Source organism: Acanthaster planci, linkage group LG01 (assembly GCF_054643075.1).
Source record: "Acanthaster planci isolate LZ-2023a linkage group LG01, COTS_SCS, whole genome shotgun sequence".
NCBI classification, from domain to species: Eukaryota; Metazoa; Echinodermata; class Asteroidea; order Valvatida; family Acanthasteridae; genus Acanthaster; species Acanthaster planci.
In genome coordinates this window covers 22,431,227-22,542,588 of record NC_141777.1, presented here as the reverse complement: position 1 = coordinate 22,542,588, position 111,362 = coordinate 22,431,227, and the positions used below count along the sequence as shown (strand labels likewise).

Sequence of the window (111,362 nt, the reverse complement as noted above, 5' to 3'; positions counted from 1 at the left end):
ACTTGGAAACGATCTAGCGAGTAGATAATTCTATAGGTCATATCAACAGTAATTGCTTGGTATCTTGCTGGGGTGCAATTGCAAGAAGAAGCCCAACAAACGTAAATCAACTGATGAACTAGAACTATTTGCTTAACATTTGTTTGAATTTGGTGTAGCTGGACTGAAATAACCGGGTTGCACCATTTTTTTTATTTCGCTCAATTAAATAACAGATATTTATTGCACTAAGTCTAACGTTCTACACCTACGAATATTTAGGTGCCAAGCTAATGTTCATCAAATTTAAACGTTATATGATAGAATGGACGACATCAAAAGTATACTCAGTTCTGACACAAAAAGCAACCCCCGAACCCAAAGCCAACATCAAAGACCGACTGTGTTCAGTTGTAGCCTCGGGCGAGTCGAGAGAGTACCTGGGCAAAGAGCTCACCGTAAAAGACATCGAAGCGTTACCACCGGCCGAACAGCAGAAACTGTTTAACTTGTTCGAGGCACGAGTCTATATGTCAGACTTTTGAGGAAAGCTACCCCCTCGAGTTTCTGGGATTCAAGTAGATTTGAAAAAGATCTGAAGATTTGACCAAAGATCTGAACAACGACCCAGTCATTAGCCAATCAATGCGGAATTTACTCAGCAAAATTTGCTACAAGTATGGCACGTAACAACGAAACACTTGGCTATTAATAAAAATCCTACAATTGTAAAAGGAGATGTCAACAGAATTACCACCTACGCCAGCACCAAGCTCGGTGAACCAACAAGTCCCAACGGTGACCAAAGTTAAAACCCCAAAAGAGTCGAACCGGGCAAACGCCTGGCGGAACATAAAAAGAAGATGAAAGTGCAACTAACTCAGTTGAAAATCGCCGAACCAGAATCTGAGGCAAAATTCCGATATCAATCTATCGCAGACAACAAAAATTTGATCATAGGTGGACTTGTAAATGGAGGAATAGCACTCGCGTTGTTTAAAAAAAAACAAAACAAACCCTCTGAGATAAAAGCGCCCACGCAACCTCATGTGAAAGCTCCCGCACCGGAAATTTTAGACATGGAGTAAATTTTAAAAAATCATATATTTAAACATGAGTAACGCAAAATCGACCGACGTAAACGGGATTGCCAACACGGTATATCACGGTGCAGTAGTTTCAGCAATTTCAATGGGGTACGCTATGCTTGGAAATAAACTACTAAAAATCAAGCCACCCGATCTAAATAAATTATTGGTAGAAGACACAGCCAAAATGACTGCTATTGCCAGTGGTGCATTGGCTACACAGGGTTGGCTCGTGGGGCAAGGTATTATACCAGGTAGCTTCAGTTAAAAATTGGTTTATTTTAAAGTAAGATAGCCGAAGGCAGTTATGATCCAGAAGAGATACATCTTGATGAAATAACAGAAATTAAAAAAAGAAAGAAATTAAAAAAAAAACGGGTATGAAGCGTTAATTAATTAGGGATCCAAACGTTTTTAATCTCAATGATAAAGAACGTCTATATGTCAAGGTTGGAGGCAGAAAAATTATTTTGAGTCAACAAAACGACAACAGTAAGTTTCTTAGTCAAAGTACCATCAAAAATTAAAACAAACACAGATTTTGTCAGACGCGTTCTAGGTTTTAGAGACTATACTGCCTGCAAAACAAAACGAGAAGCATTAGAAATAGCTAGAAATAAACTTTCCCAAAATCACCCTGAAAACATTGAAATGCAAGAAGCCGCCCAAATACCAGACCGATTAAGCAACATCATGGAAGAGATCACTGTAAACCAAGAAGCCCACACAGAAGGGTTAAACTACCGAGAACTTGTCGATTTAGATGAATCATTACAGACGGTAAAAGGCGAGCTACCATAGTTGCAATTATAGGAGCCACCCTGAGAGCAGCTGGTGTCTACAAAATTTGACAAACATTTAAAAAAAACTGGGCTTGAAAGCGCTTGGGGCTTTACCCGGAGTCATTGACTGCGTATTGAATTGGATATTTAACGCGGCGAGTAAGGCAGTCGGTTGGATTGCCAGTAACGTTTGGACTTTATTTATGGATTTAGGCGTTTTGATTTGCACTTACGTGCAGAAGATGTAAGTGGGCAAAACAAAATGATTCCCTTTCTCGAAATGGAGAAATGAATTTTTTAGCAATAGCTCCTACGGTTAAAGATAATTTCTCTTCATTGTGACCGTCTAATGGTTTTTCTTTGAGGGGTCGTGGGTGGTAAACTAGGCGCTGTGGTTTCCGGTTCTTCCTGGGTCATTGCAACCGGTACATTGTTTACAATTGGCGCAGCTGTCGCAATCGCGTGAATTTTCGCACTGGTCGCAGGTTTTACAGTCATCACATTGATCACAATGTATACACCTTTCGCATTCGATGCAGTTCGTACAATAGTTGGCACAATCTGGACATTCATTGCAGGTTTCACAGTCTTTGCAACGCTGACAATTTTTACAATTGTCGCATTGTTTACAATCGGTACAGCTTACACAATTTTCACAGTTTCTGCAATCTCGACAGTCGGTGCCACAGTAACAATTGGTGCAATTTACACAATCGATACATCGGTTGATATGAATAGAATTTAAACACTGTTCAGAATTACAAGCATCTATCACGTCGAAAGACTCAGTTGTGTGTTTGCAAAGTGGTAATTGATGTTGGATTCTTGGTTTGACAGCTGTTTTAATTATAGAGTTAGAAAATGTTATTTCATTTTTATTCTTAAAACCTCATTCTTCCGGTTAAAAGGGAGAATCTTGGATCAAGTTGAGACTTCTGAAAGAGAAGGCTTATAACTTACTCATTATCTGAGCAAGGTAGTTCTTTAAAAAAAGGTGTAAAATATAAACAGTTTAATATGGTAAAACAATCGATACATCGGTTGATATGAATAGAATTTAAACAATGTTCAGAATTACAAGCATCTATCACGTCGAAAGACTCAGTTTTGTGTTTGCAAAAGTGGTAATTGATATTGGATTCTTGGTTTGACATCTGTTTTAATTATAGAGTTAGAAATGTTATTTCGTTTTTTTCTTAAAACCTCATTCTTCCGGTTAAAAGGGAGAATCTTGGATCAAGTTGAGACTTCTGAAAGAGAAGGCTTATAACTTACTCATTATCTGAGCAAGGCAGTTCTTTAAAAAAGGCTAAAAATATAAACAGTTTATGGTAAAACTACACAAGTTTTGAGTTGGTGTCGTATGTAGGCCGACATGTATATTATGTACATACCGGTATAATTATAAACATGATGTAGGCCTTAGTTGTATTCCAATGTAGTACATGTACGTAGATTGAAAGATGTGCAAACCCCATTGTACCCATGAAGTTGAAAAATGTGTTGGGAATCTTTCTGATAAAAAATTAATTAGGCCAGGAATAAAATAAAATAAAATAATATAATATGAAATAAAATAAAATAAAATAAAATAATATAAAATAAAATAAAATAAAATAAAATAAAATAAAATAATAAAATAAAATAAAATAAAATAAAATAAAATAAAATAAAATAAAATAAAATAAAATAAAATAAAATAAAATAAAATAAAATAAAATAAATAAATAAGATGAGATGAGATGAGATGAGATGAGATGAGATGAGATGAGATGAAATGAAATGAAATGAAATGAAATGAAATGAAATGAAATGAAATGAAATGAAATGAAATGAAATGAAATGTAATGAAATGAAATGAAATGAAATGAATCGAATCGAATCGAATCGAATCGAATCAAATCAAATCAAATCAAATCAAATCAAATCAAATCAAATCAATATGTGTTGCTTGTCATAAACTAACATGCTCATAATACCGTACTTTTACTCGGAGAGTCTAACGAAGACAGTTTATAGTAGGTTTCTAGTAGGTCCTTTTTCCGTTTGAATGTGGCCATGTAAAAGGCTCTCGACCGATAGGAATCTCAGTAAACTTTCAAAGGTACAGTTCTTTTATGAATTCTTAGTCATTTTTTGTTTTGTTTAGCTATCGTATCAAGTGACACATGCAGATAATGCCATTGACATGGAGGCGATGAAACTTCTTAGAGAAGATGATATCCGTAACCGTATTCCCAAGGCTGGATTGATATTTAAGTTTGTGGCCAGGTGGAAAAAACATATGAGTGAATTCTAAAGTGCTTTTTCTTGAGATAATTTGAATTTGCAAGAGTCTTCAAAAGACGATGTGCTACAAGTTCTTAAATGAGGTTGAAGGGGGTGTAAATGGCCTGTTTACCAGTCTTACTGCCTTATCAAGCAATCACGGCCGAATTGTTTTTTCTCATGAACAAAACATTTTACCAAATTAGACTCCAAAACTTACTGAAAGTGCATTTTTTAAATAACAGATCATAAGATGAACCTTGCATTTTATATGATCCTTATCACCTTCAGCGGAGGAAAAAAGACTGCTGGTGGACGATAACGTGCCCAAGGACACAATGACATCCTTTATTGACAACCAGTTGGTAAGTAAATTGTTTAGCATGTGTTGGGGCTATGTAAGAGTCCTTTCAAAGAGAACGGTAGCCAAGTTATATGTCATAGCATTGCACCATTCCAAATGTCGCACTTTTTCTGCCGTTTTCAGAATAAGCAGGGAGCAAAAACTTCAGTCTTAAAGGGACAACTTGTCTATGGTTGGGCATCAAGGCAACACTTGAGCATCATTTCAATAGACCCCTGTGTTGATAATGTCCCACTGCATGTACCTGTGAACATGCACTTGCCTGTGGACCTGGTTTGTTTTCCCTTACTACTAGCAGGATTCAACCTTAACGCTGGTCAGTAATCCAGTGAAAAGTTGGGCATTTTTTGCAGTGCAGTCGGCAAGGACCAAAATTCACCGATATTCGTCCGGACAATTTCGTTACGTTTCTCCGTAGAAGTCAAATCTTTGGAAACCAGATTGTGCCTGAACTGCAACGTTCATGCACTAGGGAAACCGGCCTTGCGCCGTAATTTTGATGACTCAACTGCATAGCAACAGGTTTGTGTACTCTGCATGAAGATTTTGCATGTGGGAGATTAAATATCACCTCAGGTCATGTTTACTTTGTTCTGTTTACATATATTGCTGTCTGACACATTATGATGCCAACCGAGCCCTTTATTTTACATTTCAAAATGTAGTTAGCGTCTGATAAAATGGTCTTTTTTCTTCATGCAAACACTGCAAAGTGTGCATCTACGTTTTTGGCCTCAGGCATGGTCAAGAATCAGTTTTTGTTACTAACTGCGCAAAACAGCCCTGTCTTCATTATCGCTAAGATCATGCCCATGTTTCATGTATAGATTTTGGGTGTTCACGTCAGTATTCAAAAGAAAGAGTTTCATTCTGAATACCCACCAGGTTAGCAATTTCATTTCTTCGGTTTTGTTGTCGGTTTGTGAAAGCTTGCTAATTTGGGGAGATGTTAGTATGCTTTTTTATTACCGAGGGTATTTTCCTATTTTGACACGTGAGTGCTGCAACACATATACAAAAGTATAAAGTATGGGTATATTGACTAATTCACTGCACAATTCTTTAATCCTAGGTCTTTCAATGCAAATTCTTCATACTTTTAAGCAAGTAAAATACTACTTGTTTCTGAAAAGGATCGTTTCCTGAGAGAATATTTCAAGAAGAAAATATTTCATAAAAGAATTCTAAACATATCCTTAGTAAACAACAAAAAATGACCTTTATTAGTAATCCAACAATCAATCATCAGAAAAACTAGCAGAGTATAATTAAGGTATAGATAAGTTCCGTATGGTGTCTCTCCAGATATACACAGGGAAATACGTTATGAAATCTGCCACCAGATTCTTACCGATTGCACATTTCATTGTTTTGTCCCATCCATTTTCACGGAAAACGTTCACATAATTTTTTTCAGGAATTAGAGAGATCCCCTAATTGGCTACGTGGCGGCTCTTTTGCTTAAAGAACCAGACAATACATTAACAGCGACATTCGCGCTCCATCATTCAAAGTCAAATAGTTTTGGACAGGTTATATTCTCCATTGCTGCTTCTTTCTCAACAGCTAATACCCGATGCAAATCTAGATCGTACCATCCCAAAGTGTAATATTTGCGAACATTTTTATAATGTGCTTCAATCCGTCGACTGCAGTCTTCGCGCCCACCATTATTAGGCGAGCACCAAGTTGCAAGGTGGTTGAAAGAGACGCCTCTTTCCGCCAGAAATTCGAAGAGTTGAAAGTTTGTGACATTTTCAAACTCTCTGCAGAAAGCAGGCGGTGTTCCAATGTACCGCTTGACAGTACAATATCCCTGCAGCAACGGATTAGGAGTTTTTAAGAAGTGCCTTCCTGCGTGCACCGTGACACGAACATCTGGAACGGTATCATTGGGTTTGATTTCGAAACCGGGTTGAAGGTGTTTGGAGTTGTAGGCTTCCATGTCGTTGTTGACATCCAGATGCCAATCATAACGATCATGTTCATAGTAGTAAGCGTAATTCAACAAAATGTTGACAGGGCTGACCCGTGCCCGTTTCAGCTTCAGTTTTCTGAAGGCATCCTCAAAGTTGGATACCTGAAAATAGATTTCAAGCGCAAGTCTTACAGGCGCAACAAATTACCCAAGGTGATCACAGATATGCTACTAAAGTGGAAACAAACACAATCTCAAGAGTATGTGATTCGAATTATGGAGTGAGCAATTTCTCTCAGGGTGTAAGTTGAAAACATAGTCAGGAAGAAAAAAACGTTGAAAATGGATATAGTGAAACTTTTTCAGAAAAACGATATCTCAAAATTATAAATGATATCAATGTCCATTTCATTAAAGTTGAATTTGTCAGGAAAATGGTTCACAAAATCCGAAACTAATTTCGGGAAACCAGGAAGCTTCTTTGGTTTTTGTACTCGTCAACAATTCCGTTTGGCATGATAGCTGAGCTTTTAGTATGTGGCAAAAAAGGAACGCAGTGATATCGGGAAAATGTGGTCATGTTTTCAAATATGAAAAAAAGTTTCAATGTTTTACTTACTTTCATATGTCTGAGAATGTGTTCCCTGCAATTCCGTATGGTGTCTCTCCAGATATACACAGGGAAATACGTCATGAAATCTGCCACCAAATTCTTACCCATTGCACATTTCGTTGTTTTGTCCCAGCCATGTTTACGGGAAATGTTCCAGTCAGTATATGTTACCACTCGTAATCGATGGTCGTTGAAGATATTTTCATTGGTGACAGGCGTCGTAAACATTCCGTCCGTGTCAATCCAAGCGATAATGGGTGCTTTGATGAACAGATCCATGAAGAAACTGCTCCATAGTTGGCGGCTGTACCCTCGATCTTTCTCTAATTTCAAGATCGAGGTATCTTTTGGGAGAGGCTCGTAAATGAAATCAAACTTGAGGCCAAATGCAGGCTCTTGCTGTCTCAGTCGAACTGCCAACTGATGATCGGCTTCCGATTCCATGTCAAGTATCAGGCTGATGTGCCCAAGCTTCGGTGACCAGAACAGCACGGCAGATCGTAAGAAGTCACAGTACAGACGCTGAGTCAGTTTGGGCACGGCAGCCATGCGGAGTGTGAGCGTCAGGGTATGGTCTTCAGTGGAGAACAGAGAACTATTTCGTAAAATAGCCGGACTCGTTGGAAAGGGAACACTCACATGACGACTTTGACATTTTGTGAGTAGGAATTGGTAAATTAGGAGTGAGATCGTTAAGAACACAAGTAATGCAAAAAAGAACACAAGGGACCTTGCCATTGTCAGATGCAGAATCAGGTAGAATTTGGCTACAGTCTCCCAATGGAACACTTTACACAGATAACCGATGCTGGTTTATGTATTGTGGTGAAAAGAGATCTGTCATTGACCAAGTGTTCCGATTCCAATTTTCTCGGTTATTATATTCAAGCAAAAACTGGTTCCCTGCCATTGCAGTCTTATATGATGTCACTGTTCCCATGATGTCGTGTACATTTCCCCACTGTCTTCCGCTGGATGCCACACCCGAACTGAATTAATTGGTGGGGACGAGGTTGGAAGCCTAGAAGGAAAGAAAGGATGCGTTAGACTGGTTTCCATTCCCGAAATAGTCACTGGGTGTCCTTTGGATGTCAAATGTATAGTAACCAGTAGCAGCTGATACATTTTGGAAGAATTCCAAATTGTTTATGCCCCCTTACTGATAAGACTGATCGAAGTATGATTTAGCCAAATGCTATATAGTCAGCATTCTACCTCTTGTTGAGAGGGCGGGTAAAGTCTGCAATAAAGTTGTAGCTCTTGCAGAGAAATAACACATTAGGACATTTCCTTCAAAAGAAGGAAATGTCCTGATGTGACGATGACGAAATCACTTAAAAAGTCACGTGACATTAAAAGTGCGTCATTTAAAGGCCTATATCTCCTCGTACATGTCCGATTGGGCCTTTGAATATAGCCACAAAGAGAAGGTTTGTAGTTGATGATGACGTTATTACGTGACATACCATCTGACATACCTTCCATTATTTCCACAGATTTAATAGCTGAACAATGTAGAGATGTCTTTTTGATAAAACGTCCGATTCCGAAGCAACTCTGTGCTTTTTACTGTAACAACCACAACTTGCTGAGCTGAATATTTTTTGGAAGCATGCAACTGCCCTTTCTTTTTTGTTTTGTTTTGTTTTTTGTTTTGGACTGAAGTTGAGGCGGGTACCTATTCATAATAACTTTTCATCGTCTTGGTCGTCTTGATTTTTGAATGTACCTATTATGTTGGAAGTTTTATCACTATCCCTAAGATGTCCACCATCAAGCATCAGGCTCCATTGGAAATCACACTTTAACAAAGGGTGCAGTCGTTTATGACTGATGCATACATTCCTGTACGACAGTCTGTGTGCTTGTTCAAAGGAACAAGCACTTTTTAATTAATGTCTTGCTATCAGTTGCTACTTTTAAAAAGTCAAATACTCATTGTTTAGAGTATTTGTGGATACTTTAAGTTTATTACGTACACATTGACGACTACATTTAATTGCATAAAGTAATTAAAAATTGGATTTTCACATTTTCCCCATTAAGCGTGCAGTAGGTATTAATGCACGGCTATTGTCCATTCTCCAAAAAATCAAATGCATTTTATAGCGCAAATATTCTTTTCCTTGGATACTTATTTTGAGTCTGATGTAGAAAGAACAAAACGGTAAAATCATTCACTGGGGGCATTTTCAATCCTACATAATTAATTTTCTGTCATTTATTATGTAAAAGAGGTATTATCCCCAAAACAACTAATGTCGTTTCCATAAAACTATTATAATGCTTTTCAAAAGTAAAATGGATAGGAAGTGCACACATGCCTCCAAAACAGAAAAGAGGGAACATAAAGCTGAGTTACAGATTTTTTATTAGTGCTCGGCAAAACAATTACATCAAAATGTTCAGATAAAATAAAAAATGTATTTTGTACGACCCCATAAATGTATAAGCATCTCAACACTTTTAATGTAAGTTTTTAAAAAGGTATTATTTTTTACAGCTCACATGAAAGGTTTTTGGAAAATTGAAGAACCTAGCTAACGAGACCAACAAAAATCTTTATGTTTGCATACAAACTTCACATCATGCTCATGTCAGATCATTCTCAATATTCACTCATTTTTCACCGTAAATCTACAGCTTTATGTTCTGATGACATGTTGCAGTGTTTAAGCAGAGCATGGTGGGATAGAGAGGGTCCAACCGCGTGCGTTGTATGTTACGAGTATGGGAAATGCCAATCTTGCGAGTTTCACTCTATTACAAGAAAGATTAAGGTAAATTTTTACCCTGTACAGATGTGGAAGATAATTCCCTGGAAAATTTAAAACGATTGTTTAAGAACTAATAATAAATAAAACGAATGGCCCTCTGGCCCAAATGAAAACATGCGCTTATGATAGCACTGTATGGCAGTATTTGGATCGATGAGCCCAAATTCTATTCCCCCATGCTGCGTGTTAAGCCATACACAGTGCTACTTGTAGGTCTTATGTACATAGAACCTTTGTATTCTACGCAAAGAAAGGTTTGGCCCACGCTGCATTATTATGGCAGGCACTTGTGCCGAGGTCACCAATATCATCATGACATCATTGATAATAAATGTCATCACGTGAGGGTTCAAGAGAACTGTTAAAGGTACTTTGTAAACTGTGTCCATCAATGTAGTAGTTCCTTTTGTATTTTGCTTAAAACACTGTCGTAGTACAAGTAAGAACTGCATAGGAAATAAAACCGGAATGATCTGAACGTAATATTATTCATTCACCTTGAGCTTCGTGATAGGTCAAAGAATTGAAAGAATTATGAAAAACGTTTTCCTGATTTTAATATTAAAATATTATTATTATTAATATTATAATAAATTAATATATTATTCATTAACCTTGAGCTTTGTGATAGGTCCAAGACCTGAAAGAATTATGAAAAACGTTTTCCTGATTTTAAATGAAACAAATCTTAACCTATTTCCAAAGGTTCAAAAATACAATCATGTAATTTGAGTTTGAAATTGAAGATGTCATTTATTTATCACGATCGCTTTAGTTTTAAAATATATCGATAGATTAACTGAGGAGTTCTGTTGAATGCATAATCGCAATGGGTGAACGTTGTCCCCACTTTGTGCCCAATTCCTGGACATGACATTTTAAACCTTTCAGCAGAATTTTAAAACATAAGTGTCCTTCACTGTTTTCATCGCCTTTGTTTTTAAGACATGGTCAATGAGCTTGTTAATAGAGACACTGGTATGCAATAGGTGTGGAAAATTTGGGGAAAGGGGGTTAAAATGTATACCTATTTGGATTCTTTATAAAATATGCCTGACGGGCAGGTAGAAGCCCTCCTGATGATTCTGCATAAAAATATTGTGCCAGACTTTTCTAGCCCCCAGCATCTGATTCAGTTATTCTTGCTATCGAGCTTGATATGCGGTCCTGTTAAATGACGTCATGTCAATGCTTTGATGGACGGCCTCTGTTTATCTCCTTTGATAGTGTCTTCTTGTGGTTTTTACACGATGATGTTACAGGGCAGCCAGTTGATTTCATTCTATTTGGGTTTGTTCTTCAAGTAGGGAAAGTAGTATTTTTAGTGTTTCATCTCGTTCCCCTGGTTGTTCATACTGAGAAGCCCGAGCCTCTGGGGATTGGGTTGGGCTCTGTCACGTTTAGTGGTAGTTTAGCTCTCACTAGTTTTTTTTCTCGGATGTTTCAGGCTTTTCTGAAAGCAGTGAGTTGAGATGCCGGAAAGATTTTCCGAAAGTAGTGCATTGCTTTGAATGAGAGGCCAATGTCTGTTTATTGCTTGATCTACAGATCATAGTGGTTATGGGCTTGGTTGTAGGTGGTAAAGAAGACTTTGTCGTACTTTGGACGTCGCTGCTTCAATTTCTTTTGAGGGTGTATCCCCTGGTCAGTAGCTTGTCCGAACATGATTTGACTTTGAGTTAGAAATCCTCCTTGTTGGTTGTGTTCCTAGCACATCAGAAGGATTCTCCGTACACGAATGCTTGGAAATGTGCGGTGGTGAGAGCAAGTTTTATGGAAATACTGGAAATCTCCGTTGGCTGGGTGTAGACTTTTGTGTCTAGGATACCTGTTTCACGGAAACGTTCTCCTTTGAAAATGGTTAAGTTGAGGTAGTTAATGGCTGTTTCGGAGGCTTCATAAGTGAGTTTCAAGATTGGATGAATGCCGTTCATGTCAGGGACAATTTTTTGGAATTTGTTAACATTTCTGTTGTAGGTGACTTGTATGTCATCTTTATATCACCACCATGTGAGGATGTTTTGTGCTTTTTGAAGTATTTCGTTTTCGAAATTATGACTAATTATTTCGAATTTATCACACATTCCTGGGCTTGCTGCGGAGCCTATTGCACATCCTATTTTCTGAAGGACAAACTTGTTTTCGAAACAGAAACAGTAGCGGTCAAGGATAGTTCCAGATGTTTTTGGACATAGGTTGAATTGGGGTTTGTGAAGGAATAGTTGTGGCTGGATTTGTTTAAGGCATCTTAGACGCATTGGATTGCTTATGCTTGTCGGACATCGGTGTACATCGAAACAACATTAATACTGGTTATTAGGATATTCTGTGGAAAGGTTGTTTCTTCCAGTTTATACAATATGTCCGCTGTGTCGCGGACATGGGTTGGTTGCGTAGTTACGATGGGAAGAATAAAGGTAGTCTATGTATTCGGAGATTTTTGATGTCAGGTTTGTTCATCCTCTTATGATTGGGCGTCCAAAAAAGGTTCCCCCGGTGGTGGGGTTTTCTGTATTTTGGGGAGAAAATACACTTCTTCTTAGGATAGTTCTTGGGAAAGTTGTTGTTTCTCATTTCTACAAGTGTGTTATGAACCATTTGTGGGGTAATATCTTGGTCCAATTCAGTGTATTGACGGGAATCAAGATGGCGATAGCCCACGTTAAGGTAGTCCTGGATGTTCATAATGCTGATTTGGGCAAGCTCGAAAGGGTGGCTTCAAAGTATTCTTTTAGTGTTTGCACTAGGTATTGATTTTGGATGCCAGATTGATGAAGGCTTGAAAGGACGGTTTGAGATTTTTTTGTGCATTATGAATGCAATTCTTAGTTTCCAATTAAGATATTTTATCAACCTTAGCGATAAAATTCACTATACTGTAGGAAAAAGGAAACCTGCTTGTGCCGAGTGAAGATTGTGTGTTGAAATTTGAAGGGCACCTGTCGTGTAATAGTAGCGTCTAGGCAAAATGGGGTGGAGCAATGAGCCAGAACGAAGATCCAGAGATCTCCAATCATTGCGGGGGGCAGCCCGCCAAATTCGTTGGCCATTCAGCTCCACGGGTTTATTAGGTCAATGCAAGTGAGCTGATCAGCAGCATGCTTCGTCAGCCACTTTCGTCGCAACTTTGAGCGATCAAACCACGTGGATTTTACCTTACCTTTATAAATCGGTCGTAGTGAAGTTTCTACGAGCGAGACCCTGTATTGGCCGTCAATTGTGGAGGACTTAAAGAGTACGTAACTCATCGCAGAGGCCTACGCGGACGACAGCGTTGGGATTCCACACGACAGGTGACCGCTACCAGGGGGCAACCCGCAGAATGCCACGACCACGGCGATGGACATCCGCCCCTGCTCGTCTACAGGACGGCGCTCGGCCCAGTCAGAAAGCTCGGCGGGGATCCCGGGCTCCCGCAGTTGTATGGGAAGCTGCGCGCCGGCACACAGCCGCAACGGTGACTCAACGTGGACAGGGAGATGTCAACGACTCCAGTCGCTCGCCACCGTCAGTACCTACAGCGGCGCCGACGGAGGTACCAGCAGCACCTTCACTGGGCGTGGTGGCACAGCCAGGAGTCTGTCAGCCAGGGGATGCTACCACCATGTCCATGGGTCACCAGCCCGTTCGCCCGATGCCGCCAGAAACGAAACTGCAGGATGGCGGCCTACCTCGAACATCTAGCCAGGCCTCACAAGAGTTGAGTGACTTTTCCGACGCAAGTTTCATGCATGCCGTAGATAAGGGACATACGTCTAATTTGACCGGGACCCCGGAATTGAATCTGGCCGGTGCCATTGGTGGCATGGGGTATGGGGTTTACAAATGTTGCAATAGGGTGTCTCCAAGGCGTTTCGGCTGCCCCTACTCCTATTCCCGCTTGGGATCTGCATCCTTGTGGGGGGGGGGGCTAATCTCGCAATCAGTGAAAGAGATGATATGGAAAAACGAGTACATTAATATGTCTCTGCTATTTGCAAATAACGCAGCGTCACTGCTCGCAAAGGCTCATATATAAGACCCCGAGGTTGCACTTGTTGTTGAGGGTGATAGGATGTTCCTGCGGCATAGCTTGTCCCCCACCGGCCGCCAGAACAAGCTAGATTCGTGGGACAAGTGGGTCTCTGCATTACACACTTTTATGGCTATATACCTCATGAAGTTTTCCGATAGGGCCATTGAACTGCTTAAGTACACCGAGATCGTGCACACAGCCGCAGTACAATTTTCGGGCTATAGGTAGCGATTGTATGACGAACAGTTTTGTCTTCGGCAGGCCACGCAACCCGATCAATCATGGCTGAGTTGGATCCGGAGTTGTGGTTAACGGTTGGGGCGTCTGCCATTGGCTCAGCCAGCAACACTGCTCAGATATCTGCCACTCCGCGCGGAGTAGTCGGGTGTGTTTTGCTTTTAAAAGCCCGGGCGGTTGTAAATACTTTGGCTGTAAGTACCACCATCATGGCGCCAAGTGTACACAGTCGGGCCACGTTTCGCACGTGTGCCGATTCGATGGTAGCCAAACGCGTTACCAGGGTCAAAATGGGCCGAAGAAACGGGGATTCCCCCATCACGGGCGTGATGTGAACCCCGCGGGCATGGCAGGGGTTGCACAAAGCGCAGACGGAGTATCCCAAAGAATGCGCGACCGGCTGCTGCCGGTAAGCCCCATTTTCGTACACACCAACTCCAAATAATGTACCCGTGTTACTGAACTGGTTAGAGTCGTACGATAACATTGGAGATCGACAGATACTGAGTGAGGGTTTTTCAGTGGGGTTTTTCTTGGGTTTCAGTGGGCCTCGGGTTCATCAAAACCCCTGATTGTTAGAGAAAAATTTGCTAAAGAAATTCGAGATAAGTCTTGAAGGTTTGCATGGTGAAGAGGTAAAAGAAATTCAAGCCGACCGCATTGCTGGCCCCTTCCCAACGCGCCCACTTAAGAATCTACAATGCTCTCTGGTCGGCCTCGTACCTAAGAAAGAGCCAGGCTCGTATCGCTTAATTCACCATTTATCATTTCCGCATGGCACTTCGATCAATGACTTTATCAGTCCTGAGCAGTTTAAGGTGAATTATGCATCTTTTGACGTGGCAGTAAATATGGTCTTGAAGGCGGGGAAGGGTGCATATTTGGCCAAATCTGATATCAAGTCTGCTTTTCGGCCTTTACCAGTTTCCCCAAGGGATCAAGAGTTATTAGGTTTGCAGTTTGAGGACCACTTTTGTTAAGACAAATGCTTGCCGATGGGGTGCTCCATTTCATGTGCACTCTTTGAAAAGTTCAGCACGTTCCTTGAATCCCGTGTGCGTCTCATGACACAGGGATGCGGTGTCACTCATTACTTGGACGACTTTCTCTTTATGGCTGCCACAAAAGACGGGTGCCAGAGTTGCTTGAACAATTTCTAACCGTGTGCAATGCACTGGGGGTCCCTATCGCTCAAGAGAAAACAGCAGGCGCAACGCAGGTCATTAAATACCTTGGGCTCGAAATTGATACAGTTGATAAACAAGTGCGAGTCCCACGTGAGAAAGTGATGGCAATCAGTGGTCAGATCTGCGCTCTGCTTGACAGGTCAAAATGCACCCTCATAAAACTACAGTCCCTCATCAGTTCCCCAATCTTTGTATGTAGGGCTGTTGTTCCAGGGCGTGCCTTTATCCGGCGTCTTATTGCATTAACACGGAGAGGCAGTTTTTTGAAACGGAATAAGAATGGAACACCATTTGTTAGTTAAAAAATAATAAGCTACCTGTTTTATACATCAATTAAATCTTGAGCCTTGTAAGTTAAATTGTCTAAACCACCGCGATGTGCCACACGTCATAACAATGGGGAGTTGAACATCATAGTTCAATTTATTAATACCAGTACACATGTGTATCTTATTAATAGCTGGTGACGCTCCACCCGGGCTACACCCGGCCGCATGTTCCAGCGGTGGGAAATTTACATTGCATGATACTTTAAGTTACTGACTAGTACAATTCTTAAAGCAAGTACTGGGTTACATAAAAGTTTCTTCCTTACTGGTGTTGGTAAATATTGTACTCTAGCGTTCTTTAGGTTGATATAGTACCTAATTATCATATTGTGCCTGGTATTAAATAAATCGAGAGCCGTTTTGGACGTTTTCGACTCAGTAATCGTGGGTATCATGACATTCTTGACTAACGCCCTTAATTTTTGGCGTTTACGTGGAACTTATGCCTTAGGGAGTTCTCGTGGTCACGGGTATCACCTTTGTACAGGGTTCAGCTTAATGTGCACGGGTTTTATGCGAGGCGGCCGTAGATGCTGCCTTGTGTACCGGTTTGCCTAATATACGTATGTTGGTATTCCGGTGGAGTTTGTGAATAAATCCATATCGAAGCTGTGGCATACACACACACACACTCGAAACGGTTTGCCCGCTTTCCTTCTTTTGAGTTTGAGTATAATGGTGTTTATGTCTGGTTGGTAATTGAGACCTTTTCCTAAAGTGATCTTTGTGGTTTGTGCTGGTGTCGCTAATAAACAGATCTGGTTGGATTTGGTAATCGTGGCTTTTATTCGGCATGTTGTGGAGAAACGATTTTTTTCCGCGGTCAACTGTGTGTTCTCTTCTTTTCTTTATGTAGTTTTCTTTTTGCCATTGCTTTGACTTTTGGCTTGAGAGTGGTGAGGAATATCGTTCATGGGTATGTGGTTGTATTCCTGAATTCGACCTACGTATAATACATCGTGTGCCTGGCAGAAAGGCGTAAGCGCTTACGCCCATATGCTGGGAAACATGATCACTGCAAAAAAGTTTTCCCGGAAAAAGGACGTGTATATGCAACTGTTTCATTTTAATAAAATATAATGATTCTTTGCCAATTTTTTTTGAAATTCCAGAGTCCTTTAATAAGTTATTCAAAGGTTGATTTTTGTACAGCCTGTGTTGAGTTTATAGTAAATTTTATCCGTCCTTACTAAATAAACCGCTGTTATTATAGCAGTGGTTGAAAATTTCTCTTTGGAGGATGTGGTGGTCTTGGAAAAAGACAGTTGGGATTGAAGAGACTTTTTATTATAGGTGCTTCCTTTTTAGTTCTCTTGACTGAATTTTTTTACCGAGTGAAGTAGTAATCGAATAGGTTTCCGGCTGAGGTGTGGTCTTTGCCATTGAATTCTTCAGCGATAGCTTGTAGAGCCTCGCTTCTTGAGGTTGTTAGTTGTTCCTCTGTCTGGTGCCGGTATTCTTCGGAGGTTAAAAATCAGGTTAACTGAGACACAAATTCACATGTCGAAGGTTTGTGTTAAATGAGCAAATTCTTGACATATGGCCCCTTGTGATCACAGCATGAACGTTGCTCTTCAGACACACTTTGGCTACCAGACCAAAGATTAGACGACATTGTACTTAGGAAAATCGTTGGGTGTTATAACTTTCTATAGCGGAAGAATTCCCCCGTTTATTGAAATTTATCTAAATGCTCAAAACAAAGCATCTTTAACATTGACGCCTTCCAATAATGTTTACAATGCAAGTAATCGAGCAGACTATCTCCGCAAACTTCAGTTTGAAGTGAGGAACCTCGTACTCTCGTCGTCGTAGATGGAATCAACGAGCGTTTAATATAAATTTTCTAAAAATCCATTTCATGCTTATTTATTATTTGTCATGTGTTTATCCAGTCGTAGATGGAACAATAAACCATACACCTCATTCAATACAATGAAGCCGTGTTTTGCCACCATTGTGAGGCAATAGAGAGATATTTTCACCCTTTTAATTACAAAGATTACAAATACAAATAAAATCAAACTAATGTTTGATAAAACATGGATTAGAATAACCACTTTTCTAACTGAAGTTTTTTAAATTTTGTCTCACTTAATTAGCCAAGCCTACACATATAAATTTAAATCGTCTCTTAACTTATATTTCCGACATTTATCTTCTCAATTGATAGTAACAAAAAGATAAATCATACTTAACAGGAAAGGTGCATGTTTGGAATTTCTATGGCTCTATTATTGCCATTCGTTTAGAAGAAAAAGTATTGTGAGAAACATGTTTAATTCATCAATGCACAGAATATTACATAGGCCCTACATATTAATTTTCAACAGGTTTCAACAATTACTGCAACTTACACCGTAAGTTATAACTTACGTCTTTACCGTATTCCTGTGTTTTATTCTACAGACAAAAACGGCGGAAGACTTTGACCTTCGCAGTTTATACGTTGACATGCGAAGTTATTGTAACGAGGTTATCAATGCACAACCCCAAAAGATCTATATTTAGCAAAAGCAAACTGATAAAAATATTTTTAAAGGGTTGCTACAATCGATATTTTAACAGTGTAACAAATATAGGTGTATGACTGCAGGATATTCATACTTTGCATGAAGCCTACTGAGAGAAGGAAATTTGTGATCAGCTCTTATGCTCACTTTGTTTTTGTTTACTGAGGTTAATCTTTGTGACATGGCCATCTGCCTTTGCATTTTTAGTAATTACATCTTAATAAATTACTTTCCTATTCATGCAAATACCACAAAATATACACCGTGCTTTTATATTAAGCATGGCAATAAAATACGTTTTCCTGGCCAACTGCGTAAAAGCACCGGAATTTATTCTCCCTGACGTCACGCCAGTCATTCATATGAAATTTCGGGGGGTTATGTTCATTTGCAGAGGCAATTTCATTTTGAACACCTTTCATCATAAGTGATTGATCAATTTTGCGGGCAGTTGGTTGAGGCTTGTTTGTGATTTTGCACTTGTGTTCTCTTTTCTTTAATTGTTTATTTCAGTTTAAGTTTAATATTCTCTCTTAAATATAATAGATCGACACTAAAACACTCACACCATCAATGATCAATGTCTGCCAAAAAAATAAATGAATTGACAGAACATAGTTGTCCAAGTTAATAAGCACTCTGCATAATAAACTTTGAAAATAACTGTTTGGCTAGTAAACATTTTTTCATATTACTTTGTAGGCACGTTTATTCTATATTTTTAGGTGAGACTTCCCTTTGTCCCAAAAAATTGGGACATATGATCAAGTTAACTTCTCCAGGAAAAAATACTCAAAACTCTGTCACAAAGTATCAGATTTGGTTTCCATGACCAGATGAACACCAAAGTATCATGAAGTTGTATAATCTGAACTATGCACTGCAAGGGAATTCCGGAGCTTGTACACTAACTGTTACTTTATAGTTTAGTTACAAACCCAATTGCTTTGATTACTCCTCATTACTGGCAAAGAGCATAACGGCTGTGACTTCAAATTTCTATCGGGCTTCACTATCGAAAAGGGGTCTTTTTCCCTGTTGGATACTTGTTTTGATTTTTTTGGACTACACGGAAGTTATTTTTTACATAGACATCCTTGATGAAAGGAGATGTCCTTTAAATCGAGTGAGAGTATTACATGCCTATATACTGGACTCATTCCACTGAAAAATATCTCAAGGATTTCAAAAATGTTCTTGGAAAACCAGAAAAGAATTACACCACTTACTGGACTAACGAGAAAAAAACACAGCATCAATTCAAAATTCTCAGGAAAATATTAAAGAAGGGGTAGAAATCACCGTGATGCGTGGTAGCTACCATTCTCAAAAATGTTCGGGTCTTCGGTAGAGGAAATAAGTAACTCATTAATGGCGGCGTTCTTGCACTGATCAATTAAAGTCAAACAGTTTGGGATATGTGATAAGCTATATTCTCCAACTCGGCTGCCTGATCAACAGGAATCACCTGACTCAAATCAAGATCGTACCATCTTGAAATATAATATCTGATTACATTCATGTAATTTGCTTCAATCCGTCGGCTGCAGTCTTTGCACCCAACTTCATTAGGCGAGCACCAGTGATCAGCTGCCGAATCCTTGTCTATCACGCTGATGCAGCGTAGCTTCGGCGGCCAGAACAACATGGAAGTCGTAGGAAGTCACAGTACAGTTCAGGCCTGGCCGCCATGTGTAGGGTGAGCATCAATGTGCAGCCTTTTCATTAATGGAAATCGCCTAATGCGTTGGCAAGAAAACTCTTTGAGTAGGGGAGGGTGGGGAAGTGGTTCATCGGGGCAACCGGCCCACTCTTAGACCAAAATAAATTAAAAGGTTTTGAAATTGACCAGTTACGTTTAAACGACTACATTTATTTTTTCAGAGATTAAGCTGAACACATATTGAGGCCCAAGTGAAAAACGTTACTTGAAAAAAAACTTCAAATCATGATTTAGGATGACAAAAATGCCCAAACCAAACAACTCCACGACTAGCTTAACTTTCCAAAAACCAGAAATTACATGACTGGAGGAAAGGCACAGGATTTTTGTAATTATTATTTTTTTTAAAACTGAAATCTGGTGCGTCTGAGATAATTATAAGTGCCCATTTTAGTGTTTTATGATCAGTTTACTCATTGTAGTATTCATTTCGTACTCTTTTGGTGGCAGGTTTTAAGGTTTTATGATGTGGTCCACTTGCCCCAGGTGTGGGCCAAGTGGTCAACTTTTGGATGGATTTTTATGAGTTAATATTCCTAAGTTTTATTAATGTAATCGATTTCATGTGTTTTCAATAAACAAACAAGTGGTTTGGTCATGTCTTTAGAGTATTTTTTTTCATTGAATATGGTTAAAATCAAGAATATGCTTAAGTGGTCCAGTAGCCCCACATTGCCAAGTAGAGCTTGAATAAGCAGTAAATAAAGCTTGGTAACATACGTTAAGAAGACAAGTTAAATATAAATCAACACCAGGGATCTCACCATGATCAAAATTAAAACGTAGAGGGAGCACTAGACTTCTCCTAACGGAAATTTGGCGCAAACTGTCTAACCTGTATTGCACACAGAAGCCTGTTAGGGTCATATGCATAGTAAGAAACGAGTTAACATCCCTCCGTGGAATAATTTTGTTGAGTTCCCTAAATATCAAGTCGATGGTAGCATGGACTTTATTAGTGTCTGCAGAATGTGATATTTGGGGTCAACAATTTATTAAAAGGTGGACGTGAAACAAGGGGTTTGGGTGACAGTCAAACTGTGTAGTTGGTTTATTGCTCTCACTTCTCTTCATCAAAGTTCAATGTGGGTTTGAAAAAGGAGTAGCTTGACATAATACAACACACAAAAGGCAAAGTTAAAGGCGAAGTTGTATATGAGTGTAACTAAACTACGGTTTGGCAGGACCATTGGAAATGCAAGTCAGAGGGAGTGGGTTACGGTGAGTTTGTTTCTGCATTCAATTGGGGACCTTGAACAATAGAGGACAATAAGGTCCCCGATTGACAGAGGGTCCCCGATTGACAACTGTGTACAAAACATATGGGTGGTCTTCTGAAAAAGTTAAAGTACAAACAAAAGAGGAACAATAGGGGGGTCCCTAGTTGCAGGCAAATACACTCTTGTGTGTCCCGCCAAAGGCGTAACGTGTCGCACATGTGGAAAGTTGAACCACTTCCCAAACATTGCATGAGTCCTGGCCGCGCCGCCCACGTAACAATACACCACGTCGCAAGGCCAGAGTATATGCTGTCGATCATGCTGCAGCAGATCCTGATATGTCATCTAGATCCAAAGACGAGCATGTTTTTCGAGTGAAGGCACCCGTCCGTTCCATACAACCTGTTGTGATTGTTCACATCAACAAGATGCCGGTCACAGCCGTCATCGACACTGGTACATCTGTGAACATCATGTCTGTCGCTACATACGACACCCTTCGAGATATTCCGACACTGCGCAGATATACGAAAACAAAAATCTTCGCGTACGGCAGTACCACCCCCCATGAGGTTGTAGGCCTGTTTGATGCCAGAGTAGCCTACAATTCGTCTAATGTCAAGTCAACATTCTTTGTGACAAAGCAGCGGGGGGACACACTTGCCAGTTTCACTACAGCAGCAGAACTTGGTATTATTCATGTCGCATAAAACATCCAACCTGCCGACTTGCCACAGATACATGAGTTGCTTGATATATGAACAATACTCTGGTCGTTTCGTTGATATCGGTAAACTCAAAGGCTACCAGTGTAAACTCCAAGAGGACAAGTCCGTGTAGCCCATCGCACTGCCTCATCGCCGCTTAGTTACGCAAACTGCTTGACTTGGACATCATCGAACCAGTGCGCGACGAGCCCACTCCATGGGTTTTGCCCATCCATGTTGTTGAGAAACCCAAGCGTCCGGGGGAAATACGCATGTGTGTCGATATGTGTAATGTCAACAAAGCCATCAAGCGTGAACGACATGTGACCCCCACCATCGAAGACATCGTCGCAGATGTCAACGGCTCTACTGTATTCAGTAAGCTTGATCTCAATACAGGCTACTATCAAGTGGAGTTGTCCCCAGAGTTCCGTCACTGTCTTCTTGACACGTGCTGTACTGTACCGCTACAAGTGCCTCAACTTTGGCATTTGTTCAGCTGCCAAAGTGTTCCAGAACATTATCAATGCCACACTGCAAGGGCTCGAGGGAGTTCTGAACATCAGCGATGATATCCTTGTATGCGGCAGCACCCAGCAAGCACACGACACGCGACTCAAGCTTGCCTTCATCGCCTCCGCGAGCGAAACCTCACGCCGAACAAGGACAAATGCCAATTCAGCAAGAGCTGCGTCGGGCACATCTTTAGCTGCGACGGAGTATCGCCCAATCCAAAAGTCCAGGGAATCCAAGACATGTCCGAGCCCCAAACGCCAGTGAAGTCCGCAATTTCCTCGGACTGGTCATCTATTGCGGTCGTTTCATCCCTGACTTGGCTACTATCATTGCTACTATCATGAAGAGGTGGGAGCATCTGTACCAGTTTCCAAGTCAGACGTGACGGTTTATAAATCATCCTCTTAAGTGTCCACATTTTTGGCCACACTTCTAGATGATAATGTGGAGGAGATGACAATCTCACAGTTGTTTTTCCAGAAAGGTTTGTGGGAGCAGAGCTCAGGATAATCTCTTTTGAGCAAGTAGGCCTACTTCAACTTATCACTTCTGTATTAGAAGAAATAGTTAAAATTAGATTGCTGAATTTAACAAAAACAAGAGTTACTACGGAATGACTGAAGCAGAAGAAAGAGTGATTTTATGAAACAGATCATGCAGTGCATATGTCCGTCAAGAGCTCATTTTACCTTCTATTATTACAAGTAAGTAGATGTACAAGTTTAACGAAAGAAGACCGTGGTTGTGGACAACCAGGGAGTTGCTTCGGTTTAAAGGGTTTTCACCAAAAAATCAGTGAATAAAATTGTTACATAATAGCCCAAAATGGACATAAAGCAATGAAAAGTTTACAATCCATGTCATTTTGATACATGCCACATGACTTATCGTATAATTATACGACCATCAGATGAAATAATTTTCCATCTCGAAACCTTCCCTTTCTAACTATCTGCGAGGTACATTCGAATGGGGCATGTACTTTAGAAGATTTTGGACTTAAAAAAGTCCCTTTAATATCACGTGACTTGTTTCCCGGCGACGTCATAATCACATAAGGTCAACCTGGGTCTAAAACCCTTCCTCTTCGAGCTATACACAAAGTTTCAAGCCAATGGGACATGTACTTTTAGCAGATGTAGTGCTTTGAAGAGTGCCCCTTTATTATCACGTGACTTGTCAGCCGATAACGTCATCATTACATCGGATCAGTTTTTGTCTAAAGCTCTTTCCTTCTAAGATATCTGCAAGTTTCGAAATAGATCAAACACGTACTTCAGGAGATATAAGGCTTAAAAGAGTGCAATTTTTGTCAAGAGACTTGTTTGATGGTGACACCATCATCATATAAGGTCAATATTCCTCTAAAGTGCTCCCTTTTGAAGATATCTACAAAATTTGAATCTGATCAGACATGTGCTTCATCATATAAGGTCAATATTCCTCTAAAGCGCTCCCTTTTGAAGATATCTACAAAGTTTGAATCTGATCAGACATGTGCTTCAGGAGAAAGAATGCACCTTGAATGTCACGTGACTTATCCCCCAATGTGTCATCAGTACAGGAGGTCAACATTCACCATCCCTTTTTAGTTATCTGCAAAATTTAAACCAGATAGGGCATATCCTTTAGGAGAAATAATGCTTTGAAGTTTACAGATTTAATGCCAAATCAAAAAACGTATACAAAACCTATGGGGACATTAAAATATTAAAAAACCAATATAAAAATAAGGTGACTACGTCATCATGATGTCATCCATTTCCAATAAATCTTGTATAGGGGTCTCTGTTTGCCATCACTTTGGGAACGATCAAACATTGCAAAGTTACCAAAATTGTGGCTCGAAAACGTGTGCAAAGTCAATGGGCTATAAACCCGTTGAAGAAACACTGCTCCTTTAAGTTCCTGTGACGTGATTTGCGCTTTAACGGAACAATTTTTATAAAGTATTACTTCATGAATATTGGGATTCCTAGGTACATTTCAAACCGAATAACAGAGTGTAGAGCAAACAATTTCACTTTCGCTCTCATAGTAATCTTGCGCGGAAGTTAAGGGGTAGTTGTTCACTAGTGTTAAGTAGAAAAATGTGTACAAAGCCGATAGGGACAAGTTAAAAAATCAATATCAAATAAGGAGATGAAATCATTGTGACGTCATAAACTAGGAACTTATTTTGCGTCATGGTGTGTGCCAGCTGAGACTTTGATGACGATTGGAGATCGCTAAGTTACCAAAATTGTGCCTCGAAAAATGCTTAGGAAGTCAATAGGCAGAAATAAACATTTAAAAATCAGTCAAAAAGCAATTGATGACGTTATCATGACGTCATTCTTTTAGAACCATCCATACTTAAGCGTCTTTCATTGGTGCCAGTTTGATGAATATCCGAAGTTTGTAAGAGGCTAAAGTTGTTTGCTGAAGAAACGTTAACAAAACAAAATGGCTTTTGATCAGAAGATACAGAATAGGAAAAAACAGAACAAAAAGAATACCCTTTCCGCAAAGTTGCGAAAAAGCTAAAAGGAAAACTATAGCTTATCTTTCTGTTGCCAACAGAACAGATGGCTTTTGCGCCTTTTGAAATTTTACCAATTAATCTTAAGCATTAACCTTTTGCTGAAACGATTTAATCATTTCCATAAAGGTTCAAGTTTGGAACCCACTCATACATACACTTCAAGAGACATAGCGCCTAGGAGAGTTCCCCTTTAATGTCAAGTGACATGATTGTCTGATGATGTCATCATCACATAAGGTCGATTTCGTCTATAACACTGCCCTTTGAAAACACCTGCCAAGATTCAACCCAATCAGACTTGCACTTCAAGAGATATAGTACTTTTCAAAGGATGCACCTTTAATGTCATATATGTCAATGTTTGCTTAAAGCACTTCCTTTCCAAGATATCTGCAAGGTTTGAACCCAATTAAACGTATACTTCAGGAGATGTAGCGTATTAAACAGTGCCCCTTTAATGTCACGTGACTTCTGATTTGATGACGTAATAATCATATAAGGTCAATATTCGTTTCAATCACTTCAGTTTCAACATATCTGCACGGTTTGAACCTTTGGACGTATACTTCTGAAGATTTAGCGTTTTAAAAAGTGCCCCTTTAATGTCATATGACTTATTGTTTGATGACGTCATCATTAAATGAGCTCAATATTTGCCGTAAGCACTTCCTTTTCAAGACATAAGTAAGGTTTCAACCCAGCACTAACACCAACAAACTAATACCGCTGAAAAAAACTTAATACCTATCATCATTTTAACAATAAGCACACATCCGGTTTCAACCGGAATGAAGGATCACGTGATTTGACCCACACGAGACGAATTGAAGGCCCAATTTTACTCTGGCACTTGGCTCAAAAAGAGTGTTGGGGGAAGCCATGGTTGATTTTATAGCGATTTTTAAAATTAGCGGAATATTTAATATTTAAAATTTAATAATAAACCACTTGATAACGTCATCATGAGGTAATTGTTTCAGTATCTTCTTTGCCCAAACGTCTTTCCTTGGTATAACTTTGACGACGATCAAAGATAGCTGAGTAACCAAAATGATGCCTCAAAAACGTGTAAAAAGTTAACGGGCCGAAATAAATATTGAAAAATCAATAATAAATTCATTTTATTGGTTAATGACGTCATTGTTCTAGGACAGTCTATGCATAAGGGTTTTTCATTGACATAAGTTTGATGAACATCCAAAGCTGCTAAGGGACCAAAGTCGTGGGTAGAAACAAACATGCACAAAACAAAGGGGATTTGGGTCATCATCGTCATCAGAAGAAGAAACTAGAGGTTTGACGGTTGTTAAAACAACCGCAAGTTGTTTCAGGATTTTTTTGAGGAAGCATTTAAAAAATTAGACTATGAAAATAGCAGAACGAACATTAAACATTAACATTTCATGAATGTTACCTAATTCAATCAGACAAGAGTACCAAGCACTGGCTCTTGATAAATATCTACAAAATCTAAAGTGCAAAGTGAAGTATTCAAAAACTAAGAAAAAAAGGACAGAATACCGTGGACAACCACGGAGCTGCTTCGGTTTCCAAGGGTTCGAAAAAAAATCATAGGATAAACTTGTTAGATAATGCCAAAAGTGGAAATACAGCAATGGAAAGTTTATTAACCATATCATTTAGATACATGTCACATGATTTATCATGTAACAATACCAGCATCAGAAGTCAATTTCCATCGCCAACCCTTACCTTTCTAGCTATCTGCGAAGTTCATTAAAAATGCACTATTAATGTCACGTGACATCTCCCAAGATGACCTCATAATGACATGATGTCCATCCTGGTCTTAAACCCTACCCCTTGAGCTATACAAGAAGTTTCAACCCAATTGGACATGTTATTCACTAGATATAGCACTTTAAAGAGTGTCCGTTTAATGTCACCTGAATTGTCAGCTGATGACTTCATTATGAGAACTTATATAGGAAAAATCAAAGAGCAGTAGCAAAGCTTAATGAATAAAAATGCTAAAGTGGGATTCAATGCTGAAAGGCCTACACTGAAAATCACACCACTGTGGGCTGCAATCTTCAATATTGGTTGTCAGGGCACGTGCTCTCGCCTTTACCTCTTTAATATCCCACAAAGCTTCATGTCATTGTTTATATAATACGACCAATGACCCCAATGACGCCATTACTTCGCTCCCTCTACGTGACTTGCATGTTTCATGCCCTAATACTGAAGCTGCACGGAACACTCTGGGCCATTAGTATAGGCCGCAACTTGAAAATGCACAAGACTGTGTGCACTTCTAAGCGGCTAAAATGTTGTACACTCATTTTTTGATGCTGGGTTCAGAACTTTCTCAGTTCTTTGAAAATTCATTAAATATTCAACATTCTACTTCGTTAATATTTACACTTGGTCAGTCGTAACACGCATACTGGATTGGACACGTTCTGAATAGGAGGTCTCTATTGTATTTCCTGAATTTTTATTGGATAATGATGGTCAACGGTTAAACGCATACACAAACGGTATAAAACGAAAGAACACTAATACGTCCCTACGCAGATCAGGTGTCAGCCATATTTTTAAGCAAACAAAGAGTAGAATCCAGGCAAAATTAATAAAATTTGACTTTACCATAATGTCGTTATGAAAAAACTGATATGTCGGTATTGGACTACATCGGTATATGATTTGAAGAATATTCTACCCGACCAAATATTGAAAATGTATTAATAAATCACTTGATAACGTCATCATGACGTAACTATTCACATGCTATCTTCGATTTATGGGCAATACTTGGTGTAACTTTGATGACAATCAAATATTGCTAAGTTACCAAAAGAGTGCCTGGAAAACGTGTTCAAAATCAATGGGCTGAAATGAATATTGATAAATCAATAATAAATCACTTGATGACGTCAGCATGACGTAAATATTCACGTATTGTCTGAACTTTATGGCGAGTGTTTGGTGCAACTTTGATAACGATCAAATACTGCTAAGTTACCAAAATAGTGCCTCAAAAAAAAAAGAAAAATCAATAATAACTCACTTCATGACGTCATCATGACCTCATGCTTCTAAGACCAATTAAGCATAGGGGTTCTTCATTGGTATAAGTTTGATGAAGATCCAAATTGCAAAAGCACTAAAGTGGCGGCGACAAAAAACGTGTACAAAACAAATGGGCTTTTTAGCAGAAGAAGTAAAAATAAAAAACAACAAAAAGAATGACTTTTTGCAAAATTGCCAAAAAATGCCAAAAAACTTTTACGAAAGCAATAGCTGCTTCGGCAGTACACTGAAGCAGCTAAATAGTTGTTGACTTTATCATGACGTCATAGATTAAGCCAAAGGTTTTTAGCAAGGTCTTGGTTGGCTGTAACATTAATGATGATCAAACATCTCGAAATTACCCAAATGATTGGTTGAGAACGTATATAAAGTCAATGGGCTAAAGGAATTATTGAAAAATCAATAATAAATCACAAGATGACGTCATCTACGTTATTTATTTAGTATAATTTTTGTATAAAGATCTTTGTTGGCTATCACTTTGATGGTGATAAAACATTGCGAAAGTTTCCAAATAGTGGCTTAAAAATGTGAACAGTCAATGGGCTGAAAACACCTGTCCAAAGGAGCTGCTCCTCTAAGATGATGTCATATGATTTGCGTTTAAACTTAAAGAAAATTATGAAATATTATTTGATATTCGGACTTCTCGGTATATATATGTAATCGAACGAACACAACAAAATACGATTTTTCAAAGTAATCCTTAGCCGAAGTTCAGGCCTTATCTCATTAAGATCGATAATATTGCGTAGCAGATAAACGGGTACAAAGCTACGGGTAAAATTGCAGCTTTAGTATTATGTAACGTGACTTAACGGGACTTCAAGTGTACATTGAAGGAAATAAGTCAGATTGACCAGAGTAACGAAGAAAGGCTGTTGAAAAAGTGTACAAAACCTATATAGAAAGTTACAACTTTAATCTCATGTCACGTGACCCCTGACAACTTCATCATGAAATCTTTTTGTGTAAGATCTTTGCTTTCATATGTTTCCTTGGTATAACTCTCATAAGGATCGAACATTACTGAGTGATCCTACTAGTGCCTTGAAAACTGTATACAAATTGAATAGGAAAAAAATCCAAAAATTAATAATAAATAAAAGGATGATGTAATCACGACGTCATCATTTTGGTATCATGTTGCTATAACAGTTACTCCTTGGTGTAACTTTACTGACAATTAACAATTGCTTAGTGACCCTAATAGTGCCTTGAAAACCGCGTACATTGTGAATGGGAAAAAATATTAAATATTCAAAAATCAATAAGAAATCGGACGATGACGTCGTGACGTCATCATTTAGTTGGCATTGGGGTCGATCTTTGATGTAACTTTGTTGACCTTTGAATTACGTTAAATGACTAAAATTGGTGATTGTTGAAAAACTGTGTACAGAGTCTGGGAAAATAATTATTCAAAAACCAATAATAAATAAATTGATGACTTCATCATTCTTAATTTCTTCTAAAAGCATCCTTGGACAATCATCAAACTATGTTCCATGTTTGAAGTCGTTCTGATTTTTGTAACTGCCAAAGAGTACTGGTAAAAGAAGTTGTCTGAAAAAGGGGGGGGGGAGAAAAAAGACGAACGAGTACAATAACTGTTTCGGCAGGTTGCCAAAACAGCTAAAAATGCGAGCTTATCCGTCTGTTTGACAACAGAACAGAGGGTTTCTTCGCATTCTTTTGTACATTCGAAAAACTAAGTCATCATCACTTGAAGTCATTTTTCGTGAATAACACCTCCCTTTCAAGTTATCTGCAAAGTTTCAACCAGATACATATCCTTCAGGAGATGCACCTTTAATGTCACGTGACTTGTCTCCTGACGACATAATCATCATTTGATATCAATATTCCTCTAACGCACTCCCTTTTCAAGATACCCGCACGATTTGAGTCCGATCATATGTGTACATCAGGAGACAGAGGACCAAAAAGAATGCACCTTGAAAGTCACGTGACTTATCCCCCTTATCAGCACAGGAGGTCAACATTCGTCTGTAACAAATCCCTTTCTAGTTATCTGCAAAATTTCAACCAGAAAGGACATGTCCTTTAGGAGAAGGCTTTGAAATTTACAGATTTAATGCCACGTCGAAAAACGTGTACAAAACCTAGGGGAGAATAAAATAAAGGTGATGACGTCATCATGACGTCATGTTTCTAGGACATCTGTGCATAAGGTTTTTCATTGGTTCAAGTATGATGATCCAAAGTTGCAAAAGCACTAAAGTTGCGGGTAGAAAAACGTGTACAAAACAAACAGGCTTTTGAGCAGAAAAAGAAAACGAAGAAACTAGAGATTATCTGTCTGTTGTCAACAGAACAGATGGCTTTGTCGCCTTTTGAAGCTTGACCAATTAATCTAATCTGATGACGTGATCATCACATAAGGTTGATTTCGTTTATAACACTTCCCTTTAAAGCAACCGCCGAGTTTCAACCAATTGGGGCAAGCACTTCAGGAGATATAGTACATTAAGGGATGCAGGTTTAATGTCACGTGATTTCTAATTTAATGACGCCATCATCACATGGGGTCCATATTTGCCTGAAGCACTTCCTTTCCAAGGTATCGCAAGGTTTGAACCCAATTGGACATATACTTCAGGAAATGCAGTACTTCAAATGATGCACCATTAAGGTCACGTGATTTGTCCCTTAATGACGTCATCATCACATGAGGTGAATATTCGTCTAAAACCACTTCCCTTCCAAGATATCTGCAAGGTTTGAACACAATTGGGCATATCCTTCAGAAGATATACCGCATTAATAAATGCCCCCTTTAATGTCACGTGACTTCTCACCTGATGCCGACATCGTCACGAGGGCAATATTCGTCTTAATCACTTCCCTTCCAAGATATCTGCAAAGTTTGAGCCCGATTGGGCGTACACTTCAGGAGATATAGCTTATTAAATAATGCCTCTTTAAAGTCACGTGACTGTTGCTTAATGACGTCATCACTAAATGAGCTCAGTATTTGCATAAAGCACTCTCTTTCCAAGATATCAGCAGGGTTTCAACCCAGCACTGACACCTTTAATGTCACGTAGCATGTCATATGATGACGTCATCATCACATCGGATCATTTTTTTTATAAAACCCTCTCCTTCTAAGATATCTGAAAGGTTTGAACCCAATCAGACTTGTACGTCACGAGATACAGTTCTTTGAAGAGTTCACCTTTAATATCACTTGACTTTCTCCTGCTGCTGTAATCATTACATAAGATCATCTTTTGTCTAAAGCACTCTCCTTCTAAAATATCTGCAAGGTTTGAAGTCATCATAATGACGTCATCATCATATAAGATCAATTTTCCTCTAGAGCACTCCGTTTTCAAGATATCTGGAAGATTTGAACCCAATCGGACATGTACTTCATGATATATAGGGCCTTAAAGAGTGCATTCCCCGTACACATGGATCTGCAAACTCCCCCTTATTTGCATAATGCATTGCTACTCTAAAAAGACATAAATCATTGATAATATCCAACGTAACAACAATTGACTGCACTTTAGATTTTCTATGTACAAAATTTAAGAAAGAGAGTGCAGGATCGCTGTCAATGGCATGTGTTGCACTGTCCTAACGCAATGACTGCCAGCATTATCAGTCGTTTGAATGAGCAGCGGTTGTACTAGTCAACATTGCCACGATGTTTTTGCCTGGCCATATTCTGCAGTCTGGTTTTTCGATACTCGGACATCGAAGACTAAGCAAAGCAGTCCTGGAATCCTGTATTTTTGTAAAAGCTAAACCAAGCCGAAGGGGCGAGACGAATTCCGGTGAAATTTACGTACTGGGACACATCTCCAGGTTTCCTTTTCTCGTTATTTCAAATTAATTTTAAAAGTTCAGGTTCACTTAAGCTTATAGTTTTATTTACACCGTTAGAAAACCTTACGAAAAGGCATTGAAATTGTACACATCGGACATTTTCTGGTGAGAGATTATGTTTACATTGCTATTTCTTAATGCTATACACTCATCTATAAACGAGGGATTTCCCACAGTGAATTTGTGCATCATTTCCCCACATTTTGAGGGCACGAATCTTCCCGTCGCTCCTTGCTAACTGTTTATAGCGCCCAGTGAAGCATTGCCTTTAAGTTGATTATATTTTTCCCTTTATTAAAAGGTAGCCTATTTCAAGCATAGTTTTGAGGCCTTTATGACATTCGGTTTTCATGTCAAGTTTACCTTGTTTACACGTGTATATACCCACATATTCACATGTTATATAAGGATGCAACAATTGTGGAATGCCAAGTGATCCACTTGTTCATGTAGATAAGTATGGCTATTTTCTACGCTTATAGGTCCATTAAATAGACATTTCAATAGGTCCACGTGTGTATTAAGGGCTATGTAAGCTCAGTATTTACATGTACGTGTATTTGTTTTGCCTGCCTAAAGCTTATTGTAAACCTCACACATGACAAGTTGACGGTAAACGTCGCACCGCGCAAACATAGCAAGAAAACAAAACAAAAGTATCGCAATATTCGACTTTTGAGCTGGAACTTGCGCACCATGTGCACGAGTGTTACTGGCGACCTTCAAGAGGTGGATGACACCAAGAAAACAGCCATCATCGATAGAGAGCTTTCCAGACTTAAACATCAGCATAGCTGCCCTTGAAAAAATGCTTCCCTCCGGTGGCTCACTGAAAGAGGAGAACTATATATTTTTTTCTGGAAGGGTATAGAACCCAAGGAGCCTCGCCAGTATGGAGTTGGCTTTGCCATCAAGAACACGCTTGTAGCTTCGGTAGAGGCCCTTTCTGGAGGCACCGAGCGCCTGCTCTCCATCCCCCTGTTAACATCCTCTCCGTGTATGCTCCTATCCTCACCTCATCAGAAGAAACAAAGGACCAGTCTTATGGGCAGTTTGATGCTCTTATCAAAGGTTGTTCAAAAGATGAGTCCTTATTTCTTCTCGGCGACTTCAATACCCGGGTGGGCACGGATCATGAGGCATGGCCTACTTGCCAGCATGGCACCACGGCACTGGGAAGACAAATGAAAACGGTCAGAGGCTAGTATGCGGCTACCACAGCCTCTGCATTACAAACACATTCGTTGAGTGCAGGCCATCGCACAAAGTGTCCTGGAAACATTCTAGGTCTAATCGTTGGCGCCAACTTGATTAAATCGTCACTTGGTGGTTTGCTCTCAATCGCGTACTCATCACTAGAAGCTACCATAGTGCAGACTACGACACTGACCACGCCCTTGTGTGCAGCCCAATACGCTTACAACCACATAATCTGCACTGCTCAAAACCCAAAAGGCGTCCTTGCATCAACACCGCACAGATGTCGGTTCCAGCTAAGGTTGATTGCGAGAAAGAGGTGGCCAGATGGGTGGAAAACTAATCAGCTCTGTACTCCTGTGAGTCGTCAGTCTCTGATGCTTCCCCGAGAGTTGTGAAAGATCAGCCCATAATGGAGACCTGGACAAATAGCCGACTATGGAGGAGCTTAGTAAGGCTATTGATGCCCTTCCAAGTGGAAAAGCACCAGGCAGCTATAACATCCTGCCTGAAGCCATCAAGTGTGGAAAACCAGCTCTGCTTCGGCCCTTGTATGAACTGCTTTGCCTTTGCTGGGAGGAAGGTGCCGTCCTCCAAGATATGCAAGATACCGTCATTGTGACACTTTATAAGAACAAGGGCGATCGCAGTGATTGCAACAATGAGAGGGATCTCACTCCTGAGTATTGTTGGTAAAGTGTTCGCTCACATTCCTATTAGAAAGCTGTAGTTACTTACAGTTACAATCCCAGTGTGGCTTTAGGGCGGGCAGGTCAACAGCAGATTCGACCTTCATCCTTCGTCAGCTCCAAAGCTCGAAGTATTCATAGCTCTTAGTGTTTTCTTGTTTTGCTGCGCAGTTTTACTCCATGTCAATGACATCGTCATCCAGTGTGACCAAATATTAAAACACTAGAGCTACAAGCGGAGCTATCTCCTGACTCCATTTTCATCAGTGATTGGAGTTTGGCCGGCTGCCAAGTTTTTATTAGAAACATCTTAAGGAGGGCAGTACAAAGATTATTAAGCGCTCTAAGCGCTCTAGGGAAATTATTCTATATGAAAGCGTATAAGGGCCACATTTAAAAAAAAAATCCAAGAGCGTACCACGGCGACAAGTGTGCTCTATATCCGCTATTGGTGCGGTGTGAAATTGATATCCCGCAACAGTCTCATAAGTCCTATTCAGCGTGCAATCGTTCTCAAATGTGCCCAGGGGGGATGCAATGCAAAAGGTTTAAATTGCTTTGAACAAAACGTGATCTTGCTTTTCTCACATCTTCGTTTCTAACAAACAAGAAAACAAAAGAAATCTTATTTTGGGGCATGAATTTCCACTGTTGTTGGTGATAAACTATTTTTTAATTTCTCCTACTAGTCTAAGTGCCAATTAAAAACATTTCGGATTGGAAATTATATATTTGAACTTTAAGCAATCGAAATGATTTAAGTTATTATACTTCAAAATGGAGTATACAAACAAAAGTTTAAGATGCAACGCACGGATTTTGTTCTTTGGATTTGGAGTCTAATAACCTGGACATTATAATAGAGTTTATTTAATGATTAGGGCAGTGTCCCTTTCCATGTTCTTTTTATTGTCTCAAAGTTTCCTTGACTATTTCTCTTCCTTTTACGACGGATGACCCTCAACCCCCAAATGCCTCTATAATTCTTTTTCAGAGAAGGGGAAACGTCCTCTGGACATGTGTAAATCCACAGAACGTCCTCCTTTCCTGCATCGTGTGGACGTCATTTGTTCACAAGTCCACACTAGGTATGTAAGGTTAGCGCTTCCCTGTGCGCATGACCATTTGGTGGCTATTCCCTTTTTACACGAAAACGTCTGGAAATACTTGTCACGTCGACGTTCAGTCGCGATTTGCGTTGTCTGCCCTGGCTACGTTTTGAATTTTTGTATGTGAAACATTATTGCACAATAGACGCAAGCCCGCTTTGCTTCTAAAATAAGGAAATCTTCAGTACTTTAATACACAGAACTGTATTACCAGTTTTTAACCTTGGGTCAACCCAAGGTATGTAAGGAACCGAGCTCTGAAAGTGCCGTCGCTTGTGCTTGAACCACGATACAGTTTCTTTTCTAAAATCTTTAGTGCAGTCGCATGTGCGGGAATCACGACACATTTTCTTTTTTTTTACATCGTAAAAGGACAATATTCCATCAGCAAATTAATCTGATATGGCTCACTACTGGTGTCTCTGCATCTTGTGTTTTTACGAAGTGAACTTGGTGAAAAAGAAGTGTTGTTTTTCGTTTTATTTGGTTTGTTCGTTTTTTTGTTTGCAGAGAAAGACGGAGTTTCATGGTTCAAACCCAGCACACCAATTTCTTAACTTTATCAAAGTGAAGATTCAGACTTTTCCTTAAGGTGTAACTGCAATAGGACAGGTAAGAGGTTTTCCTGAAACATAGGCTTATGACAACATTTCTCTTGTACCCCTTTTATGCGTTTTCAAAAACACAACCAAAACGCATCGTGTTGTCAAGTGTAAACCTTATTTTCATCCACGACTAGCCTGTATGTAGTAATATTGGGCTTAAAACATCTCGCCTACCTTGTAGGTTCAATTCAGCTGACAAAATATGTCGAACCAACCTTTACTCACTTAGCTGCCCGCATTAACTTGTCACAGGCATAACCCAAAAACATCTTCAGTTCTTCCCCAACAACTTCCATGGGCATGTGGACATCATTGCTTGAAGGATAAGCAAGATTCATGTCCCACACCGGCAAAAAGAACGCCCCAGTTCCCTGGAAAGCCTCCTGGTTTATAAGCTCAATGTCTTTTAAGAAGTAGTCCGAGCCAAATATTATAGAGCCGACGCTCTCGTGCTGCCGGGCGTGTGGTCCTTTGATGACAACAGGGACATCCGGGCACCTCTGCAGTAGACCAATCACGGCCTGTCGAATAAGACGGACTCTTTCAATGTAGCTGTCACGTGTCCATTGAGCAAAATGTGCCCACTGGTTGATGAGAACAATGTAGCTGCAGTGTGTGCTGTTCAGTTCGTTCAGTGCGTCAACCTCCTCCTTCCAGTTTGTGATTGTGTAAGTGTGTGATGCAATCACATACCCGTGAAACTGCCAGTAAATCACAAGGTTGAGCGAATCGTAAGCGTGTTTAGTCATGAGACCAGTTCTCGTAACTTTGCTAGCCTTTCCAAGTAATTTGGTTAAACTGTTTCGCACCTGTCGAGCTGTTGAGTCGCCAAGCATCATAATAGACTTGTTGCGGAGACAGGAATGTAGCTGCGTTGAGTTCTTAGTCCAGTCAGAAAATTTGCATAAAAGTGAGTACCACTTGCCGTCTATCCAGTACCCATGGAGTTTAGGTATTTGTTGGTCAGCCTCACAACGCTGAAGTTCAGGCAGAGACAATGTGGACCCTTGAATTGTGTGGGGGAAAAAGTATATATTATTTCTTGAGAGTTTGCAGGAGCTTGTGGCAGTGAAAATGGCCACAGTGCGCCACGCCACCAACAGGCTGTCATATAGAAGGCAAGGGCGTGTTTTAGCAACCCGAACTATGAACTTGTTTCAGCTTGAGTTATTGGTTAAGCGTTTTTGCGACTTGGTTATGCCTCTGTGACGTCTTTTCTTCAACCGAACGGTTCAAAATGGCAAGGGAAAAACAGAAAGCTTTGTCACCCCTCAAATGAGTGAATGAAACATTTCAAAGTGTGTTGTTATCTGTAGCGAATCAAAGAGATCCTTTTTTGAATAAGGCCTACGTGGAGAGAGAGAGAGTGGTTGGATAGAGCAGCACTGGGGAAAAACATGCCGAATATTGAGTGACAATATTGTTGTTTAACACTCAGAATAAGTAATAATCTTTCACACAGAGTTGCATTGAAGAATACAGTTAAATAAAATCTCAGAAATATTTCAAACCTTACCATTAAAGAAATTTAGGGAACCCTTTATACATGTGTGAATTTAGGAATAATGATATCACCCTCATATATCCAATCCGGCATTGACCAATCACGGGTACGTTTAATTCTGGAGACTGGTAAACTTTTCTATTAGAAAGATGTGGCGGCGATATGTTTTCTTGTTATACTTTTTTAGTGTTATTTTTTTGTTAAAGTGTTTCTCGTATAATATGCATCCATAAATGAATTCACAAGCAGTATGCGAGCAAAATGACTAGAATTGATGGCTCGCTTCCCCAGAACATGCATGTTTAAAATGCATGGCGTGTTTATCGTCCAGATCAGAGATGCAAGGAAAAGTTTATTTGAAAGCTTGGAACGACCAAAGTTGGAGCAAAGCCTTAGAGCTCGGGGTCAGGCCTAAGACAGAAGTTTTTTTTAAATGAGGTTTGCTCGTGTGACTAAAGTTTCAATATGATTGCAAACAAAACTATCTAGCCTTGTCAACCAATTTGCAAAACTTCAGAGCAATGCATCGTAACTAACCTTCAACCTTTATGCTTGCATCAGTCCTCTCTACACTTTTCCAATAATAAGGACTGTTCAAAATAACAAAGCAACGAAATCAAAGTTAGAAAGTGATTCACTGTAAATGATTACTCAAATTCCCAGCTCAGACAAAATTTTGAGTCATCGTGAAATATCTATTTGATAAAAAAAGTCTTCTTTGCTCTAAATTAAAACTTCTTATTGCATTTTTAGGGCGTACTGGGATCTCTTTTCGATTTATTTCCGACTGTACACTACGGTCTTTCGTAAAACAGAGCCTGTATGCTCTCAAAAACGTCTGATAATATTCTAATGCAATTTTTCTGTGAAGCCACCGAAAGAGAATGTACAAAAGGCTGTTGTTTCGATGGTACAGCTGACCCATATATGTCAGATCACTACATTTTCGTGTATTGCCAGTGAATCTCCCAAAGAAGGCCAATAATTTGTGGCTGCCTTGTAGTCCGTATCTGGGGTCTAGAGGGAGTTTTGCAAAAATTAAGCGCCGCATAAACTATGCTCAAGTACGACTGGCACTTGCCAGTGTATGTGTTGAGGCATGAACAATCGAAATGCGCGATCGTTGCGCGATTACTCGACTCTTTTGCAGGATTTCTTGACAATTCCGACATCAACCAATCGAACAACCGATCCAAATCCAAACTAAACTCGATCAAAACAATGTACATGAAAAATAGTTCATTTGTAATGTACTCAAACTCACCTTTTGTAGAGGTACTCAAAATCCTTTGCCATCTGCTTGGCTGAATACTTAATATGGTTACTGTCGATGCCAAGAGAAACCAGTGATTCGCACGGGAAGCCTGCCTTGTGCTCACACAGTAAAACCGTGCTTCCCAAGGATTTGTATGCTGGGTAATCACACATTGCCTCCCATGTCCCTTGTCTTCGCATGGAGCATCTGCCGTCGGCATTTTTACCGTTGAATCGGTAATAGCCCCTGAAAAACAGTCTTCCCTCAGAATTCCACACAGTGTTCCTCATGTGGTACACCGTCTCACTGGTATGGACAAGGATCAAGTTGAATTTAGCGCTCCCAGGCCAGGCTGCTAGTACGAATGCATCGTATGTACCGTTGCCGTAGTCGGCGATGTAGCCGGTGGTGCTCGCCTTCGGGCTTCGATCTGAGGTCAAAGTGGCGTACCAGAAATCGCCACCCACGATACGGTTCCTACCCTTAAAATCACGGCTTTCAATTCGGTATTTTAAGACATCACCTACTCTGATCCTGGGACTTGTTGGCGAGATTAGTTTCACAACTGTCATGTTATAGCTTGTCAATCCCATGTCCAGAGGCCGGTTTGTGTTGTTGTAGGCTTTGAAGTTTTCGAAGGCAGCGGGTTCAAAGTCATCAAATGTGGCTTTGTCCCACATTTTCCCAAGAAAGTTTGTGTCCAATCTCGTTTTCTGTTTAGGCCATTGAAGCTCTCCTACTGGTAGTGGCTGTGGTGAACTGTACGTAACTCTGACCTACATGGTAAAATTGGTAAACTGTCAGAGCTCACATGACTGAGTTCCACTGGTTAGCTTGTATTTTTCCCTTTAGTTCATGATAAAAACCCCGACAAAGGAACTGTTTCTGAGTAGTTTGATTGCATTTTAATTGATTTTGTAAGTATCCTTTCATTTTTGAGGGGGGGGGAGTTGTCACTTCTCCATTTTTTTTTAGTTTTCATTTATAATTACGATTGTATGTGAGGAATTTGTGCGTCAATGCTGCTCAGAAGAAGGCCGGAAAAGGGCCTTCGTTAATTTAAATATTAAAAACAGCAAAACGTACTTCAAGGATTTCTTATTTCGGACGAAAACAAAGACATGTGTTCAGGCAAGACAGACTAGGGCAACGGCCCAACGATTGCTACATAGCACATGCCAGCATACGGAAGGAAACTGACTTATACCCCACCGAAAACAAATCAGGAAGAAGAGACTCAAAGCAAGAGACTTCTGTCTGTTTCAAACAGACCATCTTTCTGCATGAAGATACAAGATTGCAAAGTGACCAAAAAGGCTTCTTAAAACAGTACAGAGTCAATGGGTAAATTTAATTGTTCAAAATCTAATACAAAAGTCACAACATGACATTATCATGATGTCATTGGTAAAGGACCAGTGAGTCAGCGCATGGCTTCGTTGATACAATGATCAACAGGCCTACCGCGGTATAAAGTACTGAAGTGTGACGTCACTGTGAACCAGAAAGTGCACTGCAAACGAATAGAGTACGCGTGCGTGTTGTTTCATGCGCTGATTCTCTCACTATATAATGCCTTTTCAACACATAATGTGCGTGACGTATTCACTTCAGTAGAGTCCCAGCGTTTAAACCAACACTATCCGGTTCGTTAATGTGACGTCACTAGAGTTTAAACCACGCCTACGGAACGTGCACTGCACATAGAGTTACTGCATTGATCGCCGTTTACATATGGAGCCATGGAACCGGAAGTCAACGCGCAACTTCAGCGATCGTCCAATTGGAGCCTGCACATCGTGGCGCGCCTCCGCTTTTTTGACGAAGTCACTTACGAACCAGATAGTCACCCGATCCAACTACCCGTCGCTACTCATAAGTAGGGCTTGCACACCAAGTACGCCATGGTTGGTATTATAGGATCGTAGCAGGACTACGTTCGCCCACTTGTAAGCATGGCATGAAAAGCGCCCCCACTTAATTGCCACACAATAGAGAGCCATTGCTGCGGTGCAAGCTGGTTCAGCATACAAGTTTGGCAAACGTAGTCCATGCTACGATCCTATGATACCAACCAACTCATAGCACGGCGTATTTAGTAAGCAAACCCTACTTATATATAGCGGTGGGTAGTCGGATCTGGTGATTTAGTACCAATGAAAGACGTCATTTTGAACCGGTAAAAGCAAACACAATAAACGGATTACCTTTCGCGCACGTGTTGGTTCAAACGCTGGTTCTTGCACTAATGCCTTTTACAAACATAATTGTGCGTGTGATGTATTCACTTCGATATTCAATAAGCATTGATCTCCATTATCATCAAATTTCTCTCAGGTTCGTAAGTGCTACGTCACTTCATTTGAAACCATGCCCACTTCACATAGAGTTACATGGAACACGGAGTTATCGCTCAACTTGTCTGTTAAACCAACGGGAGCTAATAAATCGTGGTGCGTGCGAGTGTACGACAAATTAACTTACGAACCGGATCGTAATCTCCCAAATGATCTCGGCCATGGCTTATTTAAGGTAATGCAAAAATTCCAACGAATTAACATTAACTGCTCACTAGCCAGCTTGCAAGACGAACACACTGGGACAGATAAACACAAACCTTGTCTAGGCTTACATTAACACTGTCACAAAGCACGTCAAATTCAGTTTGTCTACGCTTACCATGAGGCACATTTTGATCACATTGTTGCCGATCTCTGGCGCATAAAGGCTCACCCGTTACACTCCTCTTTTTGCGCATTTCGGGGGTTGCAAAGTTCAGCAGTTCAGAACGCAGGCTCACCGCACATACTGCGTGGTTGCAAAATCTCTTACCTCTAGAGGGAATGTTGCCATCAGATAAACCAGTACTCCCAACACCACGATTGGCAGCAGCATACGCTGTTTTAATGACCAACGGTAGCTGCACAAGTCGACTCCGCCACGATGTGTCTGCCCGGCCATATTATCTATGTGCTTTCGATGTGCTGGCAACGACTTTAAAAAATTACTTTACTGCTTCCGAAGGCACAATTTCAGAGAAAATAGTATTTTTTTTAATCATAAGCCTTCCAAAAATTAAACAGTCCGGGACAACCAGTTGTATTCTTGTAAATTCACCCCGTTAAATGACGACATTAACAAATCGGAGTTGACTTTTTTTATTCGAATAGATCCAGGATTGATTAATGGTTTGAACTCTCAAGATATTTCGATCCAAAATTAAGAGTCTTTTTTCACTCTCGGTCGACTGATGCTGATGGAAAAGAAAAAAGAGAACAGCGTATTACAACCACCGAGCTTAGAAACAACAGGTTGCGTTCTGCGTGTCAAGTGCCTGTGGATTTCTGGGTACTTGATGCACGCTGAGCACAACTGCTGACAGTGATTGCAGGGAACCTGTGACGGAAATAGACCAATCGGGTAGGCCCCACCCACTGTCCACGTGAGCATCTAAAGGCACCTGTCCATGCATAGGTTTTTGGTCCCTTCCATAACATTGTCACTATTCGGTTGGTCGCTGCTGAATCGTTGTGTAAATGTAATGGTCACAGGCAGATTTCTGTTTATGGTATTTCTAGATGCTAGTTGTTGGTAACAAGATTGTCCCTTGTGTATTTTAAAGTGCCCACCCAAGATTAGGTCCTAAGACAAAGGAATGTCCAATGCTATTGTGTTTGGCCTGCAGGCTGTTCCACCTAGACGGGAGTATATCGTCACCGTTTTTCACAAAAAACATGATTTTTTCTTCAAATTTCTATTTTTTTTTAAATAACGACTAGTCTATGCAATGTCTACAACTTGGTGTAGTCATTTGTACTGTAATCAGCCAATCATGATCATCTCTCAACTAAACCAGATTTTGCACTTTCAAGCAAGAACAAATTTGTCTTCCACGGATGCAAAAAGAGCAAAACCATGGGCAAAATTCGTTTTGCAATTTTCACTAAGAGACGAATTCGACTCCAGTAACGTAGACAAATGTACCAGTTTTGCAACCTGGCACACGAATAAGCAAATATTCACACAAATCTGTTGCTGCTGCTTTGCTGATGCTAGACATGTCTTTTCGAGTTCCAAATGGTGTAAAAATGTGTTTATCATATGTTTATTATATACGACAAAGTAGACTACGTTGACTCTGTTTTCCAATCTGTGCGGAGCATGACCGAAGATTAACTTCTAAATTGTGCCTCTGTGGTTTCGTCTGCTACAAATGAATACCGCTACCTTTCAGAAAAACGTTTATTTTGGCAAAAATGCCAGGCCTATATTTTATTCGCCCATGCCCAACAGGTTTGATTCAAAATTTAATTAGTTTTAAATTTAAAACCGACAAAACTTATGAGCTTGTCAAACACAAATCAACAACCATAAATAAAACCTAGCTCAGTCAGTAAAATAAACGAAAAACCAAAAGCCAATTCTTTCACGTCTCAAAAAACGATGAAAATGTGTCCCAATCAAGCTTGTATGATAAGAGACTTTAAGTACACTTGTTGGCAGCAAACGTACTGGCCCTTTTTAATATCCACAGACATATAAACCCATAGACGGACAGCTCCGATTCAAAACAACGGCGGGGAACTGTATAGCAAAGACGGCACCCGACTAAATCCAAAGCGGTGGGCAAATTCACCCCTCGATATATGGAAGTTACGCAGAGTTGAAGAATTCCATCCATAAAATTCAATGAAGTCATTTCTCGATTTTGACAAAAATCCTCTGTTATACTTAATCTGGATTAGATTCAGCATAATGCGGTTGCAAAATTTGAAAAGAGAAAGCAGTAACAAAGAGAAGAGTAAACAAATACAAACAATGGGAGTGCGTCACGTGCAATTTGCAATAGCTAACCTCGCTGCTCCCACCCCATCGTTCCGCCCATTGCTTGCCCACGCTTTTAAAAATCACGGATACGTGCATGTGTCTATGTGTTTATATGTCTGTGTTTTTATCAGTTCTGAGCGTGCATGCGCTGTTATGAGTGTCGGCGGGTTGTTCTGTACGTGCCTGTATAGTTCTGGGCATGCGTGCAAAGTTCCGAGCACGCCCAGCACTGTGTAAAAAGCACAGACATATAAACGTTTATATGTCTATGGTAAACAGACAGGTATATCTCTTTCCACCAGCGCCTAAAAGTCTCTCCGTTTTATATTTATATAACATACATGTATAAGAACTTAGCCCAATATTTCCTTTATTCGACCAAATTCCGTTAATCCTGGAGTTTCCTCGCTTCTAAAATTTGTTTCCAGTGCCTGACGAGCAACATTTTACATTGGGTGTCAAGTTGAGAACATTTGTCATGTTTTACAGGACTTAACAGAACTTATTTAATACCCTCTTCATTCTCAAAAATTGTTTCCATAATTAAGTTAATGCGTCACATCAGCCTACAGCGGAAACTCAAACTAAATAGTGCATTGAAGAAGCTAAGGGTGCGGGGGTATTGGGCTCGAGCTGGATCGAGTGCGCAGTTTTCTTAGCAACGGAGAATTCTTTGGTCAAAACTGAACTTTGCTGGTTCACGCACGACTAGGAAATGCACGTGTTACGGTCGCATCACTACTAACAAATTGAAAACTCCTGACCAACGCGGCTCTTTTTAACCGATGAGGGGTGCTTCTGCTTGAGGCAGATACGCCCCAAATTGACACATTTTTGTCATGTACCGTCAACCATGTGAGTGGAAACCGGAATAGCAAATCTGCTCTCAAATGCCTCGATCACCAAACGTTTAAACTGCGGGCACATGGGTACATGTCGGACATAAAAACGCCCAGCTCTGAAATTAAATCTCCATGATATATTGCATGGCTGTAGCCAGCGGTGTAACTGCAAGGGCACATGCCTACCCCTCCCCTCGGATGTCTGTGCCCCCACGTGTCCCCCCCCCATTTGATATCTCCATTACTTTATACGACTGTGCCTATCTTTTCTTGGTGCCCCCTTGAAATATTGGGTGCACCCCGGGTGCTCCCAGACATTTAACCCTAGTTACGCCACAGGCTGTAGCTTGTCGCTTTAAACCCCTCCCACGGAAAGAATCAGAGCCAAGACTCTCAAAGGAAGCAGTTGAAAACTCTGCTCGTGATCAAAGCAGAGGCCCAATCCAGGTTGTGGGACACAAAATGTATTATGCAAACATATTGGCAGAGATGTAACTGAAGGGACCAGCCTTTTGGCGACTGACATTTTTTTTACAATTTGATAAAGCACCGCTAAAACATTAAAGCTATTTCATTAAGGTTGCAAGTAAACGTACACATAACAATGTTCTACACGTATCACAGATTACAGATCTGAAGTTTTTGATTAAAAAAATACAGCAGTGGTGCATAGAACGTTTTATATCATTTTTGCATTTTAAAAGGCTTGCTTCACCGCTTTCATGTTTTTAACTTAAATCAAAAATCTTTAAACCCTGTTTGAAAGGAATACTATCGTATTAAATACTGTACTTTGTCCGAAATCAATATTTTGCAATTTGGACGGCAACTTGTTACTTGTCATTGCAGGAAAGGTAGCAGGCAGCTGTCATTCTTTTCAGTAAAAACAAATACAAACAGTTTTTGTAATGAAGGAACGAGCCAATTCGGTGTTTTATAAATACAAAGGCATGTCATTCGAAAACGGGTAGCTCAGAAGCTTGAATACTGAAAAAAATGTTCAGTTAGTGTGAGATGGCGTGCGGTGGCCAGCATAGAGGCCGGTTCATAGGTGAAAGAGAAGCGAATTTAACGTTCAACAGCCAAATTTCGCTCGAGTTAATATGTTCAACTTTTGCGAATTCGCGACGCGTATATTCGATCTGGCGTCACAAAATCGCTTTGCTTTCGCACCCAGCATTAATCAGCTTGTAGACAAGGCTGAACTTACCCGCGCGTACATGTGTGGTATGGAACGACCTAGGTGTTCCTCATAGCGATTAGAAGGCACACTGACGACTAATGCCAGACCACTGATCTTCATTTTCAATGTAATTTCAATTCAAGACCCACTCATAAACATCTACACAACACAACACCTAGACCAGACACATAGGTTTACCCTATAAAAGCGAAAGCGAAGCCCTTTCGGGCATGTTGAACCTCTGAAGTTTGATTTTATGTCACGTTTGTGATGGCATGTTTGGTTCAAGTACCATACAAAATACTGAATGGTTTAGTGGTGTAGTAAAACTTGCCTCAAACGGAATTCAGAAGAGGTAGGTTTACTGCACTACGATTAAATTCTTTCCCCAGTAGAACTAACCCCAAGATTCTAATGATGAAACGAAAAATACTTTAATTTGATTTACATACAATTAATACATAAAAAAATAGGATCCTATTTGAACACAAAATTTGTTGAGAATTCATGAGCACTTTTCAACCCCCCTTATGAACTGTTTTGCACAATTCTTGTACTCATAAACTTCCATAATTCATACTATCAAATTCTTCTTTTGGGTTGAACCCCTCCCCCTCACTGTAGTTGGCAAACTCAACACAGAGGGTCCAGTTGAGGGGAGATGCACACCAGACAGTTCACCAATCATGAAGCTCACTCACAACCTCAAGAACAGGAGCCTGTATGCAAGTGGAGTATGCCACGTTCGTGTAAATCAACCAGACCTCTGAATTCCTTGCTGAAGCTGTGCGCTCTGGTGCCGTTGATATCGTTGTGGTAGTGATAAGGTACAACGCGGCCGTCTAAGGATGTTGCAAAGGGCCAGAAACCGTACACGTCTATCTTATCGCACACGTCAAATATTGAGGAGAGAACATGGAGGCCTGTAAAAAGACGTACCGTTTGGTAGGGTAGGGGGAACAGAGAATTGACATAGTTGATTAATCATTTTGATTTAACATTTCTCCAATCTTTGAAATGCGTATTCAGTCAGAAGATAAAATCTCTGTACTATGCTGTTCAGAGCAAATAGAGGTATACTTTCTTGGAGCCAAAACTGTTATTTTGACGGTGAGGCTAAGTTTGTGGGCTTTTAACTTGCTTTTTGGATGGAAAAGAAATTAAGTAGCCCTCTAAAATTACTTTTTACTCATGAAATCATACAACTATCGGGGGAGTCTTCCGCTTACCTGTTGTCGTCCATCTTGATCCATTAAGTGTCCTCTGCCAAAGGTTTGCTACTGAGGCGTAGTGACCAGGATGGCCGAAGATAGGGCGTACAGATGTGTACCTTTTAGCAACACTCGCAGCTTGGATAAGCATATAGTATCTCCATTTGAAAGCAAAAGCCGGGAGAAAAAGGTGACTACCTTTGAACTGATTCAACAAGTTCCGAAATCGCGAGCGATCCTCTGTCTTCTTCAGCGAGTTAAATCTGGAAAATTACGAAAGCTGCTTTAGGAATTATGCGTGAAGAAAAAAAATAAACTTTAGAGTATAAATGGAAACTTAATCGAACACCATGGCAAGGTGAGGGAAGGTCGGGGGCTCAGTGGGGGGGGGGGCTAAGCCCCCTGCTTGCGTTGTTTGTTTCTTTTCTAAAAACAAAGATGCGACATACACCTATATCTTAATCTAATAGCTCTGATAGTGATAGTATTAAATCCCAGTCCCTCGGGGCACAACTTGAGGGGGTGAGCATCAAGAGCTCTTTGGGTTGAAAATCCTGTCCGAGCCCCCTCCCCTCAGGAAAATCTCGCCACTGGTTCAGAACAGTTTTGATAGGTAGAATCTTACCTATCAAAACTGTTCTGAACCAGTGGCGAGATTCTCCAAGCGTGGAGTTTCCCTTTGCCGGTCAGATTCATAACACAGACATCACACACAAGTGCACACAGCATATTATTGGGAGCAGAAGCTGCGTGTGCTTGATTCCCCCAAACTACATTCCTTCAAGCCAAAATGTCACTAAGAAAGTGATAAGAGACAAAAAGCTGATTCTTCTCCCAGTCAGACGGTACAATGCGATAACATCATATGAGAAATGGCAGTCAAAACAAAGGTTTATTTAAGAGGCCCATAGGAAGTCCCTATGCACCAGGTAAAGGTATGGATACTTACTTTGTAATTAAAAATGAGGGATTCATTGTTGTGAAATTGGTCTTGATACCAACGTCTATCTCGTAACCTTTAACATCAGCGAGGTTGAATCTGTGTAACAATTAAAATTTCAAGGGAACTTCACTTGAAAAATCAAAGAACCGTCCCCTATCCAGGATTGTTCCCCCTCGTTGCAAAAATGTTTAAAAATCAGCCTTGCAATATGCACTTGTAAAATCATACATGTAATAGTCGACCTGGGAAAGAATGTTAATTTCCTTTTATCATCTTTCGGTACCACAACTCAGTTTTGCATTATTTATCCATGTTTTGTTCCTGGTTTACTCAGCGGTAGCGTCCCGAATTCGTTCTAAATTCTTCAGGCTGTTGCCAGTTGCCTTTTGTAACTGGAATGTTTCGAAACAGGTGGCGCCCACCTGGTACGTCAAACTATATACGTGGAAATCAATTTGTTTACAAAGCAGAACAATTTTCATCTCCGTGTTTAACCATACATATTAATCATTGGTTGGCTAATGTATTGGATTGTATCCTTCGGAACTGCGACCGCTCATGAGAAATTAAAATGATAAGTCCGTCGATTTCTAGTGCACTGAATCGCTTGGTTTTCACAAAATACTTGAAACCACTTCATGTTGTCTGTTTTACCTAGCTGCAGTTCTGTGCTGTAAACAGAGATTTGTGCCGACAATATAGGTGGTGAAGTTTCACCCACAGAAGACCACCTCTGCAATTTTGGAAACCAGAAATGACCAAAGCGGGGAGGCCTTTGTTAACACCTAAGGGAATTATGGACCTCCCCTGTCTCTCATGTGGCCGTCGCACTTTCTAGGAGATGCGAGGGGAAATAGTGACAAGTCCAACTTTAGGCTCCAAACGTTATTGGTGTTTTTACTAATGATGAAAACGGGATGTGGCATCATCCAGCTTCCATAATTATGTGGCGCATGTGACGAGCGGAAATTTGACAATAAACATGAACTTATGATGTAAACAAGCTCGCGAAAAGTCTACAAAATTCCTCACAGCATGTTTTATGCATCTTTTATAAAAACGACCACTTAGGCCCAGTGATGTAGTCGAGTACTCTTTGAGAACCAAGTTCTCTACCAAATATTTAACTAGTTAGGTGGGAACAAAGCTGAAGTACATCGGCATTTGATGGTACATGCATAAAGGTAAGATTACAAAGCAACATAATGACTTCAGACCATCACTCATCACACATCATGATTAAAATTAACTTTTTAGGACAAAAGTACTCGGAAAGTACTCGGCCGAGTACTTTCCGAGTACTTTTCTCCTTAAAACGTAAATTTTACACAACTGGGAGAGTCTGAAGTCTAACATTTGTTTTGTAATCTTACCTTTGCACATTTACCATCAAATGCCTGTGCACTCTGGCTTTATTCCCTCTTACCAAGTACTCGACTGCAACACTGCTTAGGCCCTATAACCTTTTTTATGATGTTGTAAGCATGGCAGTAAGTTATTGATGTCTGAAGTGCATTTTGATGACTTGTGCATTTTTGTGCCAGAGATGTTGATTCCACCTGCCACAGGGTGCAAGGAGACATTTCTTTTGTTTCCATAGCCAGCTGTCGACTATGGTGTTCTACACCTGCGAGATGGAGATTCGAAACGTAAGGGGAGTCACGGCTACGGCAGGCATTATACAAGGTGCGTCCGTAGAGCCTACTGGCGGAGGATTTCCTATCTAGGCGCATATGTGCGTGATTGTCAGGACGCAGCCGAGTATGTATCATGTATTTGAGTGCCACTCGACGTTCGTTCGGGTGGCAACGGTTGACATGAATAGGTTTGAAAACAGCTGTCAACCATAAGTCGCGCCTTTAGGGCACTGGTGTTTACAGTGCTGAACAACGCTTGGCAGCGCGCTATTCGGTATTTTTCCCATTCAGTTTGACTTTGGACTGGCGGACAACCTGATAGTTTGGCAGTCACTGATTTGCAAAAGCCCAGGTCAAAATTTAGCGCAAGAAAAATCTATGCAGTGTCAAATAAACAGAACTGGATTTTGTCACTGGTGACTGTTCCCTTTTTATTACTTCTAACTCACCAGCTCTTTTAGAGTTAGTTACCTGAAGACGTAATCTGAGCTATCTATCTTATGTCCGCAGTTGGAGCCTTGTAGGATGCCACTAGACCCAACCACACTGCAGCGCTGGATCATTCCCGGCTTATAAAGCGAATCCTGCAAGGGATTTGACAACACAAACCATTTACAAATAAACTTTTAAAGAGTATATTTACAACTCATTTCAATATCATATTTGAGTCGAACTTTATGCTTGTACATGTAGTTGCAAACACTAGTGGCGCTGGTTTACGCATGGTTATTTTAGTCGGTCAGAGCAGACATAATATTCTCCTCTTCGACTCGAAATTTGTTAAGGCCTCACTTGATGTTAGGGACGTTGCAAGGATTTTTCTATGGGGGGACCACTTTTAAAACCACTAATTAATTCATAGTTCCAGGGGCTTAGTTTCTCTTTGGATCTTCAACTCTCTCCCCCTTTTTACTTTTTAATTTCTTTCAGGTGTCAAGCAACCATTTTCCCCCCTCACGACGCTCTTCTAGATGTATGTGCTAGTTACAGCAACTTGATGAGCTCAGTAATGTCATTCAAACAGTGATAACTGAAAAATATAAAAAGGCATCATCACAGAGGCACCTCCAAGTTTTGCCAAATACTTTGCATTCTAAGTATAAGCAACTAAAGTCTATTGCCAACGGCAGCACGCCCAACCTTCCTGTTGGCACAGCGGAATATAACCGTTGAGCGTACGTGTAATTACGATGTCTGCACACAGTGTCCCTCCAATAAACAGCATACTGCATATGAGCGAAGGCCTTGCCTTTGCATCAGCAGAGGCATTTCGCGATTTTTGAAATCTATTTCACCTTCCGCGTACCATGTATACAGAGACGTCTGACGACACTAGGCCACACCTATTCTTTCATCAGATCACGTGTGCATTATGCAGTTTTACAGCTCGCCTGTTCTGGAAATGTATATAATGTTCTTCATGTGCGGAGGGATTTCCGATGGTCTGAGGCTATGCCAGTCGTTATATCCTGGGTTTATATTAGTATTATTGCGACTTCCCCCTTAGAATTGGCTCACCACATAAACATTACCTGATCTGATTACCATCTGATTAAGCGCATGTTTTCCTCACTTAACACTCGGAAAGTAGGGTGTGGCGGGCATAGGTACCATTTATTGAATTAAAGTTGTACCTTTTGATTATTTCCAGATATCTCTAGATGGATACTAACAATAAATCGTTTTTTAGGTATCTTGAAATCGTTTTTAAGATATCTCAAATTCATTTTGATCCATCTTGAAATGGATACCCAGATATCTGAAAACTGTTTTCAAGATATCTGACAAAAAGACTTCAAGTTATCTTAAGATCGAATTACAAAATATCTAGAAATCCATTCGAGATATGTTTAAATCGATTTCGAGATATTTGACTGCGAAGCATGACCGTCCTTATTAAGCAACGAATACAACCTTTTTGGTCACATTTACTTGACAGTGAGGTCTATTAATTTATATTATAATTACCCACCAATCAAATCGTGAGGTTTGGTAAAGGTGAGAAAAATTATTGGAGAATGGTTACCACAAAGACTTGTTAAATCTATCTTCACCTAACAGATTAATGTTTCCGAAGAAGTTCATAGCTTACTTGTGTATAAAGGTTAATTTATAATATACAATCAAAGTAAACAGTGTTTCGAAATATCTGGTGAAATAACTGGAAGATGGTAGGCATTTGCTTGCTTACTTTGGGCAATAATTGCCACAGCTGTTTTGATATCCTCGTAAATGCTTTGTGCCTGTAGAAGTTGATTTTCTCGCCCAGTTGAACGTTTTGTTTTGAGAGGATAAATTTGTCCGGTTTCCCCATGTCTCCCAATGCATCCCGTAAGCCATTTCTGTAAAATACAATAAAATAAAATCCCAACAATAAACAGTTCGTGCAGTCGAACAGAAAGTGGAATTACTTTGTACTCATGCATTTGTGAATGTTGTCTGTCCAATAGTGAGATGCGGGTGCGCACTTGGAATACAGAGCTGTGCGAGCAGCTACTTGTAAAAACTGCAGCACGCCCAGGCACTGTGGACTGTTCAGATTAACTCCAATATAAGGAAGCACACCCCCTCTCTTCATTCAACAATCGAAACACCAGTCACGCAGACATGCACGGGTCAAATAGACTTTCGAGTCCAAGGGATAAGTGTATTACCTTACCTGAAGATTTGACTACTGGTAGTGTTCCGTTGCCATTTCCATTTTGTGATTCGGCTAATATCGACGAGAAAGTCCGTGTCGTTTTCAGGGTAATGGTTGGCGTACTTCTGTATGAAAACACTGTAAATGTACAAGCATAATTTCATTAGCCTGTTTTTATTTCATTGTACACCAGTTTTCATCCCGTGTAATGGGCCAATGTGATGGATTTTCAAATTAAACCCTTCAACACGTATGCACAATTACCCCTTCTTCGACCGTTTCATACTGTTGCCTATGGACAAGTATTAGAGAGCTTTTTGGCTTTATTACATTCAATATTAGAAATTTGTGTTTACAGGCAGAAAAACAGTGGCGTGTCCCTCTGGCAGGGCGAGGCAAGGAGACCCCCCACACACGGATTTGTTTTGTTTTCAACAAAGAATATTTCATAAGTGAGTATGAAAGAAAGTAATCGGTATATATCAACACCAAAACCCTAAGAAAACACCAGCAAATAAAAGCAAAAATGTCGGGCCATACGCCTAAGGCTTTTAATTTTTTCTCTCCAACATCATGTTGATAAAGCCCGAAGCCCCTTTCGCTTTGGAATTTGCCCCCGACACCAAATGCTGGACGCCGCTGCAGTGGAATCCATAAGGGAACTGCTTAAGAAATCGTAGTGTTTCGCTGTTGAATCATTATGGCAGTCATACAGAACTGAATGTAAACCACAAAATAATACTTTTTCAATTTCTACATGCTTGGTTCATAATTTTGGTAGAGAAACTATTGTAACATTAGAATAACCTGTCATTTTAATCACTTGCATTTTGGCTATTGTTCAACATAATGCAAATATATCTATACATTCATATGAATGTTATGCATGGTGCATGTGAATCCCATCCACTTTGATGCATCATTCGGACTTGTCTTTTGCAATTGCACAAACTTATAAGTACATGTAATCGCAGACATTGGCATACGTGTTATTCAGCGGACAGCATGATCAGAAGAGTGAACTTTACCCAGAAACTCCCTCCGGTGTTCGGTCAGAAGCCGTTACGTGTGCGATATGGTATGTGCGACGTTTTATTGAAGAGTTTTGAGTTTTACTATGTCACTCGAAGCAGTCAATATTTATTTAGTATACATGGTGAGCTTTTTGGTTTTTATAACGATTCCTTCGAAGTGAATTATTAGACACTGGTGCTCACCTTTTGGCTTCTATGGGAGTTTTTGTTAGTTGTGTAACGTTCACAATACTTCGATTCACAGAGACGTATTCAGCTGCTCGAAACCTGAGGAGTGATAACGTTAAAATAAGCGTGACTGTAGGTACGAACAGAATACCAAACGTATTTCTACCCACAACACCATTTGAATAAGCAAATCCAATTGCATGAGATTTAAAACCAATACAGGAGTATACGGGCGGATGGTAAACATTTACATGCAACTGTCGTCTTGCGTTTGTGTACATTTGATTGCTTCAAACATCCGATCGGTGTTTTGATGCGATCCTGCAGACGGATGTTGCATTCTGTAACTTTAGGCTTATACACACCAAAGGTATTTCGCAGAAAAGGTGCACCAAACATTTTCGGATAACACGGAATTCAGTGGACATCATCGTAAGAATATGAACCAGGCCGGCTGTGTGGATGTAAAAAATAAAATAATCTGCCGAAAACAAGATTTGGTGTCCAATCTTACCCGAGACTGCTATTCTCCGTGGGGACAGAGCCCCCTGCTCTCGCCACACCAAATGTAATGTTACCCTGTCTGCCTCGGACAAGCGTGTGATCGACGGGCGAAAAATCCGAGCCATATGCCATGATTGTCACAGACAACAAGAGTACAGTGGTCATCAAGAAAAATGTTCTGCAAATCACTCTTAGTATCGCTCGCTTACACCAGAATACGGCCCATCGAGAAATATTAACCCAGATAGTTGAACTCATGGTCGCTCCCTTTGCCTTCTCACACAAGGTTTCCTTGACTAGACAGTGCGAGAAACGGTCGGTGTATCTCCTGGCCTATGCCTCCGAGATTGGTCACTACAGTAACCGGAGCACGTCGTGAGTCTCGTTACATCAATTATTTGTCGTCCGTTTGAACTTTGATCGTCGAGAGGTTAAACAGGACGATAATAAAGAACAAACAAAATGCGTTGGCACTGTTGGAATGGGACTTTTACGGGCTCAGGCGGACATCAGTACAAAAACAGCTCAAAAGACGTTTAAGGCCAGTAAATACATGTGGGACAACAACAATCATGAGTTACACGCCTTTACATTGATTCGTCTTCAAGGATTTTGGTGATCAGGGCTACAAGCTTTTACTTCAATGAAAGTTTTGTTAAAGTGAAATTTTAATGGGGGTTTTCAGTTGGATGGAGGAATCATTTGTTTTCGAAATGGCGATGGATTTCAGGAATATTTTATTAGGGCTAACAGCATTTATTTCTCCCGGATGATTGGATAACCCACCCAAAATTCGACAATAACTTCAAAACGATGAGATAACCTGTGAAATAACCTATAATAACCACTAAGTAAAGGTATATCATTGTAACCCATGATAGTTTCAATGCAACCATGCAACGAGCAAGAGTATGTGGCGATTTGATCGATTATGCTAATTGTCTGCGAGTTCCTTGGCATTTACTGATCTCCTTAGCATGAACTTCGGCCGCGCACACAGCTTTTACAGTTACATGGTTGCAGATAAAGCTGGCTTTCGCAAACGTTTATTTACTCTTCCAAACAGTTACACTGATATGCACAATGATAAAAAAATCGAGACACAATGCTCGCAGTAAAACTGGAAGTTGAAGTACTTCAAATGATGAAGCTATATACGCGGTTAATTTGAATACACAGTCTCGTTTCTATTATGAAAAAGTCGATATATTATTACTCCAGGTGGTAGTTTACATGTAGATTCATTTTTAAGTAAATTGAGTTTTTATACAGTCTTTATACTGCAGGAATTTAACAAATGTCATAAACATATATTTCCCCTATTTGTTGGCAGGAAACAATCACACAGCGCCCCCCGTTATTTTTTAAAGACCTAAATATGAAAGACAAAACATGGATGAACACGACTGGAAGGGATAATACTTCAAATAATGCTCATAAAATATTCCTAGTTGAATTATTTGAAAGACGACTGACTTTAGGTTATTTAAGTGCATTGACAATAACATATAGCTAAATATGGCTGTAATTATTATGAACATAATAAATAAAGCCTCTTAAATTTTTTGAAAAAAAATTCACTCCTACGGGTTTAAAAAAACGAATTCACTCCTTTCACACTGAGTGTAGACCCCTATCCACACCCCTTGGCTTTTAGGATTAATCGAGGAATTTTATAGGCAACAAAACCAGACATTAATTATTATATGAAAGGTTCTTCATTTCCCGCAGAGGACTCAACAAACCATGGGCATATTCATGGCTGCAATGAATCACCGTAGTTTGGACTTGGACCCTGTTTGGTCGTTTGGATGTTATGCGTGGCACTCATCAGGAAAACTCAAGAGTGCAGAGTGCGCGCGGAGTGGTGTTCACAGCTGCGCTTGTTGGATGCCATAGTTGTAATATGGAGAGTAATGGTAGACTATGAGACAAGTTTGCAAAGGAAGAAGAACGTAAGTATAATGATGCTATAGCAATTACACAAAATACTTTCTATTGTCAGTACGAACCAAACATGTCGTGTTTGCTACCAGATGGAGTAAGCAGAAATTGAAAAAAAATTACCGAAGTGACCTGCCGAACCTGCACAAACGCTAAAGCCATTATTTGAAATACAAAAACCCTAGTAACACAAATAATTATCGTCTTTTACTGCTCGATTACCCACTAAATTGCCAGGTCTGGTGACTAATCACGGGGCAGACAGCGGCACAAGCACGATTTTGGCCATGTCATATTTGAATGATTTAGTTCAACTCAAGTCAATGCCTCTAACCAAAATACACGACATCACAATGTCAACATGCCATTTTGGCAAAATTGCCGTTTGCTGTCACAAGACAAGGATTTCAGTGACACGTACGCCATCAAAGACCGGTTTTGCCGATCCCGAAGCTGGCGTAATAAATCGAGCTTCCAGATTGGTGGCGGAACGTTCCATGACATGCACTTCATAATCCAGGTACTAAATAGCTGACCGTAGCAAAATTACATGAACCACGTACGCAGCATTTACCTGCATCTGAATCTACACGTAGTGGCTACAGGTAAGTGCGAGATTTTTCAGGTGCCAGAATGAATATGGAACGGTTTTTAAGAAACCATTTCTACAGTTTTGCTCTTTGGTTCATATATCAGAGGTAAGGGTGTTCCAAATCTCGAAACCCATGGGTAAAGCTACAAAGTGCATTAATAGTAACTCCGATAATGATTCCAGTAGCTCTGCTTCCAAAGATGCTTCGCACATCACTGTTCAGTTTCTGTACGTGATTACATGTGTTGACTGGTGGGAAGAACACCCCTTTTGACCAACATCGAAAACAGACCGCGTTAATCATTTTAAGCTGCTCAATTTGCATTCGCCAAAGTTGTATTGCGGCATGGGTATGAATTCTAATCTCAAAAGAATACGAACGTATATACCGCTTAAAAGTCGAACTTACCAACCGCCCGTGCGTATTAAAGTATACACGCACCTACAATTCCCATAGGTACAAGTTGTATCCTATGTCTTTAGGATCGGTACGTGTGGGTTGTAACTTATAATTCAGTTGTTAGACGATTCAATCGTTTGCCGGTACAAGTGGATAGATTTTAGCATGATGCCCTCGACCTTCCGTAAACACTCTTTTACTTTGCAGCATGCACCATGCGGCACTGGCGGAGGGTAGGCGTTTGTATCTTAACAGTCCTCTGCATAGTCTACCTGCTTACCAAAGTCGGCCACAAACTCACGAAAGCAATTACCAAAGAATCCGCCCCCTCGTATCGAGTAACTCCTGAAATTAACGGACTTCGCCCGTACAACCAAAGTGACAGCAACAAGCAGCCAACTGAAATTCAAGCCCCTAGCTTGCTACAAAACGGCAGCGCCAGCACCAAGCTGCAGACGCGGACTGGCGCTGTCGACCATTACAGGTCACTGCTAGATGATCAGGTAGGATTTTATTGGGGGGGAAAGAAGAAACCTTTCATCGTTTCCACAAGAAATCCAACACAGTTATCTGTCGGAGTGATTCACTTCAAGAGTTTACGCAAGATAGAGTTCCAGTCGCCCCAAACAGCTTTATTTCCGAATATTGATTTGTGTTAACGTTCGATTACTTTGCTTGGAGTTAAGTCTGTATCCCTTTAGGCCTATTACTGTAACTTCCCCATCCGTCAGAATTGTCAAGAGTCAGGGCTGCACACCTCATTAACTCGTGGGTTTCACCACAAATAGACGTACCGTCTATCGACTTTGTACACACGATCCACTTTGCGTCACTTCGTGGTGAAACCGACGAACTTTTACTTCAAAAATTGAGTTTCTTGTAAAGACTCTGCACTGCTATATAAAATGTACTTTTGCTGGAATATTACATGTCGTGACCGATTTGGTTGAGAATTTAACTGAAGACTCACCCTCATAAAATAATGGTAAAGAAACTTCGCAAGGTGTTTCGATTTGACGGATACCAGAAGCCTATATATGTGTGTGTTGAAACTTACTTAAGGTCCTGGTGCCTGATGATTAAGTAACACGAGATATCAGTGGAAATAATTTGTAAGCCAATAACAGAGGTCTTCGACAATAAAATAGAATAAATATCATAAACCCACCTCGACGAAACACCCCCTCTTTTTTTTAACTCAGCAAACAAACAATTTTAAAAGGGATTCTGCACCCCCCTATTTTTGTCGCTGTTTATTGTGGGTAGTTTTATACCGTAGTCTGTGGACTCATGCTGTCATTGCATGATCTGATCAAACTGATAAAAACTTCTTCAATATTTACGAATGTCTTTGTTCTATTAGCCAGTCACACTGCATTGTGCATCGTGTGCCTTGGTATCCAGTTCGGGGTTCTTACTCGGTAAGGAGGCTGGGCAAGACATTGACAAACACCCCTGCGTGATCAGGATGAACATGGCCCCCGTTGAAGGCTACGAAAAAGATGTCGGCACGCGCACCACCCTCCGAGTGCTCAACTTCTTCACTGGGGTGAAGGCCAGTAAGCTCCCGCCCGGCAGCAGGGTCATGATCTGGGGACTCTACGAGCACAAAGCGGACTTGAAAAGGGTATTGGGCATGTTGAAGAACCTGAGGCCGAACGTTATCATCCATGGCCAGACAGTAGAGGGCGAGCGGAAGGCAGGGGAGCTGTTCACTAAGGAGACGGGTCATCCGCTGTGAGTGAGATCTTTATACGCCAGTGTCTCTGCCACTTTTCCGAGTGTCATCATGTCAACAGAGAATAATTAACAAAACACCGAGAATCACGTTGGCTTACTTTGAAGATACTTTAAGGATATTTTGAATTTGGGTATAGGATAGGGGGGTCTATGGGGTTTTCCCTGTGTTATCGCTTTGCAGTTTGCACAGTTCGATTTATGTGATCACAATATCATGCTCCTGAGTTTTGGACCTCCTTTAAAACTCCAAGAGCAACTAGAAGACACATCGTAAACTATATATCAAGTCTTATTTCAATATTTGTCATCAGACTCTGTCCACGGCAGATATAACCGAAACGCAGTTCATGTGGCAGTCTCTCTGAAAACAGTCCAAAATTCCACTACTGGTAAAACATTCTGGTAAAAACACTCTAATGCCTCACCACTTTTATGTGCCTCATGAAATGAGTGCCGTCAAATTGTGCCGGACCGAGCGGGTACCACGGACAACCGTTTAGCATTTAAACGCATTCCTTAGCGTATTTCAATAAACATTTCGTGGGTTAAACGCGTTACAAAGTGCGTACAAGAGGTTTTCAAACTCTAAATGCTGTTTCCATACACACTTGTAACTCTGACCTTTACATCAAAACAGCGTAGTAACAGGTTTCGTCTTGACATATGTCTACCTTTTTCAATGTTAAGGAATACTTTTAGTTGTTGGGAAGTCCAAAATATTCTTCAAAATCAATTAATGTTTTTTCACACAATGAAACGTGGGGACGATTTAGTAGCCCCTCCCCCCTAAAAATAAGTGGGGGGGGGTAAATTATGCCCTTCACGGATATACCTACAAACCCCCTCACAGATCAAACCTTCAATCTTATACTATCTCAATTAATTCCACAGAGACAAAACATAATTTCATTGAGGTGAACGTTCGCTCCCTCCAACTAAGAGAATACAGTTTAATCATAAAAAAATATTTCATCACAATTATTTTCATTTTCATTAGCTAAAATAGTTTCTCGTTCTGAAAAGTCAAATCCCTATTTTCACTCTTTGGAAATGGGGAAATACTTGCTCTGTATTTTCCAAATTATTTCAGAAACACCACATCAAGTGAATTTTGAGAAAAATCTCCATCTGTTGCAATAGGCCTTTCACCATAATTCGGCTTGTCCCTATACTTTCATTATTTTGGAGGGATTGCTTTTCACTCGAATAGAGTGAGCGTTGATTTTAATTTATGAGATCATACGACGGGAAAGTGGCGTTAACGTGTTGAGTGTGTCCCTGTACATTCCGTGGCTTTTTTTTCAACAGGAAGACAAACGATTCTTGGCTGTCCACAGGTTGGTTCACTATGATGATAGCTCTGGACTTGTGCGACAAGTTACATGTATATGGAATGGTCCCAGCTGAATACTGTGTGTAAGTATTCAGGTTATAACATTTTACGATTTTTCAAGAATCATTAGACCTGTTATCAAATCCTGTGGAACTGTTCAGTTTCTACAAAGTGACAATTCATATTTCTTGTAACACAAAGCTTATAAGGTGTAGAGAGGGATCCAAATGTAGGGATTAGCTTGGTGAAGCGTTGAGGCGGGAATGATAAAGGTGGGAACATTGGATGCTGCAGTGGATCCTGGTACTGCATGACCTGAGTGTGTGCTTACTCAAGCGTGTCAGTTGGGGTTGGCAGTGGGAGAGTGAACAGCTGGGTGCCAAGGGTAGAGAAGACCCATAGGCTAACTAAGGGGCAAACCTAACTGGGGAGTCCTGGGGTATAGGAGACCCATTGGACTGGGATGTGAGGATGGGGCGCCAGATATCGCTGATGCTGGAGCCGCTGTCTTGAGGAACTGTGTCATGCTTGATGATTTCCTTGGCTTGTTTGATGCGGCGAGGATAACATCGTTCGATGCTGGTGATGAGTTTCAGCTTGGCTCCAATTGATCTGATGGTCTTCAGTGTGGGAGTGCTTAATTATCAAGCTCTCCCTTCCTGCCATGAGCTTTGTGCTCGTTGAGTCGGGTAGGGAGCTCCCTGCCCGTCTCGCCGATATACACTTTGCCACATTGGCAAGGAATTCCTTTCCCCCCTGGTCTGCGCTGGGGGTTCTGTCGGTCCTTGTGCGAGGTGAGCAGGTTGTGCAACGTGAACTTTTTTTTTTTTACTTGCACGTTCACGTTTACGAGCTTAAACCTTCATGATTCCCAGTGTTAGGGTATTTCGGGTCCTGTTTGGTTTGATGGATACAAGTATTCATTGGCAAAACAGAGTTCGTGTTAATTAATGAGCCCCGAGTGGGACTAAGAGAGGGCGCAATTTTCCTGGCAACCGAGGCTCCTTTGGCGGAAAACGGCGATGTTGCTTAATGCAAAAGACTGTTCTGTGTTCTCACAGGAATTTTAAATCTGAACTCAAACGCTGATGCGTCTAATGGAAAAAATAAAATCTCGGCAATTTACAAGACACACAGGAATGTCTCTTAAAGCATGAGCTAAACATCGTCGTGTTAAAATTTAAGCCAGGCCGAGGTACCAGACGTTGGTATTCAACATCAATCTGTTACCTCATGAATTTATTCTTATATATCTACCCATAAACGTTCAGTAATATAATGCATTTGAGCCCTGGCACAGAGCTGGCCTGTGCATCCAACTGAAGTGAATGGCACTTATGATTTTCCTCTCTCTTCAATGAAGAGATTCTTTACCTCCGACCTTTTTTTCTCTCCATCCAATTTAATCACACACAGGAACAAACCAAAGGTGGACTTTCCGTATCACTACTACAAGAGCACCTCGTCCAAGGAGTGTGCTACCTACAACGTCTCCGAGACCAGACGTGGTGCGCATCGGTTCATCACCGAGAAAGCCGTCTTTGCACGATGGGCCGCGCGGTACAACATTACCTTCCACTACCCAGAATGGACAATACAAAGGGACAAACTCTCAGACGAACTCGACACTCCATTCGTGAACAAGTACAAATTAAACAGTAAATCACTGGCGAAAAAGGCGTAGCAAACAGGACTAAACACAGATGTATTGTTTATTTTGCTGTTATAAGTCCATTGTCACACCGAAGCCCTAAGATGTTTGAGTGCAGAGCAAGACAAGCCAAGGCGAAAGTTAAACAGGGAGGGATCTTCCCTATATCAAATACATGCAGTTCCATAGTGTGATTTTAAGAAGTTTTCTTCGCACCTCTGACCTCGACCAACACTTTTGCAGGGCAGATAATACGAAACAAAACTCAACAATGATTGATAAGCTTCCGCCAATTACCTTGTGCACAGGTGTTTACTTAGCCAACGAACATTGACTCCAGTTCTACGTATAGGCAGCCACGGTATGCCGAATACAACCAATTTGGAAAAAAAGTAGCTTAACCCACAAACTGCACGTGTTCCCTCAGTATTTCCCTTCAGTATGTACTTTGAAATTTTGGTTTTGAAAGTTTCATTTTATTTTGTTTTGGGAAAAAAAGTACGACCCATGGACGTGTTTAACATGTCAGTCGAGTGGAATTCTTTTAAACCTAAATGCAACTGCTTTATTAAATCAATAAAGTTGACCATATAATGGTTTGTAAACAGGAATCAGCAGTACAGCTTTGAATTCATTTCTGACGCCCAAATCCCTCAACTGTTCTGGGACCCTGCATGAACATTACGTTGCAGACACCAAACATTGCTACAGCAATATGCACTGATACTTGCAGCAGACTATTTCGAAGGATGGATTTGTGCCGGGGAGATGTTAATTAATTTTGGATTTCTGCCCTACCCGACGTGTATTATAACACTTCATACTCGGTGTTTGCCCCCTAAGGCAAATCCATTCTTAGAAATAGTCGTTAGCTGTATCGCTTCTACATCTGACTCGAATCAGCCAGCCAACACAGGTAAGCTCGGTGGTCGAGTGGCTAAGACGTTTGCACGAGTAAGCAGGAGGTCATGGGTTCGAGTACGCTTGTGTGTGTGTGTTTTTTCCCCACAAGCCCTCGGGGCAAACACTGAGTGTACAGTTTTATAATACACGTTGGGTAGGGCAAGAATCCAAAATTAATTTACATGTAACAGACTTGGTGCCTCAGCACCGGATATTCCTTTCATAACCAAGTTGCTCGACTTCAACGTGACTGCACAGCAGATCAATATCATTGAGGCCATGGTGTGAAGCTTAGATTGCGGCCCGGTGGTCACCCGTTATACTATTGAAACAGAGTGAATATAACGGAACCCACGAGGACGAGGTTGCTCAGTGTGCCATTGATGGTGGCAGCTAGAATAAAAGCCCAGAGTTCCCATGGTGTTAAATTCTTTGCTATTTGCGTTAAAGTAAGCAAGATCAATCAAGGAGCTTCAATTCTAATGTCTGGAAGACTTATATGAAGATTTTTCCTAATTTTTGAGGTGGGAGGTTCTTCATCACTTCTGTCTATGGTAGCTTATTTATTAGTCTGCAACCTGCAGTTTTGAGAGCCATGGAATTGCAGAATTAAAGAAATATGGGATTGAACCTTTGGTCTGGAATTAGGGCTTTCATTCTGGATGCAATCGGGTCCGAAAGTGGCACTATTCAGCTGTGTCGCCAAAATGGCGACTTTTCACAGTCAGGGAAATATCTTTCAATTTTGTTGGGCACCGTGTGCCAAAATTTGCCAACAACTAACGAGAGATGGGAGAAAAGAAGTATGTTATGTGTTAGTTTATCAGTTTATTTCAAGAAAGTTAAAAGAGAAGAAAAACACATCCACATCACCTTAATTACACACAGGGCAAATCCGCTAGTAGCAGTAATAAGTAAACTCGACAAAGCAAATACAATAAAAAGCAGATTATTTTCATGTCTTTGTAGAATTTAAGTAAAATTTTGAATATTTTGGTATCCTTCAGAGAACCATAACGAGATGCAATCTACAGCCCATGCACAGACAACAAAAGAAGTAGCGACGTTGTGCCCCACTGTCTTCTTCGCTTTGTAACGTTGGAGGCACTGTTATGATTACGTTATAAATACCCTGCTTTATTTCCTAAAAAGAAATTTTATTTCTTTGGTCCTAAAATATCAAAAACCCCTCCAAAAGAAAGTATTGCTACTGTTTACCTAAAGTGTTGGTATCTTTAGTAAAAATGTTATTGGGGAAGGGTAGTGGCAAGTAAGTTGCCAAAGCCCTGCCCCCCATGAGTGTGCCAGTATTGAAGGGATTGTGCTGAACAATTCGCGACCTCCTGTCCAAATCCATAACAGGGCCACTTTTCACAGGGTATTGTGAAAATCCGGCCGTCATGCGATGGTCAAAATCACACCTCTGAAACCAAAGGAACGTGAATATATGATGGTGTACTTGCAGTCGGTGCATAGGTGATGTTCAAGAGAGGTAGCTCTACAAGGTAACCACTGGCTAGCCGAATTTGAAGGGTCACTGCGACACGGTGGCCCGGTGACTACACTTTGATTATACCTTCGCCGTATGAACGCTCAACCTTTGCTACATCGTCACTGATACCCAGGATGGTGCATGATGAACGATCGATATTGCGATGATGCAATTTTAACACGAGGCGAAGACATATATAACATCGATATCGAGCACGGTTCGTGGTTGATATGGCCATGGTTGAACGTTTACCTTTTAAAGGTACATCATTCACATCACTAAGGACGGACGTTCACATCGCGATATCAAGCACCATGCACCGTTCACATGGCAAAGGCCGATAGTTGACATGAGGTTGAACGTTCATATGGCAAGAGTTGCCATCAAAATGTCATCAACAGGCCATCGCACTGCGATGGATTCTTTGTATATAAACTTCCAAAATGAACCTTTTGTTCAATTTTTGTTTCACTGATCTTCATCGTATTTTGTTTCCTGTTTATAGGTTCTACGCTTTTGAGTATTTCCATATTCATAAGCCAAAATATAATGTCACCCAAAAAGAAAATCTATAATGTTACAGTTGCTTTTGCTCAATGAAGCCTCTGCATTTTGAAAGATTTTACATGCTAAAATTTTCTTTTCTTTGTGTAGATACATAGCAATAATCAAGCAACTCTTTCTCAGAAATGTCTTTAGTAATTCTTGGTTATAACGCAGGTGCTCTGTGAATTATGACACTGCAATCTTTTATCGAGCTCCTGTGATACTACAAATTTCTTTCGCATTCAATTTATTTATTTATTGTTCATCAAAGAGACATCAATGTATGTTGTGGCATGCGGTCATCACATAATAATTATATGATAGCCCCTAATAGTACATGTACATTTTACCTGCAAAGTGCTCCCATTCGCAGCTACTGGGAGCACGCGCTTTAAAGGAACCCCGAAATAGACATATTTTGATACATTTTATTTTCATTTTCAGTTGATCATTTGGTCTTTTTTCCACAATTTTTTTCAATTTTAAAAGTTTTCCCAGAACAGTGAGACACTACATACGACTAGCCAGAATCTCAACTACACAATACAATCAGTTCTATGTAGCTACATTTTTTGTTTGACTTTCATGAGTTATATTTGATACTTCTGCGCAGCGCAATTTATACGTGTTTTACATGATGGGTGCGTTCGATTAGCTTACACGTGTAAGTCAAACTTACACGAGAGCGTTCGTTTAGCCATCACTTGATCCTCGTGCCTGCCCTGGTGTCAGCCACTACTGCCCCAGCTGGCGATCGGGTCTCTGGAGGCTGTCCGAGTGTAATGACGTCACGGATGGACTGTTCGTGCATGGACATACATGATGGAACGTGGCGGGGACTTGACCTTTTCCCAGAATGCCTTGGTGAGTACAATGCAGCGTTCGATTACCCTCATTTCGAGGCTTCCCTTGGTGTAACACTGGTGTATTCAGGGAAGCTAATCGAACGCACCCATGCACAAAACTGATCCAGCCACGTAGCCTACAGTGCACTGTACACTGCGGCCTGTAACACGCGTACTGCGGCGTACACTTAAACACAATTTTCGACGGAGCCGGTGTACATGTTCATGTATTTAAAGTGTACAGTACATGTAAAACTAATGACAGATAGACCTTGGTTTCAATGGTAAACTTCATGTTAACTTACTGCACTTTTGTGTTCGTCTTTCGTTCCCGAGTCACTGGATTCTTACGATCGCAAGGCCGTAAGATTATGCGGGATGAACGGAATCGGTACTTAATTAGGTCAATATACAAACGCGGTCGGGAAGAGAAAAAAATCTAGCGCAAAACTGTCAGCAAATCTAAAACCTTCACACCTTTCTCCAGCACAGCCCACTTTTGAAAATTTCAGAAAAACTTCGAATTCTTTGTTTCAGGCTTTCAAAAACCGCATCAACAATCTACCGCTTACGAAAAGGGCTTTTCACAAAAATCACTAGTTTTTACGAATCTTGTATACTATTTCTCAATTTTTTTCGTAACTTTTGTTGTGCATAATAGTGAAGACTAGACAAGTGTAGTAGTGTGTACATGTCCTGTGACGTCAGGATGGGCGGGGCTTGCTCTGTTGAGTTTCTGCTAGTTCAGCGAAGCTGTGGAGACGTGAGTTCTTGGTGCTCTCGCTGTGGCGTGTTATGGCTAGGTCAGGAAGACCGTCTCCGTGTAGCATTACATAGGTTGTGCGGTCCAGCCGTTCACTTGCGGGTGCATAGTAGATTTGGGCTGGGCCAACGGTGCCGTGGTGCTTAGTGCATGCGGGCCGTTTCGCTATAGTGACACTGGGCTATGCAATGCGATGTTGTCTAATTAGGCAGTGCGACACTGAGATGTGCAGTGCTACTTGGGTCCAGACGTTGGACGTGTATTGCTGATGGCGTTCATGTGATGCGACATTGTGCGTGCATATAAGAGTTGCGCAAGGCGACAGTAGTCAGTGCGTTGCTCATTGGCGCGACGCAGTGCGATATTAGCTGTGTATTGCTAATAGCCTTTCCTCAAGACCACGCAAAACCACAGAGGTTTTAATAAAGCTCACCCAATACGAGTTATCCCTAATCACTTAATCAATTAATTATTCGTTGAATGTCTCAATAAATCACATTGTTATTGAGGTTACCGACAAATTGTCAGGTGTCTTTGTTGTTGTGCATTGTCTAATTGGCAGAGAGCATCACAGTCATCATAATCGGCGGTATATTTCCACCAAAACGGATCTTCTCCCTTATTCTTTAGGTCGCTTTGAGTGATATCTAGACCAGGAGGAACCCCAGTTTAGGCTAGAGTCGTGACCAAAACCGGTTTCAGACTTCAAACTTAGGTTAGGCCCGGGGAAACAACCACACCGCCACGATTTTATTTTCACAAAACAAGTCAGGAAAAGGCCTTATCTTACCATGAAAAAATATTGGGCATATTTCCAAAAGTGAAAATGAGACGTAAATTTCATGAAACGAAGCAGCTGATTGCCTGGCACAAATTCCCATGGCCCTCTTTACGCATGCAAATGACCCTAAAAACGGGATATGCGCTGTTCTGCCTCGAGTTCTCCTCTTGGGCTGCTCATCCACAGTAATCTAGTCTAGCGCCCTCTACCATCGCTTTTCACTTTCCCGCTCCATGTCATTCACGTTACTTCATTCGTACATTTTACAACTTGCTACACCTGTTTATAAGCCCTTGTTCAAGCACGATCCGTAAGTTTACCATTTCTGTGTTTCCTTTATAATATATAGTTCCTCTGTAGTCTATTATAAGTCCAATTTAGGGTTTATTTCTGGTATATAAAGCCCTCTCAGTGTCACACTCACCTCCTCCACTCACGTGCGTAGTATTTTGTATACAATTACAATACACACATTCTTGCCAGTGCCTGTTATGTTTTATCGTAAGTTCTGTTTGTGGAACTGTCTGTAATTATCTTGCCTTCTTTGACTTCACAAGTTGATCTTTTTAAATTGAAGCGTGTTATGGAGTATTGCCCTGTTCATGTAATTTGACATGTACATGCATTTTCACCAGTATGTTTAAGCAAAGATTTCCGGTACATTGTGTCCTGTGTTCTTCATTTTCACTACTGTGCATGTTGCATTTTTATCTGTCTGTACGCACAGGACTGTTTGCATTTTATGAGGTTTCATAGTTACATTCCTCACACATTGCATTTTTACCCATTAATTTGTACATGAACTCTTTCTACATGTACATGTATTTACATCTATTTGTGTCCTTTTACATTGACCTACATGTACATGTGTGTACATGTACTTTAGGTAGAATAGACTTTTTGCAGTCCTTAGACTTTCTGCATTTTCTACATTTCATTGTGTATTGTTATGGAACTTAGTGACTTATTCCTTGTTACTCAAAATATTTTGTATCTGTTTATTTACAGTTTTACATCGTTTTCCATTAAACGGCTCCAGTATAGGGGCCCACTTTGGAAGAGATGTTTAGGCCTCTGCACATTTGTGTGAACCAATCACATTGAGGGCAGAAGATGCGCAGTTAATAATTTCCCTCTGAAACATACGTGACTCCCCCTTCAGTGAGAATATCCTCTCCAAGCGGAACAAAACAGGGTGTGGGTTTGTTGGTGCCCTCCAATTGATCTCCATTACGGAGTTCAATAATCTCCATAATGAGGGGCGCAAGTATATATGCGAGGTTGATGCAGAGCACGCTGAGTACACGTAACTAATTTATTCCGGTACGTATGCTCTGCGTTCACGCAGAACGTGTGCAAGAACCCACTTGTCTTTCTTTCGCCGATTGGGGGTGCACTTCTGCTCGGGGCAGATACTATCGCTGACCTGCGGGTCGTACTTCAGCTGTTCGAGCACTCGGGAGTATACTTGTGTCAACACGAGTAGCTGGCTCGAACGCACCCACTAGATTGGCTGGCACGTAGCTAAGGCCTGTAGAGACGTGCAATCCACTCACCGCCTAACAAAATTTCCGTTCCACCATGGACGCTGTACGCGCTGAAATGAAGTGGGAGACGCGCTCACTTCTGAGTCAAGTTATAATGACGAAAAAAATTAATTCAATTCAAATAACTTCAGTTCGGTAAACTTTGAACGCACTGAGAATCAAATTAAAAACAAAAATGACTGTACATTTTGAATTGGAAAACAAATGAGAAGATTGACCCTCACCACTTTGGCAATGTCAAGGGCATAAGTACTTATAAGTACCCATTATTTGATTAGTTTTCTTCATTTTCTCCATCAGGGGGCTGATAAGAACAACAGTGTGGGGGCAGTTGTTCTCACGGACTCTTCTCATCAGGCGTTTGATATGGTGGGTCATAAATTGGTAATAGAAAAGTTCATTCGCTTGGGGGTGGCAGGTCCATCGTCCCTTGGTTGTGTGATTTTTGGAGCAACCGTTAACAGTGTGTCCGTTACCATCAAACTTTGTCAATAGCTTGCAACCTCTGGCCTCCCACAGGGTACGAAGTTGGGACCAATTGGCCTCTAGGCCATCATCAATGATGCTGTAGATGAGGTCCCCGGTAATATAAACTGTTGGAAATATGTGGATGACCTGACACTGGCAGAAAACCGTCGGTATGCTCTTAGCGGTCCACTCCAGCAGATTCTTGATCCATTCAAACGATGGACTGAGCTAGGATAAATAATAAACTTCACTTAAATCTAAGCAAGTGTCACGCCCTCCAAATATGTTTCAAACAAAATGCACCTGTTCCTACTGTTCTTAAAATAAATGACTGCTCTGTTCAGTATGTTGATCAAGCTAACTTCTTGGTATCTGGATACAGAATAATCGCCACTGGGATAAAAATATTTCTGAGATCTACACCAAGGTTAACCGTAAATTATACATGCTTCGGTTGCTGAAAAAGTTTGGTTTTTGTACACAGGAACTTGTAATTGTTTATAAAGGGTACATCCGCCTGTCACTGGAATATATGTTGACGTGTATGGCATTCTTCACTAACAATTAAACAGTCATGCCAGTTAGAAAAGTTGGAAAGGCGTGCATGCGGAGTAATACTGGGTAGCAGATTTACATCATAGATTGATGCTTTGCAGGACTGCACCTTGGGGAACCTTTCTCTGGGGAGGGAGGAACACTATCAGCAGTTGCTAGAGCAGCTCCGTACTCGTACCAGAGATCCCCTCCCCCTACCAGACTTGAAACTCATTCTCGCTGTCCTCGAAATTCTCATAATTTTCTAAATTGCATACCAGGACCAATCGGTTTAAAAAAGACACATTCCATATTTTATTAATTTATCAAACAGGTAGACTAAAATTACTTGAGATCGTTAAATTTTCGTACTTCGTCTTTTGTTTATTTTAAATGTACTTATTCCCCTTGGTTTACTTTTTAAATTTTGTCGTTAATGTTCAGCTTAATGTGCAATTTAAATGGATTGTAAGTGTTATACATTTTTTTCTTTTTAACATTTAAATAAGTTATTCGTTAATTTAATGTATTGTAAATTTGTACTGTAATTTGGCCAAACATAAATCAATTTTCTATTATTTATTGTTATTATCCTGATTGCGCACGAAATCCAAAGAATTTGTGAGGGGCAGAGGATGCATCACAATGATGATCGAAGGTAAAGGGTCATCCTTAAATTACACAAAGGCCTGTCTGCCTTTCCAGTGGCCTCGATAGTGATGTAGCGAATAGTGGCGTTAATTGGAGCGTGTTCATTTGAGTGTACATGTAATGTGTGGGATGATCAAAATTCCATCTAAACCCCAACAGAACAAAAATGGCGCCCCAGAGTGCCCCTGAAATATACTCAAGATTCACCGCGATTTTAGAGGGGAGAAAGTTATTTCAGAGAAAAAATACACAGGCACACATACTCAGGAGACGGCATTTCTGATGCATAAAGAGACACGGTGTACTGCTGGCCTATTGGGCGTTTTCTTTGATGGTTGGGACAAATAAAGGTACGACTCGTGATTATATACTTCGGTCTTTCGTAATACAAATACTGCAGTTTATTGGATTTGATCCATCTCATCGATTCAATTTCCTTTGCTTCTAACCAATATGTTTGTCCAAGTCCATCTGTTGTGTCCGTTTTGCTCTTACAGTGTTTGTGTATGTTAATAATTGTTGTTTTCCTGTTTAAATTTTGGTGTCTAATCTACATTTTTAACTTGTGCTTTTAACGTGCAATGCCTGAAATTAAGATTTCTTATTCGTTTAGGTCGATCTTCTTAGATTGTTGATTTTTGATCTAAGTTTTACTTTGTTATGATGATTTTAATGATTTTATTATGTAAAGCGCCTAGAGTGAGGCGGATTTGGCGAATGCAATGAGCTGGGGCATGTAAGAGCAATAAAGCCGGGACAAGATAGAGGCAAAACTAAACGTCCAGAATGTGGATTATGACAACAAAACCAGGATGGTAAAACAGATCCGACAAACACATTGAATACTGTGTTTATAAAAATCCAATTCCCAAATCGGCAACTACCTCACTACACTGGTTCTCTACGGACCCATCATTCTGTAATAGTTTACCTCCGAGTCAACGGGACGAAAATTCCATCTTGCTGCAGGCACAAACAACCACGGCTACGCAACTGCACCGTTGTCCTACCAGGGGTCGCATGGGGAAGTGGTAATGGCCACATTATTCCCAGGCTGTATAATGTACATGTATTGGATCAAGCACACACAAATAAGAAACCATCCCGGGAAACATTTTACTCGGCAAGACATAACTTGGGTGTGTGTTGGATGGGGACAACATGATTATGGTGCATAATTGTAATAATCACTTCGACCGAATTTGTTACTACCAGATGTTACTGAGGTGTCTCTGTAGAAAGGAAATAGTTAATACATGTTTGATCAGAAACGTAGGTATCTTTCATAAAGTCATTTTCCAGGTCATTTCTAAAGAAGACTAAAATGAGCAGCCTCAGGCACGATACACCATCACTTCTATGAGTGTACCTTCTGTAGGTGAGAAAAAGCAGATTTAACACTGATGTTTACTTTAACATACTTTCCACACTGTGTGCACAAGCTGATGACATCTGCAACAGCTGTTGATAATCCCTACATGTATAGGTCTAGAAAAATAAATTTGCACAGCACCAAAATACAAAGTTCACGGCCGGCAAACAGATACTTGAAAATTCAACAACATACCCTTTTACACTGAAAATGTGGCACGCAAAATTATTCTGAATAAAAGTTCAAATTTGTGGGAATAGACAGTATCGAAGATAAATTAATTTGGCCAACAAATGCAAGAGTTTAAATGACCACAGTATAATAAAACATACCCACTCGGACGTTAGAAAACAGTGATATAACATGTAACTTCCACCCAGAAATTAAGGGAGGAAGAGCAAAATCTCGTTAAACGCCCCTTTCCTCAGTGTTTCACCCTGCACTGCATGAGAACGACGCAGATCCTAAAGTGCCCTCTAAATGAGGGGCCCTAATCGAAGTACCACCCTGAAAACGTAACCAAATTACGCCACTATTGGAGAATAATGTCATGGTTTGGAAGTAAAGAATTGAGTCTATTAATACACACCACTAATTGAATATTACTAGTTCCCTATGATAACAGTCCTGGTGTGTATCAATTCTTTCGGCCAAAATACCACACTTAAGTTGAACAAAAAATCTTCAGAACATGTACGATTAGCAGCTATATATCATTTATTGTGTGTGGGGGAGGGACGGTCTGGTTACTAGTGTGCAAACCGTTTCCGGCATTGGCCGATTCAAATTAACACTAACTTGAATTAGACATCAAATGCGATGAATTCACACTCAAACCATCACAAGCATTGTCATGATTGTATTTCTCCACCCTCACTGAAGAGAGCAGGGAAGAAGAGTTCATGCCCCTCACCTAGTTGGTGAGCATGCACACTGAATCCTACTACAGCGCCAGAAGCCAGTAAAATTGCTTTTGACTCGAGCAGGTGCATCCCAAAAGTAATCAATCAACATCAAGCTCAGATAAGGTTGTTTGCCCCTCATTTCCAAACCGAATAGAATTTAAACGCTCAAAGTCCCTTTTACCGACGTGCACACTATGAAATCCGATTTCTGCCCGTCTTTGTCACGTACCTCCAAAGTAACAGAGTCAGAAGTTGGAAGTGAAGCAAACATTTTAGAGGGGATTTTTTCAGTTTTGCAGTTTTTGGTGAGGAATATCACACTCTAATGAGAAAGAATCACACAAGAAAAAAACCGTATGGATGAAAACAGAAAGTTTTTGTTTGTGTGATTTGCTTCGTATTCGTGTAATTCGTGCATGTATTCGTGCAATGCAGTAGGTTAACTCGTACCTAAACACACTAGTATCCAGGTACGTGTACGTGCGCACCATGCCCCAAATCCGGACATCTCATATTTGACCGCTGTTAAACTCAGTGCGGAAATTTGTATCCGCATGAAAAACGCGAACTGCGTTTCAGACAAATGGCTCTCGATCTTGAAAACAGTGAGCTAATAGATACAAAACATACGTCAGTTTTCCAGACAGTATCACAGACGATCTGAGAGGAATTCGACAAAAGTGTGAAAATAGGGCACTAAATAAGGTGAAAAGCACGGAAAATGACGAAAATGGTTCCCAATGAAAAACGAAGTGAATGTAAAAAAAAAATGCTTTTCTTCCTAGACGTAATAACCTTTTTTGTACATAAGAATTACTAGTCTTTCATGTGGCATCAAAATTATATGAAGGTAAACCCCACATGAGTCATGTATCTCCACATGAGCTTACAATTTACGAAAGGTTTTCCCAAACAAAACACAAAGACACATAGTTTCTCATTTCCAGACCCGGATGACAATAAGAATAGCTAGGTGGATTACCTCATTGCGTACACTAGTCTTGTAGTTATCAATGTTGGTGATTTCTGGCTATTTGGTCACATTTTTATCGCTAATAACAGACAAAACATGGCTTTAGACGTCGACCTCAATGGAAAACTTAGATCATGCTTCTGTTGGTTGGTGTTTGTTTCCTCGGGTAAATATTACAAAGAGAGCACTACAACAAGTTAATGTCAAGTTCCATTAACATGGCTCCCAAAATTAGCAGAGCTAATTTCAGATCATCAAAATGAATCCCTTTTATACATAGTGCTAACCCTAAGAATAAACCTGTAACTTTCTATGCATAACTGTAAAGACGTTTAAGTGCCCTAAGAACTACACTACAGGGCAACCTATCTAACAATGACAATATAACAAAAAGAAACTCATCAGTGGGTATCCTCTGTTTGGGACAAATCAGGACACGATCAGGCATAAGGCAGTTTCTTCGCACTAAGGCTCCTTGACGGGGATTCTTTTGGTCTCCTCGTTAGGAACGAGCAGTACCAACTTCTGGACTCGCCGCTCAATGTACTTCGTGGCGAGAAATCTCTTGCTAGCAGCATCTAGATGAGGGTCTCCAACAGCAACCTTAACTCTGCGCACCAGTTTCTCTTCACCCGTAAAGGTTTCTTCGATACGATCGAGGCGCCATTGATTCCGTGGTAGATTGTTGTCTGTAATGATAACAATGTCACAGATGTTCAAGTTAAAGAATGAACGAACCCACTTCTGTCGTAACTGTAGGTTCTGGAGAAATTCCCTTTTCCAACGTGTCCAGAACTCATTTGCCAGGTGTTGGACTCTCCACCACTGCTTTTGTAAGTACAGATTGGCCTGTTGAAAGGCACCAAGGGGAGGCAGAATAACTTTGGACTTTACAGTTAACAGACGGTTAGGTGTTAGTAGTTCCAAAGAGGTAGGGTCCTTCAAGGTTTGTGCTGTGAGAGGTCTACTGTTTACTACGGTCGCTGCCTCGCACATAAGCGTTCTGGGTGAATTGTCGTTGAGCTGGGAGCCTGCTTTGTCCATCAAGGATGCGAGTACTCTGCGCAATGAACGTATCTGACGCTACCAGACTCCGCTCGCGTGGCTAGCTGATGGGACATTCACCTTGAATTTGAACAGATCACAGCCTTCTTGAAGTAGAAACCGTTTCAAGTGTTCAAGGTTCAATTCTGCTATGGCCTCCTCAAGTTCATTTCGAGCTCCGACAAAATTAGTACCTCGGTCAGACCTTAGTAGGCGGATGGGGCCTCTGAAAGGTAGAAAACGCCGCAAGGCACAGATGAAGGAGTCAGTACTGAGGACGAGGTTTCGATGTGGATTGCACGACTGGCCAAGCAAGTGAAAAGCACGCCATACCTTTTCACTTCATTTCGTCGTTCTCTGATGTACCACGGGCCAAAAAAATCAACTCCACAATAGGTGAAAGGGAGAGCAGGTGTACCGATCTTCAGGCAGCTCTGCCATCTTCTGCACTACGACCTTGCCATACGGCTTCTTACAAGTAATACGGTTGGAAATGAAGTCGGTGACTGCTGAACTGCATCCAATTATCGAGTATCCAGCGGCTCTGATTTGATTTGTTGTCATGCTGCGACCTTGGTGGGCTACGCCTTGCCGATGACAAGACCGTACGGCCATATTGGTTACGTGATGCTTCCTAGGTAGTATCGCTGGGTGCTTGAACTTGCGAGGGAAAGTGGGATCCCTTGATACGTCCTCCAACACGTACCAGGCCACCAGCGTCAATGAAGGGGTCCAACCGATATAAGCAACTGGTCTTCCTAATGATCATATTTCGTTTTCTGGCAGTGAGCCTTCCCACCTTGCTGTCACAAACACTGATTATCTGTAAAGCCTTGATCTCTTCAGCACAGATCTTCCTCTGGACAGTTCGGATTATCTCGATCTCACATTGAAGAAGATCTTCGATCCTGGTGGTCTAGTAGGCCGGAATAGCATGCTTGCGAGATTCTGCTATAGCCGCTGCCTCCCGAGGCTTCTTCACGGAGCGGTCCTTGCAGCGAGATTTCAACTTGAGACAAGCAGCTACTGCTCTATTGACATGATGCCAGTCAGAGAAACACTCCAAGCGCTCCAGATCCAAGCTATCATTGCTGTTTTGTACAGCCATGGTACGCACCTTCCTAACCTCTGGGTCACCTTCAGTAATCGTTGGTTGGGAGGCCTCTGATACTTGAAGCTCCTCCTTCCACAGGAATGTCGGTCCCTTTAACCAAAAAACAACTCTTTTGCTGTGGTGCCTCTTGATCCACTGTCTGCTGGATTTTCTTCAGAGGCGATATATCTCCACTGTGATGGCTTGGTAAGTTCTCTGAACTGTTGCATCCAGTTCCCGACAAAAACATGAAACCTGCGAGCGTCGTTGGCAATGTAGCTGAAGACGACCTTGTCTGTCAAGAATACCTCTGTCGGGTTTTCGTATTTCAGTTCCTTCTTCAGTACTGAACTGACTTTCGCCGACATTACTGCGGCATTGAGTTCCAGATGAGGAACTGTAAGTTGCTTGAAGGGGAGACTCGAGCTTTAACCATTATCAGAGAACAGTGTACTTTGCCGTGAACATCAATGAGGCGCAAGTATGAGCATTGCGCATGGCAGACAGTACCGGCATCTGAAAAATGATGGATATCAGTTGATTTCACCTGCCCGAAGTTATGTGGCTTGAAGCACCGAGGAATCTTAAGGTGCTCCAGCACATGCAGCTCGGTTCTCCATTGTTCCCATCTCTCTCTTGCAGAATCGGGGAGGGGAGTCATCCCATCCAGAATCTTCCTTACACAGGCATTGCAGGATCCGTTTACCACTGAGCACCGTGGCAGCTACGAAACCCAAAGGGTCATAGACTGAGCATATTGCTGACAACACTCCACGTCTAGTAAGTGGTCGATCCTTCATGAGGATGAGGAACTGAAAAACATCCGATCGATGCACTACTCCACACCTAGAGCTCTCTCAATTGGCAAAGCGTCATGACTCAGATCAAGATTTGTGATTCCCTTAGCTCAGTCTTTGACATCAATGGTGTCCTGCACTGCTCTTGAGTTTGAGACAAATTTGTGGAGGCGCAAGCCTCCACAAGCGTAAAGTTTCTTCGTGTTGAAAATCAGGTCGATGGTTTGGTCAGCAGTGGGTGCAGATGTTAGCCGATCGTCAACATAGAAGTTTCTTCTCATAAAGTCTGCTGCTACCGAACAAACCTTTGTCTCATAGTCATTCGCAATCTTCTTCAACCCAAAGTTCGCACAGCCTAGCTATAACACGGCACCGAACAAATGTACATTCATACGGTATGAGATGGGTTCCCTTCTGTAGTCACCATTCTCCCGACAGAGAAATCTGAGAAAATTACGGCGTTCCGATGCTACTCGAAACTGAAAGAACATTTGCTCCACATCATAGATAATGGCCACTTATTCTCGCCTGAATCTGCAGATGACTCCCACTAGGGTGTTGGTCGGGTCTGGGCCCTGTTGTTTAAGGAGTCACCGTGGAAATTTGCACTGCAGTCGAACGCGATGCGTATTCTATCCGGCTTATTGGCATTATAAATGCCATGATGGGTTATGGACCAAACCCGGCCACTATTGCTCGATTCTGGTTCATCCTCGGGACTTTTCTCTTCATGCCCGTTCTTAATCAGGTTGTTCATGAATGTGCTGTAGTCTTGAATAGGATTCCTGATGAAGCGACTCTTTCACTGCTTAGTTGATGCCGTACCAGTTTTTCGTTGTTCCTAAGCTCAGGTGGCTCTGGCAGTGGTATGATAAGGTGCCCATCTGGCTCCAGGTGAGCACTCTTTTCCATCTTCTTCAAGAACTCCATGTCATCATGTGACAAAGACTTGTTCTTGGTGATTCGTTCACTGGAGTCAAGTTCCATCATTTTTGTCACTTCAAAGGGGGTGATGAGCTCCTTCACCCGAGTCCTAAAAGACAACTGAACATGGTTCTGTTGCCCCTTAGTTTTTGCTCTTATCTTAATGTTTGATAATGTGGAAGGTATCTCGCAAGTCAGAACTCTGTGGCTCACACCAATAACATTGTGAGTGTCATGCTGACCCTGAGTGGGATCGACAACTCCCACCATCCCCCAACCAAGATCAGTTTTCTGGGCATATGGTCCGTTGTCAGTGGGGGGTATGACTTCACGTGGTGCCAACGCCTTTGGGCTGTTGTAGCCTATAAGAAGGCCTATCTCACAGTCGGCAGGTGTCATCGGTATTCCACAACTCTTTCCAAATGTGGCCAGTTTCTGGTCATGGCAGGGGTGGGAATATGAGTGCTACTGTCAGGCATCACCCCTCTTGTATACGCTGCAGGAAGTGGAATCCTCATTGGACTATCATGGCCCCTAACTATCAGACCATCTACATTGCTGCTTGTAACTCTTTGGTCTCTCGCAAACATGGCTGACAACAACAGCTGGACCTCTATCCATTCGCTCCAAGAGCAGTGCAAGTGCTGTCAAGTATGAAAGTTGTATCGGACTGGGTGTCTAGTAAGGCACAGACCAGTATTTTAACCTCTGGGTTGTCGCCATGAGATAGCCACGCTGGAACTGTCATAGAGCATTTCCCACCGTCCTCTATGTCACTGAAGAGGCTGATTTTGGTGGTATTTGAGATAGGAGTTTTTGTTCCTGCTGGGGGCTCTATTATGATAGCGTTCACATTTGGCTTGTTTGTCTCATTAACATCCCCGTGCAATGATGTGGGGTGTCGCTTACTACAGTTCTTGCAGGTTTGTCTCTTCTTGCAGTGTTTGGATAGGTGCGCTTGATGCTGGCATCCAAAACAAAGACCTTTCATCTTCACGAACTCCTTTTGTTTTGCCATTGCCACTGCCAGAAAGGACTGGCAGACATCAAGGTAATGGCCCCTTCCGCACAGGGGGCATTCCCTTCGACTAAGTGTGAACCTCTCTCGGTGGTCACTCTTACACTGCATTTCCCTTGCTCCTGTGGTGAAGGAGCCTGTCCCAGATTTCTTTGTCTTACTTCTGCCAGGCTTGTCCTCTATTGAAACAAGGCCCTTAATCCCCTGGGGTGAGGTTACCGGGTCGCAAGCTATATCGGCTTCCTCTTCAATGAATTTGAAAAGTTTGCTGAACGATGGGTACTTTCCTTTTTTTGGACTTGTGCTATGAAACCTGTCTTGCCCATCTAATAATCAGCCAATCAGGAAGCTTTCCCAAAATCCTTCGGTGTTCCCACTCATCATTCAAAACACCCAGGTGGCCAATACTTTCCGTGGCTGTGCGGCACTGCCGCATAAAATCTGCCAAGTCACGTAAAGCCTTTCCATCGCAGGGGGTACCCTAGGCCACGTGCATGTCTAACTTGTCACGGAAAGCATTTTCTACAACGAAGGCATCTCCATATCTCTTCTCCAGTAGCTTTTTCGCCTGGTCGAAGGCGTCATCAGCGGTGAGGAAGAAATATCCTTCTATGGCTTGTTTTGCGCAGCCTCTAATGTATTTCTTTAGATGATGCAGCCTCTCAGAAGGAGGAACTCCTCTCTGTTCAATGAGGGCTTCAAACGCACTCTTCCAGTTGGGATACTTCAAAGGGTCTCCAGTGAACACCCTGGGTTCGGGGGGGGGACGGTTGGCGCTTTACTGTTTCGCAAGGCATTCAGCTAGACACGATATCTGCTGTCATGTATCGCCTACTGATGTTCCCACCATTTTGGCCGTTTTATTTTCATCAGATTTTCCTGTACCGATACTAGTCTTCGGGATACTTGACGGCTTGGGCGTAGGTGAGGAAATCGCAGTAGTGTCAATCAGGTTCGGGTGGGCCTCTCCATTCGTTAACTTCTTAGAAATGGAACTTGGAGTAAAGTCACTTGCAAAGGGGTTTAGTGAAATGACCGTATTTGAAGCCACGGGTGGTTTTATGGTTGTCAGTGTCCCGGTGTTGGGTAGGCCAGGCGTTGGCAGAGGATTTCGGTGGGTCGCAAGCGTTAAACTTGAGCTGTCAGTCACGACACCATGGGTGGTGATGGGATCTACGGGATTCTCTCCCGTAGTCGCATGAGTTTCCAGGTATTTTTCAACATACGCATATTTCTCTTCCTTGGAAACCTCTTCTTTAAGGTCATCTATTCGTAATTCAGGTTGCTCCCTGTCCAAAGTTTCTAGTGTCACCTTTGCAACATGTAGTTCCTTCAGTGTAATCACCTTCTCAAGCTCTGCCCTTTTCAACTCAAATTCTTCCAGTTTCTTTGCATCGAGATCAGAAAACTTCAGTTTGGCTCTAATGGCTGCAGCTTCTGTTGCAACTCATGCCCTGTCAGGGACACCTAGCCTTCTTGAACCGGATGACCTCAGTGAGTGGTGGCTTCTAGAGGACACCGTAGATTTTATCTCGTCGTGGTCAGACTCCAACTGAATAATGCGTTTGCAAATTCTTTTAACAAGTTGACGATTTTCCTCTTCAACAGCTTCATATCTTTTATGTGAGGCATGGTGTTGAGTATATGTTTGCAACTGCAGGTCTTCAAGTTCGCAGTATGTTGCAGATAGGTGGCTCATTGCATGTACCAAGTGACTCCGTCCTTGTTTCAGTGTAGTCACATCGTCGGAGTCAGAGAGCAAGCTTTCTACACGATTGGCACATTTGCGCCACGCTGAAACCGATGCCCTAAACTTGAGTTGCTCTTGCGCAATCTGCTGCTGGTTGTCCTGCTCCGGGAGATGCATTTTGTTATTTTTAACACTCAACAGTACAAACAATCAGAAACCATACCAGCGTATCAATAAGTAAAACGCAATAAACCTCAACACTTCAAACTTTGGTAACTTGAAAATCCTGTTAACTGAAGGAAAGATTACATTCCTGGCAATAGATTAACAATGAAATACAACCCTACTTAACTCGAAGTTTGAGGGTGTTCCTTTGACGTTATAGTTAAATCAAAATTCTACTGTACATGGACGTACATGATGTAAGCAATATCAAACAAATTACAAATGCTAATTGAATATGGAAACATAATGTATACATGTAAAATACACCTCAACTAGAACTGAACAATAAATGACCGGTCTATAATCTATGCATGAGAATATTCAATTCACAGTTCACAGAGTTTAGCACATCACATGGCACATCACGATAAAGGACAAGATGTGATCAACTAGTTTGTGCAAGCACCAGTACTGACCACTGAGAAAGGTACACCCTTGCCCCACCTCAGAAGATTCATCCAGCCAGCAGCGGTACATCAGTATGTAGGTTCATGTGTTAGCCACTCCAGTTAGGCCTACTTGCTTGCTGATCTGCACAGGATGATGTCACTGAAGAGCTGGTCATGCCGGGCAGCTACTACTTTGACAGCGAGATAAACAGGTCGGAGGAACAGCCTCATGAACTTGGAGCATAGTAGGCAGACACGCAGGGCAACTTGGGAGGTAAAAGTGTTCTCTTCAATCTCATTGCGGGAGAGCTGTACAGAGGAGTTTTCATTGTAATGGTCGGCACTCGCAAGGGTCAATTTTGTAGGCCTAGTGTCATTTGAAGCCTGGATTTTTGTTGTACCGCCGCAAGTGTGCGTGTGTGGTCGATTGAGGTTTAACCAGTACAATAGATCAAGCACATCAACAATACCCAGATGGAAGAAACACAAACACAGGGGTTCATTACCATTAGCACCCTATTCCTACAAGGAAACAAAGTCCACTTTCTCAAACTAACATTTTGACCTTAGGGAAACCATTACTCCATCCAGGTCAAGGAACCACACTACATTTGCTTATTTGTCGTTCACAAATCTCTTCGGGGCGGTAATTTACGCTGCCGTTTTACTAAAAAAATTCTCTCAAAAATCAAAAGCCCTGTTCTTTTTTCTTTCTGATCTGAAAGAGGACATCGCCAACATTTTGTTTAGATAATTTTTTTTCGAAGAAGTACAATTTGTTCCCTTGTAATAGGAACAGGGTGCTAATGGTTATGAACCCCCAAATACAAGGGTCTCGACTGAAGCATTAAGGGTCATTGTTCTGGTTCTTGGATATCGCAGAGAGTATACGTGTACACCTGACTAAAGCTAGGTTCGCAAATTCCAAATGGAGCAAAATTACATGAAGCATTAAGTACAGGTAGTCTAACGGTAGTACTGACAGTAACTTTTGATTACAGAGTCATGTATCTCCATATGAGCATACAACTTACGAAAGGTTTTCCCAAGCAAAACACAAAGAAAGATACATAGTTTCTCATTTCCAGACCCGGATAACAATAAGAATAGCTAGGTCACGGTGGATTACCTCCTTGCGTGCACTAGACTCGTAGTTAACAATGGCGGTAATCTCTGGCTATTTGGTCACATTTTTATCAATAGTAAGAGACAAAAACATGGCTTTAGATGTCGACCTCAATGGAAAATTTAGACCATGCCTCTGTTGGTTAGTGTTTGTTTCCTCGGGTAAGTATTACAAAGAGGGCCCTACAGCAGTTAATGGCAAGTTCCATTAACAACTGTGTTGAACTTCCCTTTGAAATTATTATATGTTTTGAAGCACCGAGCTCTTGGTTGAGCCGTGGTGCAAAGTTAGCATTTCTGCTGTTTTGTGCCTTGTTTGTTTGTGTATTTTTGGAAGAGCAGCTGTTAAATTGTTGTTTGCCCTGAACATGCTACGTGAATTTGGTTATTTGTCGGTCGACTATAATGATCAGGGTGTAGTTATACTGTACCACTCTTTTTTCCACACCTTTGGGCATTTGTATTCATGGCGCTTCCGGACAATATTGCCAAAGCAATTTCACAATCTAATCGGGTGCTTGCTGATACTTTGGTTGGTGCCTTCCAAAACCTAAGGCACCAGAGAGCCCCAATAATGAAGTTGAACAAGTTCAATGGCTTGCCTAGGAAGTCGGGTTACCAGACCATTGTTGGGTGGCTGCATGATTTGAACACAAACTCAAAGCAGCATGGGCTGTCTGAGCCTGAAATAATCAACACGACTTTTCACTATTTGTTGGGCGTCGCGCGGGAGGAGGTCATGTGTACACCTCTCCAGGAGAGGGACACATTGACCAGGCTGGAAGCTCTACTTCGGGGTAAATTTGGCGCCCCTGTAACTTAACAATTATTGACTTGTGCACTGTATACTCGCAGTCAGCTTCTGGAAGAGAACCTTGTTGATAGCCGTTCACTTGTTAGGTTACATGATAGGATGGAGTCTGTGGCTGATACCGATGAAAGGATTGAAGGTAAGAAACTGGAAGCTACGGCTTCGGAAAAGCAGCCACGTAGTCAGCCTTCGGGAAATGGCCAACCTCTGTCAAAGAGGGCAGTGTGAAAGGGGACAGATCTCGTGTAGTGCCCACGGTTCTTGTTTCTCATGATGACGATCAAGCGCATGTTGTTTGTGATATGGCGACGGACGATACTGTCTTGGCTGACGTGAAGTTGACATCATCTGATGCAGCGTAGACTTCTGGCCGGAACTCCTACGGCTTCTGTCATTATTAATGGCATTCCTATTAAATGTTTGCTGGATAGTGGAGTGGAGACCTCTTTGGTGTCTGTCAGGTTTTATACTGCACACATGGCAAGTGCTCTTGGGAAGTTGTAACCATTGGGTACGCTCATTATTGTAATGGGGGCAACTAATTTATAAATTCCTGCCCAGGGCCAACTTGAGACCACCTTGGCGGTGTTTGACCAGACGATTAGGGGCAGCTTTTATGTGTTCAGGGAGAATGAGGCTTTTCCAATGCTCCCAAAAATCAGTGTCCTGTAATTCCTGTGTGCTACATTCTGCGACAAGTGGCATCGCAAGTGTCGGTTAAATTCTCACTGCAGTTTGATCCAGACGGGGAAATTAGAACTTCGTTGGGTACAAACTATTTCTGGGGTCAAGGACAGTGGTTCAGATGTTTGTACTCCTGAGTCGTTGGCTGTAAATGTGTTTCCTTCGGGTGAGAGGTTGTTCAGGGCGGCATGGTTCAATGTGTCCAGTGCCAGTTGAATGTTGACACTCTTTTACCAGATGACATGGATTTTTTGATAAGGGCTTCATCGTTGTGTTTGACAGTTAATGGTGGTCTTAGGGAAGCTCAGTCATCCAGTGTCTCTTATCACTCAGTGTTGTGTCATGCAGATACCTGAATGTATCGATCATATTAAAGGTGCATCAGTTAATGTTTTTGTGGCTAACGCTGGCACGGAGCCCATTGTTGTCCCTCCATTTACAAAACTGGCGAAAGCAGTTCAGGTTGTCTTTGACCACACAATGGTCTCTGATATGGTGAGATATTAGTATGTACAGTGAGCCTACACTGCAGGATAGTGTTAGGCTACTTCTTTCACTTTTGCTTGTTTCCATTGATTGATTCTCTTAGACAACCAAATATCAGAACCGTGTTGAACTGTGAACTTCGAAATCACTTATTCTGAGATAAATATGCCAATCAGACCCTTATGTATTTATTTGGTCATTCATTCCCTGCGAGGCTCCTGAAGGAGTGTAGTGGGAACCATCAGCGTGTAGTTGACTATGTAGGGTCGTGTATGCGACTTGTTCGTTGAAGAGCATCCCGGTCAGACATATGACCATTTTGTTGCAAACAGTGCACACAAAATATTGTCGGGAAATGATTTCGAGACCAATTGATATGTTATGCATTGACATGGGTACAAACGATGGCTAATCCTCATTTTCGAGGAGTGCTAAGTAAGTGGCACGTGTAATCTTCCACTCAATGTTGTGAAGACAAGGTGCTTGGTGAGTTTCACGAACCTAAATTAATAAAAATATAACCTACAATTTTATTTTGTAAAAACAGTTCAGTGTAGGGTTTTCTTTGCTGGGATTTTCTCCATCAGGACATTTCCTCGACGAATTGAAGAGACTGTATCCTCAAAACAAAATTTGTGTCTTGTTGCTGAGATTGGTCTTCCTTACCAGAGGATAGCATCTCAACCAATGTGGGCTCAGGGCTCACAAACCCCTTACCGATGCACACGCGTCGCTTCACTTCATATAATAACACTTTTCCAACGACCTCCGAGAGGGAAAATTTACCTCACAAATACCGCGAAGAAAACCCCGGCCGCATTGTGCAGCAAGGGAAAAGCGTCCACCGTGGGTTTTAATGGAGAATCAAACCGCATTGCTGATTCCACCTATTCCTATGTGGTAGACCGGTGCTTGATGGTCCTCTCCCTTTAGGGGTCATGCACGGTAGCCATTTTTTTTCCAGTAAGAGCTCTTGTTCCACAAGGATACCCATGAGTAGACTTTTTGCGCTATCCTTCCATAATAAAAGCAGTTACCGAAAAGATGGCTGCCATTCACAACTTCGAAAGATGGGATGGCATGTGCAAGAATGACGCTCTTAGTTTTCGCACTACACTCAGCATGGCCAAATACTCGCGCGACTGCACAGAACAAGTATTTATCTTCCTTGCTGACAATGACAACAAATATTTTTGAATTTTCAATAACGAGAATGCCGGAAGAGAGGAGTGCATGTTTATAAATTCCAAAAATAAAGCGCATAGAAAGGCAGTGGATATTTATAAATTCCCGACGGTTTTTCTATAACTTTTACTACTTATTTCACCATTTCAATAGCTAAGTAAGCAAATCGAATTCGCATTCGAATTCAACTAGTGTTGGTACATGTATAATGCATTATTATGACCCTTGAAATGTCGTCACCGGTAAAATAATACGGCATGAAGTGCGTATGATGCATAAGGCCACAAATTAATTGCCAATTTTTGCTTTTGGAGCACAAGGCGTACCGGTACGGAGTAGTTGTGCGTTGTGTCAACGGAACACCCAACCCGGTCCAGAGTAAGGGAGGGGCAGACGGAAAGAAAGGAGAAACCCCAACCTAATAAAGCCTGAGGATCTGAGACCTGTCCTATCCCTAGTTGAGAAAAAAGGCAGCATGGAAGAGGGGAAATTTCCCTGATTAATTAATAATATTCTAATACCAGCACTCCATATTTCATTTTAGTGACGACGATCATTCATTTAAGTGGGCACAAAACTCTCATTATACATTTAATAATGCCTGGATAGAATGTTGAAGCCAGACCCAATTTGCATGGTGAAACAATATTCTGCATAGATCCTACACGTCTGAAACCATTAAAGGTCAAATTATTGAGTCAAACCTAGCATGCAAGCGTGCCAGTCTGCGAGCATTGAGCATGGTAGTGACAACGTGTAAATTTTTGGCTGACCTGTCCAGGGGAAAAAATGGGAGCTTGGCAAGGCCATTGTGTTCAATTTTCACAAATTTGGTGTCAACATGACCGCAAGAGTTACTCTAAAAACTGCTTGAGGTTCAGCTCATGAAAACTCCTCTACGGTGACATTGACAAAAGTGTCGAGGGCGCCGGATTCTGTTATTGTCACGTCAGCAATGACTTTAACACCAGGCACGGAGTGAGGCAGAATAGTTTATAGTACCGACACTCTTCACACTCATCAGGACCACCGAATATGGAAAGCTCTTTGACCTTTCCAGGCTTAAGGCCTGTGCACCAAGACCAGAGAATAGTAATGTCCGACAGCTTCTCTATGCAGCTATGGTTGCTGTTGATCTAGAGGATATGCAAACCGCTGCCACCCTTTTCGGGCTGAGAATAGATGCATCCAAAACCAAACTCTTATATCAGCATACCGGCCATCGGAGGAATGCCGAAGAAACCCATGATATATTCAATGCAGTGTTGTATTTGTGCCTATCACAAGTCCCTCTAAGTCTATCACAAGTGATTCTGTCTTAAGCCAAGTCACAAGCTATTCAAATGAACGGTGACAAAGCATTCTTTTGTCATTTTTCGGCTTGTTATTTATGACTGGCTGGACCCTTGAAGAGACTTATGAAAGGACTTGTGATGGACCCGACTCCAACACTGGTTCAATAGTATGGCGCTGAAGGCCACAGAATCTTTCAGACTTGGAAGTAAACCGAAAGAATTGAGCAGTCATAAAAAAATTATTCGGTGACCAACCCAAACGTGGGTCCCGCCATGACGTAAGGCTGCTGGCAAAGAATAAAGTGTAAAATGTTGCTGTCTGGCCATGTCTGCTTTATTCAACTGAGAGCATGACCCGTACCGACAGCACGTTAATTAAGATGCTCACCGTGACTATGATTCGTCAACTATGGCAACTTCTATACATCAGAAGGAAAGAGCAGGTCCCTGAGGGAGAGGTTCTGAAACAGAGCTAGATCTTAAAAGGAAGAAGGCCTCACAGCAGCTTCTCGGCTACTTTAGGCCGGGCATGTGAGAAGGATGCTACACGGTCGTTTTCCAAAATCTGATATTTATGGAGAGCTACACCAGGAAAACCATAAGCTTGGCAGACAAGCTACGATTTTAAGACCAAAGCGCGCGTCACCTGAATAAGTGTGCAGTAACAGCTGGGAAGGGGAAGCTGTGAACAGACAGATATTAAGAGAATACGAACTGTGGTGAGGGATTCACTAGTCAGAGTGGAAGAGAGCAGGTAAGACTTCAAGAGGACACGCCACAAATGGTACTACCTCCCCGATCACATCGACTTTGCCTGCAACGCATGTGGTTGGGTGCCGTTGCTGCTCAAATGCAAGCACGTCGCACATTATGCATACCTCACATCAACAAGTCATCGTTGATGTCGATAAAGCGCCGACGACAACAGCCACAGTTTAGGAAATAGCCGTTACAGCCTTCACGACTCCCATGACCTTATTACCAGAGATATGGAACTGTAACATTTGGTGTGGTCAAAAAAATGTCATAAATCTTGTAGGGGAAAACGTGTGTGCTTTTGAATCGGGGATAGTGCAACTAAGACCTTGAAGGTAGGACTTAATACACGGCAAAAGTGTACTCGGGCTCAGGGCTGCCGCTGCAATGAAGTGTATCGGCGACCATCAATCCAGGCTATTTCCAGGATCCAAAAACGGCGCATCACATCATTGGCTTTTCTGCACAGTGCGGAAAAGGCTTTGTTTCTCTAGCTGCTTATTTTTCATTCTTTTTTCCTTCTTCTTGTTCTAACACCTATTTTTCTTCTCACCTCTTGGGCATTAAACAAGGTCATATGATTTTGAAACTTTACACACTTAAGTAACTTATAACAAAGGTCTTTTGCGAATATGACGTCATAATGACGTCATCTCCTGATTTATTATGGAATTTTAAATATATAATATTTCCCTTTATGTTTTGTACACGTTTCTTTTTAAACAGCCACACACCGTGAGTGAAATTTCCAGCCATTTTGCTCGTCACCTCTTTGGGCATTAAACAAAATCATACAACTTTGAATCCATTTGACTGGGGTAGTTAGGGCTGGAAGTATGGTGCTGGATGTCTCACTCTGGCGAAGTCGTCAAACTCGGTGAGGAATTGGGGGCCATTATCTGTGATTATGACCTCTGACACTCCAAATCCGGCAAAAGCAGCTTTCAAAAAATTGATAACTGCCGATGATGTGACCTTGTGAAGATGGTGTAGGTCAATCCATCTGGAGTTGTAGTTCACCAGCACTAGATAGTGTCTACCATTGACATCTGCTAGGTCACAAGCGAGTCGTTGCCAAGGTCTGTCTGGAAAGGGCGTGGAGATCAAGGGCTCTGCACGTTGTGCTGAATGCCTGGACTGACTGTAGGAACATCTCTCTACATATTGGCCAATATCGGTCCCAATACCCGCCAACAAACAGCTTGGGCAGCTCGTGCTCTGCACTTGGAAATTTCCAGGTGTCCTTCATGGTTTCTGGAGAGCATCTCTTGTTGCATCTTTGCTGGGATGACAATACGGTGTCCATAGGTGAGAAGCCCCTTGAAAAGACTTCCTGTTCTTCCCAGTAGAGCCTCATTGTTGATGACTCCACGTCTTTCGAGTACTTTGGCCAACCACTGGTTCCATATGGTGTAACTTGCTTGGATCAAGTGCACAGGATCAAGGGCAGTTTCTCGTGTGGTCTCCTCCAACTTTCCCTGGGAAACTAGCCAATGGTATGTCACCATATGGATGTGCGCCTCTACTTCATCGGAAAGGTTGTCACATTCAGTGACCAGTGACTCCAGTGGGACACGAGACAGGGTATCGGCCACTACAAAGGGTGTGCCAGGTACATACACAGCAGTGCAGTTGTACTTCATGAGGCGCATGATGTCGTTGACACCTCAGCGGTGTAATCACACAAGTCTTTGTTATTAATGAAAGGAACAAGCGGCTTATGGTCGGTCTGAATTGTGACAGGGAGGCCTCTCAGGTACACGTAGAACCTTTCATATGTCCACACCGAGGCCAACAGCTCTTTTTCTATCTTGGCGTACTGGCGTTCTGCTTTGGTAAGACTTCTTGAGCAGTATGCCACCGGTTTCCACTCTGAGTAGTCTTGTTGCTGCAGAATACAGCCGCCAAGACCATATTTACTGGCATCAGCGCTGACAATCGTCGACTTAGTGGCATCATAAAATGCAAGGGCAGGGGCTAATGTCAGGAGCGTCTTCAACCTGCGGAAGGCTGATTGCTGGTGTGGTCCTTACGTCCAGCTGACATCACTCTTCAGTAGGTCATTGATTGGCGTAGCAACTGAAGATACATGAGGAATTGATCTGGCCAACCAATTCACCATGCCCATGAGTCGTTTTACTTCGGCTGTGTTAGTTGGTGGTGTCACAGTTGCTGTCGAAATTTGTATATATATTTTTTTTCTCTCTCATTTTCTAATATTTAGTTTCCTTTCAATTTCCTTCCTTTTTCCCTTCATCGCAGATTGGGTAAGTATTACTACATGCATAAAAAATTTCCTTTTTTTTTGGTGTACGCGGCGTAGGTTGTACTGTACAATGCCTACGCACACACACACACAAGTATCCGCATAGCCTGTGCGCTGAAGGATTCAGTGGACCGTGTTCATATGAATATTTATAAGTTATTTGAATGAAGCTTTTATTTTGGGTCTGTGACTGTTTGGTTTTTGTAACGTAAATTAGTGCCGTGGTCATGTGATGAAAATAAAGAAAATCCCCGCGAGAAAAATAACCCGAGGTGGTTAGACGCAATTGCGCTATGATTTTGAGCAGCTTTTTGCTGATTTGAGACCGGGATCGGTCGAGATTGGCCAGATGTCCAAGGGACCAAAACCCTATCTGACTGTAAGTATGGTCGATTGCATTATTTTTTAGTATTTGAATTTTTATGATGATTTTTCTGTTTTAATGCAATTCCCCTTCGATGTACACCATTGGAAACCTGGTCCAAACAAAGAATATAGTCTGGTGACTTTAAGTTCCGTCATGCTAGTGACATGAGTTAGCCTATCTGTTTCTTGAGATGAGAAACGTGGTTGTAGTTTCATATCGAGTTTACTTATTCATTTACTTAATAATTAACAGAAAGGTGTTGATTCACTTTTACACTTTTGTGTGTTTTTGATGTATTTTAAGAGTATTTGTTGACCGAATGACATCGATATGAACTGATTGAGTTGAGATAATATTTACGCCTTCTTAAAGAGTAATCGTCGTTGTAATATGATTAGGTAGCTATTATTATCCCATATTTAATATTGGTTCGTAGACGGCATTTTAGTCGGTGCTGATGAGCGGGACAGGCGTTTCATGAGACAAGCCAGGTCCATGACGATACAAAGTCTGGTGACGGGGCGCACCGCACAGCACTAAGAACAAGCCGTCTGATTGACGCCGACACAGTACGCCCGACATCGCTGCTCATCGGAGCTGTACGGCAGATCCAGTGAGGCACCGAATGAGAGAGCCGACGCACGGGGATCGCCGGACTCTACAAGAAAGAAACAGGCACACAAACTAAATACCGCGGTGGGCCCAAATGACTGGATAATATTCCGGAATACTTTATTGGTTTTTTTTTCTGTATTGTTTTGCTGTGATTTCCTTGTTAAGTATTTAGTTACGTTCACAGTAAGGTAGTAGAAGTGAGGAAGGTTCAGTTCGATTAGTTAACTGCTATTGGATATACATTAGAAGTTAATATAATTTTAAGTGACATGCGCAATATTTAAGTACCGTATTTGGTTTACCTCTTGATTGTTCGTGGCACATTAGATTGATTAATTGACTGAGTTGAGTTTATTTAGGAATTTCCACCGGTGTATACCAGGCGCACCAGATTGCTGTATGTAATTGTAGTTGAGGTTAATTAATTATTTAATTATAAGTTCAATTTCTTTTCGCTTTATTTATTTGATAACAATAAATTTGTATTTTTTTCCCCTTAAACAATATTTTTTTTTCTGATTGAATTTTTCCTGTCCTTGCGAGTGGTTCGGGATCTGCACGCGGGTTTCGCACCTTTTGCCGCGCTTCGCTAAAACCGGGTGCGACAGGTGGCACCATCTGTATGATAGCTGCTATCTTTGTAGGGTCGGGATGGATGCCGTCCTTGTCCAGCTTCATGCCAAGGGAGTCAACCTTTCTCTGAGCTATTTTGCATTTGTCTTGGTTGAGCTTCAGCCCCGCGTTCTGTATAATCGTGAGAACATATTGGAGTCGTTCATCGCGTTCTTCTTTTATGCAGCCAGTAATGAGAACATCATCCATGTATACCTCAACCCTCTGTATTCCGATCAACAGGTCACCCATTATTCATTGGTACATTTCTGGGGCTGACGTGATGCCAAATAGGAGTCGCTTGAAGCAAAAGCGCCCAAAAGGCATAATGAAGGTCGTTAACTCCTGACTGTCCTCAGCAAGTGGTACTTGCCAGAAGCCGTGTTTGGCATCGAGTAAGAAGAATATCTGGGCGCCTATTATCTTTCCCGAGACTTTTTCTACACTCGGTATGGTGAATCTCTCCCTAGTTATTGCTTCATTTAGCCGTCTGAGGTCGACACAAAGAAGGATTGTACCATTCATTTTCGGTGCAATCACGGTAGGCAAACACCAATCAGTGGGTTTGGTGATCCGCCGAATAATGCCCAGATTCTCCATCCCTTCCAACTCTTCCTTCAGTTGGGGCATGAGAGGGGTGTGGATACGACGAGGAGTTGTGACACAGTAAGGAGCGGCTGCTTCATCTATATTGATACTGACTGTTTGCCCATGCAGACATCGCCCTCCTTCAAAAACACTCTCATGGCCGAATAGAGTGTAGACACGTTGCACCAAGTCAAGTGATTCACAGGCGTGCCTGCCTGTGACTGGTTCACCAGTCATATCAGTGTAGTCTGGCCGATGGGCGTGGCTTTCCCTCCAAAGAAGCCAGTTAGACGAATCGAGGGTGGCTAGAGGTTCTTATCAGGGACATTCAGTGAGTTGAAAATGTCTCGCGGAAAAGTATAGACCTCTGATCCAGTGTCGAGCAGAAATGGCACTGTGTGGTCCTGAACGTATACATCTTGCCGCCAAATGTCATCAATGGGCAGCTGCTTGTGGCGGACAGCACCAACAGCAAATTCGTTTTCTGCAACACTGCTGGTCATTCCTCTTCCGAATCAGTAGGGAGAATGGCTTGCATCTATTTTGGCCTCGAGCAGCAGACTTTAGAGAAGTGGCCCATCTTCTTGCAGTTCTTTCAGTGTTGGCCTGTGGCAGGGCATGTTTTGTGAGAGGAGTGGTAGCCACGCTTATTACATTATCCCCCACTAGGTCAAGGGTCGGGGGAACGCTGATCCTTGCTTAGAGGTTTGCTGAAGCGGCGTGGCTGGCGCAGTTTCAACTTTTGGAGAGCCTGGACTACAGTCCCGTCTCCCCTAGCCTTGATTTCATGTAGATCCTTTGTTGCCGTCTCGAGTGTTTTGGCTAGTTCAATGGCCTTGGAGAATCTTTAGTCAGCAGGTGTCACTGCGTATACCACAGACCGGGCGATCACGGAGGGCATCGTCTAGAAAAGATCCGAATTTACAGGGTATTGCCACTGCCGCCACCCTTTGTTCTTCTTCCTCCAATACCCCTCTTTAATGTTTCAATGGCCAGTCATCTTGACACGTTCATGTTTGGAGGCGACCTGCGCGCCATGGTAGCTGTTTTGGACATCCCTGAGCCACTGAAGGAGGTGGTGTAGTGGCACCATGAAGCGGTCTTCGTCACCAAGAAAAAACTAAACGGTCATTCTCAGGGTCACCACATCTCCAAAAAAGAGATTGACTCCTCAGCTGTCTTATTATTCTCGTTACATATTGCCTCCACAGGGTCATCGCTTGCTCTCACGACTTGACAAGTAAGTCCAATCCAATCAGTCCTTTTTAGGACTATCGCCGCTTTGTAGCTTTAAGCACTCGTGGGCCTTTTGCGTAATGTCACATTGCCGACACGCCGTGATGAGTCATTCCACGGAAGCATTTTTATACAGGCATTGTTTCCACATAGTAAGCGCGTAATAACACTGAGCCCATTCGTTGTACCTTTTTTCTTCTGTGTCGAAAAATATCGGGTTTAGACAATCCGAGCGCCAGCATCAATTGTTCCAACGAAGTACGTATTTCCAAACCTGCGCAATCGCACTCTTTTAACTAATTGTGCACGAATCGACACAATTGCAATTCCGTAGGCGTGCGCGATTTCATCGTGCTCCAAAACAACTCCTGACAGGCCCGCGCGCGCTATGTTTCAAACAATAGGCTCCCGCGCCGATTGGTCCGTTTCAAACGATACACTCGCTCCAATTGCCCCGTTCAACCGATGCACTAGGCACCGATTGGTTGCTCATTTCCCGCCACTTCTGTCCGATCGACTGCAAATCTGGTGCTATTCCCTCCGATCAAGTTTTTAGGGTTGCCTCCGCCTACCTCATTAGTATTCTGTCTCATCAATAATTTAAGCTTAGCTCCGCCTACCTCATTAACATGCATTTATGCAAATAAGCTCGGACGTCAGGCATAAATATACTAAATGTATTATCAAGGCCAGACACGTACTACGGTCGAGCGTTTTGTTGAGAGCAGAGGCTGGACTCCAGACGGACTTGGTGGGCGCAAGCTTAACAATGACCTTAGACAAGTCGTCATTCCGAGTAGACGTACCCAAATCAGAACGAACTGACCTTATAAGTCTTTGTTGTGGAAGAAGGCTCGCACACGCATATGACAGAAGAACTTGTCGACGTCCTGACGGGTTTTGAACTTATCCCATCGGTTCGTCAGTGGGATGAAATTCAGCCCACGAGGACAGAGCGTTGGCTATCAGTTAGGGGGAGATCTGGTTGGATGGGTAACTACTGGTACCAAACTCTTTTGGTTAGCACTGTTTGTGGATATGGGCGTACAATGAGATTTGTCTGGTTTGAGCTTGGGGTACATTGATTTTCTTGATTTTGGTTGCTTCGAGAGCCGCAAGAACTTGAGCTGCATCCAGGTTAGTCTTGGCCTAAGACGTCAGGGATCGATAGTTGTTTTATTTCTGTTGAAGAGCGCCTCCGCACACCTAGATTTTACTTACTCTCACTAACGTCTTGGGAATCTTGCCGGAATGGGGGTGTGGCAGTTGTATGCAAATGTCCGATCTTCTTAAATATTTATAGCCTAGGTATTATAATTATGTACATGTACATGTACTTCGAAGTTCGAACAACATTGTGGCTTCACGCGGGCAGCACCCTGTCGATAGTGTTCTGGTTTGTGGGAAGGAGTTAGTGACATGTAAGACATATTTTTCACTCCATACTAGACGTGAAATTGCCACTCTTCTAAAAGATATCGTTGGGGACTACAGTTGTGCTGCATCGCATCACGTTTGCGATGTTTGTGGCAGAAAAATTGGGAAAACAAAATCGTTGTCTGATATCACACAATAAATAAGTTCTCGTTTTTTGCAACTCACAATGGGCATGCTGCCCGAGACCAAATTACTCACACAAGCGGCAATAAACCTACACGTGCAGCAAGAAAACGACAACCAACTTGCAGTCCGGGTACTCCGTCCTTGAAGGTTAAGGTCTATATGGTCTCTAAGGACGCTTTAGTTAGCTGGGGAGGGCATACTGACTGTACATGATTATGGGTCACCAAGAACAGCATCCTCTGTCATATCCTAGGCCTAAACTAGTCCGAGTTTCACCCGTTCTACTCCGTGCTAACTCTGTACGAACGTCTGTGTTGTCGTGCCTGTGTTGACGGGACTGCAGACAGCCATAATGCCATGGTGTATTATTAAGGCCATCAAAATTTATTATGCATGCATTTTAGCGAGTGCTGATTGGTTCCCTTGGAAAGCCGAGGGAAAAATAAAGAACAAATTAAAACGCTGCTGCAAGATTCCCTAGACGTTAGTGCGAGCTGGCGCACAGTCTAATTGTAAGTCGTTAGGGGACACACTATGCACGGTGTCCGCTATCAAGCACTAACGTCTTGAAACCAAGACTACATCCAGGTGGAATGAACATGGATTTCTCTGTATTCATCCAGAACTGAATCGGCTTGCCCTAACGAAGGTACCCAGTTACCGAAAGCTCGGAAATTACATAATTTAGAACACTGTTTATATATTGACTGACACAAGCAACGATTTGTTAGCTCAATGTAGTATATCAGCCCACAGACAAGTATTATTCATTAATATCTCAGAGAGCCTCCCTATTCAACAACGTGCAATTTTGACCGTCTATTAGCATACGACAATCCCGCTGAGATGTGATATTCGCCCTCTCCATTGATCACGCGCCGGTACCTGGATACGAGACAGTATACTCCATCCCTATTGGTAACTAGTCTGTGTGCGATGAAGCACGCAGAACGCGCCACGTAAAAGGAAATTCTATTGGACAATTGGACAACATGCAAAAGGAATGCACCTTAAAATGAATGGAGGTGTTCGAGAAAATGAAAGTAAAATTCTAGAACAAAATTGCTGGAAATCCAACATACATGGAAATTAACTCGTTTTGCCACTCCGACTTAAAAGGTATTTATGAATGGGAATAAATATTATGCTTAGCCCGACGTTTAAGACCGGCTCAGGAGACTGAACGCTGATGATGCCCTCGCCTGCGGCTCAGGCACTGGTCGCGGCCATTCTCCTGAGCAAGTCTTAAACGCACGTTTAAAACCGGGCCAAGTACACATGTATTTCCTTATTAAAGCCGCTTACAATCTACACGTACTGATCGTTCTCCAATAAGCAGGAACATTCACATGAACATGGACATTTCTCCTAGTAATCCATCCAAGCTGTTGAGAGGCTGGCGGCCCCCAACTTTTTCGATTGGGGGCATGACCCCTCCATCTTTTGCAGATCCTGTAAAGTGGTGGGGCTCAATGGGTCAGCATATCAATGGCTGATGCCTGATGGTCCCACAACTCCCCCGCCCCCACTTTGAAAAACGTTCTGCCGCCGTTGCATTCAGGCTCCCAGGGCCAACTGCCACAGAAAGCCAAGACTGCCTACCTCCTCTTCAGGTATGGGCAACACTGGTCATAATTTTATAGTAACCCGCAATAAGCAATGACTGCATCCATGTCCACAAACTTTCAACCAACATGGACAAAGCATCTGATTATCACATCTACATGTACATATATGGTAACTGGTATTGCACAACGCCTTCAAAAAAATTACGTTTTCGTTTAGCACTTTACAAGCCCATGTTTTAAAAAAGCAAAACTAAACAGACTTTTCACAAGAACTATAATTCAAAGTTGGTGTCAAATTTTCACAAGAGATCACCCTAAACATTAACGTCTAGCAGAAATAAATATTACTTGGACATTTTTTCTGCAACTGCGTACTCTCCTTCAATGTATGGAAACCCGTTTCCATTCTTATTTGGTTAAATTAAATGAAAATCACACTTTTAAACTTTAAAACTATCCATGTTTTCTGAGACAACTAAGGGCGCTGTCGATGTAATGTCATCCAGACAAGACACAGCGCAGTGCACAGATTCTTACCCAGAATTTACTAATTGAAAACATTTCTGAGGAAGGGATCGGTGTTTGCCTATTGCTATGCAAATAGTTTTACATGTACTATTAATAAGTAATGATGAGAACAATTAGTCCGACACAATCCGCAAACACGCAGAACTTTTGTGCCCAAAAAATGTAACGTTCAGACTTTTTTTCTGAATTGACATCACAGCTCTGCTCATGAATATGAAGATACTCGTCAACATAAAAAGTAAAACATCCTATTGACCTACATATACATACAATGAAAAAGTTTGAAATAAGGTTAAATGAGACACAAGGGAGCAATTTGGATGTTTATATCAAAACAAATTCATCGCTATTTTCAATAAGTGACAAAAAAATCAAAACTTTGCCAAAAGGATATTCTGAGATAAACACGTTTTAAAATACCATCCATTTCAATACCAATTTTCGATCACTTTTATGTTAAGGACTGAGGAATTTGTACAAAGTCACGATATGTAAGATTTGGAGAATGCTAATACATGTACACCATTACGCATTAGTGAAAACACACGGCGACTCGTGCGGAGATTGTGTATACATGTACATGTATTGTCTACATTTTTGTCCTACTAACGAAAGAACATTTTATCACTCCGTAAAAACAGAAAAACACAGCGATCAAGCTCTTTGTTGTTTGCTTCCAGTTACTAGGAAAGTAATGTAAATTCGGAAATGTACATTTACTGAGCAATTCTCACATCACCCCATTATACATGTTTTTATGCCCCAAGCCAGAGGCAACAAGTACAGGTAAACCTGTCACTGTTTGAACAGTGTTTTATCAAACTAGGGGCCTTGCTTGTTTCACGCATATTCGGATCGTGATCACTGATCATGATCTGCCCTTGGTTCACTGGAATCAGAACCCGGCAAATGGATAGCGCGAACCAACTACGGGATCACTGATGACGATGCAGATCCGTGTGAAACAAACAGGCCCTGAATCAAACAAGCCACACAACCTTGGAGTTGAGGGGCATTCAAAGACCAAAGAAAAATTCAACCCATTCATTTGTTTTGGAAAACAGGGAGGGTGGGTCATCAATCACACTACAAAAGGAAATTTTCGCAACATACATGTACAGGTTCATTACGTAATACATACATGTATACATGTAGTTTAAGTTTCCTAAAGCTGTAGTCCGCAGTACATGTATATGTACCTGTATGTATGTAACTTTTTTCCATTTAGGCCTATGTCACCTCAATGAAGAGCATTACATGCACATGGCTCAACTCAACAAGCATGTTGAAACAGATCCCAGTGTATTTGAAAGGCAGGTGACAAGATTACAAGGAGGTACATGTATATGTAGTGTCACTCACTATGCCACTCAAATTATACTTCCTCTTTACAGTTTCTAGGACCACATTTACATCTGAATTTGATTAACCATGTACATGCACATCAGCTGCTTCCCCCATCCCAAAAATATTAACTATTTTTCTCTGCCTGAAGAAGAAAAATCTCCAATAAAACTTGCATTTTGCATTTAAAAGCAATTGCGTACAGTACCTAAAATCCTTCATTTCCACTCAAACCCCATTCTGGACCCCAAAGTACAGTTATTAATATCTTTATATACAGTTATACGGGTGACAGATCAATATCCAATTGTGGTAAAAGTTACTGCTGTACAAGCAAAACCATTCATTTTCAAAAGAGGCAATGTTAACACATTTTCAAAAACCACGAACAGTATCTTTTCCTTGTTACTGTCTAGAATACTTGTACATACATGTATACGCGAAATGTACATAAACATTTGTACATGTGCGTGCATGTACATCATACGACATCTGTGCGGTAAATCTGAGAGTGATGGTAACCTTTCAGGTGTTACTCTGGCGATTGCTGCCTTTCAAATGAGTGTGACAAAGAGTCAAGTCTGCATAAAAGAACTGAGGTAAAGTAAGGTGGATTTCCCTTCAAACGGGATTAACTATGATGCACCACAATCTCTCAATATAATGTCCCTCCTCGGGATTAGGGTGGAAGTCAACAAAGCGCATTAGTTTCTCATAAAAACTTTTTGGACGCTTCCGGATATTGTCCCTCGTGCCCGAAAAGCAACCCTTTAAGCATCTAGGCAAGGAGGGTGGATGTGGCGTGTTAAACATGGCAGTATACACATCGCTCAGAGTAATGTTGGACTTTCGAAGAACTCCCGACTTCAGATCTTGTGGCATACTGCCTGTGTATCTCAGACCACTCCAATCTTTGGTTCTTCCTGCTGCCCTACAGAATTGGTTCCTTAAAGCATTATTGACATAATCCATTGGATTTGGAAAGCAGAAGCCTCCGTCTTTTCGAGGCCCGTGCCCCTGAAGAAACACTGTTATATTTGCAAGGTTATCATAATTGGTTATGATGTGGTGGAGATAGGTGTGTGATTCCCGACCCAGGTTGGGCAGTGTTTCCCACTTTATGACTGGAAAAGGTGGTTCCATGTTTGGTCCTTTGTGATAAATGTGACTGTGGTTCGCAAATGGCTTCAGCCAGTCCAGATTCTCATTATAGTGTGCAATGACAAACTCATAGCTCAAGGGTTGCTGCAGGAATCTGCCTGTGTTCTTGCGCGTATTCACGAGGTTTGGATCTGGATACGTTTCCTCTGGTATTCCCCGCACTATTCTGTCCACGATCTCCACTCCCTGCATGAATGAATGGTCTTGGTTGGCAACCTCATACCGCCAACCACCAAAACGACCACGGGAGTAGATGCTCTGTGCCCCTAACCATGGCTGGACAATGCTTAAGATCTTTTCCCTGTTCAGGTGAGGGACTGGATAGCCATGGTCAAGTCGTCGGTAGTATTTTGAAACTACAATGTCAGAAGTGATAAATCCATAAGTGATCAGTGCCTCTACAGTGGCTGCAACAACGCTTTTCTTTGTCCAGTATTTTGGATTGGTCGCGTCCTTTGGCTCTGCTGCCTCGCACATAAGTGACCAATAAGCGCCCGGCTTTGGCACGTGATCATCAGAATAGTTTGAGAACACTGTGACCCGGTAGAATGGTGAATCAGAGTCTGGGAAGTACATCCAAGACTTGTCAGACAGAAACTTGGGAGGCTTGCCCAAAAGCCCAATGCCTATGACGTGAGTATGGGAGTACACCAGTCCTGAGACAAGTTCTTTCATCTGACCCAGTGATATATCCTTACCTTCCAGCATGTTAACAAACATGTCCAGTGGCTCAGTAGTTATGAGCGTGTCATACGACAGAGTGTACCTCCTCCTGTCATCTCCTCTGTTCTTGAGAAACAATCTTTTCGAGTCCAGGTCCACTCCTGTCACCTCTGTTCGAAACTGAAACCACTCTTGAGGGAGTAAACTGGCAACTCCTTGCCATATGCCCCCTGTGCCATTGTATCTGGGAAATCGGAAGAACCTATTAGGTCCCCATCCTGAATCCTCCAATCGGCTTCCGTTGTCATAAGCTGCTATCTTGGCCTTGATTTTGTTGATATCAGGGACAGCAACACGTTCCCCCACCCAAACCGTGTTCATCTCGGTGGTATCGACAGTCCAGACTTTCTTGTTATACTTCCGCATGAATACGTCACACAGACCAGTCCCAAATTTCTGTTGCAGCCACTCATCAAAATTTGCAGGTTTTTCTTTGCTCGGGTTACGGGTGATCTCTTCCAGACCCACAAGACATTTCTGTTGGTCAGTCTTGTCCATCACTTCAATGTTGTTTTGGACGGGGTAAGAAATGAACCTCCTTTTGCCATCAGAACCCATCATGAAAGCATATGCCGCCCGCACTCGCTGGTTCCAGTGTGCCACAGCCCGGTCCAGTGTCTTATCAAAGTAATCGTAATGGGAGAAGACCACATGGCCTCCCATGTCCCAAAGAAAGCCCTTTTTGTCCCGCTCTGATGAAGCAAGCCCACCTGGTTTGTCCTGCTGCTCTATAATAGTCACCTTGGTGTTAAAATATTTCCCCTGAAGCTCATGGAGTCGCTGGGCTGCTCCAAGTGAGGTGGGACCTGAACCAATGATGACGATGCGGTGTTCCTTCTCACCAGCATTACTGTTGGGATGTGTCACTGATTCTAGCACCGGATGAAAGTCTTTGAAAACAAAACAAACATACACAAAAATCATAAATGTCAGGTTCCTGAAGAAAAATCATTCAGGGCTCAATGACCACTAAAAATCTAGCATGGCTTGTAATATTCGGTGCTGTAACTAAACCCTTTTTCTTCTAAGCACCGTCGATATATCAATATTATCGATATGGGTTTGATATCGATATCGCCGATGTTAGTTATTTGGTAATATTGATGTATCGAAAATATCCGATTTTTCAGAAAAATCGAATATCGAAATTTCTTATGAAACCATCGAAAACATCGTTATTGATAGGCTCGCACTTGCTTCTCAGCTTGCCAAAAAACAAAAAAATTAACGGATACATTTCTAGAAACCTCAAATGTGAATGCAACAGCAAAACATCATCAAAACAGCGAATCATAGTATCACAAGAAGGTGCACTGCAGTCAGACAAGAAAGGGCACTATTCAACATGGCAACGAAGGGTTCGGCAGTTGATTTCACAATACCGAACGACCGCTGTACTGAAAATTTAGCTTGGACCCCGTCGTGTTTGTTATAGTGGTGCTCCACTGTATATCGACCAAGACACAATATCGACGGTGCCTACAATGTATTTTCTACTACCACTATATGTCCATTGTATCCGTGTAATGTAATGTAGCTGTACATGTACTTGTATACGTAAATGTATGTAAACATAAACACATATACGCACATGTACCTGTACCAGCCGCCGGGGGGGGGGGCTGAGGGGACTTGTGCCCCCCCACAATTCCCGGTGGCCCCCCCACTGAAAACAAAAATGGATGAATAGATACACTGTATTGAACAAGGCTAACAAAACTTGCCCCCAAAAACACACCATTGAAAGCTGGTGCCCTCCCAAGATGCTGGTGCCCCCTTTGTGCCCCCCAGTAAAATCCTAGCTACACCACTGACCAATACAAGCAGACAAGTTACATGTACAGTGTATTTTTCCTCTTCAAGTTTTCCCAAGTGAAGTCCAGACACAAGTCATTTTCCCCAAAGTCAAGTCTTTACCAGTCAACTTGTCCCAAGTCAAGTCCTAAATCATTTTTTTCCAAGCCTTTCATTTTCATTTTTCTGAACTCATACAGGTACACTGTACATTTATTAAGCATGACACTGCAGCACATGCAGGCCCTCTCAACTTGTACACTTTTTCTGGCATCACATGTAAAGAGTATGGTTTAAATCCTCGTCTTCTTTTCTGTATTTTGGAAATATTAAAATACATGCACAGTGTACATGTATGTTACCGGTACATGTCTGATAAAATAGGCAGACAGTTCAGACCAGTTTTTCTATTACATGTACATGTGTGTGTACTGGTACATGTACAGTACGTGAAAACTGTATTGAGTACTGGTATATGTGGTTAAACCAAACGTTACATGAAAATGATCTACATTTTTCACGCGGTTCAAAGTGAAGGCAATAAATTATTCCAGTAGCATTAGAACTGTAGGGTCCTTAAGGATGTCTGATGATCCAAGGCAAAATGTATTATGCATCAGTAAGCATATCTGGGTACATGTGCCAGTACATGTACACAATGTACATGTATGAATTATTATTGGTGGGACCAGTGTAAATGTACTTTTGGCCATTTTCACTTGGTTATTATAGTTCTAGCCATTTTCTGAACAGAACATGAGTTGCCATAAGAACATGTACATGTATGTATAAGAGTACACATCCAAAAGGTACCAGGACCTGTAAACAGCCATCTTCCTCAGGCTAGACTGGTTTTAGGGTGAGCAGGAAGGCTTTCAACAACTGATCTTTTGTGAAATCTTAGTACAATATTTACTGTACTTACTATTTTTCAAAACAGGAATGCAAATATGACAAATTGAGTTAATTTAGCAGTGAAATCATCCGGTAAATAATATCAATATGGGTATATTTTGCCATGGTCCCATCACTTACTTATTACAGCACCTACATGCAACGTACATGTACCCCATGTATCTGTACATAAATGAAAAACATGTACATGTACATTGTACTAAGGTTCTGATCCAGTGGGCTGCAATGTTTTTTTCAACCCTGGAATCACAGTAAAGGTACTGGTATTATCCTTTATTGTTTTAAACTGAATTCATCATGTACATGTATAATGAAGGTATTACCATCATGACCCTGAGTTCTTTTTGTTTTTTGTCCTTTTTTTGTGGAAGGCGGAGTAGAAGCCTGGCAGACACTGCAATGACTTAGAAATTCTATTCCATGAATGTGAGTTCGTGATGGAATGAGAAACAGACTTTTCAAACACTGTCAACAAGTAAAATTTCTCATTCCAAAAATGAAACCACACAGTGTACATGTTCATCTACATGTACCACGACGGTTCAATGCACCTGTACATCAGTAACAGTTCACGGTCAAATCCGTGAAATGACAGAGGAAGGAAACATGGAGTAGGGCAACTCTGTTCCTTCATAAATACACACACACACACACACATAAGTGTGTATTTGCCTGCAACTGGGGACCCCCTATTGTTCCTCTTTTGTTTGTACTTTAACTTTTTTAGAAGACCACTCATATGTTTTGTACAGAGTTGTCAATCGGGGACCCTCTGTCAATCGGGGACCTTATTGTCCTCTATTGTTCAAGGTCCCCAATTGAATGCAGAAACAAACTCACACACACTGCAAATGTCTTAAATTAAAAAATGTCTACCAATAACACTTGAATGAGATATGAAACCGATACAAATGAGAAATGGCCACTCTCTATTAATACTAACTCAAATTAATAAATAATCAAACAGATCCACACATAATGGCAATTACTCAGTGATTCACAAGGTTACTGTTGCCAATGTAGATGTATCCATTAGCAGCACCTCGAACAGGTACATGTTCCATTTGTACTGGAACAGCCAGACCATGATGACTGCAATAAACACGATAAAACTGGTTCTGAATCCCTGCCTTATACATACACAAGTACACATGTACATGTACAACGTATCCTTCACTGGTGAAAGTGGAGTACCGATATGACAACAATGACTATACTACATGTACACGTGAACAGTACATGTACGTGTATGTCAGGCCAGTCTGGTTTTTAAACCATTTACCTTTTCAGATATTGGCAAACAATAACACTAGGCAAAGATAAATGACGCTGGGTTGAGAAAATTCCAAGACATTTTATTAGGTCATGTTCCAGAATGGGTAGGAATCTTCCTCCCATTTTGATCACAATTGGCAGCTCCATGTACCGGTACATGTGAATACATGCATACATGTATGTAATGGACTAACAGATTCTCTGAAAAAAAATAGTCCAATTTTTGACCTGAGAATCAGACTACAGAAGACTGTGAACACCCAATGATATCCATTCAACCAAATTGTCTGCAATATAAGTAATCAATGATATAAGAGTCGAAGACATCTCAGAGCACCACACTATCAATATATGTATATATGTAGATTACAGTACATGCACATGTTTGAATCTACATACATGTGCCCATACATATGTGTACGTACATGTAGCAAGGCATTTCCTCTCTAGTTTTTCTCTGTCATCACGTACGTAAATTAACCACACGTAAATGTACACTTTATGTTTCCACATTGCAATGCTCACTTTCTTGTACCAGTACGTACCTGTATCAGAACATGTGTAAATGCAGGTCTGTGTTCTTAGGATTACCGTATTGTTTGTGAATTGTGTGGAAAGCCTGCCCTGTTGTTCGGGCATCTGTGAAACCTTATACACATAAACTCATACCTTTACTTGTGAGGTGAATTTAAACAGTTGTAAAATGTTTACAGTTGCTCTGGCGTTTACATGTTCTTCATTATAACTTTCCCAGCATTGATGTTTGGCCACATCTGGCTTTTAAGTATTCAATTTACTGATGCGTACATGTACTATTGTACATGTGTTTTCAATTTCACAATTTTATTTACTGATGGTATCAGTACATGTGCACTTTCAGTTTTACTTTCTTGCATCTGTTTTCTGTTCATACAAGTTTGCATTTCATACAATCAATACTGTAGCAGGTTCTCTGCCTGCACAAGTTAACTTTGTTTTATTCCGTTGCCATCCTTGACTGTTAAACCTACTACGTGTAAAGTTAAACCTGCTACGAACTGTATTTTGGAATTTGTATTGTGAGGATACCCAGGATATGTAGCCCCTTGTACATGTACGGATACATGTAATTTGTACAGCTGTAATTTGGCTGAAAAAAAGAATGACATAAATAATTTTGGCTTATTTTACACTCTTAATATGTATAGGAACTATTGGGAGGGCAAATGCATGACATTAAACGCATTTGCAGGGCACCCAAGTGGTAGAGGTCTTTAGGCCTACTTTATACAAATATTAATGGAATTTTGTTTCATGGAATAGAACATTTCATTGGTCACCTTATGAAATTATTCCTACCCCTGCATGCAAGTGAAAAATTCATTATCCCCTCTTCTGTAAAGGAGGTCGATTAACGGTCCTCACATATTGACATCCCTCATTTGCAGAACATATTTGTGTACATGTAATATTAGAGTGGGTCCCTACTTTCTTTTCCTCTTGTGAATGAAATTGCCAGAACGTGAAATGGGAGCTGAAACAAGTTAATGTACGGTATAGTGAAAGGAAGTTCTATTCAACAGGTGCCATTGAATAAAACGAATAATCAATGGCACGTGATCAACCATCCACCAATTACATGTAGATGACCGGGATACATGTATATGCAGGTATTGCACAATGAATAATGAGGTATAAGGGCATGTCAGTGTTAGCTGTGATGTACATGTACAGTAGTTGTACCAGTACATGGTGCGGGTACATGTGCATGTATTGCCTTCACATTTGGCATTTGGCCTTCTCCCAATGTCTCATCTAAGCGCCTGTCCACCTGTTCAGGAAAGGCATTTTCTGCTTGAGTACAGAATTTATCAAATAATTTGTTATACAAACCTTTAAAACTGCTGAACAAAATCAACTCTTGAAGTTCCAGGCATTGAATACAATAGAAATATTGGCTCATATTGCACCTAGGGGTATCAGTTTTACAAATATTGCTCGGAGTGGACAGACACTTTTTAACATTGCCTAGGAAAGGAAAGGCAGATACATATGTTGATCCTACATGTAAATGAAACATTTATTTCATATTTAGAAGTACACATAAGTCTAGTGTCACCATCACGCATAGAGTGTCTTTTTGGATTCAGACACATCTAAAGTATGCAATTTATACATGCAGTATTTTGCCGGCCTCGGCTAAATTGCAGTACTTCATGCAGCCAGCTACCTGTCAAGGTAAGGGGGTGCACAGCTACAGGTAGGTACATGTACATGTGCATAGACAGTGTCTTCTTTGATGCATACATGTACACTACATGTGCTATTACAAATGAAAGGTACATGTACATGTAACTGTGTGAAAAGGCATGAATATCTTTTCCCACGTGTGGGATAATATGTGAAACTTTTTTCCCACTTGTGAACATTTTTCCCACTTAAAAGAGTGTGAAAATTTTTCCAGCTTGTGAAATACATGCAAGTTGTGAAAAATTTCCCACTGAAGGGGAAAATCGTTCACAATTTGTGAAATGAATATACATGTACATTTTCCCGGATTGGAAGAATTGTGAAACTTTCCCCTTCTGAAAGTACCTTTCAACTGCAATGTAATGTATACGTATAAAAAATGTACATGTAAGAAAATACCACTAATAATTATGCAAGACTTGCAGCGAAGAGGACATAACCTCCTCCCAAGGAGTTACTTTATTTCCAGGTAGTCCCCACAATTATCCTGTGTACAGTTACAAGTACATGTACGTATTTGATGTTTAATTTCAAGGTACGTACACATAGAACATGTACTTGATTTCATGTTTGCTAGGATAAAATTGCATGCCATGAGGACTTGACCCTGTGTTAATACCAGACACCACAGACTAAAACGAACACCAATTAAAAGTATGGTCAGGCACCAGACTGATCCTCATGAACACGCAAACGATCTAATCCCCAGGTGAAAGCAGAAGGCCATGGGGAGGCAATGCTCAACACCATAGGGATGATGGCAATTGCAGTTGATGGCACCTAGCTACATGTACAAGTATATCTTACGAGCATGCTGAAATATTTTTCTAGCTGGCTTCGAATATCACGCGGTGGCTTTTTCATCCCAAAATATTAAAACCTTTTTTAAGTTTTGGTTATTGTACCCGTGAATTGACTCCAGCACTTAATTACCACATTTTGTTTTCCTAGACTTGTGGTTCTGGAGGACTGTTTGTACCCCCAAAAAAATCTGAAACTGCATAAAGTGGTCTGATTTCCATAATTCCATCTCATGAAGATGAAGTCGCGACATACTTTTATGTCCCCCAAAACACTTACATAGTATCATGTAGTACATGAAGGACTACTGTGCATTTTTATTGCTTATCCAGCAATCTATCATTTTGCTAAATTCAACCGGTGCCGTCAAAATACAGAGCATACATGTATACTGCCTTCTTGACAATAGCTTTGCTTACACCTTTTTTTGTTGTCGTGGAGGGCACACTGCATTACACTGACATGACTGAGGCCTGGTAGGCTAGTGTGCTACTGGTAACTGTGATAGAGAACAGGTCAACATGTACACGCATGGTACCAACAACCAATTCATATGGTTTGGTCAACCAGTCTTTGTGATTTGGAAATTGCAGGCGTGCAAAAAACACACTCCTGGACATTTCCAGGCGTGCAGTTTTTCTACGAGTGTGATTTTGAAAAATGAATCAAAACCTTGGGTCAATCAAGACATAGTAAAATACAAATATAAATTGGGTCAACATTACATATATATTGAAACAATCAACAAAACAAACAAAACATAGTGCAACAGTTTCAGATCACACCCGCTTACTTCAAGTAAACTTGAAGAGGTACCGGTACATGTACATGTATGTCCAATATATGTAAAAAAAGAATCAAAGTTTTATGATGGTCATAAAATCATGCCCTTCCATAAAAGCAGATTTGACAGACCATGCAGACCTCCTCTGAGACAAGATCACTCTAATTCTCCATTAAATTTTCCCACTAAATCTCCTGATTTTCCTGAGGTTTCTTTTCGCCAGATCTCTTTCCTGTGAGCTTGGTGAGTTACATGTACATGTATTTCCATTCATAAAAAAAGATTTAATTGGGAAACATCAGGAAGTTTAATTGTCTGCACAGAAAGATCTGCTGTGATCCACGCTGGCACAAGTCTCCATGGCTTTCATGCACTATGTGGTGCATCACGATTGACTGGTCTGGTCCCATTCTAAAACTTCAAAGGCTGTGTGACGTCGCTGTACTGAGCGATTGTACACTGACAAAGCTGTCGCACTCAACTGTTTCGCTGAGAGAATCAAACATGATTCTGTAATCACTAACTTTTAGCTGAGGTAGGCCTAATGTTTGATTTTTTTGTTTCATTTTTCTCACAAATTGCGAAGTATAATTATAAAGTAAACTCATGCGACCAGTTGGTCGCCATCCGAGTTGGCCATGTTGGCACATATGAGTTCACACGCGTACAAGTTGACAAGCATTCTCATGATGCTGCATACATGTACATAAGTAGTAAGATTATGTGGGTCTTGTGGGCACCCCCATTTTAGTAATCTAGCCCACCCTGGGGCATGTGCACAGCAACCTCCCGCTTTGTTCTCTGACCCCCTTTCCCACCACTGTCCCTGACGTTGCCACGAAAACTAAGTTTGGAGCTGTCAAGCTGGTCCGTTCTTGTTGGATAATCTACAACAGGGTACTTTTCTATTCAGCTGAATCCCTGCCCCTGTACCGACCCTTCGGAGGCTGCCCAGGTTGGATGCTGGGCGAGTTAAGACACCCCCTCCAAAACACTACATGTACATGTACGGGTGCCTCTACCCGAGTCCTAGGCATGGCATGTGCCCACACCATAACCATGTTATAGGAACTCTTCAAGACGTACACAGGCATTCAGGTTTATCCTATTGAGCTACTGCTAAATTGAAGGTGGTATTTACTAAATTAATATAGGCCTACATTTGGAAAAACATCCTGGCAAAATAGCTTTGAAAAACTTTTGCCGTTCCCGGCAAAATATGCGCTTCCTTAAGTTAAACTTCCCGTAAAATACATGTAGCCATTACAGTACTGTACGAAAAACAACACATCTTTTATGTAGAATTCATCATATCATGCATAGGCCTAGGCCTACATACATGTAGTCTATTCGCTAAACCATCTTTTTACCCTGGATTACATGTACATGCTAGGCCCATATGGCCACAACTTGTCAGCAAGCCTACTCACATTTCATGGGAGATTCACTGAAGTGCAAATACGCGAGGACAGTCATCAATGTAAAGATCAATGCTACTGCGACCACTTTCCGAGACAGAGTGGCCATAATTTTTCCCCTTTTTTCCGATAAACCCGCTCAGAAAAATGTCCTCAATACATACAAAATGTAATGCGAGATGAGTCAAACTACAATTTAACCCGTGGCAGAAACTCCGAAGTCATAGTTAGAACTGTGATCTACCAGTACAGCTTCGCTAATGCTCGCCATGCAGCTCATACTAAAATTCACTATGCATATGGCAATGAACGTTAAACGTGATCTGCATTGCCAATGCTATATGATCAATAGGCGTGGAGGCTGCTGATAAGCACTGTATGGCGCGGTCATCCTATCTTTTTGTTTTTGTATAGCCGTAGCCTAGCCATTGACAATTGCACTACACCAATGTACGCCCGCATAGAAAACAGCGCAAAACACAGACCAGTTTATTATTGGCGTGGTCTGGTTCCCTGCCCAAAGATTCCCTGACGACTCTTGGTAAAAAAAAATTATTTAGGGTGCAGACCACTAACTCAAGTGAGAATTTCTGACCAGCTCATTAGCATTAAAAGTGCCTCCCCCACAGTATCTTTTGAAAAAGGAGATTGTTTGGCCCCCAAAATGGTGAGATTGTGTAAATCGTTGCCAGGATCAACTCCCTGGGTCTTTAAGCTTTCATATGAGGGCAGAGAGGCTGAAAACTATGGTTGAAAAATGGTCCTAAGTGCAGGAAAAATTTGAGGGTTGCCACTTGAAAAATGGCTGCAATCAGACTTCGGAAAAATCACTTTTGGGGGGGTGATTTTGCTTTGTGGGAATAATTAAAAATGTAATTGGTTAACCCACAAAAAATTGAAAAGAAATTGAAAGATAAGTGACCAGACAAGAATTTAATTTGAGTTTCAGAAATCTCAGGGATGTTGGCGTGCATGCTATTGGCCCTGAACGGTGCTAATTTTACACTGTTTTCAATGGGGCTTGAATTAGTGGACTGGACCCTAAAGATCAGTAGGCATCACCATTGATCTTATTAGAGTCTTGGTGCAGGACGGTACGCGGTGTTGTTGGGATGTTTGTACAATGCGCATACATAAAAACCACCAATAGAGGGCTTTCACGGGCAGTGCATCCAATCATGACAACATGCTTTGCCCGAACACGCTGCAGCCTGGGGATTTACGTACATGTAGGCCTTTATATTTTTTTAGGTTGGCGAGGGAAGAGTAAATTAAAAGCCACGAAACAAAAGTTGAGTGTCACGAAAAAAAAAAAACGACGCAAGAGAAGAGAGAAATCATTGTATACGACTGAGATGTCACATCAAATGCCTTGAGATGATCCCACGTCACTTCACCAAATCTTGCGTCCCCTACAATATTGCTATTTCTCTTTCCTACGAACAACGTCTATCCAAACTTCACTTGCCTCCCTTCTACAACAGACTTGTATACCTCAGTGCTTTGTTTGTCCTTAAGTGTCTTTTCAACAACATTTCTGTTTCCTCACATTTTCTTCCGCAGGCCAACACTAGAAAAACCGACACCCTTCTTTTTCGAACACCCGTACAGTCGAACAAATTGTCTCAAATTTTCTTTTCTGTACGCCCTCTTTCCCAGATTTTTCAATTCTCTTCCCTCAGATGTCCGAGAACTCTCAGTGCCTTGAACTTTCCCCAAATCCTTCATCAATTCTTTGCGTGATTATCTTTTCAGTCTCAACCCCATTTCTCATACTTTCTAGAGTTTCACTCCCTAAGTAATTTTCTCCAGCTCTCACCATTTAGTATTTACCCTATCATTTCTTTGCCTCTGTTGTTATTTTTTTATTTGTGTAGATATTTTTGCTACTTATTTCTTGTCATTCTCGGTATTCACTTTTTTTAACATTATTTTTCTAATGGCTTAATATTTCCAAAATATATAGTTTTATTTTTGCCAGCCTTCAGTATATTATTTGGAATTAAGTACAAATCTAAATTACATTCTATACTTTTCTTTTTGGTACATATTTGTTCAGATATTTTGCTACTTATTGCTTTTTATGTTGCCAGCCTTAAGTAATATTATTTGCATTTAAGTATAAATCTGATTTACATCTTGATAAACTATATCTGTAATGTTTCCTATATGTTTTATCCAGTAAGTTAGGAGAGCCCCTCAACAGAAACTTGTTTCTTTTGGGTAATTCTGCGGGAGCTGATTGGGTGTTGTTATGTTTCTCTCATGTCTATTGCAGTATTTATTTGTTTTCTTGTCTGTGATTTATTGTATGTATTATCCCGAAAAAATGAAATAAATGAAATGAAATGAAATGTAGGGAATTTCTTCAAGGGAAATGAAGCTCATCAGCGAAGACCAGAAGCGATCGCTGATGACAGAAGCCTATTCCTTCTTCTTCACCCAAGAACAACTTCCAATTCCACAGTTGCTGTCGATAATTGAAAACTAAGTAAATTTGACTTGGAAATCTTACCGACTCTCGATTATGCTTTGATAAGATGGAACTTCAAATAATGCGACCAGAGCTAAAACAAATCCAATCTTTAAATTAAATTTCCTACATAATGTGCTGTTCCCACTTGTCATTTACTGATGAGCATTTCATTTTAAAAAAAACTGATTAAACGTCGTAGCCATGTATATTCTCCTTGGTAATTTGTTGCTTATTTGAGAAAAAAGAAAAGAAGTACTCTCCACTTTCATTATACTGATCGGTTATTTGTACGAAAAATAGTTGTTTATTTATAAAATGGTTTGAGAGTTTCGCATATCAATTTATAATTAGTTTGCTTGGAAAAGTCAATTTGGATTAATAAACTTCTCCAGCATGTGAATGAATTTGATTCAATTCTCTCGTGGGTATATATTTTCGCTTTACGGATAAAGTTATTCAATATTATCTCGTTAAAAAGTCACAGAGGAAAAAGGGATATGAAAAGTTGGGAAATGGTCCATTTGTTCTTGAAAGGGGCTTTATTTCTTATAAGATAAAACGTAATCACTGATAAATGCCCCGAGCTAAAGTGCACCCCCAATCGGCGAAAGGAAGACAGGTGGTTACAAGCGGGTTCTTACACGCGTTCTCCGGACTAGAGTACCGAGGTGAATACGTCACGCGCACAGTTAGTGTGTAAAAGGCATGAGCGCGAGAACCAGCACGTAACAGATACGCACGCGTATTCGTTTGCACTGCACTTTCTGGTTCACAGTGACGTCATTCTATGGAGTACCGAGGTGTGACGTCACTGTGCAGTGCAAACGAATGTAGTACGCGCGCGTGTTTGTTCACGCGCTGTTTCTCGCGCTAAAGCCTTTTACACTCTGTAAATGTACATGTATATTATCCTCCTGAAGCACAGCACGCCGCCACATACCCTCGGTGACGAAAGCGTCTGCATCCTGCGTAAAGCGTCATATGATTTTCGAACTTAGAACGCTGCGTCCAGGGGGAATGAACGAGGATTTTTCCGCTTTCATTCAGAACTGCTTGCCCTAAAGAAGGTACTCAGTTACCGAAAGCTCGACAATCACATATTTCAGAGCA

The 111,362-nt window shown here is 41.3% G+C and overlaps 5 protein-coding genes, 2 long non-coding RNA genes and 1 pseudogene across 10 annotated transcripts; 4 read left to right on the top strand and 4 right to left on the bottom strand.

The window, feature by feature from the left end:
• Positions 1 to 5,509: 5,509 nt before the first annotated feature.
• On the bottom strand, positions 5,510 to 13,089 carry LOC110990696 (uncharacterized). The gene is made up of 3 exons (XM_087146232.1): positions 12,950 to 13,089; positions 7,019 to 8,033; positions 5,510 to 6,561 (listed from the first exon to the last, which is right to left on the bottom strand). Exons 2-3 carry the CDS (start codon positions 7,748 to 7,750, stop codon positions 5,986 to 5,988), a joined length of 1,308 nt encoding a protein of 435 aa, XP_087002358.1. The 5' UTR covers positions 7,751 to 8,033; positions 12,950 to 13,089; the 3' UTR covers positions 5,510 to 5,985.
• A 512-nt stretch (positions 13,090 to 13,601) lies between these two features.
• On the top strand, positions 13,602 to 16,195 carry LOC147800544 (uncharacterized; annotated as a pseudogene).
• Positions 16,196 to 19,531: 3,336 nt separating this feature from the next.
• LOC147800543 (uncharacterized) lies at positions 19,532 to 47,646 on the top strand. Its single transcript, XR_015427326.1, has 4 exons — positions 19,532 to 19,769; positions 34,559 to 34,652; positions 35,184 to 35,285; positions 45,514 to 47,646. It is a non-coding gene; the product is annotated as an uncharacterized LOC147800543 (long non-coding RNA).
• On the bottom strand, positions 35,485 to 38,769 carry LOC110978352 (NXPE family member 1-like). The gene is made up of 3 exons (XM_087143912.1): positions 38,047 to 38,769; positions 37,320 to 37,372; positions 35,485 to 36,284 (listed from the first exon to the last, which is right to left on the bottom strand). Exons 1-3 carry the CDS (start codon positions 38,715 to 38,717, stop codon positions 35,500 to 35,502), a joined length of 1,509 nt encoding a protein of 502 aa, XP_087000038.1. The 5' UTR covers positions 38,718 to 38,769; the 3' UTR covers positions 35,485 to 35,499.
• LOC110978407 (alpha-N-acetylneuraminide alpha-2,8-sialyltransferase-like) lies at positions 42,169 to 53,478 on the bottom strand. The gene is made up of 8 exons (XM_022233389.2): positions 53,038 to 53,478; positions 52,539 to 52,622; positions 51,340 to 51,459; positions 50,872 to 51,022; positions 49,152 to 49,264; positions 47,050 to 47,139; positions 46,119 to 46,363; positions 42,169 to 45,812 (listed from the first exon to the last, which is right to left on the bottom strand). The coding sequence occupies exons 1-8, from the start codon at positions 53,283 to 53,285 to the stop codon at positions 45,595 to 45,597; spliced, it is 1,269 nt and encodes a 422-aa protein (XP_022089081.2). The 5' UTR covers positions 53,286 to 53,478; the 3' UTR covers positions 42,169 to 45,594.
• A 1,344-nt stretch (positions 53,479 to 54,822) lies between these two features.
• On the top strand, positions 54,823 to 61,298 carry LOC110978337 (alpha-N-acetylgalactosaminide alpha-2,6-sialyltransferase 6-like). Its single transcript, XM_022233262.2, has 5 exons — positions 54,823 to 54,982; positions 56,171 to 56,466; positions 57,327 to 57,700; positions 59,012 to 59,119; positions 60,453 to 61,298. The coding sequence occupies exons 2-5, from the start codon at positions 56,179 to 56,181 to the stop codon at positions 60,718 to 60,720; spliced, it is 1,038 nt and encodes a 345-aa protein (XP_022088954.1). The 5' UTR covers positions 54,823 to 54,982; positions 56,171 to 56,178; the 3' UTR covers positions 60,721 to 61,298.
• A 2,488-nt stretch (positions 61,299 to 63,786) lies between these two features.
• Positions 63,787 to 72,214, top strand: LOC147800542 (uncharacterized). 4 transcript variants are annotated; one of them, XR_015425223.1, is made up of 3 exons: positions 63,787 to 64,492; positions 67,865 to 67,933; positions 68,689 to 72,214. It is a non-coding gene; the product is annotated as an uncharacterized LOC147800542 (long non-coding RNA). The 4 variants fall into 4 exon arrangements; XR_015425226.1 differs by lacking the exon at positions 63,787 to 64,492 and adding an exon at positions 64,518 to 66,327; XR_015425224.1 differs by lacking the exon at positions 63,787 to 64,492 and adding an exon at positions 64,518 to 66,327 and having other exon boundaries at positions 67,865 to 72,214.
• A 24,234-nt stretch (positions 72,215 to 96,448) lies between these two features.
• On the bottom strand, positions 96,449 to 108,276 carry LOC147800541 (uncharacterized). Its single transcript, XM_087140148.1, has 2 exons — positions 107,789 to 108,276; positions 96,449 to 99,450 (listed from the first exon to the last, which is right to left on the bottom strand). The coding sequence occupies exons 1-2, from the start codon at positions 107,883 to 107,885 to the stop codon at positions 97,298 to 97,300; spliced, it is 2,250 nt and encodes a 749-aa protein (XP_086996274.1). The 5' UTR covers positions 107,886 to 108,276; the 3' UTR covers positions 96,449 to 97,297.
• Between the last annotated feature and the right edge of the window lie 3,086 nt (positions 108,277 to 111,362).

What these genes read in the sequence shown, in the direction of transcription:
- LOC110990696 (XM_087146232.1), bottom strand. Translation starts at nt 7,750, where the DNA reads ATGGCAAGGTCCCTTGTGTTCTTTTTTGCATTACTTGTGTTCTTAACG. An exon ending in ACATTCTCAGACATATGAAA is followed by an intron (nt 6,562 to 7,018) that starts GTAAGTAAAACA and finishes ATCTATTTTCAG; the next exon opens with GTATCCAACTTTGAGGATGC.
- LOC147800541 (XM_087140148.1), bottom strand. Translation starts at nt 107,885, where the DNA reads ATGGCCACTCTGTCTCGGAAAGTGGTCGCAGTAGCATTGATCTTTACA. An exon ending in CAGTGAATCTCCCATGAAAT is followed by an intron (nt 99,451 to 107,788) that starts GTGAGTAGGCTT and finishes TTGTTTTCAAAG; the next exon opens with ACTTTCATCCGGTGCTAGAA.
- LOC110978407 (XM_022233389.2), bottom strand. Translation starts at nt 53,285, where the DNA reads ATGAGTTCAACTATCTGGGTTAATATTTCTCGATGGGCCGTATTCTGG. An exon ending in CCCTCATTTTTAATTACAAA is followed by an intron (nt 46,364 to 47,049) that starts GTAAGTATCCAT and finishes GTAATTTTCCAG; the next exon opens with ATTTAACTCGCTGAAGAAGA. An exon ending in ATCAAGATGGACGACAACAG is followed by an intron (nt 45,813 to 46,118) that starts GTAAGCGGAAGA and finishes GTCTTTTTACAG; the next exon opens with GCCTCCATGTTCTCTCCTCA.
- LOC110978352 (XM_087143912.1), bottom strand. Translation starts at nt 38,717, where the DNA reads ATGTGGGACAAAGCCACATTTGATGACTTTGAACCCGCTGCCTTCGAA. An exon ending in TTTGAGTACCTCTACAAAAG is followed by an intron (nt 37,373 to 38,046) that starts GTGAGTTTGAGT and finishes TATTTTGAACAG; the next exon opens with TCCTTATTATTGGAAAAGTG. An exon ending in TGCAAGCATAAAGGTTGAAG is followed by an intron (nt 36,285 to 37,319) that starts GTTAGTTACGAT and finishes ACACAATTCAAG; the next exon opens with GGTCCACATTGTCTCTGCCT.
- LOC110978337 (XM_022233262.2), top strand. Translation starts at nt 56,179, where the DNA reads ATGCGGCACTGGCGGAGGGTAGGCGTTTGTATCTTAACAGTCCTCTGC. An exon ending in GGTCACTGCTAGATGATCAG is followed by an intron (nt 56,467 to 57,326) that starts GTAGGATTTTAT and finishes TTGTTCTATTAG; the next exon opens with CCAGTCACACTGCATTGTGC. An exon ending in GTCCCAGCTGAATACTGTGT is followed by an intron (nt 59,120 to 60,452) that starts GTAAGTATTCAG and finishes AATCACACACAG; the next exon opens with GAACAAACCAAAGGTGGACT.